This window comes from Trichosurus vulpecula, chromosome 6 (assembly GCF_011100635.1).
Source record: "Trichosurus vulpecula isolate mTriVul1 chromosome 6, mTriVul1.pri, whole genome shotgun sequence".
NCBI lineage: Eukaryota > Metazoa > Chordata > Mammalia > Diprotodontia > Phalangeridae > Trichosurus > Trichosurus vulpecula.
Genome location: NC_050578.1, coordinates 221,867,313 through 222,000,303, shown reverse-complemented (window position 1 = coordinate 222,000,303; position 132,991 = coordinate 221,867,313). Strand labels below are relative to the sequence as shown.

At 42.8% G+C, this 132,991-nt stretch overlaps 1 protein-coding gene, 1 long non-coding RNA gene, 1 other non-coding gene and 2 pseudogenes across 3 annotated transcripts; 4 read left to right on the top strand and 1 right to left on the bottom strand.

Annotated features, from left to right (window-relative positions):
• Nucleotides 1–51,161: 51,161 nt before the first annotated feature.
• Nucleotides 51,162–51,268, bottom strand: LOC118855602. Its single transcript, XR_005010772.1, has one exon. It is a non-coding gene; the product is annotated as a U6 spliceosomal RNA (small nuclear RNA).
• A 2,647-nt stretch (nt 51,269–53,915) lies between these two features.
• Nucleotides 53,916–56,444, top strand: LOC118855332. The gene is made up of 2 exons (XR_005010738.1): nt 53,916–53,954; nt 56,229–56,444. It is a non-coding gene; the product is annotated as an uncharacterized LOC118855332 (long non-coding RNA).
• A 4,816-nt stretch (nt 56,445–61,260) lies between these two features.
• On the top strand, nt 61,261–88,639 carry NCR3LG1 (natural killer cell cytotoxicity receptor 3 ligand 1). Its single transcript, XM_036765407.1, has 7 exons — nt 61,261–61,293; nt 75,009–75,144; nt 82,126–82,479; nt 83,285–83,479; nt 84,680–84,774; nt 86,054–86,123; nt 88,401–88,639. Exons 2-7 carry the CDS (start codon nt 75,018–75,020, stop codon nt 88,493–88,495), a joined length of 936 nt encoding a protein of 311 aa, XP_036621302.1. The 5' UTR covers nt 61,261–61,293; nt 75,009–75,017; the 3' UTR covers nt 88,496–88,639.
• On the top strand, nt 62,209–69,553 carry LOC118853244 (annotated as a pseudogene).
• LOC118854920 lies at nt 88,524–115,121 on the top strand (annotated as a pseudogene).
• The last annotated feature ends 17,870 nt before the right edge of the window (nt 115,122–132,991 follow it).

Here is a 132,991-nt window from a genome sequence, read left to right as displayed (position 1 = left end):
CTTGGGTCACTCTACCCATGCAGGAGAGCCGCCTTCGCTGGTGAATTCCACAAACCTTGCAGGGCTTTACAAATTTCCATTCCGATTACTCATCTCTCCACACCCCTCACCTGGACTACAGCAACGACTGAATACGGGGCTCCCTGCTCCCTCTAATGCATCCTCTACATAGCTGCCCACGTGAGCAACGGGGGTGGGATGGTGGGGGGGGGGTAGGGGTGGTGCGGGTGGTGGTGGATCTTATTCCGAGTGCTTCTGCCCTTCTGTGTATCTATATTTGTCCATGTTATCTCTTCCTATAGAATGTAGCTCCTTGAAAGCAGAGGCTAGTTCAAGTCTTTGTAGCCCCGGTGCCTCGGTCGTTTCCTAAACACCAGATCTCACTGAGTCATTCTCCCACTCATTAAGTTGCAGAGGGCTAATATTTGCTGTTTTATTAGTTGCTGCAGAGATCCTCTCTAAAGTTCCACATGTTTTCTTTAGAAAACCAAACAAAGACCCCCCAGCTCTGAGTTCCTTAATGTGCAGCCATGGTGAGAGGTAGTCGTTGGTTGGATCCTGTGGGCCTGGCATGAAGGAAAGGAGATGTGTACATTGGGTGAAGAGTTCAGGAGAGAAGAGGAAAGGAGAGAGCACAAGGAGTTGGAGGAGGGGGCGGGTTTCCCTGGGCTTTAGGTGAAGCCCCAGTCGGGGTTCCGGAGAGGCTTGGAAGTGTGCAGAATCGTCCCCCTCTACCCTACTTCCCCTCCCCGGCTCCTCTCTGGCCCTTCATCTCTGGGGCATCTATGGGAGAGAGGATTGGGGTTGGGGAGTTAGTCTTCACAATACAGACAAGCTCCCGGAGGGCGGATGGATCTGGTTGCTGAATGGGTGGGTGGGCTCCTCTTGCCCACTTTCCTCACGGAGTCCCGGGCCTCACACATGGGCTCTTGGAGCTTGGAGAGACCTAAAGGATCATCCAGCCCTGCCTCTTCGTTTGACATTGCAGAAAACTGAGGCCCAGGGGGAGACGAGATTGTTACCATAGTCCACAGGGACTCTGGGTCCTCCCCCTGTCCCAGAGCCCAGCCCCGAGGAGTGAAGCAGGAGGGGGGCAGTCTGGGAGTAACTGTCAGGACTCTGGAGTTTTTACCTTTGTTTGTCCTTTGTTCTCCGGGAGGACCATGACATCAGGAAGATGATGTCGGGTTTTTTAAGTGAGTTGAATTTAAGTGAGGGAAGGCTGTGCAAAATCACCAGCCTCACTTTCTTCTCGAGGCAACTCTGGAGTGTCTCATGAAGGCGCTGGGTTCCAGCAGGTCCTCTGTGAGCCTTCCCCTCCTCACCCCCAACCCCTCCCGACCGTCTCCACACCCCCAAACTCCTCTTTTTTTCTGTGGTTTCTGCCTCAAGCCCTGTGACTCACAAGATTGTCAGTACTGGGAAGGCTTCCTTTATTTCTTTATTTATTTCATTCTTTCTGACAGACATTCCTTCCATGAATGTTCACAAGTTTACTGGCATTCTATTCTTCCCATAGCTTTCTTATCTCAATGAGATCCAAACCCTCCTCAAACCTCTCTTTCCATACTCTGAATGGAGCAAGTCTTTTACCTCCCCTACTTTCTTGGTGGGAAGACTTTAAGGGCTGCCTATTGCCTTCCAATAGAAATACCGAATTTGGAGTCAGAAGATTGAGGCTCAAAGTCCCAGATCATCTATTTGAGAGCCCTGTGACCTGTGGTTAAGGGGTGCATCCTCCCAGAGACATGTCTGAAAAATTAGATGATCAGATTAGATGGACTCAAAAGTCCTTCCCAGCTCTAAGTCAATGATCTGATGGTTTCTTATTTTCCAGAGTTGCAAGTGTGGAGGTGGGGTACCTATGAGGTCCAGGTTTGGAAAGAGTTTGGAAGTATGTAGTGGCCCAGGTTCTGGCCAGGACAAGAGCAAGGCTCATTTGTTAGGTCCTCAGGGTAGATGGGTGGAGGATGAGAGGGATGGCCAGAGTGGAGGCCGCCTAGCTTAGAAATAGTTGGGAAGTGCCAGCCTCCAGCCCAGATCCTTGATGCTCCAATCTGCTGGCCTCCAAGTCACTCTTCCTTCTTTCTCTAGAAGAGTACATGGCCTGAAGTTTTTCTTTCCAACCCAACTCTTGTCCTCATCCTTGGGGACTGCAATATGGATGACTATGTCTCCTCAAACACCTAGAGACAGATGGTTGAAAGGTAGATGGGTGGAGGGGAATAGATAATAGAAATGAATAGATAGAGAGTTAGACAAAGTTGATAGATTGGTACAGAGAGCATTTGTGAAGTGCCACCTCTGTGCCCTGCCCTGGGCTAAGTGCTGGGGGCACAAAGACAAGAAAACAAGGAGGGCCTGGCTCTGGAAGAGTAGCATTTTAATGAGGAAGACAAAACAGAAAGGGGACCTGGAGTGGGCCGTGAGGAAAGACAAGTGGCCCTGAGGGGGACGGAGCAGGCCAGAGGATGAGCCAGAAATTGGAGATGGAGTGAGCCAGGTGTCATATGCCTATATTAACTCTGAGTTCATCAAACTCCTCCCTCCCATGAGCTTCAGCTTCAGTCTACCTTGGCCACTGGCAGGGATGGTCACAACTTAGATCTCACCCACATCCAGAGCTGGGCCACCTCCGTCCATGATTTTGAAGTCAGAAATGACCTTTCTTATCACATATATAATGTCTATATATAATGTTTCTCTTCACATATATAGTATGTAATTACAGAAAAAAACTTGTAATATTTTCCATCCCTCCCTTAGTTTCCTTCCACCCAAACCTGGTCTTCATCCTCACAGTAACCTCTAGTCCTTCCCTCCTCTCTGTGCTCCCAGTCTGTCTCCCCTGCTCTGGACTTACATTTGTGTCTTCACAGTCTTGGCTCTGGGGATGCTACAAAGTCCAAAAACTGAAACCATCCTTGCTCTCAAGCAATACAATGTAATTTTAAAAAATCCAATCTCACCTGGGCCCCTTGCTGCTAAAACTTTTATTCCTCCTTGGTTTTTGCTCTTCCTCTCTCCTCAGTGACCTCTCTCTCTCTGTTCTTAGTACATGTCCTTGCATTCTATTTTCCTTCAGAAACAAGTCTGAAAACCTGAGAAGTCCCACTTGTCCCCCATTCTCTGCCTCAAGAACTCTATACGTGTTTACCCATTCCCTGCTCCTTCATTTTTAGTTTTTGGTAGGCAGGTGGTGCCGTGGGTGATGCACTGGGATCAGGAAGATCTAAGTTCAAACCTGGCCTCAGTTGTGACCCTGGACAAGTCACTTCAGCTTTGTCTGCCTCAGTTTCCTCAACTCTAAAATTGGGATAACAATAGCACCTACCTCCCAGGGTTGGTGTTGGGATCATATGAGATCATATGAGTCATAGCGCTAAGCACTGTGCCTGGCACATAGTAGGTGCTTCATAACTGCTTATGCTCTTCCCTTCTCTAGTTTCCCTTTCCCTCCTCCCTGCAAAGGCCAGACCCTCTAGATGTGGCCCCCACCCCATCCCACTGTCTCTCATCTTCAGAACCTTGTTTATGTTTAGGAAAGGCTTCTCCTGGGGAGTGCCAGGAGCTGAGTTTTGAAGGAAGCTGGCAGTTCTAATAGGCAGAGGTGAGAAGGAGTCACATCCCTGGCATGGACAGCATTTGTGAAGGCCTTGAAAGTGGAGACAGACTAGCCCTCTTTCTCACTTCCATGTCCAATCAGTTGACCTGAGGTCAAATCCTACCTGATAGATTTAATATCTGTGTGAACCTAGGCAAATCATTTAACTGATGACTACCTCAGTTTTCCCATCTGTAAAGTGGGGATCATATGAGCATCTACCTCTCAGGGTTGTTATGAAGATTGAGTGAAGTAACAATATCTGTTAAGCACTTTGCAAACCTTGAAGTGTCACTTAACTGAGATAACTGTCTTGTTATAACATCTCCTGCCTCCAGACCCTTCTCTACGTTCATGCAGCCCTTACTCTGGTTCAGGCACTCTTCTCTTTTCCCCTGGACCACTATAAAAGTCTTCTCATCAGTTGTCTGCTCATGTTCTCCCCCCTCTCCAGTCCATCTCTTACTCAGCTGCCAAAGGTTCTGGTCTGTCACTTCCTTGCTCAAAAACCCTCAGTAGCTCACTATTACCTACTATTACCTAGAGTGTAAAATACAGTCTCTTTAATCTGGCATTTGGAGCTCTCCACAATTTTTTTTTCTTTCTAACCCTATTTCCTACTATTCCCCTGCATGAACTCTGTTTTCCATGCAAACCAACAAACAGTTCTCCCCTAAACCCTGTGTTCCATTTCCCACATCAAAGCATTTGCACAAATCATTCCCAGGCTTCTCCTGGATGCCTTCACTCCCCCTCCCAATTCTTATGGCTCCATTCTGTCTTCATTTTCCTCATACTATGGTTCTCATGCATCATCCAGGTGGAATGCAGTATGAGCTAGCAGAGGCCTAGGAACTTATACAGGCACACCTTGGAGATTCTGAAGGATTGGTTCCAGACTGCTGCAATAAAGCAACTATCGTGATTCACATGCATTTTCTGATATTCCAGTGCATATGAAAGTTAGGTTTACACTATGCTGTAGTTGATTAAGTGTGCACTAATAGTATTATGTCTAAAAAACAATGCACATACCTTCATGAAAAATACTTTATTGCTGAAAAATGCCAACCATCATCTGACCTGCCTGGATATTGATGGCTGCTGACTGATCAGGGGATGGTTCCTGAAGGCTGGGGTGGCTCTGGAAATGTCTTAAATTAGACACCAATGAAGTTTGCCACATCGACTAACTCTTCCTTTCATTTGACCACTTGGAGGCCATAGTAGGGTTATTAATTGGCCTAATTTCAATATTGTTGTGTCTGGGGAATAGGGAAGCCTGAGGGGAGGGAGAGAGATAAGAGAATGGCCAGGTGATGGGAGAATCAGAAGATATACAGTAATTGATTACATTTAAAATCTTGTATGGGCATGGATCTTGGTGCCCCAGAACAATTACAATAGTAACACCAAAGATCACTGAGCACAGATCACCATAACAGACAGAACAAGGATGAAAAATCTGAAATCTTGTGACGATTACCGAAATGTGAGGCAGAGACATGATGTGAGAACATGCCGTTGGAAAATGGTGCCAAAAGACTTGCTCAATGCAGGGTTGCCACAAACCTTCAGTTTGTTAAAAAAAAATGCAGTTTCTGTGAGGCATAATAAAATGAAGAGCAATAAAACCAGGTATGCATGTACTATATTTTGCTAAAAACCATATACACTTTTTATTTTTCATCTCCAATATGTAACCCAATACCTTACACCTAATAGATGCTTAATAAATGCTTTCTGAATTAAATCTGCCCCATCCTGTGAGTCTACTGCCTAGTCCTCTGGGTGCCACACAGCGAGCTGATGACTTTGGTTTCAGCTCACATTCTGTCTACCTTCCTTCTTGTAGGTTCACAGGAAGTGCAGATGGATGAGAAGGCTCAGATGGTATCCCTCAATGCAGATGTCACCATCCCCTGTGCATTGTCCAGTGATGGTTCTCTAACCCTGGACATCAGTGTCACTGGAGTCAGGTGGTTCCTGAGAAGGTCAAACTCTGACAAGGAAGACAAAATCTTTGAGTACTATGGAAAAAAACTGACTCAGTTCAGACCAGGAGCCAACATCTCAATGTCAAGGCTAAAGAGGGGAGACGCTTCTCTCTTCCTGCCTTCTATCCAGCTTCAGGAAGGAGGAGAGTACAGGTGTGAAATAATTATCCCTCCTAACAGATTCCAGGAAACAGCCAGGCTGGATGTGGTAGGTGAGTGAGAAGGGATCTGTTCTCTAGTGTTCCCTGTGTGTTGGATGTCTTACAGTTGGAGATGTGTGTCTGGGCAGAGGGCGGGGTGAGATGGTGGACTATATGTTAATTGATCAGTCAGTCAGTAAGGATGGCTTCCATTCCTAGAGCCCTTTGAGATTTACAAAGCACTTTTCTCAGGACAAACCTTTGAAGCAAAGATTGCTATCCCTATTTGATGAAAGAGAAAACTGAGGGTCAGAAAAGTGAGTTGCCTGCATTTACACAGAAAGTTATCCAAGCTGGGACTGAACCTCAGAGCTTCTAGCCTCCAAAGTCCATTGATTTTTACCCTGTGCCTCAACCCAGAGTATTTTTTGAGTCTCCACTGAGCAGGACACATGACACTGTCTATCAAGGTGGGGTGCACCTTGGAGTGGCTGCGGTCTTCCTGAGTGGAGCAAGAACCTACATGTAGGAAATTATGAATGTTTGGTGCATTGAAATATGGGCCAGAACAAGAGGTTCCGGGGCCCTCATCAGCAGTTATGTCTTTTACTCTGTGTGACTCTGGGAAGGAAATTTCTACTCTGTGTACCTGTATTTCCTCATCTGTAAAATAATCCTAAAGAATAATTTTTTCTTCTCTTATACTGATACTGCATAGATGAAGACCACTTCTGTGTATGTGTGTATCTGTGTGGTTTGGAATATGGGGGAGGGTATACTTTAAGGCAAGGTGGGTTGATAAAAAGTGAATCTCCTGGAACAGTGCTTAACACAGTGCTTTGCACATAGTAGGTGTTTAATAAATATTTATTGATTGACTGACTGACTGGTTTCCAGGGTGCCCTTAGCATGCATGGCCTAATGATGTGTCTTATCTTCTTACAGCTCAGCCCTCCAGCATCCTGTTGCCACCAAAAACTGTAGTAAAGGAAAGGAAAGCATGCAACCTGCAGTGCACTGTGACAGGGTTCTACCCTGAGTCCGTTCACATCACCTGGAAGAAAGTGATTCCTGGGACCCACTCTCTGGATGAGATTTCTGAGGGCATCTACACGAGCTCCACTAGAAACACTGATGGTACATTCAATGCCACCGGCAGGTTTATTCTGCACCCAGTTTGGGAAGACAATGGAACCATCTACCAGTGTGAGGTTGCCCATAAATCACTGTTGATCCCATTGCAGAGCAGCACTACTGTGATTGTGACAGGTATCTGTCCTCCCCAGCTTTACAGATTCTTAGATTCAGTGTGGTGACTTTTATATATTGTTCTTGTTCCTTTGAAAAACTGGGCTTACTTGAATATTGAATGATGGAATATACCTTATTCATTCCCCCCTTCTGTTCTCCTCCTCCTTGCCTCTTTTCCTTTCTTTCCTGTGTCTCTGTCATCTTTCCATTCATCTCCCCTTATTTCCCCTTTTCCCTTCTCTTTGCTTCTCTTTCCTCTCCCGTTTTCCTCTGCTCTTGTCCTGTACCTCTCCTGTGCCCTTCCCTTTGATTACTCAATCAAGTACTGACTGAGCCCTTGCTGTGTGTCAGGCCCAGTGTCACATGTCAGGGATACTGACACAATGAATGAAGGCATCCTTACTACCAGAAGCTTAGCTTTGGGTAGGGGACCCAACACGGAATGATAATGACATTTATACAGCGTCATTTAGACAGGGTGTTCCAAGATCTGAGTTTGGCTTTAAGTTGAAAATGTATTAGCTTTACTAGCTTAAAACTGCACTGAAATTTTTGGGGATTATATAGCACTTTAATGTTTGCCAGGCACTGTCCCTATGATATTTCATTTGCTCTTCATGCAAATGAGTTAGGTGTCATTATCATTTCTATTTTACAGGAAAGGAAACTGAGGCTGAGAGATGTCAAGTGACTTGCCTAGGGTAACCCAGCTAGTCATTGTCTGATGACAGACAGAGTTCTTCCTTACCTTAGGCCACCTAGCTGCCTCCTATAAAAATTTACATAAATACAAGTGTAATTGCATATATTAGATAAACAGAATAAATATAAGGGAAATAAATATACAACAATCAAATAGATGGCAGTTTGGGAGAGAGAGGATGAGCGTTTGAGGACATTAGGAAAGGCTTCATTTGGTTCTTGAGTTGATGCTTAAAAGAAGAAGGGAAGCATTCTTTGAGATGGGGATGAGGCCAGGAGGTGATTCCTGTCTTTCAGCAATGGTGGCTGGCCAGTGGCAAAGGCGATGGGATGATCTCCAATAGCAAATGGTCTCTAAAGGGACAGCTCCAAAAGGCAAATGTTAATGTGGTACTAAGGTTCAGAGGAGACACAGGAGGTAGATATGTAGATGCATGAACCATCATTACAACGATAATCATTATATTTGTTTAATTGTTGCTGATTTTAAAATGAAACCTTTAAAAAATGAAACCATGAGCCCTGGGCTTCTAGCTTCCTGATCTGCAGTAATGGTGAGAGCCAGTGGTCATATGGGTGCAAAATTGTCTCTTTCATCCTGCAGCCCCTTCATTTCCTCCCTGCCTCCTCTCCAGGCCTTCATCTTTGGGCCATCTATGGGACAGGGCATTGGGGTTGGGGAGTTAGGAGGAGTCAATACAGATGAGCTCCCACCTGGCAGGCAGAGCCAGCTGCTGAATGGGTCAGTGTGCTCCTCCTGCCCTCTCTAATGGCCCAGTCCCAGACCTCATATATAGACTCTTAGAAGTTGGAGAGACTTCAGGCATCACCCAGTACTTCCTCTTCATTTGGCATCAGAGGAAACTGAGGCCCAGAGAGGGGACAAGATTATTAAAATAATTCACAGAGGCAGCCAAATCAGGAATAGAATCTGGGCCCTTCTCTTCCTTTCCCAGAGCTGAGGCCCTGGGAGTGAGCCAGGAAGAGGACAGTCTGGGAGTGACTATCAGGACTCTGGAGTGAGTCTCATGAGGAGGCTAGGTTCCATTTTAAGGCTTCCTCTCCCCAACTCTCTGCCTCCATCCCCTAACACCTACAGAGACACCCAAACACTGCCCCCCCACCACCTTCTCATACCCATGTATAAAATTTCTTCTATATGTTGTATATTTCTTCCCCAAACCAGGTGACTCACAAGACTGTCGGTGCTGGGAAGGCTTCATCTATTTATTTATTTGATTCTAGCAGACATTTCTCCCAGGAAGGTTCACAAGTTTACAGGCATCAAATCTTCTCACATTCTTCTTATCTCACTGAGATCCAAACCCTCCTCAAACTTCTCTTTCCACACTCCAGATGAAACACCTCATTTACCTCCATGGGAAGGCTTTAAAGGCTGTCTAATGCCTCACAGTAGAAATACTGAGTTTGGAGTCAGAAAATGGAGGCTCAAAGTCCCAGATCAGCTATTTGAGAGCCCTGTGACCTCAGGCCAAGGGCTGCATCCTCCCAGAGACATACCTGAAAAATCAGGGGATCAGATTAGATGAACTCTGAAGCCTTTTCCAGCCCTACATCCATGATCTGATGATTCCCCATTTTCCAGATGAAGGTTTTGTGAGCCAGAGTGTCCACCAGACATGTCTGGGCTCACTGTTACTGCTCTGCCATTCTTAAGTGGAGGCCTTAGGACTGCAGATCCAGGGCCTTTTCTGTACACCACAAAATGAAAGGCCCATTTCACACCAAATACACATTTACCATCCATCAGTCAGGTCTCTACTGAGCCCCTAGGACTGGTCCAGAGAGGTGGCCTCAAAGCCAGGAAGATCTGAGCTCAAGTCTCTCCAGTGACACGTGCTGACTGTGTGACCTTGGACCACTCACCTGACTACTCAGTAGTCTAGACAATTTTAAAGATTATAAATCACAGAGAAGACGCCAACTTGTATTGGTAGAGGTAGTTTCCTCACCCAGGAACTCTCTACACCATTGACATTCATAATTCCAATTCCTTTCTCTTTTGATTGGTCTAGCATTGGTATATGATGATTAAAAGTGTTGGAGAGACATGCTTTCTGGGTAATTTAATCATTTCATTAATAAGGCCAGCAGATTTTTAATAAAAGGATGATCATTTGCCCTCTCTCTTAGACCAAAGCCACTAATGGTGGTGGGGGCTCACAGTTTACATAGTCGGTATTCAATGAGGGGCTGAGGCTAGAAGAGGAGTTCAAATCTTGCCTAAGATACGTACTAATTCTATGATTAAGTCAGAGCAGTACTAACAGAATTAGTGAGTATCCGAGGAAAGATTTGAACTCTTTCTCCTGGGTTCCAAGTCCACTATTCTATTTCCATTTTTCACAATAATCTAGTGAGAGACAAATGCTAGTATTATCCCTGTTGTACAGCCTCAATTTTCTCATCTGTACAATGGAATAATGATAGATGTCCCACCAATAAAGTAGCATGTGTGAAATGTTTGACAGACAATAATGTGCTATATAACTGTTAATTGTTACTGCTGCTGCTATTGGTACTACTAGTGGTGCTGCTACTCATATGGCTTCTGCCTTCCCCATACAGATAGTTGTCTCCTCCCCATCATGTGACTCACCCTTTTGCTCTCTATGGGACACACAGGAAACTGAAGAGTTTGGTTTTAGTTCATATACTTTCCTTCCTCATTCTTTCAGATTCCCTAGAAGTGAAGATGGATGGAGAAGTCCAGATGGTTTCTCTGAATGCAAATGTCACCATCTCCTGTGTGCTGTCCGGCTATGGTTCTCCACCCCTGGACATCGAAGACATTGACGTCAGATGGTCCTTGAGAAGGTCTAACTCTGACAAGGAGGACAAAGTCTTTGAATTCTGTAGAGGACAGCTGATTCAATTCAGGCCAGGAGCCAACATCTCAATACTAAGGCTGATGGAGGGAGATGCCTCACTCTACCTCTCCCATATCCAGCTTCAGGAAGGAGGAGAGTACAGGTGTGAGGTGACCATTTCTCCTAGGAGAGCTCAGGGAACAACCAGGCTGGACGTGGTGGGTGAGTGAACAGGGACTTGGTTTGAAATTTACTCATAGTTGGAGGTCTGTCTGGAGCAGGGGAGGGTGGAGGGAAGGGACTCTATAGATGTTGCTCATGCGATCATTAATGATAGCTTCTTTTTCTAGAATACTTATAAAGCATTTTCCCTACAACAGCCTTGTAAGGTAGATTGTGCAAAGTTTATCATCTCCATTTTATAGAAGAGGAAAAACTCAGGATCCCAGAACTTTAGTCACTTGCCTACAGTCACACAGCAAAGAAGTGCCCAAGCTGGGATGAATCCAAGACTTCTGTCTCCAAGTCCAATGGTCTTTGTAGTTCAGCATTAGCTCTTAGCCAAAGGCATTTATTGAGTCCCTATTGAGTACAACTCCTCCAACAGTCTGCTACAGTGTGGAGAGGCTACAATCTGTCAGAATGGAGGGATCACCCTCATGGAGATATGAATACTTGGGATACTGAAGTTTGGACTACAGATGGAGGTTCTCAGTGGATCACAGTCTTAATTCTGTCTTGGACTTTATGTCACTTCACGAAGGTTGCTTTCACCCCGTGTGCCTCAATTTCACCATCCATAAAATAAATAATCCAGGAGAATATATTTTTTTGGTCTCGTAGAGATTCTATATAGTTGAAGACCGGGTGTGTGTGTGTGTGTGTGTGTGTGCGCGCGCGCACACACATACACACATGCATGCAGGTGCATATGTGTGTATTTTGGAGTCTGGAGGGGGGAAGTCATTTAATGAATGATAGGATGGTGAGAAGTGAAATGTCTGGGTTCCAGTGTGTTCTTAGCCATTAGGGAGTCCTCCCTCCTTGCAGCTCAGCCCTCTAGTAAGGAAGATAAAGAGCACACCCTGGAATGCACCAAGACAGAGTCCTTCCCTTAGTCAATTCATATCACCTGCCAGATAGTGATCCCAAGACTCACTCTTTGAATTAACTTGTCTGTTAAGAACAAAGTCACATATTCAGTGCTACCAGGGGTTTGACCCTGGAGTCGACCCTGGAAGACAATGGGGACATCTATTAATGTGGAGTAGTCTCCAACTTGCTGTCTGCCTGAGGAGTCTTTGCCAGGATTGGTATTGTGACCAGACTCTCACATTCAGAATAGCGAGTATAATAGAACATTATATAGAATATGTGTGTAAAATAGACAGTATAATATAATCCTGGAATTTTTAAAAAATGAGGTTTAATTGTCAACCTATTGAGTTCTACTCTCTAAAATGAACAAATTCTTCAAACATAACCAGGTCCTGAAATTCGGGTGGATATTGTTTGTCTATGGGGATTCTGGGTTTCCCTCATCTACCGGGGTCCCCGTAGCTTAATGTTCTTTTGGAAGTAAAGTGATCTCTGTTCAATTCGTGATCAAATGATATGATATCTGTTAAGTGCTTATCAGAGCATCTGCCATATAGTAGGTGTTACATAAATGTTTATTCCTTTCCTCTTCTGGACCATGAGAGGATTCTTTCTTTTCCTTTCTTCCTCTCTCTTTTCCTCTTCCTTTCCTGTCCTCTTTTCCTTTTTTATGTTGTCTTCTCCTCTCTTCCTTTTCTCTTTCTTTCTCTGTTCTTTCTCTCCTTTCCTTTATTCTCTTCAGGCCAATGTGATATATCTGGTCATGTTTTTATTGTGTGGTATGAAGGGGGAAGGGATAAGGAACAAGCATTTATTAAGCACCTACTATATGCCAAGCACTTTACGAATATTATCTCATTTGGTCATTTGAAGGTCTTATTGTTTAAAATGGCTCCAGATTTCTCATGCTGCTAAAGATAGAGGTTCTCCCCTGGGATACCTAACAATTCTTAGTGGTCTGAGGAGCAAGAAGCACAATCTAGGCACGAGGGGCTGGTGCATAGGTGTCAGTTTTATTTAGCTGTTTGTTAAATCTTCCCCCTCCCTATTTTTAAGAAGACCTTTGATTGGCTTACAAGTTAGAAGAAAGTATTTAAAGGGACAAACAAGGTATTTAAAGGTAAAGTAAGACAAAGAGCACCGAAAGCAAAGGTTCTTAACTCAGGGTCTGTGAACCCGTTTTAAAAAAATATTTGGATAACTGTATTTCAATAAAATTTGTCTCTTTTGGCATCTTTTGTGTTTTATGCACTTAAAAACATGATTCTGAGAAGGGATCTATGGGCTTCACTAGACTGCTAAAAGAGTTCATGATAAAAAAAAGAGATTCATGACATACACAAAAAAGATTGAGAACCTCCACCATTGAAAGGAAGCAGAAACAGTAGATGTAGTTAAGCACCTGTGTTTACTAACAGTGGGGAAAGTCCTACCTTCTAAACTGGATCGACTGGCTAGTGAGATTTTTAGTGTGGATGTATAGAGGAAGGTGAGACTGGGTTCTTCCTTTATTGGGAGACCGAGAGGATGAGCCCAGAGAAGGAGGACCAGAGGTAATGGAGGGGGCTGATTTAGTGCCATTATATGGGGGAAAGTCCAGAACACTCAGAAGAGAGGGAATGAGGGGCTCAGTAGCTGGGGCAGGTGCCATAACAGCCCCAATGCCATCGGCTTCCCAATAAATGCCTTCCAAGGACAAGGGAGCCTTGTTAATGTTAGTGTCGACTGGATGGAAGTGGCCTCTAATCTATATGTAGCTGGAGGTGAACAGAGCAGCCTAGAGACAGGAGAGTCAGGATTCAAACAGAAGTTTAATTTCAAAGGTTGAGGAAAACGGCTTGCAAGCAAGGATACATGTGCCGGGGTCCTGCGAGGGGAACCTGCTTTCCTGTGGCCAAATCTCAATACTTAAACCAATGGCTGTGCAGTGAGCCTGACAATGAGGGGTAACAGGAGAAATGGGACAAGTTTGTTTCATAGCAGGGCTTCGTGACCCCAACATAGATAGAGCAGGTGCTGGTCTGAGCTCAGAAATACCTGATGCTGGTCAAGGCAGTTCAATTATTATATGAAACAATTCTGGCTGAGATAAACCAGAGGGTGAGCACAAAGGATCGTTGTTATGCCAAGCTCAGGGCACAGCTTGCTTGCTGGGCCTTAGTTCTGGAAAGCAGGGTGGCTTCTAATATCTTGATAATACTCACTGTTCACATTCTCTCTTTCTTTATATTGTAGAACACGGGAAGGATTACTTTACCTGTTTCATGGTGATCCTGCTCTCATTTGTCTTCGTTGGAGTCATTTTGTGTCTATGTTTCAGGAATGGTAAGAGGCTTAAAGGCTAACCTGGGCCCAGAATCTCTAGGTCAGCAGGGTGCTCTCTGGCAGGGGTAGGAGTAGCATGGAGCAGAGTGGAGAGGGGCATTGAAGGTCATTCACACTGTGAGGGGCTGTGGCCTCTCAATAGGGTCTCTCTACTGTGTGGGATGCTATTCGCTAGAGAAGGTCCCCATTACATGCAGGAGCAGACAGAGGTGCTGTGCCAGCTCTTAGGATGGTGGTAAAATTTGTTGGGACTTTATAAAGAGACAGCGCAGAGCAGTGGGAGAGCACTGGACTTGGATCTGAAAGCCATGTGTTATAGACCTGGCTCTGCGCATTAAGAACTGTTTGACTTTTGGTAAATCCCCCCAGCAATCTGGGCCTCAGTCTCTCCATGAAAGAGCTTGGACTGGATGAGCTTTTCGAGGATCTTTAAAGATCTGATTTTGTGGTTTCTGAACGGTCTAAGATTTCTTCAATCTCCACCCATGTGGGCCTTTCACCCTTAGGTGGACAGTGTTTCAGAGACTTTCTGTAGCTGGAAACAGTCCTCCCCTGGTTTATGGTTCTCTGGCCATGAGCTTCTTGTCACTTAGCCAGGCTGGTCCTTAGGTAAGGGGCACAGAGCCCTTTCTAGGCACATGTTCAAAGACGTTTTATGTTTGTGCTCTTTGAGAAGCCAGCGTGGTCATCTCCGTGCTGAAATTGGACAATCTGCAGGATTTAGAAAAACAATTATAATATAGTTCTAATTTTAGCCTGCATTTTACTTTGAAGAGAACTTTCATCCATCCATGCAATCTCATGGGACGTGCACAACAGGCCTGTGAGGCAGTCAGCAAATATACTCCTAAGCCATTTCCCAGACATGCAAGCTCAGGATCAGGGAAGTTAACGGACTTGGCCAGGGTCACACAGTGAGTTTGTGAAGGAGCTGGCACAAGAAGTCTGCTTTTCTAAGTCTTCCTGTTCTCCCAAGCTGCCTCTGCTGTGTGCTGAGGAAGAAATCGGGAAATAAAAGTGACAGCTTGGGAGACCCAGCAGGTCACTGATACCAGCCACCGAACTCCAATGAAGGCAGTGTTGGCACGAAGGAGCCAGCTGCTAGTCTGACTCAAGTGATGACTCTGGACAAGTCATTGTTACTGTGCAGGAGAATGAATAGGACTATTTATGCTGAACACCACTCAGGAGCACTTCTGAAGGAAGTAAGCTATATGGTCCTGCTTTCCTCTGGCTCTAGGATAGCTGAGGTCATGTGCACTGTCCTCTAGCAGGCACCAAATCTGACCTAAAATCAAGAAATGCAGCTTAAAGTTTCCCTCAGTCACTGGCATGAATCTTTCCTTAAAATCCTAGAATCTTAGCCCTGGAATGAACCTAGAACTGGTCCAACCTGGTCATTTTAAAATTGAAGAAAGAATAACTTATTATATATATCCTGTATATAATGTTTGGGTAATGTCAGGTATCGTTGCTTTTTTTCTTTATATCTCTGGTGCCCATTTCAATTCTCACCACTAGCTTAGGTTCTCTGTACAAGGTTTGGCCTTACTACCATGGGTCTATGGCACTGAAGACTTCAGACCACTTTACTGAACCTCTAAACAGATTTAAAACATTATAAACATAAAGAAGATGTTGGCCATGCAACTTGGATCTGTACAACATTCTAAAGGTTATAAACCACTGTCATTGCCACCATCCTGTGATGTCACTATGTCATGCATATGTATTATTAACCCCATTTTACAGATGAAAAAATCAAGTCTCAGAGAATTTTTTAAAGAGTGTTTTCTTTTCCCCCCAGTTATATGTAAAGACAGCTTTTAGCATTCAGTTTTGTAAGATTTTGGTCTCAGAGAATTTAAATTTAAGGTCGTAAGATGAGTTACTGACTGAGCCAGGGCTGGGACCTAAAGCTCAGGACACCCAGACCGGCCTATGGCTTCCCATACATAGCATTACAGTCTCCTCCCTCTATTTACCCAGGGTTATGGCCAAGGTCACGCAGTGAGGTCGCAAGGGAGCCAGCACTAGATGTCAGCCTGGAAGGTAGGTGTCATTATCATCCCCATTGTATAGATGTGGAAGTACCAAAATAACAAGTCCTGTCCCTACTCCCATATTCTGATTTTGCTCATGGGTGATCGTGTTATATCCTGTGTCCAGTGTTTGGGGATTGTCAGGGATCGGTGCTTTTTGTTGTTATATCTCTGATGCCCATTTCAGTTCTCACCACTGGCTCAGGTTCTCTGTACAAGGTTTGGCCTTACTACCATGGGTCTATGGCACTGAAGACTTGAGACCCCTTCACTGAACCTCTAAAGAAATTTAAAATATTGCAAACATAAAGAAGATGTTGGCCATGCAAATGGTTAACACAGAGTATGCTCCATTTAGAAATATGGGCCAGTGTAGACCTGGCTACAGTGGCTATGCCCAGGTCTACATTCAAACTCAGGTTTTTCATCTCTAAGTTACCAACGTTTCTGGCTTTGCTTAGTAGGCTTTTAAAATCTGAGGTTAGTTGCTTTCCCCCCATCCACCTCCCATTGTACTGAGCTTAGGGAAGGAATGCTCATTTGATGTTAGCCTGGGCCAAACTTGCTAAGGTGGGATACTTTCTGTCCCCAATCAACCAGATGATACAATCCAAGGTCAAAAAGAAAGGCTTTTGGAATAATGCTGTTTTGCAGTTTAGGGGAAGGGGATTTTTCCTCTTGTCTCTTAAGCAAATCTGAGTTTGCAAGTTAGGACCCAGGAGAGGCTGGGCCTAGGTGAAGACTTTCTTGGTCTCTGAATTTGATTGCTGCCTTATTCCAGCTCATGAGGCCCCCTCAACCCTTCTTCAGCCTGAGGCTAACTCTTGTTGGCCAGTCAAACCCAGTCTGCACCAGGCTTCAGTGAGATTGCTTGGTCACAGAAGCTTCTGAGTGAAAAAATGGATAAAGCAAAGCCAGCTCTCCCCAAGATGTTTCCTTAGTTACACAGCGATAAGATCATAGAATTGAAAGATGGAAAAAACTTTAAGAGACCATCTAGTACAATCTGCTCCTTTTAGAGAGGAGATGGGACATGGTTTCCCCAAGGTTACACAGGTACTAAGCAGCAGGGCTAGAATTCTAACCCAGGTCTTTTGACTTTATATCTGGTGCTCTCAAGAAAAGAGAATTTTTTTCAGATTTTTCCTGCCAGGAAACCTCTTTGCCTGAATCATCCTGATAATCAATGCAAATGTGTGGATTTTTGGGGGGTGTTGCTGGTGGTAATTGTCTCAGTTCTTTTGGGTCTATGACCATAACTATGACAGGTGGAAGTGAGGTTCCAAACTCTCATTCTATATTCCCTTCCCTTTTAGCCATAACACCGATAATATCTGAGTCAGTGTGACTCATGACAAAGTCAATGAGCCAGGCAACCTTGAAGTTCCCATACTGAAACTTTCCCCAGCGACCTGGAAATGAAAGCGTATAAGGGTCAAGATGAGGATGAGCTTCATAAGAAATGATGAATTGGATGGTTTCTAAGGAAAGAGGGAAGATATTTATGGCCCAATGAAGAGTGAAGTGAACAGGATACAATAAGCAGTATTATGGGGGAAAACTAACTGTGGAAGACTTTGGAATCCTGATCAACACAATTATAAACGAGGAGTACCGACAAGTGAAGATAAAACATTCCTTTCCTTCCAGAGAGGTGACATCATTAGGAGGCAGAATGAAACCCACATGTTTGGATGTGGCCAATGTAGGAATATGTTTCATGAAACTATGCATATTTTTATGAGTGTTTTATTTTTTAAATTATTCATTAATAAGCAATAGTGTTAATAATAGGTAAAAATGTAAGATAACATAAGCAATAAGTATTAATAATAATAAGATATGATATGATATAATATCATATCATATAAACATGAATAAGTAATAATATAATAATAAGTAATAGGTATTAATAATAAGTAATAAGATTAAAAATTGCTTATAAATTAATCAATTTAAAAACAAGCTAAGAATGCTGGAGCTGGACAATGGAATACAGAGACAAGTCTGTAAGCTGTTCTTTGACTCCATTTCCCTGGAGCAGGATATTGTGAGTGTTCGATATTTATATGACTATGTATGAATGTATATGTGAAACAATGTTTGTGTGTGCATATGAGACAGTCTCCTGTTTTCACAGTCTTGGTTCTATTCTTGATTTCTTATTCTTTCTAACTCTTACATATCAAAAGAGCTGCTAAATTTTGCCTTTTTTCTCTGGATGATATCAGTGACTTCTGGGATTCTGGGGCTTTCCACTTTTTTGTTATGACCATGGGGATGGGGAAGCTGTGGTTTTCTGGAACACAGCAGCTCTCAGGGCGCAAAGGAGTGGGGGTTGGGGGGTAGTGCAGCAAGTCTCTATCCCTTTGTCTAACACAGGTTAATATAGGCCTGAATAACAAGCTCCAAACCTACATAGCATAAATCCACCAGTTATCATTAACACATGGATGTTATTATCAATACGTAGTGGATTAACAGAGAGGAGCCAAGGTGGAGAGAAAGGGTAGAGACTCACTTGAATTCTCCGCAGTTCCTTTCCAAACAACTTTAAATAACACCTCAGAACAAATTATGGGGTAGCAGTGCCCACAAAAGAATGGAGTGAAATAATTTTCCAGCCCAAGACAACTTAGAAGGTTGGCAGGAAAGGTCTGTTGTACCAGGGTGAGAGTGGAGCACATTCCAGCGCTTCCCCAGCAAACAAGGAGTAGGCATTAGGGGAGACTGGATCAGCAATAGAACTCTCAGAACTTTCAGAACTCTTAGCCCATGGGCAGTAAAAGGGTCAGACAGCTGGTCAGAAGGAGATTACAGGGGTCCCTTTGCTGGCACACAGAAAGACTTACATGAACGAACCAGTGCAAAATGAAATGAGCAGAACCAGGAGAACCTTGTACATCATAAGAGCAGTATTGCATGATGTTCAACTGTGAATGACCTAGCTATTCTCAGCAATGCAATGATCCAAGACAACTCTGAAGGATTATGATGAAGAAATGCTATCTGTCTCCAGAGGAAGAACTGACAGAATTGGAATGCAGATAGAAGCATACTTTTAAAACTTTCTTTATCTTTTTTCTTTTGAGGGGGAAGGTGCTGTGTTTTCTCTCACAGTATGGCCAATATGGGAATATGTTTTGTATGACTGCACGTGTATAACCTATGAAAAATTTCTTACTTTCTCAATGAGTGGGTGGAATGGAGAGAATTTGGAACTCAAAAAAATGTTAAAATTTGGGGGTTTTTTTACATGTAATTGGGGAAAAACAATAAATAAATACACAGTGGATTGACTTATCATAATTCTTTTCTTATCAGCATTAACTGTCAAAACTAATTTGAACTTAATCCTGTTTTACTTAATTCGCTAATGCAATTATAGATACCTATTAAATGACAATGAACTGAGTTGGTACTGATCAAAGTGAGTATGGGTATCAAAATTATTCTCACATTTGGCTCATGTCTTCAGTATCCCCAAAAGGGGGAGAGAGTAGAAAGGTACTCTATGTAAAAGTACGATGTAAATCAGGTATGGGACTACTATTTCCCCACCTCCACCGGAGGTGTCAGTTGTGGTTGCATGCCATTGGCAACACTCCTGGGTACAGTATGGAACCAGCTAAATTTTTCTCTCTTTCTTCTTTCCCTTTCCCTTTCCTTTTCCCTTTCCCCTTTCCCTTCCCTTTTCCATTTCCCATTTCCCCTTTCCCCTTCCTTTTTCCCTTTCCCTTTTCTCTATCCATTTTCTCTTTTCCCTTTCCTTTTCCTTTCTTGTTCCATTGCTTTCCCCACTTCCTTTCCTTTCCATTTCCTTTTTTTTCCCTTTCCTTTCCTTTCCCGCTACTACCTGAATACCTGGGACATATTTCTTGCTAAATGTTTGAAAACACTGAAGTGCTAATTGGCACAAGTTGTGTTTTTGTCCTTGCTGCCCAATGAAGGGAGATTTTTAGAAGAGAAAAGATAATTTTGGAAGCAAACAGTGTGAGAAAAATGCTTTTTATTTCTGGACTAGGGCTTCTGATGACCATTTACCTCTTGTGCAGAAATAGGTTCCACTTAATAAGAGCTTGGAAGAATATTTTTGATTCGAGACATATGGTAGAATACGGACTGCAAGAGGGCAGGGGTGTTTTGGTTTTTTATGCCTAGCACCTAGCACAGTGGCTTGCATGTAGTAAGTAATAAGGAAATATTTGGAGTTAATTTGTATCTAGAGAACTTTAAGGTGAAAATGAAGGAAAGGGGAGAAAAATGCCCAGTTATGTTCCCTGAACCAGGTACCACAGGGAGTTTCAGGTCCTATGTAGGAAGAATATAAGGGAAAATAGTAGTAATTTGAAGAAAATAACTTTTAGAAAGGTGTAATGATGATGATGGTGATATTCATGGCCTCAGATATTTATACCCAAATGTCCAGATTTTGGCTAATGAATGGGACATCCTTGTTTGCAGCCAGCTGCAAGTTTCCCCCTTTTCTTCCTCCCATCCCTCTCTCTGCTCCTTTTCTCCCTCCCTTCCTCCTCCTCTTTCTTCTTCATCAGAGGAATAGAAATGTCGGCAGAATAATTTGGCTGTCTTAAAGGGCCACAGTGAATAGACCCGAAGGATTATTAGTAATTGTGCTGAACATACTGCTTTTTTGTCCTGCTATCAGAGATTATGGTACATACAGTGCAGTGTACCAAGTTGGGGTGGGGGTGGTCTGGTTTTCCCATTTGGAATGAAAGTCTCTTTCTTGCTGTATGTCCCTATCTACATCTTTGTCTGTGAGGCAGCTAAGTGACACAATGGAGAGAGTGCTGGGGTTGGAGTCAGGAAGAACCGAGTTCATTTACTGGCTATGTGACCCTGGCAAGTTGTCTAACCTCTGTTTGCTTACATTTCTTCAACTATAAAATGAAGATCATAATACCATCTACCTCCTAAAGTTGTTGTGAGGATCCAATGAGTGATTATTTGTAAAGCAATTATAGAATAGGCACTCATTTCCTCCCTTCCTTCTCTGTCTCTGTGTCTGTCTGTCTGTCTCTTCCTCCCTCCTACTCAACTCTTACTTCACTTCCATTTTCTCTACCAGAAGAGTGATCTTTGGACAGGGAAGGAAAGAACATAAATAGCAAATAACAAATTAACATCTAAGATAAATGAGGAGGCCATAATATAAAATAAAAGTATTTTCTTAAGTACTCAGTTGTCCTCAATGAGGTCAGGTCACTAGGTATGGATGATTGACATCCAAGGGGACTGAAAGATCTGGCAGATGTAGGAACTAAGACACTGTTATTGGTCATAAAAGATCATAGAGGACAGGAGAGGTGCTACAGGACTGGAAAAGGGCAAATGTTTCTGTTTTATAAAAAAGGGGAGGAGAACAGAGCCTGCAAACTGTAGGCTGGTGAGCTCAATTGCTAGGGAAATTATAGGATATATTAATCAAAGGAGAGTAACATGATGGAGTGGAGAAATAACTGGCCTCAGAGTCAGGAGGAGCTTGGTTTAAGTCCCAACATCTAAGCAGGAGAAGACAGAAGTGAGTGACAGAGAGATTAGGCCCATCGGAGATCTCAGGAGCCAGTTGAGAAGGTTCTACATTCTCACCATATATTTCCTTCTCCTTTAATCAAGGCAGCCACAAGGTCTGAGGTAAGAGTGATTTCCACTGAGCTTGATGTCAATGAGCTTTTGAGGTTTCCATTCTGAATGTTATTGCCAATGACCTGGAAGCAAAATAATATATAGGACAACATAAGTTATGGGTGTGTGACTTTAGCAGCGGCTTCCATCTTGGCCCAGAGGGCTGAGATCTCCCGTTCTGGGAAAATCATCCTCAGGCCACAGGCTAGTGACCATGAAAAGGACATCCATTGGCAGGTCCCCTTCCAGGGGACAGTTTCATAAGGAAGACATTCTAGTTGGATATCCAAGGGAGTCCAAACTGCCAAGGTTGGAAATCAGAGTTTAGGAGTGAGTGAAAGGAGAGAAAATGGAGACAGTAAATATATACAGCTTTTCTTAGGCATTTGTCTATGAAAGAGAGGAGAGGTATAAAATGATACCTTGAGGGTATTATAGGATCAAGTGAGAGGTTGTGTGTGTGTATATGTGTGTGCATGTGTGTGTGTTTGTGCGTGTGTGTGTGTGTGTGTTTGTGTGTGTGTGTGTGTATGTCTGTGTATGCGTATGTAAGAATGTTTAGATGGGGAAGATCTTCGAATACTAATAAGCATCAGAAAATGAGTTGATGGATAGGCAGAGAGTAGAGGTGAGAGATGTTTAATGTCCCTAGTTCCTTTAATCCTAGTATGACAGACATGACCTCAAGGTCCTTTACTGTCTTGATCATCCTTTAGAGGCTCTCTATCTTATCAGTGTCCACTGTAAAGTGTGGTACCAAGAACTATACACAATACTGCAGATGTCTGACTAGGGCAGAGGATGGTGGGAATACCACCTTTCTTGTTAGAGTCCATGCCTCTCTTTATGTTGTCTTTTCTTAGTAGTCAGTGATCACTGTCTCATTCTCCCCAAGCAGAAGGTCCATCCCTTTTTTGATCCTCCTTTCCCTCCCAATATAGCAACACTCACCTTCCCTTTTTGTTGTCATTGGTTTCCCTCAGAGGTCTCAGTTCATTCTGAACTGTAGTACTCTTAATATGTTTTTTACAGGACTGTGCCACAACCTTCTTTTCATCCTGTTACCTGGCATTGCTTCTATCTTCTGAACATTTCTTTAAAAAAATGAAAGTTACTTGATGAGTTAGCTCCTTGCACATCCATAATGGTCCTTTCAGGTAACTCCCATTTTTCCTCTTCATTGAACTGTTTCTCTTTATGCCTTAGAATTTCATTCATCACTCCTGGATTGATACCCCCTGTAGAATTTTAGGTCACAGGACTCAATGTGGCCCTCCTCTGAACGTTTTGAAATCTGCATTTCCAAAATATGGGGTACAACCAGATTTTCTTTGTCCATCTCTCTGTCTCTGTTTCTCTTTCTGTCTCTCTTTCTGTCTCTGTCTCTCTATGTCTCTGTTTCTTCTGTTGTCTCTCTCTCTCTCTCTCTCTCTCTCTCTCTTTCTCTCTCTCACTCTCTCTCTCTCTCTTCCCCCCCTCTTTCTCAACTTGGATCTCACTCTGGCCCTGAACTTGGGATCTCTCATCACTCAGTTGGCTTACCATTCAACTGCCTCCAGTTATTTAAAATCCTCAGAAGCGTGGAGACCATTAATTTGTTTGGTTAGCCAATAAATCATTCTCTTCTTCATCCAATTAAAGAGGCTCACACTTCATGAAGAGATCATAGGGTGTAGACCATCATGTTTACACACTAAAAACTGCATCATGCTTTCACACAGGTTACATTAATTGAGGTGGGGAAACTCCTCCTTTATACTCTCCTCCAGTTAAATATTTGCCATCCCCAGTAAATCAACTGGAATGCTTTTGGCAAGGTCCATAGTCCCAACTTCTGAAAAGCTCTTTAGTGACTTAAGGAGGGAGGTTCAAGCTTTTGTTCTTCTCCAGTGTCTTACACTGAAGTCTGTGTGGCAGAGTTCGCAATCAAGAAATTAAATTTTTTGTATTTCTAAAAATGTTGGTATGACTCAACAAACATATTCCACATAATTCTCTCCTAGCTTTTCTCCTCTATGGCAAACTCAATTGAGAACTCCAATGGCATTTGGGACTCTAACACTTTACCTGCTAATGCCTTGACTAAGTATTCCCAGTTAGAAAAGCAGCCATTTCATCTTGGATATTCAAGAAAAACAAATTCTCCTTTATTCCAAGTTTCCTCATTTGTACAACGAAAGGGTTGGGGGAGATGGCTTAGTCGGTCCTTTGACAATGCTACCAGCAGGTGGTGCAAGATCCCCAGTCATGCCTCCATTACAATTACGTCCAGATCTGTAATTTGCAGATGATGGGGCAAAGAATGTTGAGTTTGGAGACAGAAGAGCTAGGTTCAAATTCTGATTCTGACAATCACTTTGTGACCCTGGACAGATCACTCACTTAATCTTTCAAGAGACTGGGGATGAGTTCAGTCTTCTTTGTCCCCACAAACCTGTTCTTTACCTCAACTTCCCCTTTCTGTTGATGGCACTACCATCTTCTCAGTTTTCCCTAGATTCCCTTGGAATTATACTGAAATCTACCCTTTCCTGTATCTCTTACCCCAGCCAATCAGTTGCTAAATTCTGTTCAAATTGCCTCTGCAATATCCCTCATAATCTCTTAGCCCTTGCTACCACTATCCTAGTCCAGGCTCTCATTACTTCTCAGTGGCGCATCTGACCTATCTCCCTCCCTCACTCTGCCCATTTTCGGTTTCCTGTTACATCAGTGTTATATGGTTGTTTAAACCACTTCATAAATGCAGAGTGCTTTGATGTGAAAAATCACACTTCCTAAAAAGTGAACAGAAGCTATCCCATGTGCCCCAAGGCAGAAAAAAATTAGTTTCAAAGGACTGAAGGACTAACCAAGACATTAAGGCCGTGTATGCTCATCAAGAAAGTGATCGAAGGGTCTTGTTGCTTAATAGACCACTTTCCTAAAGCTCTCCTTACAGTACTATCTCTTATGTGTGTAGGTTTGTATGTGTAGATAGTACATACATAAATGTCTGTCTGTCCATCTGTCTCCATTTACATACAGAAATGTGAGTTCCTCTCCATGTGTGGGTAAACCCTTTCTGGGACAATTATTATAAAATTAATAGCTAGTCTTTATATGGTGCTTTAAGTTTTTCAAAGTGTTTTTGGAAATATTACGTCATTAGATCTCCACAACAACCCTGGGAGGTAGGTGCTATTATTATACCCATTTACAGATGAGAAAGCTGAGGCTGAGAGAGGTTAAACAACAGCTCGTGTCACACAGCTAGTAAGTATCTCAGCAGAATTTGAATTTAGGCCCTCCTGACTTCAGGTCCTGTGCTCTATACACTGTGCTACTTAACTGCAGGATAAGAAATAATGACGTACTAATAAATGATGTAAACCCTATTGTTTGATAAATTTTCATTGCCTTGTTCTTCGAAGAAGTCTTTGTTTTTCTATCTGTGACCTTGGACAAATAAAAGAGGGAGAAAAGTCTCCCCACACTTGAGTCAGAGTATCTGGGTTCAAATCCTACCTTTGATACCACTGCTTATGTGAGGTTGGACAAAATCCCTTCCCCTCAGTGGGTCTCAGTTTCCTCAATTATTAAATGAGGTCTTGGACCAGATGGCTGCTGAGCCTCCTTCGATCTTCAGATTCTATCAGTTATGCTTCTTGTTGCTTTTTATTGTTATTTATTATTGTTTTGTGTTTTTATTTTATCTGTGTATGTCTCCCTCAACCTCAGTGGATCTGGCCAACTGGTCTGTAAATTATAGTTGCACTGAGTTGCCTGAAGTAGCGAGAGGTTAATAATTTTCCCAGAGTCAGACAATTAGGTGTCAGAGGCAAGACTGGAATCCAGAACAGGTTTTCTATCTACTATTCCATGCTGGCTCTCTGTCTTCCAGCAGTTGCTTCTCAGGATGGAAATGTAACACATCACTGTTAGTTAATCCACAGCTAAATGTTCTAACTTGTAACTGACACTTTTTCCACGTGTGTTGGGTCCCCCATTAGAAGGTGACCTCCTCCTTCAGAGCAGGGACTGTCTTACTTTCCTGGCTGGGCCATCTCTAGTTGTCCTGATGTCCATCTGGCCACTGGACCCAGATGGCTCCAGAGGAGAGAGTGAGACTGGTCACTTTGTACAGCCCTCCTTCACTTAGATCCAATTCACTCGAATATCATGGCATCACCTCCCTGATGTCAAGGTCCTCTTCAAGAATGAAGGACAAACAACAACAACCTCTTTGCAACCCTAGCACTTAGCACTGTGCTTTGCACACAGTAAGCCCTTAAATAAGTGCTTCTTTCATTCATTCATTTGGGTGTTTGTTCATTCATTCATACATTCATTTATTCTGTTTTCCCAAGCAGCTTCCCTTATTACACACAGATTTATCAGAGAGGGAGCAAACATTCATCATCATCATAGCATTTATATTGCACTTATGTTTAGGAAGAACTTCATAAATATTATCTAATTTTCTCCTCACAACTCTGGGAGGCAGGTGCTATTAGTATCCCCATTTTACAGATGGGAACATTTTAGCAGCATGAGACTAAGTGACTTGCCCGGGGTCACAAGCTAGTGAGTGTCTGAGGCAAGATTCAGGTCTTCCTGACTCTAGGTCCAACATTTTATCCATTGTGCCACCCATGAAATATTTCATTAACCCTATTTTACAGGTGAGGAGACTTCTTTGAGTTTCAGAGAAATTAAGCAACTTGGCCATGGTCAGACAGCATATACAGCAAGAATTGGAAGTGATATTCCTCACATGTGGTTATCTAGTCTTTGCTTGAAGACCTTCGATAATGGAGAACTCATTATCCACATAGAAAGTTCAGTCGTACTTGTAAAAAGTAAGACTTATTTTTCTTTTACTTTTTCTTATCTTTAAAAATTATTTTTTTATTTTTCTTTTATTTTAAAAATTTATGCAATTATTTTTCATTAGCAAACTTTTATTTTCTCTCCCTTCCATCTCCATCCCAATTGAACAATAGCAACAACCCTCATAACAAACTTGGATATTCAAGAAAAACAAATTCTCCTATTGGCCATGTCCAAACATGCATTCTCAGCCTGCATCTTGATCCATCATCTCTATGTGAGGAGGTGGGTAGTGCCCTTTATCATCAGTCCTCTGGATTCACGGTTGTTCATTCAGAGTTCCCAAGTATCTTATAGTTATTTTTCTTTATGGTGGTGTTATTGTACAAACTGTTCTGTTACTGCTTGCTTCCCTCTGCATCAGTTCATATAAGTCTTCTCAGTTTTCTCTGAAATTGTCCAGTTTATCATTTCTCATGGCTCAATAATTCACTAACCCAGTTCAGATTCTGACATTTTTTATTGTGAGAAGTTGTTTTTTTCATCCTATACCTCACTGAAGTCTGCCTTTGCCACTTCTATGTAGTTCTGCCCTCTAAGGCCAATTGAAATAAATGTAAGCACTTTTCTGAAGGCTATCTCTTCAAATACTTAAAGAGATCTGTCATGTCTCTCCCAAGTCTTTTCTTGTCCGGCTAAACATCTTCAGTTGTATTGACTGATTGATGAATGGCCTGCCCTCCACTCTACCTCTGTCTTTTTCCTTTGCACATGGTCTGGCTGGTCAATGTCCATTCCAAAATGTGACAGACAGAACTAATCACGAAGTGAGGGTCACTAAACTGTATGTAAAGATTCAGATAGAAAGCCACATGTGAACATTCTCCATTTCAAATTATATTTTTATTTTGTTAAAATCTTAACAAACATTTTGTTAAAATATTAATATTTCTTAAAAAACCCTACTTGCAATTACATTTTAATGTGGTTTGAACTACATTTGGCAGTGCTACTGGCTGTATTGTGGCCTCTGGGTCATGTGTTTGACACGTCTATTCTCCCAGGCAACATCTATTTTGGCCACTTGGTTTCCTCCTATTAGGTCCCCAAAGACAAGGCCATTTTTAAATATTAGTAATTTTAAAAATTAGTTTTTGTTATTGAATTTTGTTTTTATGTCACCTAATTTTCTCCCTTACTCCCTTCTCACCACTCCAAGGTATCTATCCCTTATAGAAAAAAACAAAATATTTTGCTAAGGATGGAAAAAATTAGGCAAAAACTGAGATATTATATATACACTCACACGTATGTATATATGTGTGTGCATATATATACATATATATACACATATATATGTATATGTATATATATACATATACATACACACACACACACACACACACACACACACACACACATATATATATATATATATATATATGGATACTTGTTGGTTGATTGTTGTCCTTCCTTCTTGAAGAGGACCAAAATGACATCACTATGCTTGAGTCAGGATTCAATGTGTCCAACTGTAGCTGATCAGGACAATATGAGCTTGGAGTGCTCTTCCATAGGTCGGGTACAAATAGTCTGTGTGAACATTTGAGGTGGTGGGTACTCCAAACTTGTGCATCCTGAGTTTCCTTTGAGCTGTTTCATTTTTACTTTGCTCCTAGAACACAGCACCTTCTCTGATGTGGGCACGCCATGCTGAGCAGTCCTGTGCCAGTGTCTCCCATGTCACACAATCAATTCCAAAGTTCTTGAGAGAGACCTTGAGATTGTCCTTGTATCGCTTCTTCTGACCACCATGTGAATGCTTGCCCTGTGTGAGTTTTCCATAAAATAGTGTTTTTGGCAAGTGGATGTTTTGTATTTGAACAACACGGCCAGCCCATCGGAGTTATGCTCCCTGAAGCAGAGTTTGAATGTTTGGCAGTTTAGTTCGAGTAAGGACCTCAGTATCTGGTACCTTATCCTGCCAGGTGATCTTCAGAATCTTCCCAAGACAATTCAAATGGAAGTGATTCAGTTTCCTGGCATGGTGCTGGTAGACTGTCCAGGTTTCATAGGCATACAAAAATGAGGTCAGCACTGCAGTCCTGTGGACCTTCAGTTTGGGACTTAGTCTAATACTTCTCTCCCATACTTTCCTTCGGAGTCTCCCAAACACTGAGATAGTTCTGGCAATGCCAGTGTCAACCTCATTATCAATGTGTACATCCCTGGAAAGTGTCCTACCAAGGAAAGTGAACTTATCTACAGCATTCAAACCTTCTCCATTTGCTGTAACTGATGGTTCCATGGATGGATGGTGTATGATGATGGCTGATGGAGCAACTGTGTTTTCTTGGTATTAATTGTCAGGCCAAAATTAGCACAAGCAGCAGAGAATTGATACATATTTGTGGCATCTCAGCTTCTGAGGCTGCACTGAATGCACAAACATCTGCAAATAGAAAATCATGTGCCAACATTCCGACCACTTTGGTCTTGGCTTGTAGCCTTTTCAAGTTGAAGAATTTTCCATCGGTGTGGTAGCCGACCTTGATGCCATGTTCATTCTCACTGAAAGCACACACACACACACACACACACACACACACACACACATAAAATCTGATGTGCCACACAACCAGGGCCCCCTCCCTACTTCTTCCTTTGCAAAAGAGTAAGGGGACATATCTCCCTCATTCTATTTGTGTCTTGCAGTTTCACAATAGTTATTTTTAATTGTTTTATGGTGATTGTTTTTTCTGCTTTCTTTATTGTAGTCAAAATGTCCATGGTTTCCATGACTTTGCTGACTTCACTAGTGACTTCATTTTCAGCAGGACATAACCATCCCTCTCTGGTTAGTTATCCTTCTTCTCATGCACAGCTAGTCCTGATCAGCCTATCCTGGTCCAGTGTTTCCATCTAGTAGCAGAAAGTGAAAGTATAATCAATAGAGTGCAGTGACATAATTGAATCAAATGTAATTAGTGACACCCTCCACCATGCAGGGTAGGACTTGTTCATTTATGCCCAAATGGGTTATACTCAGACTCTGGGATAAAAGAGGGGCCCTTGGTCCCTTGAGCTTTTGTTTCCAACCCAAGACTCATAGTGTCATAGTGATGAATGTGGATCAGGTTTGAGAAAGCTTCCTGCTCTTAGTATTCCTATGGATGTCAGAACCCACCCCAGTCCTTGGTGGCAACCCAGAAGTGCCCCTATCCTTAAGACAAAGACCTATTGCCTTGGGTTGCCTGGCTGGGCTCACCATCCAATCCCTGGCTGAGCTGTAGGTATATGTATATGTGTATAGCTTCAGAGGAATGGTCAATATGGTGTTTGCTGCCTGAAAAGTGCAGGAGAAATCCCAGGAGCAGAACAGAGATCTGTACATAACTCCCAAGCATTCAAATTCTACTACAGAGAGTGCAGCTCTGATGGGCTGCACAAATTGTTTGAATGCCAAACATACATTTGCCCAAAAGACCATTTTATTTTTTTTAAATTATTTTTTTTAAAAAAATTTTAGTTTACAACACTTGGTTCTACATAATTTTGAGTTCCAGATTTTCTTCCCTCCCCACTCCCTCCCCAAGATGGCATGGAATCCCATATATCTTCCACGTATAACTTCGCATTGAATTAATTTACACACCGTGGCAAAGAATTATGACCAATGGAATGAATCATGAGAAAGAAGAAACAAAACTAAAACACCCCCCAAAACAAAAACAAAAGAGAAAAAAAGGGGGGAAAAAGGCGAGCATAAAGTGTGCCTCAATCTGCATTCATACTTCATAGTTCTTTCTCTGGATGTAGATAGTATTCTCCATCGTGAGTCCTTTGGAGTTGTCTTTGCACCTTGTGTTGCTGAGAAGAGCAAAGTCTGTAAGGGTTAGTCCTCACAGAGTCCATATGTCTGTGGTTGTGTACTCCTGGCTCTACTCTACTCACTCAGCATTATGTCGTGCAGGTTTTTCCAGGTTGTTATGATAAATGCTGGAGAGGATGCGGGAAAATTGGAACATTCTTACATTGCTGGTGGAGTTGTGAACTGATTCAGCCATTCTGGAGAGCAATTTGGAACTATGCCCAAAAGGCTATAAAACTGTTCATACCCTTTAACCCAGCCATACCACTTCTAGGGTTGTATCCTAAAGAGATCACACAAGTGGGAAGAGGACCCATATATACAAAAATATTTATAGCGGCTCTTTTTGTGGTAGCAAAGAATTGGAAATCAAGGGGATGACCATCAATTGGGGAATGGCCGAACAAGCTGTGGTATATGAAGGTAATGGAATACTATTGTGCTATAAGAAATGGGGATGACACGGACTTCATAAAAACCTGGAAAACCAAAAGACCATTTTAGGAAGAACTTACACATGTCATGTATTCACAGAGAGGTCGGAAGAAACAATCCAAGGACACTTTCAAGGTCTTTCCGCAGAATTTTGGGATTGATTGGGAGGCAATGGCACAAGACTGCCCAGCATGTCATGGCCGCATCCAAGAGGGCACTAAGCACTATGAGGAAAGAAGAACTGCAATGAGAGAGAAAGAATATGTGAGACGTACAAATTTGGACATCTCTCCATTCCAGATGTTTGTGTAGACTCTTTATGCCCAACCTGTGGTAGAGCCTTTGGAGCTGATACTGTTCTGATCAGCCACAGTCAGACAGGCTGTATGTTGATGCCCCACATAATGATGTTATTTTGGTCCTTTTCAAGTACAGAAAACAACAACAATTGTGCTCAGCCCTGGAGATCCCAAGATAGAAATTACCTAAGGCTGCACTTTCAATATAAATAAGGAAGGAGCTTCTTCAGAAATCTTCAAACTAAGGTTAGATGCCCATCAGCTTGTTGAGGAAGTTTGGTCAGATAAGGGGCTTGATTTAGATGGCCTTTGAAGCTCCTTCCCACTTTGAGGTTCTCTGATTGTCTATGATATAAGGAACCTGCAATCTAATGAAAGGAAGGGCAAGTACAGAAACAGTTATAATGAATGGGATAGTTTGCAGGGAGGATGGAAAATTTTAAGGAAAGCCTTGGGGGTGAAAACAGAAAAGAAAATGTATCTGAAGAAACAAGGAAACATCCGAGTGTTCCTGTTTTCTGACTGTCTTCTCAGCTATTTTTTTTTTACTTGTAGAACTTATAGTAGGCACTTTGTATCCATACTTTGTGTCAATAAATGCTTATTGACTGTTTTTTTTGCTACCTATCTGACTGCTTTCCTAGTCTTTTTTCCTGGATCACTCTCTAACTCTGGGTGAACTTCAAGGCTCTGTGCTGGGCCATCTTCTCCTTCTACACTCTCTCACTTCATGATCTCTTCAGCTGCTTTGGATTCTTCATCTCTATGTAGGCATTTCTCAGATCTATACATTCATGCCTCATCTCCCTACTCATCTCTGATCCTGCCTTCCAATTGCCTGTTGGAAATTTCAAACTGGATATCCCATAGACATCTTCAAATTGGCCTGCTCCAGACAGGCCTCATTAATTTCTTCCCATAACTACTCCATCCTCAGCCTTCCTTGTGCCTGTGAACACCACCATCCTTGCCATCACTTGTGTTCAAAACTGAGTTATCCTTCACTTCTCACTCTGCCGCACTTCTTTACCTCCCTAACATATTTCAAAGTCACCCAATTTTCTCTGCTCACAAAGTCACCACCCTAGTTCAAGGCCTCATTGCCTCTGTGGATGCAGAGCCACTCCATTTTGAGAACGGCTCCATTTTGTTCACACATACATGTAATGTCCTATTAGTTCTTACAATGCAAATAACCCAAAATAGGATAATCCAGACATTTTGCTCAACTTGTTCTGAGAGTCAGCCTAGCCTCTCGTATAATGTTAGGCAGAAATCCCCGATTACGAAACTCTGTAAAAAGAGCTATGGCTCCAGAGCAGCATCCACCGCCAGCAAGAGGGAGGCCGACCATTGAACTCCACTCCTCTCCTGCCCTAGAAAGATACTGCTCCCTCCCTGAACTCTACCCAAGCAGGAAGGCCGCCCTCGCTGGTGAACCGCATAAACCTTGCGTTGTTTACAAATTTCCGTTCCCATCAGTCTTCTCCCCGTATCTCTCACCTGCACCAGGGCAGTGACCGCTTAATTGGTCTCCCTGCCCGCTTTGATGCATGCAATACCCAGCTGCCCACGCGAGGAAATAGGGGGTCTCACTTGGTGCGCTGCTACTACTCAACCTATAGCTGCACGAGTTATCTTCTCCAATAGAATGTTGGTCCTTGAAAGAGGAGGCTTTTTCAACTTCTGTCGGTACCTCGGGATTTTCCTACAGCACAGGTCTCACTGAGTCACTCCTCGACTCAGTAAATCCTGAGGCCAGTGTTTGCTGTTTAGTTAGTTGGGGCAGAGATCCTCTCTAAAGTCCCACCCGTTTCCTGGTAAAAACAAAAAACGAAACTAAGATTCCCGGGCTTCCACTTCCCTGATCTGCAGCCATAGTGAGAGGCAGTACTCGGTTGGTTTCTCTGCTCCTGGCAGGTAGGAGAGAAGATGTGTTCGGCGGGTGAAGAGGAGAGGAGAGAGCACAAGGGGTGATAGGAGGGGGCGGGCTTCCCTGGAATTTAGGTGTAGCCCCAGTCGGGGGTCGGGAGAGCCTTGGAAGAGTGCAGAATGGCACCCGTCTACTCCCCTTCCCCTCCCCCATTTCCTCTCCCCTCTTTCCCATCCCCGACTTTTCTGTGGTGCTTCACCTCTGGGGCATCTGTGAAACAGAGCGTTGGTGAATGGGGAGTATGGATTGAATACAGACTAGTGTGCGGCGGGCGAGCGTAGCTGTTTGGTCAATGGGGCTCCTCCTGTCTCCTCTTCTCTTCTAGTCCGGGTCTAGATATGGACTCTGAGAGACCTAAGGGATTGCCCAGTCTTGCCTCTTGATTTCGCATTGGAGGAAGCTGAGGCGCAGAGAAGGGATGAGATTGTTAAAATAATTCACATAGGCAGTAGAGCAGGGATTGGAATCTGGGTCCTTCTCTAACTTTCTCAGAGTCAAGACATTAGGAATGAGCCAGGAGAGTAGTCTGGGTGTGGCTATCAGGACTCTGGAGTGAGTCATGAGGAGGTTGGGTTCCAGCAGTTCTGTTGTAAGATTTACTCTCCCTTGCCCCTCACCCTTCATCCTCTGCTATAGCATCTCCCCATCCCCCCCACTCCCCCACACCAACAAGCAGAACTTCCTCTATTTGTTGTTTGTTTCTGCCTTAAGCCATGCGACTCAGAAGACTGTCAGTACTGGGAAGGCTTCATTTATTTATTTATCTGGTTCTAGCAGACATTTGTGCCATGAACGTTCACAAGTTTACAGGCATTGAAATCCTCCATAGCCTTCTCATCTCAATGAGATCCAAACCCTCCCCAGACCTCTCTTTCCATACTCAGAATTGAGCACTTCCTTTACCTCCACTACTTTCTCCTGGCAAAGATTTAAAGATGCCTAATGCCTCACAATAGAAGTACCGAGTTTGGAGTCAGATGGAGGCTCAAAGTCTCAGATCAGCTATTTGAGAGCCCTGTGACCTCTGGCCAAGGGGTTGCATCCTCCCAGAGACATATCTGAAAAATCGGGGGATCAGATTAGATGAACTCTGAAGCCCTTTCCAGCTCTAAATCAGTGATCTGATGCTTCCTCATTTTCCAGATGAAGATTTTGTGAGCCAGAGTGGCCACAGGACATGTCTGAGATCACCATTCAGGTCTACTATACTTTAGTAGAAGCCTCAGGCCTGGGGGTCCAGGGCCTGTTCTGTACACCACAAAATGAAGGGCCCATTTCACACCAAATACACCTTTACTATCCATCAGTCAGGTCTTTACTGAGCCCCTAGGACTGGTCCAGAGAAGTGACCTCAAAGCCAGTATGACCTGAGTTCAAGTCTTTCCAGTGACACATGCTGACTGTGTGACCCTGGCCAACTCAACCTAATCACTCAGTAGTCTAGACAGTTTTTAAGAGTATAAACTGCAGAGAAGATGCAGGGAAAGAGGGAGGGGGCATGGAGCAGAGTGGAGAGGGGCACTGAAGGGCATTCACAGTGTGAGGGGCTGTGGCCTCTGAACAGGAGCTCTCTGCTGTGTGGGGTGCTGTTCTCCAGGGAAGGTCCATATTACATGTAGGGGCAGACAAGGATGCTGTGTCAGCACTTAGGATGGTGGTAAAGTGAATGCTTTGTCAGAACTTTAAAAAGAGGCAGTGGCAGAGGTCATCACAGTGGCACTGGACTTGGATATGAAAGCCATCGGTTTTAGTCTTGGCTCTGTTTGACTTTTGGCAAATCCCCCCAGCTCTCTGGGCCTCAGTCTCCCCATCTGTAGAGTAAAGGGATTGGACTGGATGAGTTCCTCAGGGATCTTTAAAGGTCTCATTCTGTGGTTTCTGAAAGGTCTAAGATTTCATCCATCTCCACCCATTGGGGCTCTTCACCTGTAAGTGGACAGTGTTGCAGAGACTTTCTGTAGCTGGAAACAGTCCTCCCCTGGTTTCTAGTTCTCTGGCCATGAGCTTCTTGCCACTTAGCCAGGTTGGTCCTCAGGTAAGGGGCACAGAGCCCTTTCTAGGCCCATGTTCAAAGACTTTTATGTTTGTGCTCTTTGAGAAGCCAGCATGGTCATCTCCATGCTGAAATGGGACAATTCCACAGGATTTAGAAAAGCAATGATAATGAAGATAGTCCTAATTCTAGCCTGCATTTTACCTTAAAGAGCACCTCATCCATCCATGCAATCTCATGGTACATGCACAACAGGCCTAGGAGGTAGTTAGTAAATATACTCCTAAGCCCATTTCCCAGATATGGAAGCTGAGGATCAGAGAAGTTAAGGGACTTGGCCAAGGTCACAGAGTGAGTTCATGAGGGAGCAGCACAAGACCTCAGCCTTTCTAAGTCTTCCTGCTCTCCCAGGCTGCCTCTGCTGTGTGCTAAGGAAGAAATAGGGAGGTCAAAGTGACAGCCTGGGAGACCCAGCAGGTCACTGATGTCAGCCAGCCAGCTCCAATGAAGGAAGCATTGGGATAAAGAAGCCAGCTGCTCCTCTGACTCAAATGATGACCCTGGGCAAGTTATTGTCACTGTCTAGGCCTCAGGTTTCCAGTCTGGAACATGTGAGGGATGAGATGTGCTCCTGTGTAGTTTTAGGAGAATGAATGGGACCATTTATGCGCAATGACACTTAGGTGCGCTTCTGAAGTAAGTAGGCTATTTGGTCCTGCTTTCCTCTGGCTCTGGGATACCTGGGGTCATGTCTACGGTTCTCTGTTGAGGTGAATTGCATGGGATGCCAATTTACAGATGCAGTCTCGTGGAAGGGCCAACATGGGTGGAGATGCCTATTTATAGACACTAGAAGAGGAAAGCAAAGGTTCTTCATCATTCTCCATCTGGATCAAGCTGTGCCTACTGTAGCTGACAGCTGGTTAAAGACAGGGAGGTGATGGTGTTAGGGAAATGCATTTTCTAGTGGCACCTGAATATCATCTCTGGTGGGTACCTGGATATCAGTTAGGTTATACCTGAGAGACCAAGGCCTGGATCAGAAGGCGATGAAGTTTGGAGAACTTTCAGAGTGGGAGGAAGGATGGAGAGGGGAGAACATCAGAAAAGAAAAGTAATTATAATTTTAGGAATAGCCTATCCTGAGGGCAGGGACTGTCTTTTACCTTTTCTGTATCCCCAGTGCTTGGCACAGTACCTGGCATGTAGGAGGCACTTAGTAAATGTTTATTGACTGAGTGATCTTCTGGTAACCTATTTCAAGTCAAATCATGCCAATAAGCATTTATTAAGTGGCTACATGATGAAGTAGTTAGAGCACTGGAGTTGGAGAGGGGACTCATCTTCCTGAGTTCAAATCTGTCCTCAGACTCTTTTTAGCTGTGTGACCCCAGCCAAATCACTTAATCCTGTTTTCCTCAGTTTCCTTATTTGTAAATTGAACTGGAGAAGGAATGATAAATCATTCCAGTATCTTCGCTAAACCAACTCTAAATGAGGTATTGAAGAGTCAGACATGACTGAAACAACTAAACAACAACAAAAAGATGCCAGGCTCTGAGAAGTGTTGGGCATCAAGAGGAGGGCAAAATAGTCTTTACCCTCAAGGATCTGTGGGGATTAAAACTGTCTAACCTCCAATAAAAGAGACTGAGGCAGAGTCCATGGTCCTCCCTAATGAAATGGACCTCAGATCTTCCTCATGATCTGAGATGCCCCCCTCTTCTAGTGCCTTGTTTTTATAGGGTTTAATATCCAAATATGCAAAAGAGGCATGTCAAAATTGATTACTAGACTTTGCTGTTGAGGGCCAAAAATGACTTATTAGCAGGCATACCACAGACTGGGTGAAGCATGGGGCCTCTCCACTAAGTGGTTATAAGATGGTCAACTGTTCATATTGGACAAGAGAGAACGATTCAGAAATACAAAATAAGTTGGGGGACTTTCCAAAGTATCAAGGCACCCCACCCATGCTGAGTTTGGACATAGAATTTGAGTAAAACAGGATGGGGATATCTTTGTGAGCATTCTTGTGGTTGTACAAGTGAGCCTCAGAACTGGGTAAACAAGTAGTCAACATTACCTTAAAGTTTGAGGCCCACTCTAAGGACCTCTCCTTCCCTCTGTGATTTACATAGAATATCACGCTGTTCAACTCTGATTGGAATAGAGTAGAGGTGCAAATGAATTATTCCTCCCAGAACTTACATTTTACTGGGAGAGAAAACATGTAAATAACTATGCACAAGCCCGATAAGCCCCTAGCAAATGGGAGATAATATCAGATGGAGAGTCCTACCATTGAGGGAGGTGGGGAAAGTCTTCCTGCAGTGGGTAGAATCTGAGCTGACACTTGAAAGCAGCCAGCTGGCAGAGATGAGGAGGGAGGCTGCCAGTGATAAGACATGGAGTTGGAAGGGAAGATCTTAGAGTGCATGGAGGCAAGTAAATGTAAGAAGACTGGAAGGGGCACAAGTTATGAGGGGCTTTGAAGGCCAAACAGAGGATTTCATCTTTGATCCTGGAGGTAATGGGGAGCCACTGGAATTGATGGAACAGGAGTGGTGGTGGTGCTGGAGGTGCTGTTGGTAGTGACATGGTCATACCTGTGCCTCAGGAAGATCAGTTTGGCAGCTGGATGGCGGGTTGGACTGAGGAATGGGGATATTTGGGGCAGAAATAGCAACCAGGAGGCTATTGCAACAATCCAAATGGGAAGTAATGGGACCTGTTACCCGGGTGGCAGTTGTGTGAAGGGAGAAATAGGGAGGTTTACAAGAGATGGTATGAAGGTAGAATCGACAAGATTTGGCAAAAGATTTACTATGTAGGGTGAGTGAGTTGCAGATGGCACTTAGGTTGTGAGCCTGGGTGACTGACTGGGAGGGTGGTGGTCCCCTGGACAGTAATAGGGGATTTGGGATGGGGAAAGTGTTTGGAGGGATATTTAATGGGTTCACTTTGGGCCATGTTGATTTCGAGATGTCTGTGGCACAGCCAGCTTGTGATGTCTAGTAGGTGACTGGAGATTGGCGTCAAGACAGGTTAGCACTTGTTAAAAGGTATGAAAATCACCTTCATAGAGATTAGACGTGAATCCATGGAAATAGATGAGATGACCAGGTGAGATAATAAAGAGGAAGGAAAAAAGGGGGTGACCAGGACAGAGAACCAGGATAGAGCAATATCTGGGTTTTCTAGAGAGGCCACAACAGCTAGTAGGAGTGTAATGAACAGTGTCAAAGTCTGCAGAGATCCCAAGAAGGATAAAGATTGAATAAATAAACTCTATCTTTAACCCCGATTATTCCAACAAGCTTCACTATCTGAAAACCTTTTTCTTTAGACTGGATGTCTTCTGCTATAATATTGGCCTGTTTCCTCTTAGTCTGATCTCTCTGGGCAGCACAGCCTTATTGTGTAAAACAGCATAGTTCCTCATTCAGTAAATATTTGTGGATGATGATGACTTGTTCTTTTTGTATAAGAACCCTTAAAATATTAAATTGCCCTGAGTTTTGATGGTTCCACAAGGTTGAACCTTTCCTTACAGGTCTCTCTCCTCCCCTGCCTGAACTTTGAATCACTTTTGTTATATCCTTCTGAAAAGTCTCAATTTCTCTGACATTGTGAACTCCACTAGAAATAGAACTCTGTGAAGGGTCTGATTAGTGTTAACTACAGTGGGAGAATGGCAGCCCTGGGTAGTTTTTTCAAACGGAAACAGCAATACTAGAGCTGGAATAGTATTCTTATGCCTACTGTTGTTTGAATCATAACAAGGGACTGTTCATTTGTGAATTTCTCTGTGAAAGGCAGCCATGATTTGCCTTGAAAATGGCAGTGCCCCATTTAGTGCAGGCCTGGAAGATAGCAGAGGGAGATGAAGCCAGGGTGAAGGTGGAGCTGAGTTTTAATTCCCCATAGAACCAATAATATGACACACCTTCCTTGGATAGAGACACTTCCTGGGAATGGTTCATTTGCACCTATAAATATACGCAGTCATATTTGAGACAGACATTTCAAAGTTGCTAGCAAGTATGTAGTAAGTCTGATTATTCAAGGGAGTAAGTCGGGGAGATCTTTTGAACCATAGATCTGTATTTTAGTTTCCCACAGTTGCTGATTCAGAATTATTATTATGCTAATTCAATAGCTTTTTTTAAAAAATCATCCACTTTTTTCACATATAGAGAAAAATAGTTTTTAAAAACTTCTCATGTAAGTGTCAGGTTGAAACTTTTTCTTGACAATATGGTCCCCTAAAGGAAACAACAGTAAAGATTTAATTTCTGAAAAAGTCTTTTGGGGCCCATTCTGCTACTATTTGCAGTGATGTGTTTTACAGCTGGGCAGCAGCAAGAGGAGGAGTCAGAAAAGCTTTCTGTAGGCAGTGATCACCTTGAGGCTTTGCCATCACGGCACGTGTCTCCTCTTCAGGAAGAAACATGGCTGAACATGTCCAGATTCACCCTTAATTCCGCTCAGTGCCCCATGTTTATACTTTTCTCGTTCACTTTTTTTGTTTGTTTAAAAAGGGATGTTAAGGTGGACGAAGAAATTAAAATAAAAATGTCCAATTTCTTACCCTTACCTGTAGCATAATCAAAAGAATAATTGTAATTTTGTTTCCAGCAACATTTTAAGGCAATCTTTATTATCTCCTGAAAGATGTGATGGGAGAGGTTACTAAAACCCTAGTTCCACTCTTGACTCCATTCTCTAAAGAAAAATCTTTACTTTTGGGGGATAACATCTCATTAAAAGCAAGAGCAACAACAACAAAAAGCAGCTGCAGCAGCAGCAGTACCAGCATCTCTTCTTCCTCCTCCTCCTCCTCCTCCCCCCAAACCATATCACCATGTGGTAGGCATCAAAACAATTTGGTGCTGGCTAAGAAAGAGTGGTTGATCAGTGGAGTAGAGTAGGCATACAAGACACAGTAGTAAATGACCATAGTAAACTGGTGTTTGACAAACCCAAAGATTCAAACTTTTTTTTCTATTTCTATTTCTTTAATATTTTTTAGTTTTCAACGTTGATTTCCACAAGATTTTGAAAAACAAAGTTTCTCCCCATTTCTACCCTCCCCCACCCCAGGATGGCATATATTCTGATTGCCCTTTTCCCCAGTCTGCCCTCCCTTCAAGATTCAAACCTTTGAGACAGGAAATCACTATTTGACAAAAATTGCTGGAAAAACTGGAAAGGAGTTGGGCAGAAACTAGATATAGACCAACATCTCACCTTGTATACCAAGATAAGGTCAAAATGGGTACATGATTTAGAAAAAAAGGGTGATATCTTAACTAAATTAGGGTAGCATAGGATAGTTTACCTGTCAGATCTATATATGAACGAAGAATTTGTAAAGAAACAAGAAATAGAGAGCATTATGGGATATAAAATGGATAATTTTGATTACATTAAGTGAAAAGTTTTTGTATAAACAAATCCAATGCAGCCAAGATTTGAACTGGGGAAAATGCTTATGGCAAGTTTCTCTGCAAAAGGCCTCATTTCTCAAAAATATTGAGAACCGAGTTAAATTTACAAAAATATAAGCAATTCCCCAATTGATAAATGGTCAAAGGGTATGAACAGGTAGTTTTCAGACATAAATCAGGGCTCTCTATAGTCATATGAAAAAATTTTCTAATTTACTATTGATTTGAGAAATGCTAATTGAAACAATGCTGAGATGCCACTTCATACTTAATTATATCGATTATTATAACAGAAAAGAAAAACAGCAAACATTGGAAGGATGTGGAAAAACTGGGACACTAATGAACTGTTGGTGAAGCTGTGAACTGATACAACTATTTTGGAGAGCATTTCGGAAGTATGCCCAAAGGGCTATAAAATAATGTATACCCTTTGATCCATCAATGCTGCTACTAGGACTGTATCCCAAAGAGATTACAAAAGAAAGAAAAGGGCTTGTGTGTACAAAATTAAAATGGCAAAGAATCAGAAATTGAGGGTATTCTCATCAATTGGAGAATGACTGAACAAGTTGTGCCATATAATTCTGATGGAATACTACTCTGCTATAAGAAATGATGAGTAGGATGATTTCAGAAAAACCTGAGAAGACATAAAGGAATTGTTCCAAAGTGAAATGAGCAGAACCAGGAGATTGTTGTACACAGTAAAAGCAATATTGTATGATGATCCATTGTGAATGACTTAGATATTCTTAGCAGTACAATTATAGAAGGTAGTTCCAAAGGACTTATGATGAAAAATGCTATCTACCTCCTGAGAAAAAAAACTCAGGGAGTCTGGATGTAGATTGAAGAATACAGATATCATACCTCAGAAATATTGAGGGTTCAATTCCAGACTACTGCAATGAAGTGAATGCTGCAATAAAGCAAGTCACACCAATTTTTTGGTTTCTCAATTCATATAAAAGTTTGTACTTTGCTTTAGTCTACTAAGTGTGCAATAGTATTATGTCTAAAAAATCCTATGTACTTACCTCAATTAAAATACCATTGCTAATACATGCTAACCATCATCTGAGCCTTCAGTGTTTCACAGTCTTTTTGCTGGTGGTGCGTCTTACCTTGATGTTCATGGCTACTAGCAGACAAGGGGGGTGGTTGCTGATGGTTGGGGTGGGTATGGCAATTTCTTAAGGAATGAACAATGAAATTTGCCCCATCAGTTGACTCTTCCTTTCACTTGACTTGGAGGCTACTGTAGGGTTATTTATTGGCCTAATTTCAATATTGTGCTTCTGAGAATAGAGAAGCTGGAGGTGGGAAGGTCTGGTTGTTTCAATGATTGATGTTCAATGATTAATATAGGCATGAGTCTTGGTGCCCCAGAACAATTGCTATAGTGATCAAAGATCACTGATCGCAGAACACCATAACAGATGTAACAGTAATGAAAAAATTTGAAGTACTGAGAGAATTACCAGAATGTGACACAGAGACATGATGCGAATACATGCTGTTGAAAAATGTCATTGAGAGACTTGCTCAAGGTAGGGTTGCTAGAAAACTTTAATTTGTAAAAATTACATTGTTGAGGGTAAAAAGAACCCAGGGATTCAGGGATCCCAAAGTAAAGTTCCTAGGGTAAGGTTGTCTGGAGTGAATTCACGGACCCAAGCAATCTTTAAGTCAAGTTGGCAAAAGTTTTATTATGCTTTCCAGTAGGCAAGAGTTCTTAGGGAACCTGCAATCTAAAAGGGGACACAATTATATCTTATATAGGGCATTTTGGGGGGAAACATGTGTCAAGTGTCTTGATTAGTTGTTTTGGGGTGAGATTAGGGAGTTGGAAGGTGTGGTTAAGAAGTGGTTAGTTCTTAAGGGAACATATACTTTTAGTATCTACTGCACAGGAGTATTACTCAGAGTTCACTGTGAAATAGCCCAAGGTGGGGCTAGGAGGAGGTGTGGTTTTGACTGTGAAACCTCACTAAGTCAACAAAGGGTCAGGGCTAGCTGAAGATATCCAGCTTGCTTCCATCAAGTGTCTTGTTAGTCAAGATTAATGTAAGGGAGTATGCATTTGACTATGTCTAGGATACATATCAGTAAGGTCAGTAGGCAGTAAATATTGTTATGTCCCATTGCACAGCCAATTAGCAATACACAGGGAGTTGAACCAATAAATTCCATAGGTGCAGCTGGCCACAGTATCAGGAGGAGAGATAAGTGTTTTGTTAAGGCATACTGCCCTTAAACTGGAGAGAATCTGCCAGGGCCAAAGCTTTGAAGCTAGGGAGAGATGTGGTTTTGGTATTGGGGTCCAGGCACAGGCACCCAAGCAGGGGCTGTTAGAATTAGGGTCCAAACACAAGCACCCAAGCACCCCATCAACATTATCTGTGAAGCACCATAAAGTGAAGTGTAGTAAAACAAAGTATGCCTATACTTTTTTCACTTTATTTTTTGTTGTTGATCTGTGTTCTCTTTTGCAACATGGCTAATACAGAAATATATTTTGTGTGACTACACATGTATAATCTATATCAATGTGCTTGCCTTCTCAAGGAAAGGGAATGGGTGGGAGGAAGCCAGAGAATTTGGAACTCAAAATTATAAAAAATGAAGGTTAAATTGTTTTTTATATGCAGGTGAGAAAAAGTAAAATAAAAAACATTCTAAACCTAATAACAGTAGTTAGCTGTGAATCAGTAACCTGTTCTCAGGAGAATTCCAGAACTAACTTAGAACATGTGTACCTAACTACAACACAAGATGATCAAGAACCAGGCCTTTCAAATGATCTGCCATGATCTTTAAATTGCTGAACTTAGATTGGTTTGTTCTTTGTTTGAAGTACTTGAAAATGAATAATTGCTTTGTTATTTTGATGACTATAGTAGTCAAGAAGACCAAAATTCAAGCATTACTTAACTTCTGTTGTGTAGTTTTCTTTTTTGGGTATAGGTTGTAAAAATGATATCCTCTAGTGTAATATTTATTAGAATTATTAGAAAACTTTGTTCCAGTCATCTTTTGTATTGATTTGTTTTAAATTTGACTAAACAGAAAATCAGATAATATGTGATATTTGGTGTACCTTTTGGTGTTTGGTGTGATGTTTGGAATGGCAGGAGGTGAGCAGTGTTGTCCTTAAAAGGCTGCTCAGACACCCAGGGGGCTACAGAATCCCACTGCTGCTTCCAGTGAGAAGCCCACCAGTAAGGCCTGGGCCATTTGTGTGCAGGGTTGTGACTACATCTCCTAGTGTATCAGCACCTGTTGCTTCTTTACTTGCCTATCCCACAGAACTTTTGAGATAGGTAAAAATGGTAAAATGGTATGGGTGATTTCTTTTGCTTTGTGTATAAACTGGATTTAAGTAAGGCAGAGTTGCAGGAAGCTGTCAACCTCACTCTGCTCCAGAGTCATCCCAGACTACTGGCAGGATAGACTGAAGAGGACTAGGGGGCCCAATATACTCCATTCCCTGCTCTAGATGCAGTGAATGACCTTGGCATCTTCCACTGTCTAAGTGTGCTCTAAGGGTTCCACAGCACCTGCTTCAGCTGCCTTCAGGGCCACTGGAACAAATTGTTCTCATTTGCCCATTCCACCAGGGGAAGTCTTCACATACTTCCAGTAGACAAACCACTAATGCACCTGATGTGTTTGTTGACCCCTCAGTTACCCTCAAGCTGAGCCAAGGGTTTAATGGGGTGTAGTCCCTGTGTATGCTACAGCTTCTTGGAGCCACAGGTGAGAGGTGGAATAGGTGGACACTAAAGGGGGAAAGCAGCCCTGAAATTCAGGGCTTGGGAGACCTCAGGTCAGAGGTACTCATCTTCCCTGAACATACCCTACACCTCACCCCCTTATATTAAGCTGTGGTATTACTCCTTGGCTTTTCTTCACCCAGCTTCACCCCCAGTGCCTACAACTCCTCTGGGAATAAGATGATTTTTTAACGACATTTGCCTATCTAGTAACTTCCTTACAGACACAGGAAGAGCTCAGTAAAACTTGGTAGCATGAATGAACTTCTCTTTGCCAGGACGTGGGCCAGAGATAGAGGGCGCTGATTTCCGTATTTGGTAGTGGACTTGTGGTTCTCCCTGTGGTTAAACCACAGTGGCTAGCTCTCCAAACCAATCTCTAAACCGCTCTCCAAACCGCTAACTGCGCAGCTGCAATTTTTTTCCCCGACCCACTGGTAAGTAAGGAAGCTGCTTCGAACCTTCGGGGCGGGAATTCCCATTATGGCTGTTCGTGGTCTCTGCCTGGCAGCTGCTGCGATGTTCTGGATAGCGCGCCTGGGGTTGTGCGGGGCCCAACACGATCCAGGTAAGGAAGGAGATGAATTCAGCGTACCGGGAATCACGTTCCCAAGCCTGGCTGGGACGACCCAGGGAGTGTTAGTGGCCGCACGCCACCCCGGCCGGCTTCGTGGTGTTCTTTGGGCCATCAGCCTTGGAAGGTCTCTCCAGATTTGTCCAGGGGGGATGGGCAGCCTGTTGCTGTTTCAACTAATGTCCTTCTCTTCCAGTTCCTTGAATAAACAGACGGTTAGCGCTACAAGACTTTAAGAATTATCTAGCGTGTAGACTGTAGAATATTCTGGTCCAATGCTCCTCCCCTCTCTCTTTTTTTTTAATAGTGAAGGAAAGAGGTCCAGAAAGGGGAACAGGTGAGAAAGAGAGCAAGTACCAGACTGTAGTTGGAATCTAGCACGTCTTCCTCCCTTCCCCCAACTTTCTCCGCCTCAGCCTAGGAACCAAAGCCAGAAGGAGGTACCTTAAAAGAAGTGATTCTCTCCCTCCGGGCCAGTCTGAAGAGAATCCTGGGCATTCACGCCCATAAAACGAGGATAAAACCAGATAAGCTCGAAATCTGACGGCGGTTCCTTCATGTCCAGAGGAGAAAAATGAATGAAGTCCGGAGAGGTTTCATAGTCCGTAGTAAATGACAGAGGAAGGACGTGGGCCAGCTTTACCTCATAGCCGTCCTCCAGCTGCAGCAGCAGCAGCAGAAAGTGAGCGATGTTCTGTGGGGGAGTCAAGAGACCCGGGATTGAGCCCCTCCCCAGAGCGAGTTTACAAGCCAGGAAGGCGAGTAGGAAGGGGACTCCTGAGGGTCGGAAGGGAATTCAAAGCTCACTTAGCGAGCTAGTCTCCCAGCTTCTTACTGAAAGACGACCTCCACTGACTGCTCCGCAAAGCAATCTTTCATCTTGTGGACCTGATGAGGGCACAGTCTCTGGGAACCCCTTGAATCCTTGAACTCTCCTTGAATCTTCCCACTCGACCTGGCCTTGGCCTGAGGCTATAACATTAAGCCCAAATGCCTACCTTGCCCAGTCCTCTATTGTCCAGCTGTTTCCCACCCTTAATCCTGTTTCCCATCCTTAATCCTGATCAAAATATCTATACCCTAGCTCCGCTACCCCAGCCCTTGATGGGTTGTCATTTCCATATAGCCTTCAGCTATTTCCTCCACCCTGGAGTCTGACCTCGTCCTTAAGTCCCTCCCTAGACCCCTCTTCTGGTCACCCCAGACCACCCCTCAATCCCTCCCACAAACTTTGTGTATATAATCTCCATCTTGCCTCCATGAAGGTGGTCAGAACCAATCTAGCTCAGATGGGTCTGGCCCTTTTTCCTTACAGGCGTCGCAAGGGGTGGGATCTCTCGGGGCAGGCTTATTTGGCTAACTCTTAATAAACTTTATCCTTTCCCTTGGCTGAGAAGGCTTGAGTCGAATTCTTTCGGCAGGACCCGGCGTGTCGGTACTTTGGGGTGTCGAGCACCTCTCACCCCAAACCCTCATCAGACCGTAGCATTAATTGTTAAGATTTCCCCCCTCCTCCCTATATTCAGCTGCCCTGTCATTCTTTGGTTTCCCTTCATCCACGGCGCACCCAGGTACCTTCAACTCCTGCGAGAATGAGATTTTTTAAAACGTCATTTGCCTACCTACCTATTTTCTTAGAGAGCCCTCAACCTGGTAGAATGAATGAATTCGACTCTCAGAGGAGGTGGCCGTGAGACCGAGGGCTCTTACTGATTTCTGTATATGGTAGGTTGAGGGCAAACACAGGTTTCCGCCCTGCCCTGGCCGCAGGGCTTTTGCCCCTCGGCGTAGTAAGGTTTCCCGCACTTGGAGGGAAAGATCGGCGGCAGCTTTCCTTTCAAATTGGAAGCTGCGTCCCCGCCTTCCTGCCAGCTTATGCCGCGGGACTCTTTAACTAAAGAATAAGTCCCAGACTGGAGTCACGGTTATGGCGTGGTCACTCTTGGGTCACTCTACCCATGCAGGAGAGCCGCCTTCGCTGGTGAATTCCACAAACCTTGCAGGGCTTTACAAATTTCCATTCCGATTACTCATCTCTCCACACCCCTCACCTGGACTACAGCAACGACTGAATACGGGGCTCCCTGCTCCCTCTAATGCATCCTCTACATAGCTGCCCACGTGAGGAACGATGGTGGGGGTGGGGGTGTGGGTTCTCATTCCGTGTGCTTCTGCCCTCCTGTGTATCTATGTTTGTCAGTGTTATCTCTTCCTATCGAATGCAGCTCCTTGAAAGCAGAGGCTAGTTCAAGTCTTTGTAGCCCCGGTGCCTCGGTCCTTTCCTAAAGACCAGGTCTCACTATGTCTTTTTCCCACTCATTAAGTTGCAGAGGGCTAATATTTGCTGTTTTATTAGTTGCTGCAGAGATCCTCTCTAAAGTTCCACGTGTTTTCTTTAAAAAACCAAAGACGCACCAGCTTTTAGTTCCTTAATGAGCAGCCATGGTGAGACGTAGTCGTTGGTTGGATTCTGTGGGCCTGGCATGAAGGAGAGGGGAGAAGAGGAAAGGAGAGAGCACATGGAGTTGGAGGAGGGGGCGGGTTTCCCTGGGCTTTAGGTGCAGCCCCATTCGGGGATCCCGAGAGGCTTGGAAGTGTGCAGAATAGTACCCCTCTACCCTCCTTTCCCTCCCCGGCTCCTTTCCGGCCCTTCACCTCTCGGGCATCTATGGGAGAGAGGATTGGGGTTGGGGAGTTAGTCTTCACAATACAGACAAGCTCCCGGAGGGCGGATGGATCTGGTTGCTGAATGGGTGGGTGGGCTCCTCTTGCCCACTTTCCTCACGGAGTCCCGGGCCTCACACATGGGCTCTTAGAGCTTGGAGAGACCTAAAGGATCATCCAGCCCTGCCTCTTCGTTTGACATTGCAGAAAACGGAGACCCAGAGGGAGACGAGATTGTTACCATAATTCACAGGGACTCTGGGTCCTTCTCCTTTCCCAGAGCCCAGCCCCGGGGAGTGAAGCAAGAGAGGGGCAATCTGGGAGTAACTATCAGGACTCGAGTTTTTACCTTTGTTTGTCCTTTGTTCTCCGGGAGGACCATGACATCAGGAAGATGATGTCGGGTTTTTTAAGTGAGTTGAATTTAAGTGAGGGAAGGCTGTGCAAAATCACCAGCCTCATTTTCTTCTCGAGGCAACTCTGGAGTGTCTCATGAAGGCGCTGGGTTCCAGCAGGTCCTCTGTGAGCCTTCCCCTCCTCACCCCCAACCCCTCCCCACGGTCTCCACACCCCCAAACTCCTCTTTTTTTCCTGTGGTTTCTGCCTCAGCCCCTGTGCCTCACAAGACTCTTTCAGTAGTGGGAAAGCTTCCTTTATTTATTTATTTCATTCTTTCTAACGGACATTCCTGCCACGAATGTTCACAAGTTTACTGGCATTCAAATTTTTCCCATAGCCTTCTTATCTCAATGAGATCCAAACCCTCCTCAAACCTCTCTTTCCATACTCTGAATGGAGCAAGTCTTTTACCTCCCCTACCTTCTTGGTGGGAAGACTTTAAGGGCTGCCTATTGCCTTCCAATAGAAATACCGAATTTGGAGTCAGAAGATTCAGGCTCAAAGTCCCAGATCAGCTATTTGAGAGCCCTGTGACCTGTGGTTAAGGGGTGCATCCTCCCAGAGACATGTCTGAAAAATTAGATGATCAGATTAGATGGACTCAAAAGTCCTTCCCAGCTCTAAGTCAATGATCTGATGGTTTCTCATTTTCCAGAGTTGCAAGTGTGGAGGTGGGGTACCTATGAGGTCCAGGTTTGGAAAGAGTTTGGAAGTATGTAGTGGCCCAGGTTCTGGCCAGGACAAGAGCAAGGCTCATTTGTTAGGTCCCCAGGGCTGATGGGTGGAGGATGAAATGTGACACAGAGAAACGACATGAGAACATGCCATTGGAAAAATGGTGCCAAAAGACTTGCTCAATGCAGGGTTGCCACAAACCTTCAATTTGTTATAAAAAAATGTAGTATCTGTGAAGTACAATAAAGTGAAACTCAATAAAACCAGGTATGCCTGTACTACATTTTGTTAAAAACCATATGGTGTTTTTATTTTTCATCTCCAATATGTAACCCAATGCCTTGCACCCAACAGATGCTTAATAAATGCTTTCTGAATTAAATCTGCCCCATCCTGTGACTCTACTGCCTAGTCCTCTGGGTGCCACACAGGGAGCTGATGACTTTGGTTTCAGCTCACATTCTGTCTACCTTCATTCTTGTAGGTTCCTGGGAATTGAGGAGGGATGAGAAGGCTAAGATTGCATCCCTTAATGAAGATGTCACCATGCACTGTGCATTGTCCAGTGATGGTTCACTAAACCTGAACATCAGTGTCACTGGAGTCAGGTGGTTCCTGAGAAGGTCAAACTCTGACAAGGAAGACAAAATCCTTGAGTACAATGGAAAAAAACTGACTCAGTTCAGACCAGGAGCCAACATCTCAATGTCAGGGCTGAGGAGGGGAAATGCCTCTCTCTTCCTGCCTTCTATCCAGCTTCAGGAAGGAGGAGAGTACAGGTGTGAAATAATTATCCCTCCTGACAGATTCCAGGGAACAGCCAGGCTGGATGTGGTAGGTGAGTGAGAAGGGACCTGGTCTCTAGTGTTACCTGTGTGTTGGATGTCTTACAGTTGGAGATGTGTGTCTGGGCAGAGGGTGGGGTGAGATGGTGGACTATATGTTAATTGATCAGTCAATCAGTAAGGATAGCTTCCATTCCTAGAGCCCTTTGAGATTTACAAAGCACTTTCCTCATGGCAAACGTATGAATCAAAGATTGCTATCCCCATTTTATCAAGGAGGAAACTGAGGATCAGGAAAGTGATTTGCCTGCATTTACACAGAAAGTTATCCAAGGTGGGCCTTAACCCCAGAGCTTCTACCTCCAAAGTCCATTGATTTTTATCCTGTTCCTCAACTGAGACTGAGTATGCCTGGTGACACGGTCTAACAAGGTGGGCTGCACCTTGGGGTGGTTACATGTAGGAAATTATGAATGTTTGGTGCATTGAATATGGGCCAGGGGGAGAGGTTCCAGGGTCCCTCATCAGCAGTTATGTCTTTTACTCTGTGTAACTCTGGGAAGGAAATTTCTACTCTGTCTACCTCTGTTTCTTCATTTGTAAAATAATCCTGAAGAATAATGTTTTCTTGTCTTATATTGATTCAGCATTGATGTATATGTTTCTATTTGCCTGTTTTGTGGTGGGGGGGAGGATATCTTTTAATGTATGAGTGGATGGTGAGAAGAGAATCTTCTGGAAAAGTGCTTAGCACAGTACCTTCATGTGGTAGTGCCTAATAAATACTTATTGATTGACTAACTGGCTTCCCATGTGTCCTTAGCATGACCCAACAATGAATCTTATCTCCTTGCAGCTCAGTCCTCCAGCACTGTGTTGCCACCAGAAACTGTAGGGGTGAAAAAAAAAGGGTACACCAGGGAGTCTCCTGCAGCAGAGTTCTACACTGAGTCAGTTCAAAACAGCAGGAAGAATGTGATTCCAGGGACTTACTTTCCAAATGTGAACAATTCTGAGCACATCGACAACAGTTCCATTAGCAACAATGATGGTAAGTTCATTGCCACCAGCAGCTTTGTCCTGCACCCAAATTTGGAAGACAATGGAACCATCTACCAGTGTGAGGTTGCCCATAAATCACTATTACTCCCATTGCAGAGCAGCACTACCTTGATTGTGATCTGTCCTCCCCAGCTTCACAGATTCTTAAATTCAGTGTAGTGAATTTTATGTATTATACTTGCTCATTTGAAAAACTAGGCTTTCTTGCTTATTGAATGATGGAATATACCTTATTCATTCCCTCTCTTCTCCTGTTCTCCTCTTTGCCTCTTTTCCTCTCCTTTCCTTTGTTTCTCTCATTTGTGGTTCGTGTCCACTTTTCTCCTCATTCCATCTCTACCCTTTTTTTGCTTCTACTTTTTCTCCCGTTTTCCTCTGCTCTTCTCTTGTTGCCCTCCTCTTCTCTGTTTCCTTCCTTGACTTTCTCTCCTTTGATTTATTGTCTCTCTTCTATTTCCTCCTTTTGGTCTTTCTCCGCTCCTCTTGGCATCTCTGTGCCTGGCTTTCTTAATGATATTTATTCACAAAAATCTTATTTTATAGTATTACATTGCATAGTATGAAGATTACAGCTAAAGTTATTCTAAGATTTGTGTCATACTGAAGCTTGAAGCTCTACCACAGACTACATAAAATTTTTAGTATGTGGGAGGATGACACAATCCAGGCACATGGGACTTGCATGCCACCACATATACACCAGGTTCTATTTACCTATTTTATATATATTTTTTTCTCTTGTAAAGATTTTATTTCAGAGTAAAGCAGAACTCTCACCCAAATCACAACCCAAAAATATGGAACGCTTCATGAATTTGCGTGTCATCCTTGCGCAGGGGCCATGCTAATCTTCTCTGTATCGTTCCAATTTTAGTACATGTGCTGCCGAAGCAAGCACACCTATTTTATATATTAAAAATTTTTTTATCATGATTTCTTTCTAAGAGGACTTTAGGGAGTCTGTAAATGAAAACAGAGTGCTTAGTGGGATATTTATGGGTAAAGGAGAATAGAGGGCATGTAAATAAAGCAGAAGGATTAGATCCTGCCAAGGACCTAAGATGGACCAATTCGGATAATTGGGGAACTACACTGGTTCAGAGCCATACCTATGGTAGTATGCCAAAGCTTTTCCTCAGGGTTAATGGGCTTGACAACTTAAAATAATGATTTGAAGAGTCTGAAATTTACGATTTGTTAGATTTTTAAGGAAGATAAACTCTTGTGGAGTAGGAAAATTGGGCTTAGTATTTAATTAGCAAGAATAGTTAGTTAATTTAGGAAACTACCAGATTGTATACTTCTTTTTCCCCACTTCACTATCCATATCCCAGATGAGCTTTTCCTGAGCCTGACCTCAACCTCTTTTACCATGTGTCATGCTGGTACTCTCCATAGCAGTAGATTTTTAGGGTCTTGGGGCTGTTCTGTATAGGGGTTGATGTCCTGTGGTCTCTGTCTTTCTACCATGAGTTGAAGTCCCAGGGTCTCTCCCCATGGAGTTTTGTGTGCTGGCATTGCATTTTATTGTAGTAGTAGGGAGGGATGCCTTGGATTCTCATCTGTAACTCAAATGAATTATTTTCACATCAAGAACTACAAAGTTGATTTAAGTATGTCTTTAGTGCTGCTTATCCCCAGTGCCCCAGTTGCTCATTCAGCTATGCACCAGTCAGAGCCCTGCCTTCTAAGCTGAGTAAACTGGCAGGAAGCATATTTTTAGTTGTTGTTGTAGAGACTCTTACAGATACTGTTGAATTGTGTATTTCCTGTGTTGGGAGAGTCAAAAGTGAAGGATTCCTACTGGGAGAAAGAGCCAGAGATGCTAGGGAGGGCTAAGTTAGTCCAGGGGTGTGTGATAACATGCCAACTTTGAGGAGGGAAGAAATTGGGAGCCAATCCCTTGGGGGTCCAGAGCTAGAGACATTGATACCATGGCACAAATGCTAGGTTTTCTTTATTTTTTGGAGGGGGTGGAGAAGGCAGGGGAATTGGAGTTAAGTGACTTGCCCAAGGTCACACACCTAGTAGGTTTGTCAAGTGTCTGAGGTTGGATTTGAATTCAGCTCCTCCTGACTTCAGGGCCGGTGCTCTACTCACTGTGCCACCTAGCTGCTCTAATGATAGGTAGTTCTAAGCAAGTATCCTTCAAGGGCAGTGAAACTTAGTGTTGATGACCATTGAGATAGCCATCTGAATGTATTCTCTCCTTTCATTTGCAGAGGCTGAAAGCGCTACAGTTTGGATAATCGCTGAGTGCCTACTAGTAGTGATATGTTTATGTTTCTTTGCATATTGGTTCCATTGTTCAGAAAAGGTAAGTGACTTTTTGGGGTGGTGAAGCAGAGGAAGACACTGGGAAATGTAGGTGATGTTAAATAAAAGATACCGATAAAATTTATTTAAAAAGATTTAACAAGAAAGGGACAGGGCTGAACTGAGCCCAGCATTTCACAGTCAGCAGAGTGATCCCTAGGAGGTATAAGAGGGAGCATAGAGGAGGATATGAAGAGGGGTACTGTAGGGAATGCACAGTGTTGGTGGTTGTCACTGTTTCATTTTGTTTTTAAGTTTCAAATACATTAAAAATTTACAAAAAAACAAAGGAAAATAGGACTCCCAGGCAACATCTGTTTTGGCCACCTGGTTTACTCCTATTAGGCCCCAAAAGACAAGGCCATTCTTAAACATTAGTAATTTTAAAAATTAATTTTTATTCTTGAATTTTGTTTTTATGTCACCTAATTTTCTCCTTTACTCCCTTCTCCCCACTCCCAGAAAACTATCCCTTATAGAAAAAAAGAAAGAAAACATTTTGGCAACTATGGAAAAAATATAGCAAAATTGAGATGTTTTATATATATATATATATATATATACATAATTATGCTTGAGTCAAGATTCAATGAGTCCACCTGTGGCTGATCAGGCCAATATTAGCTTGGAATATTCTACCACAGGTCAGGCACCAATAGTCTGTGGAACATTTGGGGTGGTGGATACTCCAAACTTGCACATCCTGCATTTCCTTTGAACTATTTCAATTCTGCTTGCCTCATAGAGCACAGCACCTTCTCTCGTGTGGGCACACCATGCTGAGCGTTCCTGTTCCAGTGTGTCCCATGTCTCACAATCAATTCCAAAGTTCTTAAGGGAGACCTTGAGAATGTCCTTGTATCACTTCTTTTTTGAAAAATTTTAGCCTTTTTTGGGAAGTGGACGTTTTGTATTTGAACAACATGGCCAGATCATTGGAGTTTTCCTCTCTCAAGCAGAGTTTGAATGTTTGGCAGTTTAGTTTGCATAAGGACCTGTATCTGGTACCTTATCCTGCCATGTGATCTTCAGAATTTTCCCTAAACAGTTCAAAGGGAAGTGATTCAGTTTCCTGGCATGGCGCTGGTAGAATGTCCAGGTTTCACAGGCATACAACAATGAGATCAGCACCACAGTCCTGTGGACCTTCAGTTTGGGAATCAGTCTAATACCTCTTCTCTCCCATACTTTCCTTCAGAGCAGCCAAACCCCGCGCCTGTATCAACCTCATTATCAATATGTACATCCTTGGAAAGTATACTACCAAGGTAAGTGAACTTATCCACGGCATTCAGACCTTCTCCATTTGCTGTAACTGATGGTTCCATGTATGGATGATATGGTGGTGGCTGATGGAGCACCTGTGTTTTCTTGGTGTTAATTGTTAGGCCAAAATTAGCACAAGCAGAAGAGAATTGATACAGCTTCAGAGGCTGCGTTGAGTGCACAATCATCTGCAAACAGAAAACCATGCACCAACATTTCCTCCACTTTGGTCTTGGCTTGTAGCCTTTTCAAGTTGAAGAATTTACCATTGGTGTGGTAGCGACCTTGATGCCATGTTCATCCTCATTGAAAGCATACACACGCACACACAGACACACATAAAATCTGATGTGCCACACAAGCAGGGCCCCCTCCCTACTTCTTCCTTTGCAAAAGAGTAGGGGGACATATCTCCTTCATCCTAGCTGTCTCTGGCAGTTTTACAATATTTATTTCTAATTCTTTTACGGTGAATGTTTTTTCTGCTTTCTTTATTGTAGTTGATATGTCCATGGTTTCCATGACTTTGCTGACTTCACTAGTGATTTCATTTTTGGCAGGACATAACCATCCCTCTCTGTTTAGTTATCTTTCTTTTCAAGCACAGCTAGTCCTGATGAGCCTATCCTGGTCCAGTGTTGCCATCTATAGCAAATATAAGTCAATTTCCCAGATATTTAAGTTTTAATTCCCCATAGAATATGACACATCTTCCTTGGTTAGAGACATTTCCTGGGAATGGTTCATTTGCACTTATAAATATACACAGTCACATTTGAGACAGGCATTTCACAGTTAGTAGTAAAGTATGTAGTGAATCAGATTGTTTAAGGGAAAATTAATGGTTGAATTGGTTTATGGACTCAAGGAATTCTTATCTTAAGAAATTATGTTCCCTCAGGCAAGAAGAGTACATTATATTCTTTTTTTTCCAACACTTAATGGTATCTTATTTTTCCAAGAAAATGTGTAAAAAAAATTTTAGCGTTCATTTTTATAAGATTTTGAGTTCCAAATTTTTCTCCTTCCCTTCCCACCCTCCCTTCTCAAGACAGCAAACACTCCTGATACAGGTTATACATGTACATTCCTGGTAAACATATTTCTACATTATTAATGTTGTAAAAGAAGAACCAGAACAAAAGGGAAAAACCATAAGAAAAACCAAAAACCAAACAAGTGAAAATATTCTGCTTCGATCTGCATTCAGACTCCATAGTTCTTTGTCTGGATGTGGACAGCATTTTCCATCATGAGTCTTTTGGGACTGTCTTAGATCATTTTATTGCTGAGAAGAGCTAAGTCTGTCATAGTTGATCATCATACAATGTTGCTGTTACTGTATGCAATGTTCTCCTGGTTCGGCTCACCTCACTCAGCATCAGTTCATGTAAGTCTTTACAGGGTTTTCTGAAATCTGCTCATCATTTCACAGCACAAAAGTATTTCATTACATTCATATACCACAACTTGTTCAGCCATTCCCCAATTTATGGGCATCCTCTCAATTTCCAATTCTTTGCCACTATAAAAAGAGCAGCTATAAATCTTTTTGTACATGTAGGTCCTTTTCCCTTTTTTATGATCTTTTGGGATACAGACCTAGTAATGGTATTGCTGGACCAAAGGGTATGCAGTTTTATAGCCCTTTGGCCATAGTTCCAAATAGAGTGCTTTATTTTCAAGTAATTGCTATTGGCAATTAGATAATTTCTGAAGTCACTCAGATTTAATTAACAGTGTACATTTCAGAAGAAATGATGGTAGACTAATCCAGCCCTACTGGAAGATACCGATGTTATTTTTCAGTGTCTATTTTTATGTTTTCCACACTGTGTCCTGTGAACAGTCTAAAGGTTGTCTGAGTTGTATCGTTTAGCAAAGTATAATAATACTAGAGCTATCACTTTTTAAAAAATGAGTATTTGCTGGTTTCTTCAAAAGTATTTGACTTCTTTTAAAATGTGTTGCAGAAGTAAGTGAGGAAGACTTTGAACCATAAATCTATATTTTAATTTCCCACAAATTTGCTGATTCAGAATTATTATTATGCTAATTGATTGGCTCTTACTTTTTAAAAAAAAAATCTACTATTTTTTACTTCTAGAGGAAAATGGTTTTTAAAAACTTCTCATATTAGTGCCAGGTTGAAACTTTTTCTTGACAGTATAGCCCTCAGAAGAAACAGTAAAGATTTAATTTCTGAGAGAGATGTCTTTTAGTGCCCCATTCTGCTAATAGTTGCAGTGATGTGTTGATCTTCCTCTATTTTACAGCTAGGCAGCAGCAAGACAAGTCAAAAAGGCATTCTCTAGGCAGTGACCACCTTCAGCCTTTGCCACCACAGCAAGTTTCTCCTCTTCAGGAAGGAGCAGCCATAGCCGAATACTTCGAGATTCACCCTTAACCAAGTGGTGCCTCAACTCTTTACTTTTCTTATTCATTTATTTGTTTGTGTAGAAAGGGAGAATAAAGTGGATTAAGACATTCAATTTAAAATGTCTGATTTCTTGCCCTTACCTATGTCATCATCCAAAGGGTAATTGTAATTTTGTTTTTAGCAACAATTTAAAGCAATCTTTCTTCATTATCTCCTGAAAAATGTGAGGGGAGAGAAGGTTACTAAAAGTCTAGTTCCCTTTTTTTGACTCCCCTTTTGTAAACACAAATTTTAGTGGCTGGGGGATAAGATCCCATTAAAACAAAACCAAACCACCTAGTAGTTAGCTGTGAATAATAACCTGTTCTCAGGAGAGTCCCAGAATTAACCTAGAACATATGTGTAGAGCTCCAACAAAAGATGATCGAGAACCTGGATCCAAGGGTCAAGTTTTTTTCCATTTCTAGCACTTCCAACTGGCTTGTTTTTTCTGAGACTAGAAAAGTACCCCTCAAAACAAAGCTTTGGAATTTCAGCTTTGATTTTTTTTTAATTGCCTCAAAGAATTATGCAGAACAGTAATGATCATTCATGTTTACTGATCCCTCAGATTCTCACTATGGAAAGCCTTTAGGATAAATATTTTTACTAACTTTAGTGATAATGAGGGTAAATACATTGTACCAGAGAAGTAGTTTATTCATGATTATTGTGTCTTTTTCTATGGATACCTGACATTTTGCATTATGTTTTAATAATCATTCTGTAGTAGTTTTGTTTCCTTTTTGTTAAACATGAATTTTAAAACTATTTAAGTATACTTAATGTTATAGGAGAAAACATGCAGTGTAGTAAGACTCTGATGAACAGATGTATCTTGTCCTCTTGGGGTGAAGCCAAGATCATGGCTGGAACAGAGGGACTTCCTTAAGCTCTCCCCCAAATTCCTCCAAACACCTGCAAGAAATGGTTCTAAACAAATTCTAGGGCTGTGGAACCCACAAAACAGCAGAGGGAAGCAGGTCTCCAGCCCAGGAGAGCCTGGATGGTGGTTGGGAAGGGTCTATCGCATGCTGCTGGGAGCGGAGTGCCGCACCAGGACAGAATAGACTGGGAGTGGCCTGGAGCAGGCCTTAGGGCCATGAATCATTGAGCTGTGGCAGTTTCCAGACTGCTCAACCCACAAACTCTAAAGACCACGGAGCAGGTTAGTGGGAAAACTGCTATATTGGGTTAGAGAGTGGTCCAGCCCCCAGCCCTGGGGGTGGCTGAGGTGGTGCCGTGGTGGAGCTCCAGAGTCAGCTGTTTCCAGAGTCCCTGGCTCAGAAAGTGGGAGGAACCAAGCGGCCGACCAGAGCAGGAGTGTGGGGCTTGCAATGCCCTGCTTTGATCTGGATCGCAATCCTGGTTGGTGGTTCTTGGGGGAGGAGAAGCACTGCTACGGCAGAACTTTCTGTGAAAGCAGAGGAGAAGTAGCTCTGAAAACAGTTGTTCAGCCCCTAAAGCTTGGGACAAAGCACTCTCTACTCTACAAGCTGTCATACCCTGACAAAAAGCTCAAAGGTCAAGTAGGTGGCTGGGAACATGGCCAGGCAGGGAAAAAGGATGCGGACTCAGACTCAAACTCTTGAATCTTTTTTTTGGTGACAAAGAAGATCAAAACATATAGCCAGCAGTCAACAAAGTCAAAGAGCCTACATCAAAAGCTTCCAAGAAAAATATGAATTGGGCTCAGGCCATGGAAGAGTTCAAAAAGGATTTGGAAAAGCAAGTAAGAGAGGTAGAGGAAAAATTGGGAAGAGAAATGAGAGAGATGCAAGAAAGCCATAAAAAACAAGTCAATGACTTGCTTAAGGAGACCCCCAAAATAATGAAGAAAATAACACCTTAAAAAATAGACTAAACTAAATGGCAAAAGAGGGCCAAAAAGCCAATGAGGAGAAGAATGCCTTGAAAGGCAGAATTAGCTAAATGGAGAAGCTAGTGACTTCATGAGAAACCACGAAATCATAAAACAAAACCTAAAGAATGAAAAAAAATGGAAGATAATATGAAATATCTCATTGGAAAATCACTGACCTGGAGAATGGATCTGGGAGAGATAATTTAAAAATTATTCGACTACCTGCAAGCCATTATTAAAAAAAAGAGCTAGACGTGATCTTTCAAGAAATTATCAAGGAAAACTGTCCTGATATTCTAGAGCCAGTAGGTAAAATAGAAATTGAAAGAATCCCGCAATCACCTCTTGAAAAAGATCCCAAAAAGCCAACTCCTAGGAATATTGTCACCAAATTCCAGAGTTCCCAGGTCAAGGAGAAAATACTGCAAGCAGCCAGAAAGAAACAATTTTAGTATTTTGGAAACATAATCAGAATAATCCAAGATCTAGCAGCTGCTACATTAAGGGACCGAAGGGCTTGGAATATGATATTCCGGAGGTCAAAGGAGCTAGAATTAAAACCAAGAATCACCTACCCAGCAAAACTGAGTATAATGCTAGGGACTTTCAATAAAATAGTGGACTTTCAAGGTTTTTCAGTGAAAAGTCCAGAGTTGAATAGAAAATTTGGCTTTCAAACACAAGAATCAAGAGAAGCATGAAAAGGTAAACAACAAAGAGAAATCATAAGGGACTTACTAAAGTTGAACTGTTTTGTTTACATTCCTACATAGAAAGATGATGTGTACGATTCATGAGACCTCAATTTCATAGTAACTGAAAGGAATATACATATATGTGTGTGTGTGTGTGTGTGTGTGTGTGTGTGTATACTTAAATACGTTATTTTAGCAGAGCTAGCAAGCCTGTGTGACCTCATTTTTATGACCCCCATGTATGTTTAACCATGATACAAGAAGAGGATTTTCCTTAATGGAATAGATTGTAAATACAACAAATTAGATAGTTGACAGAGTGTCAATTGGAATTACTACCCCAGGATCTCTGTTTAAGTTGCCATTAACATTCCACAACATAGTATATGCCCATAAAATATTAAGATAAGGAAAAGTCACATAATTCAAGATAGTGTCTGGGGTCAAGGTTTTCACCCTTAATGGCCATGGACAGAGCAAGGAATGCTCCATCTGGATTTTGTTGATATAAGATAGAGATATCTCTGAGCTTACTCGGAGAACAAAGAGACTGTTAGGATCAGGCTTTTCTTCTGGTTAAGTAGTTCAGGCCCTGAGTCTTATTGAAATTACAAAAATGATATAAAATAGTATAATATTTTCCACATAGGCAACTCTCAAATGTGTACATTCATGCCTCATCTGCCTACTGATCTCGGATCCTTTATTGCAATTGCCTATTGGAAATTTCAAACTGGATATCCAATAGACATTTTCAAATTGGCCTGCTCAAGACAGGCCTTATTACATTTCTTCCCATAACTACTCCATCCTCAGCCTTCCTTGTGCCTGTGTTCCTTGACATCACCTGTGTTCAAAACTGAGTTAACCTTGACTTCTCACTCTCCTGCACTTCTTTACCTCCATAACACCTTTCAAAGCCACCCAATTCTCTCTACTCGCAAAGAAATCACCCTAGTTCAAGGCCTCATCGCCTCTGTGGATGCAGAGCCACTCCATTTTGAGAACGGCTCCATTTTGTTCACACATACATGTAATGTCCTATTAGTTCTTACAATGCAAGTAACCCAAAATAGGAGAACCCGGGCATCTTGCTCAACCTCTTCTGAGAGTCAGCCTAGCCTCTTGTATAATGTTAGGCAGAAATCCCTGATCCTGAAACTCTGTAAAAAGAGATATGGCACCAGAGCAACCTCTACCGCCAGCAAGAGGGACCCTGACCATTGAACTCCACTGCTCTCCGGTCCTAGAAAAATACTGCTCCCTCCCTGAAAGGTGTAACACTACCCAAGCAAGAGGGCGCCCTCGCTGGTGAACCACAAAACCTTGGGTTGTTTACAGATTTCGGTTCCCATCACTCTTCTCCCCGTATCTCTCACCTGGACCAGGGCTTAATTGGTCTCCCTGCCCACTTTGATGCATGCAATACCCAGCTGCCCACGCGAGGAAACAGGGGGTCTCACTCGGTGCGCTGCTACTACTCAACCTATACCTGCACGAGTTATCTTCTCCAATAGAATGTTGGTCCTTGAAAGAGGAGGCTCTTTCAACTTCTGTCGTGTTAAACCTGAAAATTTGGTTGAAGGAAACAACAGAGCTAGGTGATAGAAAAATCCATGTTGTTTATTATTTTCCCTTAAAGCATAGCGGAGCTAGCTTACTTGTACGTACAAGGAGTCAGACTATAAACTCTGGCTGCCTGAACAAAGCAATGAGAAAACTTATATACGTTATTTTAGCAGACCTAGCAAGCCTGTATGACCTCATTTTTATGACCCCCATGTATGTTTAACCATGATACAAGAAGAGAATTTTCCTTAATGGAATAGAGTTGTAAAGAATGTTGACAAACGTCAGTTGAAACTACAGCCCAGCGTCTCTGTGTCTCATTGCATTCCATAACATAGTATATACCTGTAGAATATTAAGCGAGGTAATCTCTCTTGGGGTTAGGGTAATGTCCTTAATGATCTGGCCTTGTTGACTGAGGTAAGGGTATTGCCTGAGCAAACTTTTAGAGAGAACAAAGAAGCCCAGGTCCTGGATCTTCATCCAGTTACTCATTAAATCAGGCTCTGGGTCTGGTTAAAATTAGAAAATGATATAAAATAGTATAATATTTTTCACAGTCGGTACCTCGGGATTTTCCTACAGCACAGGTCTCACTGAGTCACTCCCCGACTCAGTAAATCCTGAGGCCAGTGTTTGCTGTTTAGTTAGTTGGGGCAGAGATCCTCTCTAAAGTCCCACCCGTTTCCTGGTTAAAAAAAAAAAAACCGAAACTAAGATTCCCGGGCTTCCAGTTCCTTGATCTGCAGCCATGGTGAGAGGCAGTAGTCGGTTGGTTTCTCTGCTCCTGGCAGGTAGGAGAGGAGATGTGTTCGGTGGGTGAAGAGGAGAGGAGAGAGCACAAGGGGTTGGAGGAGTGGGCGGGCTTCCCTGGAATTTAGGTGTAACCCCAGTAGGGGGTCGGGAGAGCCTTGGAAGTGTGCAGAATGGTACCCGTCTACTCTCCTTCCCCTCCCCCATCCCCCCTCCTCCCTTTATGAACCCGGACTATTCTCTGATGCTTCAATGACGAGGGCACTGTCTCTGGGAACCCCTTGAACCCTTGAACTCTCCTTGAATCTTCCCACCTGATCTGGCCTTGGCCTGAGGCTATAACCATTAGGCCCAAAGCCTCCCTTGCCCAGCCCTCTATTGTCCAGCTGCTTCCCACCCTTAATCCAGTCTCTGGGAACACTTTGAAACCTGGAACTCTGCTTGAATCTTCCCACTCCACCTGGCCTTGGCCTGAGGCTATAACCATTAGGCCCAAAAGCCTACCTTGCTCAACCCTCTATTGTCCAGCTGCTTCCCAGCCTTCATCCTGTTTCCCATCCTTAATCCTGATCAAAATATCTATACTCTAGCTCCGTTACCCTAGCCCTTTAATGTCTGTCATTTCCGTAACCCCAGACCACCCCTCAATCCCTCCCACAATCTTTATGTATATAATCTCCATCTTGCCTCCATGAAGTTGGTCAGATCCAATCTAGCTCAGATTGGTCTGGCCCACTTTCCTTACAGGCGTTACAAGGGGTGGGATCTCTCGAGGCAGGCCTATTTGGCTAACTCTTAATAAACCTTATCTTTTCCCTTGGCTGAGAAAGCTTGAGTCGAATTCTTTCGGCAGGACCCGATGTGTCGGTACTTTGGGATGTCGAGCACCCCTCACCCCAAACCCTCTTCATCACCTCTGGGGCATCTGTGAAACAGAGCATTGGGGAATGCGGAGTATGGATTCAATACAGACTAGTGTGCGGAGGGTGAGCGTAGCTGGTTGGTCAGTGGGGCTCCTCCTATCTCCTCTCCTCTTCTAGTCCGGGTCTCACATATGGGCTCTGAGAAACCTAAGGGATTGACCGGTCCTGCCTCTTGATTTGGCATTGGAGGAAGCTGAGGGGCAGAGAAGGGACGAGATAGTTAAAATAATTCACACAGGCAGTAGAGCAGGGATTGGAATCTGGGTCCTTCTCTTCCTTTCTCAGAGTCAAGGCTTTAGAAATGAGCCAGGAGAGTAGCCTGGGTGTGGCTATCAGGATTGTGGAGTGAGTCATGAGGAGGCTGCGTTCCAGCAGTTCTGTTGTAAGACTTACCATCCAACCTTTGCTAGAACATCTCCCCATCCCCCCCACTCCCCCACACCAACAAGCAGAACTTCCTCTATTTGTTGTTCGTGTCTGCCCTAACCCATTCGACTCAGAATATTGTCAGTACTGGGAAGGCTTCATTTATTTATTCATCCAGTTCTAGTGATGAGGGCACAGTCTCTGGGAACCCCTTGAACCCTTGAACTCTCCTTGAATCTTCCCACTGGATCTGGCCTTGGCCTGAGGCTATAACCATTAAGCCCAAATGGTACCTTGCCCAGTCCTCTATTGTCCAACTGTTTCCCACCCTTAATCGTGATCAAAATATCTATACCCTAGCTCTGTTACCCCAGCCCTTTATGGTCTGTCATTTCCATATAGCCTTCAGCTATTTCCCCCACCCTGGAGTCTGACCTCATCCCAATCCCTTCAAGCTCCTCCTTAGACTCCTCCTTAACTTCCTCCCTAGACCCTTCCTCTGATCACCCCAGACCACCCCTCAATCCTTCCCACAATCTTTGTGTATATAATCTCCTTCTTGCCTCCATGAGGTTGGTCAGATCCAATCTAGCTTAGATTGATCTGGCCCGCTTTCCTTACAGGCCTCGAAAGGGGTGGGATGTCTTGGGGCAGGCCTATTTGGCTAACTCTTAATAAACTTTATCTTTTCCCTTGGCTGAGAAAGCTTGAGTCGAATTCTTTCGGCAGGACCGGTGTGTCGGTTCTTTGGAGTGTCGAGCACCCCTCACCACAAACCCTCATCACTAGCAGACATTTCTGCTGTGAATATTCACAAGTTTACAGGCATTGAAAACCTCCTATAGCCTTCTCATCTCAATGAGATCCAAACCTTCCCCAGACCTCTCTTTCCATACTCAGAATGGAACACTTCCCTTACCTCCACTACTTTCTCTGTGGGAAAGATTTAAAGCTGCCTAATGCCTTACAATAGAAGTACTGAGTTTGGAGTTAGAAGATTGAGGCTCAAAGTCCCAGATCAACTATTTGAGAGACCTGTGACCTCTGGCCAAGGGGTGCATCCTCCCAGAGACATATCTGAAAAATCAGGGCATCAGATTAGATGAACTGTGAAGCCCTTTCCAGCTCTAAATCAGTGATCTGATGCTTCCTCATTTTCCACATGAAGATTTTGTGAGCCAGAGTCGCCACAGGACATGTCTGGGATCACCATTCAGGTCTACTATACTTTAGTAGAAGGCTTGGGCCTGGGGGTCCAGGGCCTTTTTGGCACACCCCAAAAACGAAGGGCCCATTTCACACCAAATACACCTTTACTATCCATCAGTCAGGTCTTTACTGAGCCTCTAGAACTGGTCCAGAGAGATGGCCTCATAGCCAACAAGACCTGACTTTAAGTCTTTCTAGTGACATGTACTGACTGTGTGACCCTGGACAACTTAACCTAATCACTCAGTAGTCTAGATAATTTTCAAGAGTAGAAATTGTAGAGAAGATTCAGGGAAAGAGGGAGGGGGCATGGAGCAGAGTGCAGAGGGGCACTGAAGGGCATTCACACTGTGAGGGGCTGTGGCCTCTGCTGTGTGGGGTGCTGTTCTCCAGGGAAGGTGCATATTACATGTAGGGGCAGACAAGGATGCTGTGTCAGCACTTAGGATGGTGGTAAAGTGAATACTTTGTCAGGACTTTAAAAAGAGGCAGTGCAGTGTAGTGGGGAGAGCATTGATCTTGGATCTGAAAGCCATAGGTTTTAGGCCTGGCTCTGCACATTAAGAATTGTTTGACTTTTGGCAATTCCCCCCAGGTCTCTGGGCCCCAGTCTCCCCATCTGTATAATAAAGGGATTGGACTGGATGAGCTCTTCAGGGATCTTTAAAGGTCTGATTCTGTGGTTTCTGAAAGGTCTAAGATTTCATCCATCTCCACCCACTTGGGCCCCTCACCGTTAAGTGGACAGTGTTTCAGGGACTTCTGTAGCTGGAAACAGTCCTCCCCTGGTTTCCAGTTCTCTGGCCATGAGCTTCTTGGCACTTAGCCTGGCTGGTCCTTAGGTGAGGGGCACAGAGCCCTCTTTAGGCACACATTCAAAGACTGTTATGTTTGTGCTCTTTGAGAAGCCAGCATGGTCATCTCCATGCTGAAACAGGACAGTTCCGCAGGATTTAGAAGAGCAATGATAATGAAGATAGTCGTAATTCTAACCTGCATTTTACCTTGAAGAGCACCTTCATCAACCCATGTAATGTCATGCGATGTGCAAACAGGCCTGTGAGGTCGTTAGCAAATATACTCCTAAGCCCATTTCCCAGATATGGAAGGTGAAGATCAGGGAAGTTAGGGGACTTGGCCAAGGTCACACAGTGAGTTAATAAGAGAAGTCAACCTTTATAAGTCTTCCTGGTCTCCCAGGCTGCCTCTGCTGTGTGCTAAGGAAGAAATAGGGGGGTCAAAGTGACAGCCTGGGAGACCCAGTAGGTCACTGATGCCAGCCAGCCACCTCCAATGAAGGGAGTATTGGGACAAAGGAGCCAGCTGGTCCTCTGACTCAAATGACGACCATAGGCAAGTCCTTGTCACTGTCTAGGCCTCAGTTTTCCAGTGTGGGACATGGGAGGGATGAGATCTGCTCCTGTGTAGTTTTAGGAGAATGAATGGGACTGTTTCTGGGCAATGACACTCAGGTGCACTTCTGAAGGAAGCAGGCTGTGTGGTCCTGCTTTCCTCTGGCTCGAGGTTATTTTGGGTCATGTTCACTGTTCTCTGCTGAAGTGAATTGCATGGGATGCCAATTTATAGACACAATCCTGTGGAAGGGCCCACATGGGTGCAGATGGCTATTTATATACACTGGGAGAGGAGAGGCAAGGCTCTTCATCATTCTCCATCTGGATCAAGCTGTACCTAATGTAGCTGAGAGGTGATTCAAGACAGGGAGGTGACTGTGTCAGAGAAATTTATTTTCCAGTGGCACCTGAATATCATCTCTGGTGGTACCTGGATATCAGTTAGGTTATACCTGAGAGACCAAGGCCTGGATCAGAAGGGGATGAAGTTTTGAGAACTTTTAGAATGGGAGGAAGGATGGAGAGGGGAGAACATCAGAAAAGAAAAGTAATTATAATTTTAGGAATAGCCTATCCTGAGGGCAGGGACTGTCTTTTACCTTTTTTGTATACCCAGTGCTTGGCACAGAACCTGTCACATGCTAGGCAATTAGTAAATGTTTATTGACTGAGTGATCTGGTAACCTATTTGAAGTCAGATCATGCCAATAAGCATTTATTAAGTGGCTACATGATGAAGTAGTTAGAGCACTGGAGAGGGGACTTGTCTCCCTGAATTCAAATCTGGTCTCAGACTCTTTTTAGCTGTGTGACCCCAGCCAAGTCACTTAATCCTGTTTGCCTCAGTTTCCTTTTCTGTAAAATGAACTGGAGAAGGAATGATAAATCATTCCAGTATCTTTGCCAAACTGACTCTAAATGAGGTCATGAAGAGTCAGACATGACTGAAATGACTAAAGAACAACAAAAAGATGCAGGCTCTGAGAAGTGTTGGGCATCAAAAGGAGGGCAAAATAGTCTTTACCTTTATGGAACTGTGGGGATTAAAACTGTCTAACCTCCAATAAAAGAGACTGAGGCAGAGCTCTGAGCCAATGGCACATATTTAAAGAGTCCGTGGTCGTCCCTAATGAAATGGACCTCAGATCCTCCTCATGATCTGAGATGCCCCCCTCTTCTAGTGCCTTGTTTTTATAGGGTTTGATATCCAAATATGCAAAAGAGGCATCTCAAATTTAGTTACTAGACTTTGCTCTTGAGGGCGAAAAATGACATATTAGCAGGCATGTTACAGGTTGGATGAAGCATGGGGCCTCTCCACTAAACAGTTATAAGATGGTCAACTGCTCATATTGGACAAGAGAGAATGGTTCAGAGGCACAAAATAAGTTGGGGGACTTTCCAAAGTATCAAGGCATCCCACCCATGCTGAATTTGGATGCGGAATTTGAGTAAAACAGAATGGGGATATCTTTGTGAGCATTCTTGTGGTTGTACAAGTGAGCCTTAGAACTTGGCAAACAAGTAGTCAACCTTACATTAAAGTTTGAGGCCCACTCTCTGTCCCCATATGATTTTAGTAGAATATCAAACTGATTAACTCTGATTGGAATAGAGTAGAGGTACAAATGAATTATTCCTCCCAGAACTTACATTTTACTGGGAGAGAAAACATGTAAATAACTATGCACAAGCCAGATAAGTACAGAGTAAATGGGAGATAATATCAGGTGGAGGGTCCTACCATTGAAAGAGGTGGGGAAAGGCTTCCTGCAGTGAGTAGAATCTGAGCTGACACTTGAAAGCAGCCAGCTGGCAGAGATGAGGAGGGAGGCTGCCAGTGATAAGACATGGAGTTGGAAGGGAAGATCTTAGAGTGCATGGAGGCAAGTAAATGTAAGAAGACTGGAAGGGGCACAAGTTATGAGGGGCTTTGAAGGCCAAACAGAGGATTTCATCTTTGATCCTGGAGGTAATGGGGAGCCACTGGAATTGATGGAACAGGAGTGGTGGTGGTGCTGGAGGTGCTGTTGGTAGTGACATGGTCATACCTGTGCTTCAGGAAGATCAGTTTGGCAGCTGGATGGCGGGTTGGACTGAGGAATGGGGATATTTGGGGCAGAAATAGCAACCAGGAGGCTATTGCAACAGTCCACATGGGAGATGATGGGACCTGTTACCAGGGTGACAGCTGTGTGAAGGGAGAAATGGGGAGGTTTACAAGAGATGTTATGAAGGCAGAATCGAAAAGATTTGGTAAAAGATTGGCTATGTAGGGTGAGTGAGTTGCAGATGGCACTTAGGTTGTGAGCCTGGGTGACTGACTGGGAGGGTGGTGGTGCCCTGGACAATAAGAAGGAATATGGGAAGGGGAAAGTGTTTGGAGGGATATTTAATGGGCATGTTGGGCCATATTGATTTTGAGATATATGTGGCACAGCCAGTTTGTGATGTCTAGTAGGTGACTGGAGATTGGCATCAAGACAGATTAGCACTTGCTAAAAGGTATGAAAATAACCTTCATAGAGATTAGAAGTGAATCCGTGGAAATAGATGAGATGACCAGGTGAGATAGTAAAGAGGAAGAAAAAAAGGGGGTGACCAGGACAGAGAACCAGGATAGAGAAGTGTCTAGGTTTTCTAGAGAGGCCACAATATCTAGTAGGAGTGCTATGAACAGTGTCAAAGTCTGCAGAGATCCCAAGAAGGATGAAGATTGAATAAATAACCTCTATCTTTAACTCTAATTATTCCAATAGGCTTCACTATCTGAAAACCATTTTCTTTAGACTGTATGTCTTCTGCTATAATATTGGCCTGTTTCCTCTTAGTCTGATCTCTTTGGGCAGAACAGCCTTATTGCATGAAACAGCATAGTTCCTCATTCAGTAAATATTTGTTGATGATGATGGCTTGTTGTTTTTGTATAAGAACCCTTAAAATATTAAATTGCCCTGAGTTTTGATGGTTCCACAAGGTTGAACCTTACCTTACAGGTCTCCCTCCTCCCCTGCCTGAACTTTGAATCACTTTTGTTATTTCCTTCTGAAAAGTCTCAATTTCTCTGGAATTGTGAACTCCACTAGAAATAGAAGTCTGTGAAGTGTCTGATTAGTATTAACTACAGTGGGAGAATGGCATCCCTGGGTCATTTTTTCAAATGGAAACAGCAATACTAGAGCTGGAATAGTATTCTTATGCCTACTGTTGTTTGAATCATAACAAGGGACTGTTTATTTGTGAACTTCTCTGTGAAAGGCAGCCATGATTTGCCTTGAAAATGGCAGTGCCCCATTTAGTGCAGGCCTGGAAGATAGCAGAGGGAGATGAAGCCAGGGAGAAGGTGGAGCTGAGTTTTAATTCCCCATAGAACCAATAATATGACACACCTTCCTTGGTTAGAGACACTTCCTGGGAATGGTTCATTTGCACCTATAAATATACGCAGTCATATTTGAGACAGACATTTCAAAGTGGCTAGCAAGTATGTAGTAAGTCAGATCATTCAAGTGAGAATTAATAGTTCAAATTGATTTATGGAATTCTTATCTTAAGAAATTATATTCCCTTAAGCAAGAAAATAAAGCAACTGCTTTATTTTGAAGAGATTCCTATTAGCAATGAAACATTTCTGGTGTCACTCAGATTTAATTAAAAATGTACATTTCGGAAGAGGTGATGGTAGATTAATCCAACCTTGCTAGAAAATATTGGTACTGTTTTAAGTGTGTTTTTAAAATGTTTTCCACACTGCATCCTGTGAATTATCTAAAGTTTGACTGAGTTGTGTATTTGAGCAAAGTATATTAATACTAGAGGTATGACTTTTAAAAAATACTAAGATTTGCTGGTTTATTCAAAAGTATTTGGTTTATTTAAAAATGTGTTGTAGAAAGAGGTGGGTGGTAATGGTTGCTGTGGCAGAGTGGGGCAGGTGATAGTCTGCTGGCCTTAGTATTAGGAGATCTGCACCTCTCTCACTGATGCAGCAGTCTGCCAGCTCAGTTAAATACAACTGCTAGTGCCTGGAAAAATTCAGCACATTGTCTGCACTGGAAACCTTTGCACCAAAGAAAGTTATGAGTACCTAAAGACTCTAGCAGGAACAGAAGGTTGTAATTGTTGGGCAGTTCAAAACTGGTTTGAGCCATGGACATCAAGTTATTCCATGAGCAGTTATGGTCAGCTTAGCATTGCTACAAGGGTAGTTTGATGTGGATATTCTCATGTCAGTGCACACACACACAGAGACACACACACACACACAAATTTGAAGCCTTTGAACATGAAAATTAATTCTGTGTTAATCGAGGGTCTGTCACTGGAGCCTGTAATGCACCGGAAACAAACATTATTCCTCCATTTGTACTGATGGATATCCAGGCTTCTACAGCTGTCACTTCTTTGTATCAGCTAATTGGAGATGGTGTGAAAGTATAAGGGATTGAATGTAAAACATCCTAAAACAAGCCATCTTGGTGATTTTTTGGTTCCATTCCCTCATTTCAATCTAATAATTAAGCATTTTCAAGCCGGAGAATTGTGACATTTTTAAAATATTGGTCATTAAAAACTCACATCTTATTTGTTGATGCATAATTTGACACAAGTTTATTGTAAACTATATGATTGTGTAGTTTAGGACATGATTTCTAAGGACCAACTTATACCACTTGATAAATGGATGTATGTAAAAACAAGTTTAGTTTTGCAAGTATTTTCTATGTTAACATTCAAGCCTTTGTTACCAAAATAGTGCATGAATAGAAGAATTCCAGACTGCCTCCTTGCATACACTATCCTCCTCTTTATTCTGTAGTAAACATTTACCTTTCACTTTCAAAAATGTGTTGCAGAAGTAAGTGGGGGAATCCTTTGAACCATAGATCTGTGTTTTAGTTTCCCACAGTTGCTGATTCAGAATTGTTATTATGCTAATTCAATAGCTCTTTTTAAAAAACCATCCACTTTTTTCATATATAGAGGAAAATGATTTTTAAAAACATCTTATGTGTCAGATTGAAACTTTTTCTTGACCATATAGTCCCCAAAAGGAAACAATAGTAAAGATTTAATTTCTGAAAAAGTCTTTTGGGGCCCATTCTGCTACTATTTGCAGTGATGTGTTGATCTTTCTCTGTTTTACAGCTGGGCAGCAGCAAGAAAAGAAGTTAGAAAAGCTTTCTGTAGGCAGTGATCACCTTGAGGCTTTGCCACCACATCCCGGTTCTCCTCTTCAGGAAGGAACATGCCTGAACATGTCCAGATTCACACTTAATCCTGTCAGTGCCTCAAGTTTATACTTTTCTCGTTCACTTTTTCTGTTTGTTTAAAAATAGAGATTAAAGTGGATGAAAAAATTAAAATAAAAATGTCTTATTTCTTGCCCTTACCTGTAGCATCATCAGAATAATTGTGATTTTGTTTCTAGCAACATTTTAAGGCAATCTTTATTATCTCCTGAAAAATGTGACAGGAGAGGTTACTATAAACCTAGTTCCATTCTTGACTCCATTTTCTAAAGACTCTTAAACCTGAAAATTTGGTTGAAGTAAACAACAGAGCTAGGTGATAGAAAAATTGACATTACCTATTTATTTATCCATTCATTCCCTTTAAACATAGCAGGCAGACATGATCATGGATTGAGCTAGAGTCTGACTGACTTGTACAGAAACATGAACAGGTTTTATATTTTTTAGAACAATCATAATTCAGCATGTTACTCAATTTTATGATCCCCATGTATGTTTAACCGCAAGACAAAGATTTCCCTTAATGGAATAGGGTTGTAAAGAATGTTGACAAAGATCAGTTAAACATACAACCCAGCATCTCTGTGTCTCATTAACATTCCATAACATAGTATATACTTGTAGAGTATTAAGCGAGGTAGTCTCTCTTGGGCTTAGAGTCTCATCCTTTAATGGCTAACAGGGGAAGGAATGTCCTTAGGTCAGTCTGATCTGGCCTTGTTGACAGAGGTAAGCGTATTTCCTGAGCAAACTTTAGAGAACAAAGTAGACCAGGTCCTGGATCTTCTTCCAGTTACTCATTATTTCAGGCTGTGGGCCTGGTTGAAAAAAAATGATATAAAATAGTATAAAATGTTCCACAAGACAAATCTTAGTGCTTGGGGTTAAGATCTCATTAAAAACAACAACAAAAAGCAGCAGCAGCACCTCTTCTTCGTCCTCCTCCTCCTCTTCCTCCTCCTCCCCCCAAACTATATTACAATGTGGTAGGCATCAAAACAATTTGGTGCTGGCTAAGAATAGAGTGGTGGATCAGTGGAATAGATTAAGTATACAAGACACAGTAGTAAATGATCATAGTAATCTAGTGTTTGATAAACCCAGAGATTCAAACTTTTGAGCCGAGAAATCACCATTTGACAAAAATTGCTGGAAAAACTGGAAAGCAGTTGGGCAGAAACTAGATATAGACCAACATCTCACATTGTATAACAAGATAAGGTTAAAATGGGTGCATGATTTGGAAATAAAGAGTGATGCCATAACTAAATTAGGGGAACATGGAATAGTTTACCTGTCAGATCTATGTATGAGGAAGAATTTATAATGAAACAAGAAATAGAGAGCATTATGGGATATAAAATGGATAATTTTGATTATATTAACTTAAAATTTTTTGTACAAACAAATCCAATGCAGCCAAGATTTGAAGGAAAGCAAAGGCAAAAGGCCTCATATCTCAGAGATATAGAGAACTGAGTCAAATTTACAAAAATACAAGAGATTCCCCAATTGTTAATTGGTCAAAGGATATGAACAGGCAGTTTTTAGACAAAGAAATCAAAGCTATCCATACTCATATGGAAAAATGTTCTAAATAACTGTGGATTTCAGAAATGCAAATTGAAACAACTCTGAGATACCACCTCATATTTTATCACACCAACTATTATAACAGAAAAGGAAAATGGCAAATGTTGGAGGGGCGTGGAAAAATTGGGACACTAATGCATTATTGATGAAGTTGTGAACTGATCCACCCATTTTGGAGAGCAATTTGGAAATATGCCCAAAAGGCTATAAAATGGTGCCTACCCTTTGATCCAGTGATGCTGCTACTAGGTCTGTATCCCAAAGAGATCAACAGAAAAGAAAAGGGTTTATGCATAAAAAATTATTTATAGCAGCTCTTTTTGTGTTGGCAAAAAATTGAAAACTGAGGGGATGCCTATCCATTGGGGAATAGCTGAACAAGGTGTGGCATTTGATTGTGATGGAATACTACTCTTCCATAAGAAATGATGAGCAGCATGATTTTAGCAAAACCTGGGAAGACTTATATGAATTGATGCGAAGTGAAGTGAGCAGAGCCAGGAGATTGTTGTACACAGTAAGAGCAATATTGTTTGATGATCAACTGTGAATGACTTAGATATTCTCAGCAATGCAATTATAGAAGACAATTCCAAAGGACTTCTGATGAAAAGTGCTATCTACCTCCTGAGAAAGATCTCATGGAGTCTGAATGTATATCGCAGAATTCAGATATCATATCTCAGAGATATTAAAGGTTCAATTCCAGACCAGTCCAACAAAGTGAATGCTGCAATAAAACAAGTCACACAATTGTTTTGGTTTCCCAGCACACTTAAAAATTGTTTGTACTATACTGTAGTCTCTTAGGTGTGCAATATTTTTATGTCTAAAAAAACCCCATGTACTACCTCAATTAAAAATACCATTGCTAAAGCATGCTAACCACTATCTGAGAGCCTTCAGTGTTTTATAATCTTTTTACTGGTGGAGGGTCTTACCTTGATGTTCATGGCTACTGACAGATAAGGGGTGGTGGTCGCTGATGGTTGGGGTGGGTATGACAATTTCTTGACTCTTCCTTTCCCTTGACCACTAAGAGCCCATTGTAGGGTTATTACTTGGCCTGATTTCAATATTGTTTTTGCTTCTGGGACTAGGGAAGCTGGAGGTGGAAAGGGCTGGTTGGTGGAACACTCATAACACTCGTTGATTAAGTTCAATGCTTAATATGGCCATCAGGTGTGGTGCCCCAAAACAATTGCAGTAGTAGCATCCAAGATCACTGATCACAGAACACCGTAACAGATATAACAACAATGAAAAAGTTTAAAGCATTGTGAGAATGACCACAATGTGACACAGATGTGAATACATGCCGCTGAAAAATGGCATTGATAGACTTGCTCAATGTAGGGTTGCCACAAATCTTTGGTTTGTAAAAAAAACCCCACAATATCTGTGAAGCACCATAAATTGCAGTGCAGTAAAACAAAGCATGCTTGTACTTTTTAAACTTTATTTTCCTTGTTGTTGATCTGTGTTCTCTTTTGCAACATGGTTAATACAGAAATATATTTTCCATGACTACACATGTATGATCTGTGCCAATGTGCTTGCCTTCTCTAAGAAAGGGGAGGGGTGGGAGGAAGGCAGGGAATTAGGAACTCAAAAATTATAAAAAATAAAGGTTAAATTGTTTTTACATGCAAATAAGAAAAAATAAAACAGAAACATTCTAAACATAACGACAACAGTAGTTAGCTGTGAATCGGTAACCTGTTCTCAGGAGAATTCCAGAACTAACTTAGAACATATGTGCATTGCTCTGATGATCACCTGACCTTTAAAATGGACTGCCATGATCTGTACACCACTGTACTTAGATTGGTTTGTGGTTTGTTTGGACTACTTAAAAATGAATAATTGGTTTGTAATTTTGAAAAGTAAGCCAAGAAGACACAGATTCAAGCATTATCTAACTTCTGTTGCATAGAGTTTTCTTTTCTTTTTTTAGACATTGGTTGCACAAAATCATATTCTCCAGTGTAATATTTATTAGAAATGTTAGAAAACTTTGTTCCAGTCATCCTTTGTATAGATTTGTTTTAAATTTGATTAAATAGAAAATCAGATAACATGTTATATTTGGTGTACCTTTTGTTGTTTGGTGTGATGTTCAGTATAGCAGGAGGTGAGCAGTGTTGTCCTTAAAAGGCTGCTAAGACACCCAGGGGGCTGCAGAATCCCACTGCTGCTTCCAGTGAGAAGACAGATGTATGGCCTGGGTCACTTGTTTGCAGGGTTGTGACTATACCTCCTAGTGTATCTGCATCTGCTGCTTTGTCACTTGCCTGTCCCCAAGGGACTTTTGAGATAGGTAAAAATGGTCTTTTGCTTTGTGTGTAAATTGGATTTAAGTGAGGCAGAGTTGGACGAAGTTGTCAGCTTTGCTTTTCCAGAGTCATCCCAGTGTAGTGGCAGGTTAGAGTCAAGTGGACTGGTCATGGCTCAAGATGCAGTGAATGACCTTGGTGCCATTTGCCCATTCCACCAGGGGAAGTCTTCATATACTTGGGGTAGACACTCCAGTAATGCACCCAATGGGTTTGAGACCCCCTCAGTTACCCTCAAGCTGAGCCAAGGGTTTACCAGGGTGTGGCTCCTGTGTATGCTACAGCTTCTTGGAGCCACAGGTGAGAGGTGGAATAGGTGGACACCAAAGGGGCAAAGCAACTCTGAAAAGGGCTGGGGAGACCTCACGCCAGAGGTACTCATCTTCCCTGAACACAACCTACACCCCTCCCCCTCATATGAAGTTGTGGTATCACTCCTTGGCTTTTCTTCATCCAGCAATCACACCCAGTGCCTTCAACTCCTCGGCGAATAAGATGATTTTTTAACGACACTTGCCTATCTAGTAATTTCCTTACAGACACAGGAAGAGCTCAGTAAAACTTGGTAGAATGAATGAATTTCTCTTTGCTAGGAAGTGGCCCAGAGAATCCCGCAGGTTGTTCCTCCTCAGATTGAATTACTGATTGTGGTTAGACAAGTACGGTGTAGGGTGGTTTACCTAGCGGCTACCCGCGCTTTTTGTTTTTTTTTTGTTAAGCCGGCTGATATGAAAGGAAGAGGGTCCGAACTCCGGGGCTGGAATCCCTATTGTGGCTATTCGTGCTCACTGCCTGGCAGTCGCTGTGATGTTCTTGGGAGTGCTTCGGGGCTTTGCGAGGCCCAACACTTTCCAGGTAAGGAAGGAGATGAGTTCAGCATACTGGGGGGAGGGGATCACGTTCCCAAACCTGGCGGAGATGGCTGAAGGAGTGTGAGTGGTCGCTGTCCACCCCGCCGGCAGTCTTAGAGGGTCTCTCCAGATTTGTCCAGCAGAATGGGCATCCTGTTGTTGAATGAGGTCTGCTGCTTCAACTCACCTCCGTCGCTTCAAATTCCTTGAATATACAGACTGTAAGAGCTGTGAGATTTTAAGAATCATTTAAGAATTTCAGACTCTAAAATATTCTAGTCTAATCCCCCCCCACACTTTTTTAATAGTGAAGAAAAGAGGTCCAGAAGGGGGAACAGGTGACAAAGAGAGCAAGTACCAGAACTGAAATTGGAATCTAGGACGTCTCTCTCCCTTCCCCCACTCTCCCCCTCAGCCTAGGAACCAGAGCTAGAAGGAGGTACCTTAAATTAAGTAATTCTGTGGCCCCCTCTCCCCCCAGTCTGAAGAGAATCCTGGGCACTCACACCTGTTAATACACACGAGGGATTTAGACTAGATAAGGACAAAATCTGTGACCTTCCTTCCTTCATTTCCAGAGGAGAAAAATGAATGAAGTCCAGAGAGGTTGTTGTCCTTCCGTCTGGAAAAGGACCAAAATAGCATCACTGTGCTAGAGTTAAGTTTCAGTGTGTTCCACTGCGGCTGATCAGACCAGGGTTGGACACAATTTGGGGTGGATTATCTGTATTTGCTCATCCTGCATTTCCTTTGAGCTGTTTCAATTCTGCTTTGCTCATACAGCATAGCACCTTCTCTGATGTAGGCATGCCAAACTGAATAGTCATGTGCCAGTGTCTTCCATGTCACACAACCAATTCCAAAGTTCTTGAAAGAGACCTTGAGAGTGTCCTTGTATTGCTTCTTCTGACCAATGTGTGAACGCTTGCCCTGTGTAAGTTCTCCATAAAATAGTGTTTTTGGTAAGGGTAAGTGGTAAACTCCCCAAGGCAGTTTACAAGCTAGGAAGGTGAGGGCAGGGGGAATAGAACGACAATCTTGTGCGAGTTGGAAGGGAATTCAAAGCTAAGACAGCAAAACTCTGCAATTTCTCTAAAAGTTAGTCTCCCAGCCTCTTACTGAAAGACCTCCATTGACTGTGCAGCAAAGGCACTTCCTTCATCTTTTGGACAATAGCTTTAATTGTTAGGATTTCCCCCCTCCCCCTCATATTAAGCTGCCCTATCACCCCTTGGCTTTCCTTCATCCAGGGAGCACCCACGTACCTTTAACTCCTCTGAGAATGAGATTTCTTTTCTTTTTTTTTCTAACGTCACTTGCCTACCCAACAATTTTCTTAGAGGGCAGTGGACGCAGGAAGAGCTCGGTAAAACTCGGTACAATGAATGAACTTGTCTTTCTGGGGAGGTAGTTGAGAGACAGAGGGCACTTTTTGATTTCTGTATGTGGTAGGCTGAGGGCAAACACAGGTGTGTCCGTCGCCCCCCCGCCTTGCGCTTCTGGTAGTCGCGTTTCCTGCTCTTTGAGGGAAAGATGGGCGGCTGCTCTCCCCTCAAATAGGAAGGTGGGTAGTCACTTTCCTGCCAGCCTGTGGGGAGGAGAATCTCAACTAAAGACTTCAATCCCAGATTGGAGTCACGGTCATGGCGTGCTCACTCTTGGGTCACTCTACCCAAGCAGGAGAGCCTCCTTCGCTGTTGAATTCCCTAAACCTTTCCTTGCTTTCCAAATTTCCGTTCCGATTACTCATGTCTCCACACCTACCCCCGGACCACGGCAATGACTGCCTAATTGGTCTCCCTGCTCCCTCTGATGCATCCTCCACATAGCTGCCCCAGTGAGGACCAGCGGTGGGAGGGGTGTACTTCCGTGCGCTTCTCCCATGGTATGTACCTACGTTCACGTTATCTCCTCCAACAGAACGTAGCTTACTAGAAAGCAAAGGCTATTTCGAATTTTGTCTTTGCAGCCCAGATGCCTGGTGATTTTCCTAAAGGCCAGGTCTCACTGAGTTACTGCCCCCCAACCCCTCACGCCAGAGTCCAGTGTTTGCTGTTTAATTAGTTGCTGCAGAGATCCTCTCTAAATTTCCACCCTTTGCCTTAAAACAAACAAACAAACAAACAAAGCAAAGGTAGAAGTTCGGGCTTCCAGTTCCGTGATGTGCAGCCGGTTTCTCTGGCCTGGCAGGTAGGAGGGGAGATGTGTACGGCGGGTGAAGAAGAGAGGAGAGAGCACAAGGGGTTGGAGGAGGGGACAGGGTTCCCTGGGCTTTTTAGGTGCAGCCCCAGTCGGGGTTCCGGAGAGGCTTGGAAGTGTGCAGAATAGTCGCACTCTACTCTAATTCCCCTCCCCGGCTCCTCTCCGGCCCTTCACCTCCGGGGCATCTATCTATGAGACAGAGTTTGTGTTAGGGAGTTAGGGTTTAATACAGACAAGCTCCCGGAGGGCGGATGAAGCAGTTGCTGAATGGGTAGGGGGCTCCTCCTGCCCCCTTTCCTCGCAAAGTCCCGGGCCTCACACGTGGGCTCTTGGGGCTTGGAGAGACGGAAAGGATCATCCAGCCCTGCCTCTTCTTTTGGCACTGGAGCAAACTGAGCCCTAGAGAGAATATGCGATTGTTAAAATAAGTTACACAGGCGGAGAACAGGGATTGGAATCTGGGTCTTTCTCTTCCTTTCCCAGAGCCCAGCCCCTGGAAGTGAATCAGGGGGAGGGCAGTCTGGGAGTGATTATCAGGATTCTGGAGTTTTTACATTGTTGTTTGTCCTTCATCCTCAAAGAGGACCATGACATCAGGAAGATAATGCCAGGACTTGCAAGTGAATTGGATTCAGAGGAGGGGGGGCTGTGTAAAGTCGCCAGCCTCTAGAGGGCGCTGGTTCACCGCAGTTCCTTTATGAAGCTTTCCCTCCCCACCCCCTCCACGCCCCCAAACTCCTCTTTTTGCTGTGGTTTCTGCCCCATCCTCTGTGACTCACAAGACACAAGACACAAGCACAAGTGCTGGGAAGGCTTCATTTATTTATTTGATTCTAACAGACATTTCTCCCATGAATGTTCACAAGTTTACAGGCATCAAAATCTTCCATTTCCTTCTTATCTCAGTGAGATCCAAACCCTCCTCAGATTTTTTTTTTCCATACTCAGAATTGAACACTTCACTTACCTCTACTACTTTCTTACGGTGATGCCTTACAGTAGAAGTACAGAATTTGGAGTCAGAATATGCAGGCTCAAAAGTCCGGATCAGCTATTTGGGAGCCCTGTGGCCTCTGGCCAAGGGGTGTATCCTCCCAGAGACATATCTGAAAAATCAGGGGGTCTGATTAGATGAACTTGAAAGTCCTTCCCAGGTCTAAGTCAATGATCTGATGCTTTCTCATTTTCCAGAGTTGCAAGTTGTTGGTGGTGGGGTACCTGTGAGATCCTGGCCAGAATGGAGGCAGCTTAGCTTAGAAATAGGTGAGAAGTGCCAGCCTCCAGCCCAGATCCTTGGTGCTCCAATCTGTTATCCTCCAAGGCACTCTTCCTTCTTTCTCTAGAAGAGTACATGGCTCGAAGTTTTTCATTCCAACCCAACTCTTGTCCTTGTCCTTGGGGCCTTCAACGTGGATGACTATGTCTCCTCAAACACCTAGGGAGAGATGGATGAGAGATAGATGGGTGGAGAGGAAAAGATGATAGAAATGGATAGAGAGATAGCTGATAGAGAGTTAGACAAAGAGATAGCTAATAGATTGGTAGAGAGCGCATTTATCAAGTGCCTCCTATGTGCCCTGCTCTGGGCTCAGTGCTGGGGCCACAAAGACAAGGAGACAAGGAGGGCACTGCTCTGGAGGAGTGGCATTCTAATGAGGAAGACAAAACAGAAAGGGGACCTGGAAAGGGGGTGAGGAAAGAAAAGTGTCCCTGAGGGGGATGGAATGGGCCAGAGGATGAGCCAGAAATGCAGAGGGAATGAGCCAGGCATCATGTGCATGTATTAGCTCTGAGTTCATCAAACTCCTCCCTCCCATGAGCTTCAGCTTCAGTCCAACTTAGCCATTGGCAGGGATGGTCACAACTTAGATCTCACCCACATCCAGAGCTGGGCCACCTCCGTCTGTGATTTTGAAGTCAGAAATGACCTTTCTTATCACCTATATAATGTGTATGTATAATGTCTCTTATAACATATGTAATATGTTATCATATAATAACCCTTGTAATATTTTCCATCCCTCCTTAAGTCTCCTTCCACCCAAACCTGCTCTTCATCCTCACAGTAACCTCTAGTCCTTCCCTCCTCCCTGTGCTCCCAGTCTGTCCCCCCTGCTCTGGACTCACATTTGTGTCTTCACAGTCTTGACTCTGGGGATGCTGCAAAGTCCAAAAACTGAAACCATCCTTGCTCTCAAGCAATACAATGCAATTTTAAAAAATCCAATCTCACCTGGGCCATTGCTGCTAAAACTTTTATTCCTCCTTGATTTTGCTCTTCGTGTCTCCTCAGTGACTTCTCTTCCTACCCCAAACCCCCAATGCCTCCTGACCTCTCTCTCTCTGCTCTTAGTACATGTCCCTGCATTCTATTTTCCTTTAGAAACAAGGCTGAAAAGCTGAAAAGTCCCTCTTTTCTCCCATTCTCTGCCTCCAGAACTCTATACATGTTTACCCATTCTTTGCTCCTTCATTTGTATTTTTTTGGTAGGCAGGTGGTGCAGTGGATGGTGCACCGGGCTAGGAATCAGGAAGATATATGTTCAAATCTGGCCTCAGTTGTGACCCTGCACAAGTCACTTTAGCTTTGTCTGCCTCAGTTTCCTCAACTCTAAAATTGGGATAACAATAGCACCTACCTCCCAGGGTTGGTCTCAGGATCGTATGAGATCATATTTGTTATAGCACTAAGCACAGTGCCTGGCACATAGTAGGTACTTCATAACTGCTTATGCTCTTCCCTTCTCTCATTTCCCTTTCCCTCCTCCCTGCAAGGGCCAGACGCTCTAGATGTGTCCCCTTCCCCATCCCACTGTCCTCATCTCAGGACCTTGTTTAGGTTTAGGAAAAGCTTCTCCTGGAGTGTGCCAGGAGCTGAGTTTTGAAGGAAGCTGGGAATTCTAATGGGCAGAGGTGAGAAGGAGGTGCAACCCAGGCAGGGACAGCCTTCGTGAAGGCATGGAAACTGGAGACAGACTAGCTCTCTTTCTCACTTCCATGTCCAATCAGCTGACCTGAGGTCAAATCGTACCTGATAGATTTAATACCTGTGTGAACCTAGGCAAATCATTTAACCTCTGACTGCCTCAGTTTCCCCATCTGTAAAGTGGGTATCAAATGAGCACCTACCTCTTAGGGTTGTTATGAAGATCAAGTGAAATAACAATATCTGTAAAGCACTTTGCAAACCTTGAAGTGTCACTTAACTGAGATAACTGTCTTGTTATAACATCTCCTGCCTCCAGACCCTTCTCTACATTCATGCAGCCCTTACCCTGGTTCAGGCACTCTTCTCTTTTTCCCTGGACCACTATAAAAGTCTTCTCATCAGTTGTCTGCTCATGTTCTCCCCCCTTTCCAGTCCATCTGTTACTTAGCTGCCAAAGGTTCTGATCTGTCACTTCTTTGCTCAAAGACCCTCAGTAGCTCACTATTACCTGGAGTGTAAAATACAGTCTCTCTAATCTGGTATTTGGAGTTCTCCACAATTTTTTTTTCTTTCTAACCCTATTTCCTACTGTTCCACTGCATGAACTCTGTTTTCCATGCAAACCAACAAACAGTTCTCCTCTAAACCCTGTGTTCCATTTCCCACCTCAAAGCATTTGCACAAATCATTCCCAGGCTTCTCCTGGATGCCTTCACTCCCCACCCAATTCTTATGGCTCCATTCTGTCTTCATTTTCCTCGTACTGTGGTTCTCATGGATCATCCAGGTGGAATGCAGTATGAGCTAGCAGAGGCCTAGGAACTTATACAGGCACACCTTGGAGATTCTGAAGGATTGGTTCCAGACTGCTGCAATAAAGCAAGTATCGTGATTCACGTGCATTTTCTGATATTCCAGTGCATATAAAAGTTAGGTTTACACTACGCTGCAGTCGATTAAGTGTGCAATAATAGTATTATGTCTAAAAAACAATGCACATACCTTCATGAAAAATACTTTATTGCTGAAAAATGCCAACCATCATCTGAGCCTTTAGCAAGTGATGACCTTTTTGCTGGTAGAAGGTTTGCGTGGATGTTGATGGCTGCTGACTGATCAGGGGATGGTTCCTGAAGGCTGGGGTGGCTCTGGAAATGTCTTAAATTAGACACCAATGAAGTTTACCACATCGACTAACTGTTCCTTTCATGTGACCACTTAGAGGCCATAGTAGGGTTATTAATTGGCCTAATGTCAATATTGTTGTGTCTCGGGGAATAGGGAAGCCTGAGGGGATGGAGAGAGATAAGAGAATGGCCAGGTGGTGGGAGAATCAGAAGATATACAGTAATTGATTAAGTTTAAAATCTTGTATGGGCATGGATCTTGGTGCCCCAGAACAATTACAATAGTAACCTCAAAGATCACAGATCACCATGACAGCCAGAGCAAGCAGGACAAATCTGAAATTCTGTGACAATTACCAAAATGTGACACAGAGAAATGACGTGAGAACATGCCTTTGGAAAAATGGTGCCAAAAGACTTGCTCAATGCAGGGTTGCCACAAACCTTCAATTTGTTAAAAAAAAATGTAGTATCCGTGATGTACAATAAAGTAAAACTCAATAAAACCAGGTATGCTTGTACTACATTTTGTTAAAAACCATATAGTGTTTTTATTTTTCATCTCCAATATGTAACCCAATACCTTGCACCTAACAGATGCTTAATAAATGCTTTCTGAATTATATCTGCCCCATACTGTGACTCTACTGCCTAGTCCTCTGGGTGCCACACAGGGAGCTGATGACTTTGGTTTCAGCTCACATTCTATCTACCTTCATTCTTGTAGGTTCCTTGGAATTGAGGATGGAGGAGGAGACTAAGATTGCATCCCCTAAGGAAGATGTCACCATGCTCTGTGCATTGTCCAGCGATGGTACTCTAAACCTGGCCATCAGTGTCACTGGAGTCAGGTGGTCCCTGAGAAGGTCAAACTCTGACAAGGAAGACAAAATCCTTGAGTACAATGGAAAAAACCTGACTCAGTTCAGACCAGGAGCCAACATCTCAATGTCAGGGCTGAGGAGGGGAGATGCCTCTCTCTTCCTGCCTTCTATCCAGCTTCGGGAAGGAGGAGAGTACAGGTGTGAAATAATTATCCCTCCTGACAGATTCCAGGGAACAGCCAGGCTGGATGTGGTAGGTGAGTGAGAAGGGACCTGGTCTCTAGTGTTACCTGTGTGTTGGATGTCTTACAGTTGGAGATGTGTGTCTGGGCAGAGGGTGGGGTGAGATGGTGGACTATATGTTAATTGATCAGTCAATCAGTAAGGATAGCTTCCATTCCTATAGCCCTTTGAGATTTACAAAGCACTTTCCTCATGGCAAACGTATGAATCAAAGATTGCTATCCCCATTTTATCAAGGAGGAAACTGAGGATCAGGAAAGTGATTTGCCTGCATTTACACAGAAAGTTATCCAAGGTGGGCCTTAACCCCAGAGCTTCTAGTCTCCAAAGTCCATTGATTTTTATCCTGTTCCTCAACTGAGACTGAGTATGCCTGGTGACACGGTCTAACAAGGTGGGCTGCACCTTGGAGTGGGTACAAGTAGGAAATTATGAATGTTTGTTGCATTGAATATGGGCCAGGAGGAGAGGTTCCAGGGTCCCTCATCAGCAGTTATGTCTTTTACTCTGTGTGACCCTGGGAAGGAAATTTCTACTCTGTCTACCTCTCTTTCTTCATTTGTAAAATAATACTGAAGAATAATGTTTTCTTGTCTTATATTGATTCAGCATCGATGTGTATGTTTCTATTTGTCTGTTTTGTGGTGTCGGGGAGGATATCTTTTAATGTATGAGTGGATGGTGAGAAGAAAATCTTCTGGAAAAGTGCTTAGCACAGTACCTTCATGTAGTAGGTGCCTAATAAATACTTATTGAGTGAGTGACTGGCTTCCCATGTGTCCTTAGCATGACCCAATAATGAATCTTATCTCCTTACAGCTCAGTCCTCCAGCACTGTGTTGCCACCAGAAACTGTAGGGGAGAAAAAGAAAGGGTACACCCGGGAGTCTCCTGCAGCAGGGTTCCACAATGAGTCAGTTCAAAACAGCAGGAAGAATGTGATTCCAGGGACTTACTTTCCAAATGTGAACAATTCTGAGCACATGGACAACAGTTCCATTAGCAACAATGATGGTAAGTTCATTGCCACCAGCAGCTTTGTCCTGCACCCAAATTTGGAAGACAATGGAACCATCTACCAGTGTGAGGTTGCCCATAAATCACTATTACTCCCATTGCAGAGCAGCACTACCTTGATTGTGATCTGTCCTCCCCAGCTTAAATTCTTAAATTCAGTGTAGTGAATTTTATGTATTATACTTGCTCATTTGAAAAACTAGGCTTTCTTGCTTATTGAATGATGGAATATACCTTATTCATTCCCTCTCTTCTCCTGTTCTCCTCTTTGCCTCTTTTCCTCTCCTTTCCTTTGTTTCTTTCATTTGTGGTTCATGTCCACTTTTCTCCTCATTCCATCTCTGCCCTTTTTTTGCTTCTACTTTTTCTCCCGTTTTCCTCTGCTCTTCTCCTGTTGCCCTCCTCTTCTCTGTTTCCTTCCTCGACTCTTTCTCTCCTTTGATTTATTGTCTCTCTTCTATTTCCTCCTTTTGGTCTTCCTCCGCTCCTCTTGGCATCTCTGTGCCTGGCTTTCTTAATGATATTTGTTCACAAAAATCTTATTTTATAGTATTACATTGCATAGTATGAAGATTACAGCTAAAGTTATTCTAAGATTTGTGTCATACTGAAGCTTGAAGCTCTACCACAGACTACATAAAATTCTTAGTATGTGGGAGGATGACAACACAGTCCAGGCACATGGGACTTGCATGCCACCACATATACACCAGGTTCTATTTATCTGTTCTATATATTAAAAATTTTTTTATCCTGATCTCTTTCCAAGAGGACTTTAGGGAGTATGTAAATGAAAACAGAGTGCTTAGTGGGATATTTATGGGTAAAGGAGAATAGAGGGCATGTAAATAAAGCAGAAGGATTAGATCCTGCCAAGGACCTAAGATGGACCAATTCTGATGACTGGGGAACTACACTGGTTCAGAGCCATACCTATGGTAGTATGATTAAAACTTTTCCTCAGGGTTAATGGGCTCGACAACTTAAAATAATGATTGAAGAGTCTGAAATTTACGATTTGTTAGATTTTTAAGGAAGATAAACTCTTGTGGAGTAGGAAAATCGGGCTTAGTATTTTATTAGCAAGAATAGTTAGTTAATCTAGGAAACTGCCAGATGGTATACTTCTTTTTCGCCACTTAGTGCTGATGACCATTGAGATAGCCATCTGAATGTATTCCCTCCTTTCATTTGCAGAGCCTGTAAACCCTATAGTTCGGATAATCATGAGGTGCCTACCAGTAGTGATATCTTTATGTTTGTTTGGGTATTGGTTCAATTTTTTAGAAAAGGTAAGTGACACTTTGGGGTGATGAAGGGGAGAAAGACACTGGGAAATGTAGGTGATGTTAAATAAAAGATATAGATAAAATTTATTTAAAAAATTTTAACAAGAGAGGGACAGGGCTGAACTGAGCCCAGCATTTCACAGTCAGCAGAGTGATCCCTAGGAGGTATAGGAGGGAGCATAGAGGAGGATATGAAGAGGGGTACTGTAGGGAATGCACAGTGTTGGTGGTTGTCACTGTTTCATTTTGTTTTTAAGTTTCAAATACATTAAAAATTTACAAAAAAACAAAAGAAAGTAGGACTCCCAGGCAACATCTGTTTTGGCCACCTGGTTTACTTCTATTAGGCCCCAAAAGACAAGGCCATTCTTAAACATTAGTAATTTTAAAAATTAATTTTTATTCTTGAATTTTGTTTTTATGTCACCTAATTTTCTCCTTTACTGCCTTCTCCCCACTCCCAGAAAACTACCCTTATAGAAAAACACAAAGAAAACATTTTGGCAACTATGGAAAAAATATAGCAAAATTGAGATATCATATATATATACACACACACACACACACACATATATATGTATACACACACACACACACACATAGGTTGGTTGTTTGTTGTTCTTCATTCTCAGAGAGGACCAAAATGACATCATTATACTTGAGTCAAGATTCAATGAGTCCACCTGTGGCTGACCAGGCCAATATGAGCTTGGAATGTTCTACCACAGGTCAGGCACCAATATTCTGTGGAACATTTGGGGTGGTGGATACTCCAAACTTGCACATCCTACATTTCCTTTGAACTATTTCAATTCTGCTTTGCTCATAGAGCACAGCACCTTCTCTCATGTGGAAATGCCATGCTGAGCGTTGCTGTGCCAGTGTCTCCCATGTCACACAATCAATTCCAAAGTTCTTAAGAGAGACCTTGAGAGTGTCCTTGTATCGCTTCTTTTTTTAAAAATTTTAGCCTTTTTTGGGAAGTGGACGTTTTGTATTTGAACAACATGGCCAGACCATCGGAGTTTTCCTCTCTCAAGCAGAGTTTGAATGTTTGGCAGTTTAGTTTGCATATGGAACTGTATCTGGTACCTTATCCTGCCAGGTGATCTTCAGAATTTTCCCTAAACAGTTCAAAGGGAAGTGATTCAGTTTCCTGGCATGGCGCTGGTAGACTGTCCAGGTTTCACAGGCATACAACAATGAGGTCAGCACCACAGTCCTGTAGACCTTCAGTTTGGCAATCAGTCTAATGTCTCTTCTCTCCTATACTTTCCTTCAGATCCTCCAAACACTGTGCCTGTGTCAACCTCATTATCAATATGTACATCCTTGGAAAGTATACTACCAAGGTAAGTGAACTTATCCACGGCATTCAAACATTCTCCATTTACTGTAACTGATGGTTCCATGTATGGATGATATGGTGGTGGCTGATGGAGGACCTGTGTTTTCTTGGTGTTAATTGTTAGGCCAAAATTAGCACAATCAGCAGAGAACTGATACAGCTTCAGAGGCTGCATTGAATGCACAATCATCTGCAAACAGAAAACCATGCACCAACATTCCCTCCACTTTGGTCTTGGCTTGTAGCCTTTTCAAGTTGAAGAATTTACCATCGGTGTGGTAGCTGACCTTGATGCCATGTTCATCCTCATCGAAAGCATACACACACACATACATACACATATAACATCTGATGTGCCACAACCAGGTACCCCTCCCTACTTCTTCCTTTGCAAAAGAGTAGGGGGACATATCTCCTTCATCCTAGCTGTCTCTGGCAGTTTTACTATATTTATTTCTAATTCTTTTACGGTGAATGTACTTTCTGCTTTCTTTATTGTAGTCGGTATATCCATGGTTTCCATGACTTTGCTGACTTCACTAGTGACTTCATCTTTGGCAGGACATAACCATCCCTCTCTGTTTAGTTATCTTTCTTTTCAAGCACAGCTAGTCCTGATGAGCCTATCCTGGTCCAGTGTTGCCATCTATAGCAAATATAAGTCAATTTCCCAGATATTTAAGTTTTAATTCCCCATAGAACCAATAATATGACACATCTTCCTTGGTTAGAGACATTTCCTGGGTATGGTTCATTTGCACCTATAAATATACACAGTGATATCTGAGACAGGCATTTCACAGTTAGTAGTAAAGTATGTAGTAAATCATGTTGTTTAAGGGAAAATTAATGGTTGAATTGGTTTATGGACTCAAGGAATTCTTATCTTAAGAAATTATGTTCCCTCAGGCAAGAAGAGTGCATTATATTCTTTTTTTCCAACACTTAATGGTATCTTATTTTTCCAAGAAAATGTGTAAAGAAAATTTCAGCGTTCATTTTTATAAGATTTTGAGTTCCAAATTTTTCTCCTTCCCTTCCTCCCTCCTCAAGACAGCAAACCCTCCTGATACAGGTTATACATGTAAATTCATGCTAAACATACTTCTACATTATTAATGTTGTGAAAGAAGAACCAGAACAAAAGGGAAAAACCATAAGAAAAACCAAAAACCAAACAAGTGAAAATATTCTGCTTCGATCTGCATTCAGACTCCATAGTTCTTTCTCTGGATGTAGATAGCTTTTTCCATCATGAGTCCTTTGGGACTGTCTTAGATCTTTTTATTGCTGAGAAGAGCTAAGTGTGTCATAGTTGATCATCATACAATGTTGCTGTTACTGTATGCAATGTTCTCCCTGTTCTGCTCACCTCACTCAGCATCAGTTCATGTAAGTCTTTACAGGATTTTCTGAAATCTGCTCATCACTTCTTATAGCACAAAAGTATTTCATTACATTCATATACCACAACTTGTTCAGCCATTCCCCAATTGATGGGCATCCTCTCAATTTCCAGTTCTTTGCCACCACAAAAAGAGCGGCTAGAAATCTTTTTGTACATGTAGGTCCTTTTCCCTTTTTTATGATCTTTTGGGATACAGACCTAGTAGTGGTATTGCTGGACCAAAGGGTATGCACAGTTTTATAGCCCTTTGGCCATAGTTTCAAATAGAGTGCTTTATTTTCAAGTAATTGCTATTGGCAATTAGATAATTTCTGAAGTCACTCAGATTTAATTAACAGTGTACATTTCAGAAGAGATGATGGTAAACTAATCCAGCCCTACTGGAAGATACCGATGTTATTTTTCAGTGTCTATTTTTATGTTTTCCACACTGTGTCCTGTGAACAGTCTAAAGCTTGTCTGAGTTGTATTGTTTAGCAAAGTATAATAATACTAGAGCTATCACTTTTAAAAAATGAGTATTTGCTGGTTTCTTCAAAAGTATTTGGCTTCTTTTAAAATGTGTTGCAGAAGTAAGTGAGGAAGAGTTTGAACCACATATCCGTATTTTAATTTCCCACAAATTTGCTGATTCAGAATTATTATTATGCTAATTGATTGGCTCTTACTTTTTTTTTAAAAAATCTACTATTTTTTACTTCTAGAGGAAAATGGTTTCTAAAAACTTCTCATATTAGTGCCAGGTTGAAACTTTTTCTTGACAGTATAGCCCTCAGAAGAAACAGTAAAGATTTAATTTCTGAGAGAGACGTCTTTTAGTGCCCCATTCTTCTACTAGTTGCAGTGATGTGTTGATCTTTCTCTATTTTACAGCTGGGCAGCAGCAAGACAAGTCAGAAAGGCATTCTCTAGGCAGTGACCACCTTCAGCCTTTGCCACCACAGCAAGTTTCTCTTCTTCAGCCATAGCCGAACACATCCAGATTCACCCTTAACCATGCGGTGCCTCAACTCTTTACTTTTCTTGTTCATTTATTTGTTTGTTTAGAAAGGGAGACTAAAGTGGATTAAGACATTAAATTTAAAATTTAAAAATTAAATTTAAAATGTCTGATTTCTTGCCCCTACCTGTGTCATCATCCAAAGGGTATTTGTAATTTTGTTTTTAGCAACACTTTAAAGCAATCTTTCTTCATTATCTCCTGAAAAATGTGAGGGGAGAGAAGGTTACTAAAAATCTAGTTCCCTTTTTTTGACTCCCCTTTTGTAAACACAAATTTTAGTGGCTGGGGGATAAGATCCCATTAAAATAAAACAAAACTACCTAGTAGTTAGCTGTGAATAATAACCTGTTCTCTGGACAATCCCAGAATTAACCTAGAACATATGTGTAGAGATCCAACAAAAGATGATCGAGAACCTGGATCCAAGGGTCAAGTTTTTTCCATTTCTAGCACTTTCGACTGGCTTGTTGTTTCTGAGACCAAAAAAGTATCCCTCAAAACAAAGCTTTGGAACTTTAGCTTTGATTTTTTTTAATTGCCTCAAAGAATTATGCAGAACAGTAATGATCATTCATGTTTACAGATCCCTCAGATTCTCACTATGGAAAGCCTTTAGGATAAATATTTTTACTAACTTTAGTGATAATGAGGGTAAATGCATTGTACCAGAGAAGTAGTTTATTCATGATTATTATGTCTTTTTCTATGGATACCTGACATTTTGCATTATGTTTTAATAATCATTCTGTAGTAGTTTTGTTTCCTTTTTGTTAAACATGAATTTTAAAGCTATTTAAGTATACTTAATGTTATAGGAGAAAACATGACCGATATATTAAGACTCCTTTCTTTGGCTTGAATTTTTCCTAGATGAATTATATTTTTGTTTCCTGTCTGCATTTCTTTCCTCCCTTAATATGAATGAATTTTGTTTTCATTGACATTTGCATTGTTTGAGAGGTGAAGTTGGACTTGGGGAAAGAGAAAAGCCCCCTTGAAGAAATCATCATATTAACCCTTGCTAAGCCAAATCAGTAGGCAGGATTCTTTCCTCCAGGGAGGCCTTCTGGATTTTTGGATCTTGCCATAGACTATTGATCTTGTCGAAGAATCTCTAACTTGATACATAGGACTGGACTTCGTGGGGAAAGCTAATAGGGGAAGGTTAGTACCCACTGCTTGTACTACAGTGTAGTAAGACTCTGATGAGCAGATGTATCTTGTCCTCTTGGGGTGAAGCCAAGATCATGGCTGGAACGGAGGGACTTGCTTAAGCTCTCCCCCAAATCCCTACAAACACTTGTAAGAAATGGTTCTGAACAAATTCTAGGGCTGTGGAACCCACAAAATAGCAGAGGGAAGCAGGTCTCCAGCCCAGGAGAGCCTGGATGGTGGTTGGGAAGGGTCTATCGCATGGTGCTGGGAGTGGAGTGCCGCACCAGGACAGAATAGACTGGGAGTGGCCTGCAGCAGGCCTTAGGGCCATGAATCATTGAGCTGTGGCAGTTTCCAGACTGCTCAACCCACAAACTCTAAAGATCACGGAGCAGGTTAGTGGGAAAACTGCTAGATTGGGTTAGAGAGTGGTCCAGCCCCGAGCCCTGGGGGTGGCTGAGGTGGTGTGGTGGTGGAGCTCCAGCGTCAGCTGTTTCCAGAGTCCCTGGCTCAGAAAGTGGGAGGAATCAAGTGGCCGACCAGAGCAGGAGTGTAGCGCTTGCGTTGCCCTGCTTTGATCTGGGTCGCAATCCTGGTTGGTGGTTCTTGGGGGAGGAGGATCACTGCTGTGGCAGAACTTTCTGTGAAAGCAGAGTAGAAGTAGCTCTGAAAACAGTTGTTCAGCCCCTAAAGCTTGGGACAAAGCACTCTCTACTCTACAAGCTGTCATACCCTGACAAAAAGCTCAAAGGTCAAGTAGGTGGCTGGGAACATGGCCAGGCAGGGAAAAAGGATGCGGACTCAGACTCAGACTCTTGAATCTTTTTTTTTTGGTGATAAAGAAGATCAAAACATATAGCCAGAAGTCAACAAAGTCAAAGAGCCTACATCAAAAGCCTCCAAGAAAAATATGAATTGGGCTCAGAACATGGAAGAGTTCAAAAAGGATTTGGAAAAGCAAGTAAGAGAAGTAGAGGAAAAATTGGGAAGAGAAATGAGAGAGATGCAAGAAAGCCATAAAAAACAAGTCAATGACTTGCTTAAGGAGATCCCCAAAATACTGAAGAAAATAACACCTTAAAAAAATAGACTAAACCAAATGGCAAAAGAGCTCCAAAAAGCCAATGAGGAGAAGAATGCCTTGAAAGGCAGAATTAGCTAAATGGAAAAGGAGGTCCAAAAGACCAGTGAAGAAAATACCACCTTAAAAATTAGATTAGAGCAAGTGGAAGCTAGTGAGTTCATGAGAAGCCATGAAATCATAAAACCAAACCTAAAGAATGAAAAAAAATGGAAGACAATGTGAAATTTCTCACTGGAAAACCACTGATCTGGAGAATCTGGGAAAACCACTGGAAATCATTGGAAAACCACTGATCTGGGAGAGATAATTTAAAAATTATTCGACTACCTGCAAGCCATTATCAAAAAAAAGAGCTAGACGTCATCTTTCAAGAAATTATCAAGGAAAACTGTCCTGATATTCTAGAGCCAGTAGGTAAAATAGAAATTGAAAGAATCCAGCGATCACCTCTTGAAAAAGATCCCAAAAAGCCAACTCCTAGGAATATTGTCATGAAATTCCAGAGTTCCCAGGTCAAGGAGAAAATACTGCAAGCAGCCAGAAAGAAACAGTTTTAGTATTGTGGAAACATAATCAGAATAATCTAAGATCTAGCAACTTCTACATTAAGGGACTGAAGGGCTTGGAATATGGTATTCTGGAGGTCAAAGGAGCTGGAATTAAAACCAAGAATCATCTACCCAGAAAAACTGAGTATAATGCTCCAAGGCAAAATAGGGATTTTCAATAAAATAGTGGACTTTCAAGGTTTCTCAGTGAAAAATCCAGAGTTGAATAGAAAATTTGGCTTTCAAACACAAGAATCAAGAGAAGCATGAAAAGGTAAACAAGAAAGAGAAATAATAAGGGACTTACTAATGTTGAACAGTTTTGTTTACATTCCTACATGGAAAGATGGTATGTGTAATTCAGGAGACCTTTCTCAGTATTAGGGTAGTTGAAGGGAATATACATACATACATACATATATATATATATATATATATATATATATATATATATATATATATATATATATATATATATATGTAGACAGAGGGCACAGGGTGAGTTGAATATGAAGGGATGATATCTAGAAAAAAATAAAATCAAATTAAGGGATGAGAGAGGAATACATTGGGAGAGGGATCAAGGGAGAGATAGAATGGGGTAAATTATCTCACATAAAAGGGGCAAGTAAAAGCAATTCTTTTGGAAGGGAAGAGGGAGCAGGTGAGGGGGGATGAGTGAATCTTGCTCTCATCAGATTTGACTTGAGGAGGGAATAACATACACACTCAATTGGGTATCTTACCCCACAGGGTAGGGGGAAGGGGATTAAAAAAGGGAGATGATAGAAGGGGGGGCAGAAAGTGGGAGGGGGTAATGAAAAGTAAACAGTTTTGAAAAGGGACAGGGTCAAGGAAGAAAATTGAATAAAAGGGGACAGGATAGGATGGAAGGAAGTATAGTTAGTCTTTCACAACATGAGTATTGTGGAAGTGTTGTACATAACAATATATGTGTGGCCTATGTTGAATTGCTTGCCTTCTTAGGAAGGGTGGGTGGGAAGGGAAGAGGGGAGAGAATTCGGAATTCAAAGGCTTCAAATCAGATGCTCAAAAGAAAAATTTGTTTTTGCATACAACTGAGAAATAAGATATATAGGGAATGGGGCATAGAAATCTATCCTGCCCCACAAGAAAGTCAGGTGAAGGGAGATGGGGTGGGGAGTGGTGTGACAGAAGGGAGGGCTCACTGGGGAATGGGGCAATCAGAATATATGCCATCTTGGAGTCGGGGGGAGGGTAGAATTGAGGAGAAAATTTGTAACTCAAAATCTTGTGGAAATCAGTGTTGAAAACTAACATAGTAAATAAATAAATAAAGAAGGAAAAGAAAAAATAAATCTCTTCTTAATTAAAAAAAAAAAAGAATATCTTGATCTCCATTACAGGGTAAGGCAAGAAGGGATGCTTTCCTTCAACAATCATCAACTCAATTCAGACTTGTCTTTTGACCTGAACATGTACCTTCTACCCTGTCTGTCTTGTCAATGATCATTTTAACTCGAATGTAAAAAAAACTGTGTATTTCAAGTGGGGTGAGGGAAAGGAGGAAGGGAGAATGGGAAAAATTGTTGAGTAATCAGAATCTCCACTCTGGGACTGTATATGAAGGATAGGGAGATAGGGATTCAACTTGAGATTTATTGCTTTAGAAAATTTCTGGTGAGGAAGATAACTCTATCAATGCAGATCAATACCTGCCCTGCAACTTAAGACTCTCAGAGAGTTTTCTAGGTTACTTAAGTGACTTTCTCAGGGTACCACAGTTCATATGTATCAAGGGTAGGATTTCAATCCAGTTCTTTGACTCTGAGGCCAGCTCTCTATCCATTGTACCACACTGCCTCATGACATGTGAAGGAAGTCAATAAATAAGGCCAATTTTCATTCTCCCAGGCATCATTTAACCATGATTACTTTTCATATATTTTATTTTTCCCATTGTGTGTAAAAGCAAACAGGGGTTCTTTAGCTTTTTATTGCCATGGGTCCCTTTAGCTGTCTGATGTAGCGTATGGACTCCTTCTTAAAATGTTTTTAAATGCATAATATTTCAAGAGTTATAAAGGAAACCATTTATATGGAAATAATGATGTATTTTTCCCCATCTAAATTCACTGACAGCCCCCACCCTGAAATTCATCCATGAGCCACCCCACTGTCCATCACGGGTGGGGAATCTGTGGTCTTCTAGGTCCTTGGGTTTAGCTTTTTAACTGGGTCCAAGTTTTACAGAACACATCCTTTTATTAAGGGGATTTGTTCCATGAAGTTTGGATTCAATCGAAGGGCCTCACTCAAGGACCTGTGAGGTCACATGTGGCCTAGTGGCTGTAGGTTCCCCACCCCTGGCCCAGACCCTTCTCAAATTTTGACCCTTTACTTTTCTTTGGAACCCTCATTCTTTTGGTAATAAACTGCCCTTTATCCTCAATCTCTTATTTTTATACTGTTTCAATTTTCTGCTCCCCCAAACCTGGATCTCTCTGGAATGCCCTCTCCATCAGTGATTGTTTCTTCTGAAGTCCTCCCTCATACCAAATAAGTGGGGATTGTTATATGCTTTTCCTTTTCTAGCCCCAACACTTGGCAACTGAGTCTTTCGAGGTTTACTGAACGAATGCATGAGTGAGAAAACATTTATTTTATAAACTTACTATAGTATTATATATTATTTTATAAATCTACTATGTGCTAGACATGGTGCTAGAAATACAAATCCAACCAAGCAAGGCAGTCCCTACCTTCGAAGAGTTTAGATTCTAAAAGAAGGCAACACAGAGTTGCAAGTAGTGAGGTATTTTGGTTTGGAAATAGCTTGGAAGTGTGTGGTCTCCTGCGTTTCTAGCCAGGACAAGGTCAAGGCTCATTTGTCAGGTCCCCAGTATAGACAGGAGGAGGATGAGGGAGATAGCCAGAATGGAGGCATCTTAGCTTAGAAATAGCTGGGAAGTGACAGCCTCCAGCCCAGATCCTTGATGCTCCAATCTGGTAGCCTCCAAGTCACTCTTCCTTCTTTCTCTAGTAGAGTACATGTCCTGAAGTTTTTCTTTCCAACCCAACTCTTGTCTTCATCCTTGGAGACTGCAATATGGATGACTGTCTCCTCAAACACCTAGAGAGAGATGGATGAGTGATAGATGGGTGGAGAGGAACAGATGATAGAAATGGATAGAGAGATAGCTGGATAGAGAGTTAGACAAAGAGATAGGTGATAGATTAGTAGAGAGAGCATTTGTGAAGTGCCTCCTCTGTGCCCTGCCCTGGGTTAGGTGCTGGGAGCACAGAGAGAAGAAAACAAGCAGGGCCCTACTCTGGAGGAGTAGCATTCTAATGAGGAAGACAAAACAGAAAGGGGACCTGGAATGGGGGTGAGGAAAGACAAGTGTCCCTGAGGGGGATGGAGCTGGCCAGAGGATGAGCCAGAAATGCAGAGGGAGTGAGCCAGGCATCATGTGTCTGTATTAGCTCTGAGTTCACCAAACTCAAGAATCAAAAAGATTCATCTTCCTGAGTTCAAATTTTGCCTCAAACACTTACTAGCTGTGTGCTCCTGGGTAAATTGCTTCACCGTGTTTGCTTCAGTTTCTTCATCTGCAAAATGAGCTGGAGAAGGAAATGGCAAACCACTCCAGTATCTCCACCAAGAAAACCCTGAAATGGGGTCATGAAGAGTTGGACAGGACTGCCTTCTTAATGTGGCTGATGGTTAGGGCTTTGTGCTAAGCTCTTTTCTCATGGCCTGCTGGAGATCTCATCAGTCTTCCTAGATTCAGGCAGATAGTGAGATGATTCTCTGCAGATAACTTTGAAATCTTCCTCCTGAACTCCAGTAACCAGCTGCCAAACGACCTGCCATATGTCTTCTTCTGAAAGTTTTGAAGGCACCTTAAATCCAAAATTTCCAAAACAGAAATGGTTATCTTCTTGCCCAATGTGCTCCTCCTCCAAACTTCTCTATACATTGTCACTTTTTATAATGTCAGTAAAGATCCTTCCATGCTTTTCATTTGTAGGCTTTTTACCATGAATGAATGTTGGTTGTATTTTGTCAAAGACTTCTCCTACTTTGAATGCAAGCTTCCTTCTTTCTATCAATGGCACTATCATTCTCCTGGTCACTCAGATTTTATTATCTTGTAGTTATGCTTGACCTAATTCCATTCTATCTTTCAGGCATTTATTAAGTAGCAGGCCACTGGGGATACAAAGTCAGAACCAAAACATTTCTGGCCCTACAGAAACTTAAATTCTATCAAAAGAAGATGGCATGAACACATAAATAAATGCAAGACACATCTGTGCATATGTACATACATTATATATATGATTGCCAGTGGGGAGGACACTACTACCTTGAAGGGGTGGGATAGGATAGGGTTTAGGAAAAGTTTCTTATTGGAAGTAACTGGAGTTCTGAAGGAAGCTAGGGATTCTAATAGGCAGAGATGGGAAGGGGGAGCATCCCAGGCATGGATAGCCTGTATGAAGGCATGGAAACTGGAGACAGACTAGCTCTCTTTATCATGTCCATGTCCAATCAGATGAACTGAGTTCAAATCCCACCTGATATCGTTAATAGCTGTGTGAACCTAGACAAGTCATTTAAGTGCTGACTGCCTTAGTTTCCTCATCTGTAAAGTGGGGATCGTATTACCACCTACCTCCCAGGGTTGTTATGAAGATGGAGTGAAATAACAATATCTGTCAAGCACTTTGGAAACCTTAAAGTGTCCCTTAACTGAGATAGCTATCTTGTTATAATATCTCTTGCCTCCAGACTCTTATCTCCCTTCACACAGCCCTTACCCTGGTTCAGGCACTCTTCACTTCTTCCTTGGACTACTATAAAAGCCTCCTCATCAGTTGTCTGGTCATGGTCTTCCCCCTCTCCAGTCCATCTGTTACTCAGCTGCCAAAGGTTCCAGTCTGACTGTCACTTCCTTGAACAAAAACCTTCAGTAGCTGACTATTACCTGCAGGGTAAAACACAGTCTCTTATCTGGCATTTGGAGTTCTCCACATTTTTTTTCTATGTTTAACCCTATTTCATACTGTTCCTCTGCATGAACTCTGTGTTGCAACCAAACCAACAAATAGTTCTTCTCTGAATTCCATGTTCCACTTCCCAGCTCAAAGCATATGGACAAATCATTCCCAGGTGTGGGAATCTTCTTTCTCTCCCTCTCCTCTGCCCCAGACTCTTTGTCTTCCTTCAAGGCTCATTTCAGGTGCTACTTTCTCCTTGATGCCTTTAGTCATCCTCCCAATTTTTAGGACTCCTTTCTTCCTTCATTTTCCTTGTATGTTATGATATAACACCCAGGTAGAATGCAAGTATAAGCTAGTAGAAGGCTAGAACATATACTATGTTTGGTTAAAAACTGTATATTGTTTTTATTTTTCATCTCCAATATGTAGCCCAATGCCTTGTACCTAACAGATGCTTAATAAATGCTTTCTGAATTAAATCTGCTCCATCTTGTGACTCTACTGCTTAATTCTTGGTGTGCCACACTGGGGACTGAAGAATTGGGTGTCAGGTTACATTCTGTCTATCCTCATTCTTGTAGATTCTCTGGAAATGAAGATGAATGGGGAGGCTCAGATCGTATCCCTCAGTGCAAATGTCACCATCCCCTGTGCATTGTCTGGCTGTGGTTCTGTAATCCTGGACATCAGTGTCATTGGATTTATGTGCTTCTGGACAAGGTCGAACTCTGACAAGGAAGACAAAATCTTAGAGTACAATGGAGTAAAACAGATTCCCTTCAGATTAAGAGCCAACATCTCAATTTCTAGGCTGAAGGAGGGAGATGCCTCTCTCTTCCTGCCTTCTATTCAGCTTCAGGAAGGAGGAGAGTACAGGTGTGAGAGAGTTATTCCTCCTAACATCAACAAGAGAACAGTGTGGCTAGACATGGTGGGTGAGTGAGAAGGGATCTTGTCTCTAGTGTTCCCTGTGTGTTGGATGTCTTACAGTTGGAGATGTCTGTCTGGGCAGAGGGTGGGGTGAGATGGTGGACTATATGTTAATTTATCAGTCAGTAAGGATAGCTTCCATTCCTAGAGCCCTTTGAGATTTAAGAAGCAGTTTCCTCATGGCGAACCTATGAATCAAAGATTGCTATCCCCATTTTATCAAGAAGGAAACTGAGGATCAGAAAAGTGATTTGCCCACATTTACATAGAAAGTAATCCAAGTTGGGACTGAACCCCAGAGCTTCTAGTCTCCAAAGTCCATTGATTTTTACCATGTACCTCAACCCAGAGTATTTATTAACTCCCCACTGAGTATGAGTCAGTGAGGTGGGCTGCACTTTGGAGTGGCTGCAATCTTCCTGAGTGCAGCAAGTACCTACACGTAGGAAATTATGAATGTTTGGTGCATTGAAATATGGTCCATGGGGAGAGGTTCCAGGGGCCCTCATCAGCAGTTATGTCTTATCTGTGTGACTCTGGGAAGGAAATTTTTACACTGTGTACCTCTATTTCTTCATCTCTAAAATAAGCCTGAAGAATAATGTTTTCTTATCTTAAATTGATTTAGCATAGATGAAGACCACCTCTGTGTTTGTGTGTATTTGTGTGTTTTGGAGTGTGGGGGAGGGTATCCTTTAATGCATGAAGGGATGGGAAGAAGAGAATCTTCTGGAACAGTGTTTAGCACAGTGCCTTGAACATAATGGGTGCTTAATAAATATTTATTGATTGACTGACTGGCTTCCCATGTGTCCTTAGAATGGCCCAACAACCACTCTTATCTCCTTGCAGCTCAGCCCTCCAGAATCCTGTTGCCACCAGAAACTGTAGTGGAGGAAAAGAAAGCATACACCAGTGACAGTGTTCTACCCTGAGTTACTTCACATCACCTGGAAGAAAGTGATTCCAGGGACTCACTCTCTGGATGGGGAGATTTCAGGGCATCTGCATGACCTTCGTTAGGAACCACGATAGTATATTCAATGCCACCAGCAGCTTTGTCTTGCACCCAAATTTGGAAGACAATGGAACCATCTACCAGTGTGAGGTTGCCCATAAGTCACTGTTACTCCTATTGCAGAGCAGCACTACCTTGATTGTGTTCTGTCCTCCCCAGTTATATAGATTCTTAAATTCAGTGTAGGGAATTTTATATATTGTTCTTGCTCATTTGAAAAACTAGGCTTACCCAGCAAAACTGAGTATTATGCTCCAAAGCAAAATGTGGATTTTCAATAAAATAGAGGACTTTCAAGCTTTCTCAGTGAAAAGACCAGAGCTGAATAGAAAATTTGACTTTCAAACACAACAATCAAGAGAAGCATGAAAAGGTAAACAACAAAGAGAAATCATAAGGGACTTACTAAAGTTGAACTGTTTTGTTTACATTCCTACATAGAAAGATGATGTGTATGATTCATGAGACCTCAATATCATAGTGGCTGAAAGGAATATACATATACATATATATATATATATATATATCTGTGTGTGTGTGTGTGTATACATATTATATATATATATATATATACATATGTGTGTGTCTATGTATATATGTAGATACACACACACAAACACACACACAAAGGGCACAGGGTGACTTGAATATGAAGGGATGATATCTAAAAAAAAATCAGTTTAAGGGATAAGAGAGGAATATATTGAGAGAGGGAGAAAGGGAGAGATAGAATGGGGTAAATTATCTTGCATAAAAGTGGTAAGAAAAAGTGGTTCTGTAGGAAGGGAAAAAGGGGGCAGGTGAGGGGGAATGAGTAAATCTTCCTGTCATTGGATTTGACCTGAGGAGGTAATACCATACACACTTAATTGGGTATCTTACCCCACAGGAAAGAAGGAGGAAGAAGATAAAAAAGGGGGGATGATAGAAGGGAGGGCAGACGGGGGGAGGAGGTAATAAAAAACAAACATTTTCAAAAAGGGAAAGGGTCAAGGGAGAAAATTCAATAAAGGGGGATAGGTTAGGAAGGAGCAAAACATAGTCAATCTTTCACAACATGAGTATTGTGGAAGGGTTTTACATAATGATATGCATGTGGCCTATGTTGAATTCCATGTCTTCTTAGGGTGGATGGGTGGGGAGGGAAGAGGGGAGAGAATTTGGAACTCAAAGTTTTAAAAACAGACTTGAAAAACAACAACAACAAAAAATTTTTTGCATGCAACTAGGAAATAAGATACACAGGCAATGGGGCATAGAAATTTATCTTGCCTACAAGAGAAGAAGGGAAAGCAGGATGGGAAGGGAGTGGGGTGACAGATGGGAGGGCTGACTGGGGAACAGGGCAACCAGAATATACACCATCTTGGAGTGGGGGGAGGGTGGAAATGGGGAAAAAATTTGTAATTCAAACTTTTGTGAAAATCAATGCTGAAAACTAAATATATTAAATAAATTTTTTTAAAAAAAGCTGGCCTCAGGAAGAGGTTCAAGTCCAGAAAAAAAAAAAAACTAGGCTTACTTGAATATTGAATGATGGAATATACCTTATTCATTCCCTCTCTTCTCCTGTTCTCCTCTTTGCATCTTTTCCTCTCCTTTCCTTTATTTCTGTCATTTGTGGTTCATATCCACTTTTCTCCTCATTTCACCTTTGCCCTTTTTTTTGCTTCTACTTTTTCTCCTGTTTTCCTCTTCTCTTCTCCTGTTGCCCTCCTCTCCTCTGTTTCCTTCCTTGACTCTTTCTCTCCTTTGATTTATTGTCTCTCTTCTATTTCCTCCTTTTGGTCTTCCTCCCCTCCTCTTGGCATCTCTGTGACTGGCTTTCATATTGATATTTGGTCACAAAAATCTTATTTTATGGTATTACATTGCATAGTATGAAGATTACAGCTAAAGTTATTCTAAGATTTGTGTCATACTGAAGCTTGAAGCTCTACCACAGACTACATAAAATTCTTAGTATGTGGGAGGATGACAACACAGTCCAGGCACATGGGACTTGCATGCCACCACATATACACCAGGTTCTATTTATCTGTTCTATATATTAAAATTTTTTATCCTGATCTCTTTCCAAGAGGACTTTAGGGAGTATGTAAATGAAAACAGAGTGCTTAGTGGGATATTTATGGGTAAAGGAGAATAGAGGGCATGTAAATAAAGCAGAAGGATTAGATCCTGCCAAGGACCTAAGATAGACCAGTTCTGATGACTGGGGAACTACACTGGTTCAGAGCCATACCTATGGTAGTATGACTAAAGCTTTTCCTCAGGGTTAATGGGCTCGACAACTTAAAATAATGATTTGAAGAGTCTGGAATGTTAAAATTTCTTAGATTTTTAAGGAAGATGGACTGTTGTGGAGTAGAAAAACCGGGCTTAGTATTTAATTAGCAAGAATAGTTAGTTAATCTAGGAAACTACCAGATGGTATACTTCTTTTTCCCCACTTCACCCTCCATATCCCAGATGAGCTCTTCCTAGGCCTGACCTCAACCTCTTTCACCGTGTGTCATGCTGGTACTCTCCATAGCAGTAGATTTTTAAGGTCTTGGGGCTGTTCTCTATAGTCTATAGGGGTTGATGTCCCGTGATCTCCATCTTTCTACCATGAGTTGAAGTCCCGCGGTCTCTCCCCATGGAGTTTTGTGTGCTGGCATTGCATCTTATTGTAGTAGTAGGGAGGGATGCCTTCGATTCTCATCTGTAATTCAATTGAATTATTTTCACATCGAGAACTACAAAGTTGAATTAAGCAAGTCTTTAGTGCTGTTTATCCCCAATGTCCAAGTTGTTCATTCAACTATGCACCAGTCAGAGGCTGCCTTCTAAGCTGAGTAGACTGGCAGGAAGCATATTTTTAGTTGTTGTAGAGAATCTTAGAGATACTGTTGAATTGTGTATTTCCTGTGTTGGGAGAGTCAAAAGTGAAGGATTCCTACTGGGAGAAAGAGCCAGAGATGCTAGGGAGGGTTAAGTTAGTCCAGGAGTGTGTGATAACATGCCTACCCCTTGGGGGTCCAGAGCTAGAGACATTGATACCATGGCACAAATGCTAGGTAGTTCTAAGGAAGTATCTTTCAAGGGCAGTGAAACTTAGTGGTGATGATCATTGAGATAGCCATCTGAATGTATTTCCTCCTTTCATTTGGAGAACCTGTAAACCCTACGGTTTGGATGATCATTGGGAGCATACTACTAGTGATATGCTTAGGTTTCTTTCTTTGGGTGTCGGTTCAATTGTTCAGAAAATCTAAGAGAGTCCTTGGGGTGATGAAGGGGAGGAAGACACTGGGAAATGTAGGTGATGTTAAATAAAAGATCAGTAAAACTTGAATACTGCTCTTCTCCCTCCCTTCTTTCCCTCTACTATAATGTTTTTTTGTGCCTCTTCATGTGATGTAATTTACCCTTTTCTACTACCTCCTTACCTCTTCTCCCATAACCCTCCCCTTTCATCTCTTAATCATGTTTTTTATCCTTATATCAGTTATTTTATACAGACATTCACACATTCTATGTGTATCCCTTTCAATTGTCATAATAGCTGTACTATTCTAAAGATTGACATATGTATATAACATACATAAGATGATATAATACTATGTAAAGATGTAAATAATTTGCCCTTATTGATTAATAAGGTTTGTGGGGTTTTTTTCCCTCTGTTTACCTTTTTATGTCTCTCTTGAGTTTTGTATTTGAAGATCAAATTTTCCATTGAGTTCTGGCCTTTTCATCAGGAAGGTCTGGAATTCCCTTATTTTGTTGAATATCCATCTCCTTGCCTGAAAAAGTATGCTCAATTTTGCTGGGTGTTTGATCCTTGGTTGTAGTCCCAGTTCCTTTGCCCTTTGGAATATCATGTTCCAATTTCTCCTGTCATTTAATGTAGAAGCTGAAAGACCCTGCATGATCCTCACTATAGTTCCATAATATTTGAATTGTTTCCTCCTGGCTACTTGCAGCATTTTCTCCTTGACTTTGTAACTCTGAAATTTGGCTATAATATTTCTTGTTGTTTTCAATTTGGGATCTCTTTCAGGGGGTGATCAGTGAATTCTTTCAATGTCTATTTTACCCTCTGGTTCTAGGACCTCTGGGCAGTTATCTTTGATAATTTCTTTGAAGATACTGTCAAGGCTCCTTTTTTCATTGTGGATTTCCGGCAGACCAATAATTTTTAAATTATCTCTCCTGGATCTATTTTCCAGGTCAGTTGTTTTTCCAATCAGATATTTTACATTTTTTTTTTCTATTTTTTCATTCTTTACATTTTGTTTTACTACTTCTTGATGCCCTATAGAGTCCTTAGCTTGTACTTGCTCAATTTTAATTTTTAATGAGTTGCTGTCTTCATTTTGCTTTTGAGTCTCCTTTTGCAATTGGTTGCTTTTACCTCTCAGGGTATCATTTTCTCTATTTAGATTCTGAATCTCCATAGCCATTTCACCAATCTTATTTTTTAAGGACTTGATTTCGTCAGTGGGGTTTTTTTTTTCCATTTTTCCCCTTTTTTCTTTTACCTCCCTAATTTGGTTTTAAAATACTCCTTTAGGTCTTCCAGTAATGCCTTTTGGGCTTGAGACCAGTTCACAGTGTCTTTTGAGGTATCAGATGTGGGTATAGTGTCATTGCTATCCTCTTCCAAATTGGTGTTTGATCATGCCTGTCTCCATAAAAAGAATCAATGGTCCTCAGTTTTTTTTTTTGTATCTTCTTTATGTTGGTTACCTTTTCCCTGCCTTTACAGTGAATTTCTGCTTTTGGGGCTCAGGGCTCTCTGTCCCATGATTCTTGTTCTGGGCATTGTGAGTGTAGTTACTGGCTTTGTGTATCACATCCTTCAGTTTCCTGAGGTGTGTGTGTGTGGGGTCTGACTGCCTGAAGTCTCCTCTTCCCCTGGGGCTGCTCTCTAGGACTGTTGCTCTTCAGCAATGGTTTCAGCTGTTTGTTGTTTGTGCTGGTGTCTGCCACTTCCCCTGGGGGTGCAAGGGTACGCCTGGGCTCCTGGTGTTGACCCCTGCTGGCTCTGCTCCTCTGGGACTCATGAACTCCCAGTGCTGGGCCACTGAAGCCCAACTTCTGTCTCCTCTATTCCAGCATTTTTTTCCTGAGGAATTCTCTGGGTCAGGGGGAGGAATTAGAGCCATTTACCTGGCCATTATGTCTCCCGGAAGTTCAAGAAGATGTGTTTCATACCTTTGGGCTGCAAGCCTCAGGAGTTGATGTCTCATGGCTGGTGGCATTGCGCTGCTTTAATGGCTTCCACAGACTCCCATCCTGTGTTGGGAAGCCTGGGGATCTCCACCGGTTTTGGGCACCCAGCTTTCTCCGAGCCTGGGTTGCTGGCTGGCTTCCTCAGCTGCTTCCCCTTTGGTGCTGTCTGGTGCAGCTCTGCATGAGTGCTCTCCCAGCCTACAGATCCGTCCCATTTACCTTTCAGACTCTCCTGGCTTGGAAATTTGCCCCACTCAGACTGCTAGTGGTTTCCAACTCTCTCAAATTTGCTCAGATTCACTTTTTTATAGATATCTGACAGAGTTTGTGAGAGAGTGCTGGGAAGACACTGTTTTCACACTGCCATCTTGGCTCTGCCTTGAGGAAGAAATTCTTAATGAAAGCTTAGAGCTCTTGCCCCAAGCACACAGTGTGATTCCTCTGAAAATAAAAATGATAATAATAAATTACTTTTCCGTGGTGCTGTCAGGTTCACAGTGCCTTTTCCTCACAACTAGTGCAGCCATTATTTTCTTCATTTTGTAGATGAAGAACGAGAGTCAGGGAGTTTGTGGTCAGGTTTACACATTCAGGCAATGGCAGAGGCAACACTTAGAAGCTAGATCTTTGCACTCTTAGGATAGAGCTTTCCACTACATAGCTCTGCCTCCCCACTTTGGGCATCTCAAGGAGAGCTCATTCTCTCTGTTAGTGTCTGTCTTTGGTCCTCATAGGGTTGGGAGGTGGGTGGGGTGGGAAGTCTCTGGCTCAGCTATTTGATTTGTTTTTAGCTTACTCAGGATCACACATCTCCTCAGTTGCACCTGTGCTGAGCCCACTCTCAGAAACTGAGTACCTCAAGCACCAGGAGATGAAGACTTTCTACTTTGTGATTTGGAACTACTGGACCAAACCTTTGATGCTGAAGCTTTTCATAAAGCCCAACCCCCTGAGTGAAGAAGATGTCCTTTGCTGGAAGACTCAGGATATGGAAAGGGAGGAAAACTGAGTACCCATGCAGCTGATGGAGACCCAGGCAAGATTCCCCCTGAGTCCTGTAGTCCAGGACCTACAAAATCATTTCTTTGAAATATCAGGTAGTCTCAACCTGATGTCTGATCTGGCTTCATTCACAGAAGCAGATCTCTTTCTCCAGGCTTAACGTTTAGCCCTCAAGAACCCCCTAAGAAAGAAGATCCATCTGAAGGTCATAAGTAAGTTAGAGTGGAATTGCTAAGGGTTATCCCAGCATTTCTGTGGCTCTAGAGTGTCTCAAACAGCTTGTGTTTAAGAAAACCAACCTTGATGGGAAGGTAGCAATGGCCATGTCTGGGTAAAGGGAGAGACGAATCCTTCATTCTATTCCATTTCATTCCAGTTCATTCCAGCTGGAATTCATTTGCCAGCCTTGTTTGACTGAGGACCCATATTTGGATGCTATACCTATTGAGTTCTCTTGCAACAAGAGCTGTTCTTCTTTTAGGTTTACTAGATTTGGGTTGTCTATAGCTGTGCGCACATCCCATGTGCCAATGGTGAGTGGAATCGTCTTTGCAGACATTTTTGTACATTTCTTTGTGTTTTCACCACAGAATGGGATTTCCCACCTGCCGCAGTAATCAGGCCAGGCTTGGATAAGCAGACAATTTTTAGGGAACCTAGTCTAGCCCTTTCCTCACACCAGGAGGTGAGCAGTGCGATCCTTAAAAGGCTGCTCAGATACCCAAGGGGCTGCTGAATCCAGATGCTGCTCCCAGCGAGAAATGACACTATGGCTTGGGCCACCTGTGTGCAGCATTGTGACTACAGCTCCCAGTGTATACGTACTTGCGGTTTCATCACTTTCCTGTCATCACAGGACTTTGAGATAAGTAAAAATGGTATGGATGCTGTCTTTTGATTCAGGCACAAATTGGATTTAAGTGAGGCAGAGTTGCACAAAGTCCTCGGCCTCACTCTCTCCTCCAGAGTCATCACAGTCCAGTGGCAGGACACAATCAAGATGACTGGTGATGGCTCAAGATGCAGTGGATGACCTTGGCATCTTCAATGTGTAACCAGGCTCTAAGCATTCCACAGGGCCAGCTTCAGCTGCCTTCATGGCCAGGTGAAACAAATTGTTCTCATTCTCCCATTCCACCAGGGGAAGTCCTCACATGCTTGTGGTAGACACCCCCCTAACTCACCAATGGGTTTGTTACACTCAACCTGGTTCAGCCTATCTTATCTGACAAAACGATTTACCAGGGTATGGCTGCTATACATGCCACAGCTTCTTGGAACCACAGGTGAGAGTTGAGTGGAACAGGTCAACACAAAGGTGAAAAACAGCCCTGAAAATGGCTCAGCAGCCATCACACCAGAGGTACCAGTCCTCCCTGAACACACCCTACAACCCCGGCACTTTATGTCTACACTTTGTGTCAATAAATGTCATTGATTTTTTTCTTACTACCCCTTTAACTGCTCTTTCTTAGTCTTCTTTGCTGGATCAAACCCCCTATCATGCCCCCTAACTCTGAGGGAAGTTCAAGGCTCTGTGCTGGGCCATCTACTTGCTCTACGCTTGCTCACTTCATGACCTCTTCAGTTGCTTTGGATTTTTCATTTCTATGTAGGCGTTTCTCTGATCTATACATTCATGCCTCATCTCCCTACTCATCCCGGATCCTTCCTTCCAATTGCCAATTGGAAATTTCAAACTGGATATCCCACAGACATTTTCAAATTGGCCTGCTCAAGACAAGCCTTATTACATTTCTTCCCATAACTACTCCATCCTCAGCCTTCCTTGTGCCTGCCTTCCTTGCCATCTCCTGTGTTCAAAACTGTTATCCTTGACTTTTCACTCTCCTGCACTTCTTTACCTCCATAACACCTTTCAAAGCCACCCAATTCTCTCTACTCACAAAGCCACCATCCTAGTTCAAGGCCTCATTGCCTCAGTGGATGCAGAGCCACTCCATTTTGAGAACAGCTCCATTTTGTTCACACATACATGTAATGTCCTATTAGTTCTTACAATGCAAGTAACCCAAAATAGGAGAACCCGGGCATCTTGCTCAACCTCTTCTGAGAGTCAGCCTAGCCTCTTGTATAATGTTAGGCAGAAATCCCTGATCCTGAAACTCTGTAAAAAGAGATATGGCACCAGAGCAACCTCTACCGCCAGCAAGAGGGACCCTGACCATTGAACTCCACTCCTCTCCGGTCCTAGAAAAATACTGCTCCCTCCCTGAAAGGTGTAACACTACCCAAGCAGGAGGGCCGCCCTCGCTGGTGAACCGCAAAACCTTGCGTTGTTTACAAATTTCCGTTCCCATCACTCTTCTCCCCGTATCTCTCACCTGGACCAGGGCAGTGACCGCTTAATTGGTCTCCCTGCCCGCTTTGATGCATGCAATACCCAGCTGCCCACGCGAGGAAATAGGGGGTCTCACTTGGTGCGCTGCTACTACTCAACCTATAGCTGCACGAGTTATCTTCTCCAATAGAATGTTGGTCCTTGAAAGAGGAGGCTTTTTCAACTTCTGTCGGTACCTCGGGATTTTCCTACAGCACAGGTCTCACTGAGTCACTCCCCGACTCAGTAAATCCTGAGGCCAGTGTTTGCTGTTTAGTTAGTTGGGGCAGAGATCCTCTCTAAAGTCCCACCCGTTTCCTGGTAAAAAAAAAAAAAAACAAAAAAACCGAAACTAAGATTACCGGGCTTCCAGTTCCCTGATCTGCAGCCATGATGAGAGGCAGTAGTCGGTTGGTTTCTCTGCTCCTGGCAGGTAGGAGAGGAGATGTGTTCGGCGGGTGAAGAGGAGAGGAGAGAGCACAAGGGGTTGGAGGAGTGGGCGGGCTTCCCTGGAATTTAGGTGTAGCCCCAGTCGGGGGTCGGGAGAGCCTTGGAAGAGTGCAGAATGGCACCCGTCTACTCCCTTTCCCCTCCCCCATTTCCTCTCCCCTCTTTCCCATCCCCGACTTTTCTGTGGTGCTTCACCTCTGGGGCATCTGTGAAACAGAGCATTGGGGAATGGGGAGTATGGATTCAATACAGACTAGTGTGCGGAGGGCGAGCGTAGCTGGTTGGTCAATGGGGCTCCTCCTGTCTCCTCTCCTCTTCTAGTCCGGGTCTCAGATATGGGCTCTGAGAGATCTAAGGGATTGCCCAGTCTTGCCCCTTGATTTCGCATTGGAGGAAGCTGAGGCGCAGAGAAGGGATGAGATTGTTAAAATAATTCACATAGGCAGTAGAGCAGGGATTGGAATCTGGGTCCTCCTCTTCCTTTCTCAGAGTCAAGACATTAGGAATGAGCCAGGAGAGTAGTCTGGGTGTGGCTATCAGGACTCTGGAGTGAGTCATGAGGAGGTTGGGTTCCAGCAGTTCTGTTGTAAGATTTACTCTCCCTTGCCCCTCACCCTTCATCCTCTGCTAGAACATCTCCCCATCCCCCCCACTCCTCCACACCAACAAGCAGAACTTCCTCTATTTGTTGTTTGTTTCTGCCTTAAGCCATGCGACTCAGAAGACTGTCAGTACTGGGAAAGCTTCATTTATTTATTTATCCGGTTCTAGCAGACATTTCTGCTGTGAATATTCACAAGTTTACAGGCATTGAAAACTTCCCATAGCCTTCTCATCTCGATGAGATCCAAACCTTCCCCAGACGTCTCTTTCCATACTCAGAATGGAGCACTTCCCTTACCTCCACTACTTTCTCTGTGGGAAAGATTTAAAGCTGCCTAATGCCTTACAATAGAAGTACTGAGTTTGGAGCCAGAAGATAGAGGTTCAAAGGACCAGATCAGCTATTTGAGAATGCTGTGACCTCTGGCCAAGGTGTGCATCCTCCCAGAGACATATCTGAAAAATCAGGGGATCAGATTAGATGAACTGTGAAGCCTTTTCCAGCTCTAAATCAGTGATCTGATGCTTCCTCATTTTCCAGATGAAGATTTTGTGAGCCAGAGTGGCCACAGGACATGTCTGAGATCAACATTCAGGTCTACTATACTTTAGTAGAAGGCTTAGGCCTGGGGGTCCAGGGCCTTTTGGGCACACCCCAAAAACGAAGGGCCCATTTCACACCAAATACACCTTTACTATCCATCAGTCAGGTCTTTACTGAGCCCCTAGGACTGGTGCAGAGAGATGACCTCATAGCCAACAAGACCTGAATTTAAGTCTTTCCAGTGACATGTACTGACTGTGTGACCCTGGACAACTCAACCTAATCACTCAGTAGTCTAGATAATTTTCAAGAGTAGAAATTACAGAAAAGATGCGGGGAAAGAGGGAGGGGGCATGGAGCAGAGTGGAGAGGGGCGCTGAAGGGCATTCACACTGTGAGGGGCTGTGGCCTCTGAATAGGAGCTCTCTGCTGTATGGGGTGCTGTTCTCCAGGGAAGGTGCATATTACATGTAGGGGCAGACAAGGATGCTGTGTCAGCACTTAGGATGGTGGTAAAGTGAATACTTTGTCAGGACTTTAAAAAGAGGCAGTGCAGGGCAGTGGGGAGAGCACTGATCTTGGATCTGAAAGCCATGGGTTTTAGGCTTGGCTCTGCACATTAAGAATTGTTTGACTTTTGGCAATTCCCCCCAGGTCTCTGGGCCTCAGTCTCCCCATCTGTATAATAAAGGGCTTGGAGTGAGTGAGCTCTTCAGGGATCTTTAAAGGTCTGATTCTGTGGTTTCTGAAAGGTCTAAGATTTCATCCATCTCCACCCACTTGGGCCCCTCACCGTTAGGTGGACAGTGTTTCAGAGACTTTCTGTAGCTGGAAACAGTTCTCCCCTGGTTTCCAGTTCTCTGGCCATGAGCTTCTTGGCACTTAGCCTGGCTGGTCCTTAGGTAAGGGGCACAGAGCCCTCTTTAGGCTCACATTCAAAGACTTTTATGTTTGTGCTCTTTGAGAAGCCAGCATGGTCATCTCCATGCTGAAATGGGACAGTTCCGCAGAATTTAGAAAAGCAATGATAATGAAGATAGTCTTAATTCTAGCCTGCATTTTACCTTGAAGAGCACCTTCATCAATCCATGTAATGTCATGCGATGTGCACAACAGGCCTGTGAGGTAGTTAGCAAATATACTCCTAATCCCATTTCCCAGATATGGAAGCTGAGGATCAGGGAAGTTAGGGGACTTGGCCAAGGTCACACAGTGAGTTAATGAGAGATGTCAGCCTAAGTCTTCCTGATCTCCCAGGCTGCCTCTGCTGTGTGCTAAGGAAGAAATAGGGAGGTCAAAGTGACAGCCTGGGAGACCCAGCAGGTCACTGATGCCAGCCAGCCAGCTCCAATGAAGGGAGTATTGGAACAAAGGAGCCAGCTGGTCCTCTGACTCAAGTGATGACCATAGGCAAGTCCTTGTCACTGTCTAGGCCTCAGTTTTCCAGTGTGGAACATGGGAGGGACGAGATGTGCTCCTGTGTAGTTTTAGGAGAATGAATGAGACTGTTTCTGGGCAATGATACTCAGGTGTACTTCTGAAGGAAGCAGGCTATGTGGTCCTGCTTTCCTCTGGCTCGAGGATATTTGGGGTCATGTTCACTGTTCTCTGCTGAAGTGAATTACATGGGATGCCAATTTATAGACACAATCCTGTGGAAGGGCCCACGTGGGTGCAGATGGCTATTTATACACACTGGGAGAGGAGAGGCAAGGCTCTTCATCATTCTCCATCTGGATCAAGCTGTACCTAATGTAGCTGAGAGGTGATTCAAGACAGGGAGGTGACTGTGTCAGGGAAATTTATTTTCCAGTGGCACCTGAATAGCATCTCTGGTGGGTACCTGGATATCAGTTAGATTATACCTGAGAGACCAAGGCCTGGATCAGAAGGTGATGAAGTTTGGAGAACTTTCAGAATGGGAGGAAGGATGGAGAGGGGAGAACATCAGAAAAGAAAAGTAATTATAATTTTAGGAATAGCCTATCCTGAGGGCAGGGACTGTCTTTTACCTTTTCTGTATCCCCAGTGCTTGGCACAGAACCTGGCACATACTAGGCAATTAGTAAATGTTTATTGACTTAGTGATCTTCTGGTAACCTATTAGAAGTCAGATCATGCCAATAAGCATTTATTAAGTGGCTACATGAAGTAGTTAGAGCACTGGAGAGGGGACGCATCTCCCTGAGTTTAAATCTGGTCTCAGACTCTTTTTAGCTGTGTGACCCCAGCCAAGTCACCTAATCCTCTTTGCCTCAGTTTCCTCATCTGTAAAATGAACTGGAGAAGGAATGATAAATCATTCCAGTATCTTTGCCAAACTGACTCTAAATGAGGTCATGAAGAGTCAGACATGACTGAAATGACTAAACAACAACAAAAAGATGCCAGGCTCTGAAAAGTGTTGGGCATCAAAAGGAGGGCAAAATAGTCTTTATCCTCATGGAACTGTGGGGATTAAAACTGTCTAACCTCCAATAAAAGAGACTGAGGCAGAGCTCTGAGCCAATGGCACATATTTAAAGAGTCCATGGTCCTCCCTAATGAAATGGACCTCAGATCCTCCTCATGATCTGAGATGCCACCCTCTTCTAGTGCCTTGTTTTTATAGGGGTTGATATCCAAATATGCAAAAGAGGCATGTCAGATTTAGTTATTAGACTTTGCTCTTGAGGGCAAAAAATGACATATTAGCAGGCATGTTACAGGTTGGATGAAGCATGGGGCCTCTCCACTAAACAGTTATAAGATGGTCAACTGCTCATATTGGACAAGAGAGAATGGTTCAGAGGTACAAAATAAGTTGGGGGACTTTCCAAAGTATCAAGGCATCCCACCCATGCTGCGTTTGGACACAGAATTTGAGTAAAACAGAATGGGGATATCTTTGTGAGCATTCTTGTGGTTGTACAAGTGAGCCTTAGAACTTGGCAAACAAGTAGTCAACCTTACATTAAAGTTTGAGGCCCACTCTCTGTCCCTATATGATTTTAGTAGAATATCAAACTGATTAACTCTGATTGGAATAGAATAGAGGTGCAAATGAATTATTCCTCCCAGAACTTACATTTTACTGGGAGAGAAAACATGTAAATAACTATTCACAAGCCAGATAAGCACAGAGTAAATGGGAGATAACATCAGGTGGAGGGTCCTACCATTGAGGGAGGTGGGGAAAGTCTTCCTGCAGTGGGTAGAATCTGAGCTGACACTTGAAAGCAGCCAGCTGGCAGAGATGAGGAGGGAGGCTGCCAGTGATAAGACATGGAGTTGGAAGGGAAGATCTTAGAGTGCATGGAGGCAAGTAAATGTAAGAAGACTGGAAGGGGCACAAGTTATGAGGGGCTTTGAAGGCCAAACAGAGGATTTCATCTTTGATCCTGGAGGTAATAGGGAGCCACTGGAATTGACGGAACAGGAGTGGTGGTGGTGCTGGAGGTGCTGTTGGTAGTGACATGGTCATACCTGTGCTTCAGGAAGATCAGTTTGGCAGCTGGATGGCGGGTTGGACTGAGGAATGGGGATATTTGGGGCAGAAATAGCAACCAGGAGGCTATTGCAACAGTCCACATGGGAGATGATGGGATCTGTTACCAGGGTGGCAGCTGTGTGAAGGGAGAAATGGGGAGGTTTACAAGAGATGTTATGAAGGCAGAATCGACAAGATTTGGCAAAAGGTTGGCTATGTTAGGTGAGTGAGTTGCAACTGGAACTTAGGTTGTGAGCCTGGGTGACTGACTGGGAGGGTGCTGGTACCCTGGACAATAATAGTGAATATGGGAAGGGGAAAGTGTTTGGAGGGATATTTAATGGGCATGTTGGGCCATGTTGGTTTTGAGATGTCTGTGGCACAGCCAGTTTGTCATGTTTAGTAGGTGACTGGAGATTGGCGTCAAGACAGGTTAGCACTTGCTAAAAGGTATGAAAATCACCTTCATAGAGATTAGAAGTGAATCTGTGGAAATAGATGAGATGACCAGGTGAAATAGTAAAGAGGAAGAAAAAAAGGGGGTGACCAGGACAGAGAACCAGGATAGAGAAGTGTCTAGGTTTTCTAGAGAGGCCACAACAGCTAGTAGGAGTGTAATGAACAGTGTCAAAGTCTGCAGAGATCCCAAGAAGGATGAAGATTGAATAAACAAACTCTATCTTTAACCCTGATTATTCCAACAGGCTTCACTATCTGAAAACCTTTTTTTCTGTAGACTGAATGTCTTCTGCTATAATATTGGCCTATTTCTTCTTAGTCTGATCTCTTTGGGCAGAACAGCCTTATTGCATAAAACAGCATCGTCCCTCATTCAGTAAATATTTGTTGATGATGATGCCTTGTTGTTTTTGTATAAGAACCCTTAAAATATTAAATTGCCCTGAGTTTTGATGGTTCCACAAGGTTGAACCTTCCCTTACAGGTCTCTCTCCTCCCCTGCCTGAACTTTGAATCACTTTTGTTATTTCCTTCTGAAAAGTCTCAATTTCTCTGGAATTGTGAACTCCACTAGAAATAGAACTCTGTGAAGTGTCTGATTAGTATTAACTACAGTGGGAGAATGGCATCCCTGGGTCATTTTTTCAAATGGAAACAGCAATACTAGAGCTGGAATAGTATTCTTATGCCTACTGTTGTTTGAATCATAACAAGGGACTGTTCATTTGTGAAATTCTCTGTGATAGGCAGCCATGATTTGCCTTGAAAATGGCAATGCCCCATTTAGTGCAGGCCTGGAAGATAGCAGAGGGAGATGAAGCCAGGGTGAAGGTGGAGCTGAGTTTTAATTCCCCATAGAACCAATAATATGACACACCTTCCTTGGTTAGAGACACTTCCTGGGAATGGTTCATTTGCACCTATAAATATATGCAGTCATATGTGAGACAGACATTTCAAAGTTGCTAGCAAGTATGTAGTAAGTCTGATTATTCAAGTGAGAATTAATAGTTTGAATTGTTTTATGTAACTCTTATCTTGAGAAATTATGTTCCCTTAAGCAAGAAAATAAAACAACTGCTTTATTTTGAAGAGATTCCTATTAGCAATGAAACATTTCTGGTGTCACTCAGATTTAATTAAAAATGTACATTTCAGAAGAAGTGATGGTAGACTAATCCAACCCTACTAGAAAATATTCATGTTGTTTTAAGCGTGTTTTTAAAATGTTTTCCACACTGCATCCTGTGAATTATCTAAAGCTTGACTGAGTTGTGTATTTGAGCAAAGTATGTTAATACTAGAGGTATGACTTTTAAAAAACACTGAGATTTGCTGGTTTATTAAAAAATATTCGGTTTATTTAAAAATGTGTTGTAGAAAGAGGTGGGCAGTGATGGTTGCTGTGGCTGAGTGTGGCTGGCGATAGTCTGCTGGCCTTAGTATTAGGAGATCTGCACCTCTCTCACTGATGCAGCAGTCTGCCAGCTCAGTTAAAAACAACCGCTGGTGCCTGGAAAAATTCAGCACATTGTCTGCACTGGAAACCTTTGCACCAAAGAAAGTTATGAGTACCTAAAGACTCTAGCAGGAACAGAAGGTTGTAATTGTTGGGCAGTTCAAAACTGGTTTGAGCCATGGACATCAAGTTATTCCATGAGCAGTTATGGTCAGCTTAGCATTGCTACAAGGGTAGTTTGATGTGGATATTCTCATGTCAGTGCACACACACACAGAGACACACACACACAAATTTGAAGCCTTTGAACATGAAAATTAATTCTGTGTTAATCGAGGGTCTGTCACTGGAGCCTGTAATGCACTGGAAACAAACATTATTCCTCCATTTGTACTGATGGATATCCAGGCTTCTACAGCTGTCACTTCTTTGTATCAGCTAATTGGAGATGGTGTGAAAGTATAAGGGATTGAATGTAAAACATCCTAAAACAGGCCATCTTGGTGATTTTTTGGTTCCATTCCCTCATTTCAATCTAATAACTAAGCATTTTGAAGCCACAGAATTGTGACATTTTTAAAGTATTGTGCATTAAAAACTCACGTCTTATTTGTTGATGCATAATTTGATACGTTTATTGTAAACTATATGAATGTGTAGTTTATAGGACATGATTTCTAAGGACCAACTTGTACCACTTGATAAATGGATGTATGTAAAAACAAGTTTAGTTTTGCAAGTATTTTCTATGTTAACATTCAAGCCTTTGTTACCAAAATAGTGCATGAATAGAAGAATTTCAGACTGCCTCCTTGCATACACTATCCTCCTCTTTATTCTGTAGTAAACATTTACCTTTCACTTTCAAAAATGTGTTGCAGAAGTAAGTGGGGGAATCCTTTGAACCATAGATCTGTGTTTTAGTTTCCCACAGTTGCTGATTCAGAATTGTTATTATGCTAATTCAATAGCTCTTTTTAAAAAACCATCCACTTTTTTCATATATAGAGGAAAATGATTTTTAAAAACATCTTATGTGTCAGATTGAAACTTTTTCTTGACCATATAGGCCCCAAAAGGAAACAACTGTAATGATTTAATTTCTGAAAAAGGTCTTTTGGGGCTCATTCTGCTACTATTTGCAGTGATGTGTTGATCTTTCTCTGTTTTACAGCTGGGCAGCAGCAAGAAAAGAAGTTAGAAAAGCTTTCTGTCGGCAGTGATCACCTTGAGGCTTTGCCACCACATCCTGGTTCTCCTCTTCAAGAAGGAACATGCCTGAACATGTCCAGATTCACCCTTAATCCCGCTTAGTGCTTCAAGTTTATACTTTTCTCATTCACTTTGTTTGTTTAAAAAGGGATGTTAAAGTGGACGAAGAAATTAAAATAAAAATGTCCTATTTCTTGCCCTTATCTGTAGCTCAATGTAGGGTTGCCACAAATCTTCAATTTGTAAAAAAAAAAAAAACCCCCACAATATCTGTGAAGCACCATAAATTGCAGTGCAGTAAAACAAAGTATGGCTGTACTTTTTAAACTTTATTTTCCTTGTTGTTGATCTGTGTTCTCTTTTGCAACATGGTTAATACAGAAATATATTTTTCATGACTACACATGTATGATCTGTGCCAATGTGCTTGCCTTCTCTAAGAAAGGGGAGGGGTGGGAGGAAGGCAGGGAATTAGGAACTCAAAAATTATAAAAAATAAAGGTTAAATTGTTTTTACATGCAAATAAGAAAAAATATAACAGAAACATTCTAAATATAACGACAACAGTAGTTAGCTGAGAATTGGTAACCTGTTCTCAGGAGAATTCCAGAACTAACTTAGAACATATGTGCATTGCTCTGATGATCACCTGACCTTTAAAATGGACTGCCATGATCTGTATACCACTGTACTTAGATTGGTTTGTGGTTTGTTTGGTGTATTTAAAAATGAATAATTGGTCTGTAATTTTGAAAAGTAAGCCAAGAAGACACAGATTCAAGCATTATCTAACTTCTGTTGCGTAGAGTTTTCTTTTCTTTTTTTAGACATTGGTTGCACAAAATCATATTCTCCAGTGTAATATTTATTAGAAATGTTAGAAAACTTTGTTCCAGTCATCCTTTGTATAGATTTGTTTTAAATTTGATTAAATAGAAAATCAGATAACATGTTATATTTGGTGTACCTTTTGTTGTTTGGTGTGATGTTCGGTATAGCAGGAGGTGAGCAGTGTTGTCCTTAAAAGGCTGCTAAGACACCCAGGGGGCTGCAGAATCCCACTGCTGCTTCCAGTGAGAAGACAGATGTATGGCCTGGGTCACTTGTTTGCAGGGTTGTGACTATACCTCCTAGTGTATCTGCATCTGCTGCTTTGTCACTTGCCTGTCCCCAAGGGACTTTTGAGATAGGTAAAAATGGCCTTTTGCTTTGTGTGTAAATTGGATTTAAGTGAGGCAGAGTTGGACGAAGTTGTCAGCTTCACTTTTCCAGAGTCATCCCAGTGTAGTGGCAGGTTAGAGTCAAGTGGACTGGTCATGGCTCAAGACACAGTGAATGATCTTGGTGTCTTGTGATGTGCTCTACAGCACCTACTTGAGCTGCTTTCAGGGCCATTGGAAGAAATTGTTCTCATTTGCCCATTCCACCAGGAGAAGTCTTTATACACTTGGGGAAGACCCTCCACTAATGTACCCGATGGGTTTGAGACTGCCTCAGTTACCCTCAAGCTGAGCCAAGGGTTTACCAGGGTGTGGCTCCTGCGTATGCTACAGCTTCTTGGAGCCACAGGTGAGAGGTGGAATAGGTGGACCCCATAGGTGGAAAGCAGCTCTGAAAAGGGCTGGGGAGACCTCAGGCCAGAGGTACCCATCTTCCCTGAACACGACCTACACCTCTCCTACTCAAAGTTGTGGTATCACTCCTTGGCTTTTCTTCATCCAGCAATCACCCCCAGTGCCTTCAGCTCCTCTGCGAATAAGATGATTTTTAACGACACTTGCCTATCTAGTAATTTCCTTACAGACACAGAAGAGCTCAGTAAAACTTGGTAGAATGAATGAATTTCTCTTTGCCAGGAAGTGGCCCAGAGAATCCCGCAGGTTGCTCCTCCCCCGCTTGAATTACTGATTGTGGTTAAACAAGTAGGGTGTAGGGTGGCTTCCCGCGCTTTTTTTTTTTTTTATGCCGGCTAATATAAAAGGAAGAGACTCCGAACTTCCTGGCTGGAATCCCTATTATGGCTGTTCTTGGTCACTGCCTGGCAGTCGCTACGATGTTCTTGGGAGTGCTCCGGGGGCTTTGCGAGGCCCAACACTTTCCAGGTAAGGAAGGAGATGAGTTCAGAGTACTGGGGGGAGGGGATCACGTTCCCAAGCCTGGCCGAGATGGCTCAGGGAGTGTGAGTGGCCGCAGGCCACCCTGCCGGCAGTCTTAGAGGGTCCCTCCAGATTTGTCTAGCAGAATGGGCATCCTGTTGTTGAATGAGGTCCGCTGCTTCAACTCACCTCCGTCGCTTCCAATTCCTTGAATGCACAGACGGTAAGAGCTGCGAGATTTTAAGAATCATTTAAGAATTTCAGACTCTAAAATATTCTAGTCCAATCCCCCCACCCCATTTTTTTTAATAGTGAAGGAAAGAGGCCCAGAAGGGGGAACAGGTGACAAAGAGAGCAAGTACCAGAACTGAAATTGGAATCTAGGACGTCTCCCTCCCTTCCCCCACTCTCCCCCTCAGCCTAGGAACCAGAGCTAGAAGGAGGTACCTTAAAAAAAAAGTGATTCTATGCCCCCCCCCCACCCTAGTCTGAAGAGAATTCTGGGCACTCACACATGTAATACAAATGAGGGATTTAGACTAGATAAGGTCAAAATCTGTGACCTTCCTTCCTTCATTTCCAGAGGAGAAAAATGAATGAAGTCCAGAGAGATTTCATAGTTGGTTGTTGTCCTTCGTTCTGGAAAAGGACCAAAATGGCATCACTGTGCTAGAGTTAAGTTTCAGTGTGTTCCACTGTGGCTGATCAGATCAAGGTTGGACACAATTTGGGGTGGATTATCTAAATTTGCTCATCCTGCATTTCCTTTGAGCTGTTTCAATTCTGCTTTGCTCATAGAGCACAGCACCTTCTCTGATGTGGGAACACCAAGCTGAGTGGTCCTGTGCCAGTGTCTCCCATGTTACACAATCAATTCCAAAGCTCTTGGGAGAGACCTTGAAAGTGTCCTTGTATTGCTTCTTCTGACCAATGTGTAAACGCTTGCCCTGTGTAAGTTCTCCATAAAATAGTGGTTTTGGCAAGGGTAAGTGGTAAACTCCCCAAGGCAGTTTACAAGCTAGGAAGGTGAGGGCAGGGGGAATAGAACAACAATCTCCTGAGAGTTGGAAGGGAATTCAAAGCTAAGGGAGCAAAACTCTGCAATATCTCTAAAAGGTGGTCTCCCAGTCTCTACTGAAATCCCTCCATTGACTGTTCAGCAAAGTCACTTCCTTTGTCTTTTGGACAATAGCTTTAATTGTTAGGATTTCACCCCCCCTTCCCCGCCCCCTGATATTAAGCTGCCCTATCACCCCTTGGCTTTCCTTCATCCAGGGAGCAGCCAGGTACCTTCAACTCCTCTGAGAATGAGATTTTTTTTTAACGTCACTTGCCTACCCAACAGCTTTCTTAGAGGGCAGCGGACACAGGAAGAGCTCGGTAAAACTCGGTACAATGAATGAACTTGTCTTTCTGGGGAGGTAGTTGAGAGACAGAGGGCACTTTTTGATTTCTGTATGTGGTAGGCTGAGGGCAAACACAGGTGTGTCCGTCGCCCCCCGCCTTGCGCTTCTGGTAGTCGCGTTTCCTGCTCTTTGAGGGAAAGATGGGCGGCTGCTCTCCCCTCAAATAGGAAGGTGGGTAGCCGCTTTCCTGCCAGCCTGTGGGGAGGAGAATCTCAACTAAAGACTTCAATCCCAGATTGGAGTCACGGTCATGGCGTGCTCACTCTTGGGTCACTCTACCCAAGCAGGAGAGCCTCCTTCGCTGTTGAATTCCCTAAACCTTTCCTTGCTTTCCAAATTTCCGTTCCAATTACTCATGTCTCCACACCTCCCCCCGGACCACGGCAATGACTGCCTAATTGGTCTCCCTGCTCCCTCTGATGCATCCTCCACATAGCTGCCCCAGTGAGGACCAGCGGTGGGAGGGGTCTCCCTCCGTGTGCTTCTCCCCTTGTATGTACCTATGTTTGTACACGTTATCTCCTCCTACGGAACGTAGCTTCCTAGAACTCAAAGGCTATTTCGAATTTTGTCTTTGCAGCCCAGATGCATGGTGATTTTCCTAAAGGCCAGGTCTCACTGAGTTACTGCCCCCCAACCCCTCACGCCAGAGGCCAGTGTTTGCTGTTTAATTAGTTGCTGCAGAGATCCTCTCTAAATTTCCACCCTTTGCCTTAAAACAAACAAACAAACAAACAAAGCAAAGGAAGAAGTCCGGGCTTCCAGTTCTGTGATGTGCAGCCGGTTTCTCTGGCCTGGCAGGTAGGAGGGGAGATGTGTACGGCGGGTGAAGACTAGAGGAGAGAGCACAAGGGGTTGGAGGAGGGGACAGGGTTCCCTGGGCTTTTTAGGTGCAGCCCCAGTCGGGGTTCCGGAGAGGCTTGGAAGTGCGCAGAATAGTCCCACTCTACTCTAATTCCCCTCCCCGGGAATTCCCTCCCCTCTCCGGCCTCTCACCTGCGGGGCATCTATGAGACAGAGTTTGTGTTAGGGAGTTAGTGTTTAATGCAGACAAGCTCCCGGAGGGCGGATGGAGTTGTTGCTGAATGGGTAGGGGGCTCCTCCTGCCCCCCCTTTCCTCGCAAAGTCCCAGGCCTCACACGTGGGCTCTTGGGGCTTGGAGAGACGGAAAGGATCATCCAGCCCTGCCTCTTCTTTTGGCACTGGAGCAAACTGAGCCCTAGAGAAAGGATGCGATTGTTAAAATAAGTTACACAGGCGGAGAACAGGGATTGGAATCTGGGTCCTTCTCTTCCTTTCCCAGAGCCTAGCCCCTGGGAGTGAACCAGGAGGACGGCAGTCTGGGAGTGATTATCAGGATTCTGGAGTTTTTACATTGTTGTTTGTCCTTCATTCTCAAAGAGGACCATGACATCAGGAAGATACTGCCAGGACTTGCAAGTGAATTGGATTTAGAGGAGGGAGGGCTGTGTAAAGTCGCCAGCCTCTAGAGGGCGCTGGTTCACTGCAGTTCCTTTATGAAGCTTCCCCTCCCCACCTCTCCACACCCCCAAACTCATGTTTTTGCTGTGATTTCTGCCCCATCCTCTGTGACTCACAAGACACAAGACACAAGCACAAGTGCTGGGAAGGCTTCATTTATTTATTTGATTGTAACAGACATTTCTCCCATGAATGTTCACAAGTTTACAGGCATCAAAATATTCCATTTCCTTCTTATCTCAGTGAGATCCAAACCCTCCTCAGAATTTTTTTTTCCATATTCAGAATTGAACACTTCACTTACCTCCACTACTTTCTCACTGTGATGCCTTACAGTAGAGGTACAGAATTTGGAGTCAGAAGACGAAGGCTCAAAAGCCCAGATCAGCTATTTGGGAGCCCTGTGGCCTCTGGCCAAGGGGTGTATCCTCCCAGAGACATATCTGAAAAAGCAGGGGATCAGATTAGATGAACTTGAAAGTCCTTCCCAGGTCTAAGTCAATGGTCTGATGCTTTCTCATTTTTCAGAATTGCAAGTTATTGGTGGGGTACCTGTGAGATCCTGGCCAGAAAGGAGGCAGCTTAGCTTAGAAATAGCTGGGAAGTGCCAGCTTCCAGCCCAGATCCTTGATGCTCCAATCTGTTATCCTCCAAGGCACTCTTCCTTCTTTCTCTAGAAGAGTACATGGCCTGAAGTTTTTCTTTCCGACCCAACTCTTGTCCTCATCCTTGGAGACTGCAATATGGATGACTATGTCTCCTCAAATACCTAGAGAGAGATGGATGAGAGATAGATGGGTGGTGAGGAAAAGATGATAGAAATAGATACAGAGATAGCTGATAGGGAGTTAGACAAAGAGATAGGTGATAGAGTAGTAGAGAGAGCATTTATGAAGTGCCTCCTATGCGCCCTGCCCTGGGCTAAGTGCTGGGTCCACAAAGACAAGAAAACAAGGAGGGCCCTGCTCTGGAGGAGTGGCATTCTGATGAGGAAGATGAAATCTGAAGGGGACCTGGAATGGGCAGTGAGGAAAGAAAAGTGTCCCTGAGGGGGATGGAATGGGCCAGAGGATGAGCCAGAAATGCAGAGGGAATGAGCCAGGCATCATGTGCCTGTATTAGCTCTGAGTTCATCAAACTCCTCCCTCCCATGAGCTTCAGCTTCAGTCTACCTTCGCCAGAGGCAGGGATGGTCACAACTTAGATCTCACCCACATTCAGAGCTGGGCCACCTGTGTCCGTGATTTTGAAGTCAGAAATGACCTTTTCTTATCACATATATAATGTCTATATATACTGTTTCTTATGACATATGTAATATGTTATTATATAGTAACCCTTGTAATATTTTCCATCCCTCCCTTAGTCTCCTTCCACCCAAACCTGTTCTTCATCCTCACAGTAACCTCTAGTCCTTCCCTCCTCCCTGTGCTCCCAGTCTGTCCCCCCTGCTCTGGACTCACATTTGTGTCTTCACAGTCTTGACTCTGGGGATGCTACAAAATCCAAAAAGTGAAACAATCCTTGGTCTTAAGGAATACAATGTAATTTTAAAAAATCTGATCTCAACTGGGCCCTTGCTGCTAAAACTTTTATTCCTCCTTGGTTTTTGCTCTTCCTGTCTCCTCAGTGACCTCTCTCTTTCTGCTCTTAGTACATGTCCTTGGATTCTATTTTCCTTTAGAAACAAGGCTGAAAAGCTGAGAAGTCCCTCTTGTCCCAAATTCTCTGCCTCAAGAACCCTATACATGTTTACCCGTTCTTTGCTCCTTCATTTTTATTTTTTGGTAGGCAGGTGGTGCAGTGGATGGTGCACCGGGCTAGGAATCAGGACGATCTGAGTTCAAACCTGGCCTCAGTTGTGACCCTGCACAAGTCATTTCAGCTTTGTCTGCCTCAGTTTCCTCAACTCTAAAATTGGTATAACAATAGCACCTACCTCCCAGGGTTGGTCTCAGGATCGTATGAGATCATATTTGTCACAGTACTAAGCATGGTGCCTGGCACATAGTAGGTGCTTCATAACTGCTTATGCTCTTCCCTTCTCTCATTTCCCTTTCCCTCCTCCCTGCAAAGGCCAGACACTCTAGATGTATCCCCCTCCCCATTCCACTGTCCTCATCTTCAGGACCTTGTTTAGGTTTAGGAAAAGCTTCTCCTGGAGAGTGCCAGGAGCTGAGTTTTGAAGGAAGCTGGGAATTCTAATGGGCAGAGGTGAGAAGGAGGTGCAACCCAGGCAGGGACAGCCTTCGTGAAGGCATGGAAACTGGAGACAGACTAGCTCTCTTTCTTACTTCCATGTCCAATCAGCTGACCTGAGGTCAAATCGTACCTGATAGATTTAATACCTGTATGAACCTAGGCAAATCATTTAACCTCTGACTGCCTCAGTTTCCCCATCTGTGAAGTGGGGATCAAATGAGCACCTACCTCTTAGGGTTGTTATGAAGATCAAGTGAAATAACAATATCTGTAAAGCACTTTGCAAACCTTGAAGTGTCACTTAACTGAGATAACTGTCTTGTTATAACATCTCCTGCCTCCAGACCCTTCTCTACATTCATGCAGCCCTTACCCTGGTTCAGGTACTTTTCTCTTTTCCCCTGGACTACTATAAAAACCTCCTCATCAGTTGTGTGGTCATGTTCTCCCCCTTCTCCAGTCCATCTCTTACTCAGCTGCCAAAGGTTCTGATCTGTCACTTCTTTGCTCAAAGACCCTCAGTAGCTCACTATTACCTAGAGTGTAAAATACAGTCTCTTTAATCTGGCATTTGGAGTTCTCCACAATTTTTTTCCTTTCTAACCCTATTTCCTACTCACCCCCTGCATAAACTTTATTTTCCATGCAAACCAACAAACAGTTCTCCTCTAAACCCCGTGTTCCATTTCCCACCTCAAAGCATTTGCACAAATCATTCCCAGGCTTCTCCTGGATGCCTTCACTCCCCCTCCCAATTCTTATGGCTCCATTCTGTCTTCATTTTCCTCGTACTATGGTTCTCATGCATCATCCAGGTGGAATGCAGTATGAGCTAGCAGAGGCCTAGGAACTTATACAGGCACACCTCGGAGATTCTGAAGGATTGGTTCCAGACTGCTGCAATAAAGCAAATATCGTGATTCACGTGCATTTTCTGATATTCCAGTGCATATAAAAGTTAGGTTTACACTACGCTGCAGTCTATTAAGTGTACAATAATAGTATTATGTCTAAAAAACAATGCACATGCCTTAATGAAAAATACTTTATTGCTAAAAAATGCCAACCATCATCTGAGCCTTTAGCAAGTGATCACCTTTGTGCTGGTGGAAGGTCTTGCCTGGATGTTGATGGCTGATCAGGGGATGGTTCCTGAAGGCTGGGATGGCTCTGGAAATGTCTTAAATTAGACAACAATGAAGTTTGCCACATCGACTAACTGTTCCTTTCATGTGACCACTTAGAGGCCATAGTAGGGTTATTAATTGGCCTAATGTCAATATTGTTGTGCCTGGGGAATAGGGAAGCCTGAGGGGAGGGAGAGAGATAAGAGAATGGCCAGGTGGTGGGAGAATCAGAAGATATACAGTAATTGATTATGTTTAAAATTTTGTATGGGCATGGATCTTGGTGCCCCAGAACAATTACAATAGTAACCTCAAAGATCACTGAGCACAGATCACCATAACAGATAGAGCAAGGAGGACAAATCTGAAATCCTGTGATGATTACTGGACTGTGACGCAGAGACATGATATGAGAGCATGCCATTGGAAAAATGGTGCCAAAAGACTTGCTCAATGCAGGGTTGCCACAAACCTTCAATTTGTTAAAAAAATGTGGTATCTGTGAGTCATAATAAAGTAAAACTCCATAAAACCTTGTATGCCTGTACTATATTTTGCTAAAAACCATACGCTGTTTTTATTTTTCATCTCCAATATGTAACCCAATGCCTGCACCTAACAGATGCTTACTAAATGCTTTCTGAATTAAATCTACCGCATCCTGTGACTCTACTGCTTAGTCCTCTGGGTGCCACACAGCGAGCTGATGACTTTGATTTCAGCTCACGTTCTGTCTATCTTCATTCTTCTAGGTTCCCAGGAAGTGCAGATGGATGAGAAGGCTCAGATTGTATCCCTCAATGCAGATGTCACCATCCCCTGTGCATTGCCCAACGATGGTTCTCTAACCCTGAACATCAGTGACACTGGAGTCAGGTGGTTCCTGACAAGGTCAAACTCTGACAAGGAAGACCAAATCTTTGAGTACTATGTCAAAAACCTGACTCAGTTCAGACCAGGAGCCAACATCTCAATGTCAGGGCTGAGGAGGGGAGATGCCTCTCTCTTCCTGCCTTCTATCCAGCTTCAGGAAGGAGGAGAGTACAGGTGTGAAATAATTATCCCTCCTAATAGAGTCCAGGGAACAGCCAGGCTGGATGTGGTAGGTGAGTGAGAAGGGACCTCATCTCTAGTGTTCCCCGTGTGTTCGATGTCTTACAGTTGGAGATGTGTGTCTGAGCAGAGGGTGGGGTGAGATGGTGGGCTATATGTTAATTGATCAGTCAATCAGTAAGGATAGCTTCCATTCCTATAGCCCTTTGAGATTTACAAAGCACTTTCCTCATGACAAACCTTTGAAGCAAAGATTGCTATCCCCATTTGATGAAAGAGAAAACTGAGGATCAGAAAAGTGAGTTGCCTGCATTTACACAGAAAGTTATCCAAGCTGGGACCGAGCCCCAGAGCTTCTAGCCTCCAAAGTCCATTGATTTTTACCCTGTGCCTCAACCCAGAGTATTTTTTGAGTCTCCACTGAGCAGGACACATGACACTGTCTATCAAGGTGGGGTGCACCTTGGAGTGGCTGCAGTCTTCCTGAGTGGAGCAAGAACCTACATGTAGAAAATTATGAATGTTGCATTGAAATATGAGCCAGGACAAGAGGTTCCAGGGGCTCTCATCAGCAGTTATGTCTTTTACTCTGTGTGACTCTGGGAAGGAAATTTCTACTCTGTGTACCTGTATTTCATCATCTGTAAAAAAATCCCAAAGAATAATTTTTTCTTCTCTTATACTGATACTGCATAGATGAAGACCACTTCTGTGTATATGTGTATCTATGTGGTTTGGAGTTTAAGGCAAGGTGGGATGATAAAAAGTCATTCTCCTGTAACAGTGCTTAACATGGTGCTTTGCACATAGTAGTTGTTTAATAAATATTTATTGATTGACTGACTGACTGGTTTCCAGTATGCCCTTAACATGGCCTGAACGATGAGTCTTGTCTTCTTACAGCTCAGCCCTCCAGCATCCTGTTGCCACCAAAAACTGTAGTAAAGGAAAGGAAAGCATGTAACCTGCAGTGCACTGTGACAGGGTTCTACCCTGAGTCAGTTCACATCACCTGGAAGAAAGTGATTCCTGGGACCCACTCTCTGGATGAGATTTCTGAGGGCATCTACATGAGCTCCATTAGGAACACTGATGGTACATTCAATGCCACCAGCAGCTTTATTCTGCACCCAGTTTTGGAAGACAATGGAACCATCTACCAGTGTGAGATTGCCCATAAGTCACTGTTGATCCCACTGCAGAGCAGCACTACCATGATTGTGACAGGTATCTGTCCCCCCCAGCTTTACAGACTCTTAAATTCAGTGTGGTGACTTTTATATATTGTTCTTGTTCCTTTGAAAAACTGGGCTTACTTGAATATTGAATGATGGAATATACCTTATTCATTCCCCCCTTCTGTTCTCCTCCTCCTTGCCTCTTTTCCTTTCTTTCCTGTGACTCTGTCATCTTTCCATTCATCTCCCCTTATTTCCCCTTTTCCCTTCTCTTTGCTTCTCTTTTCTCTCCCGTTTTCCTCTGCTCTTGTCCTGTTCCTCTCCTGCACTCTTCTCCTTGATTACTCAATCAAGTACTGACTGAGCCCTTGCTGTGTGTCAGGCCCAGTGTCACATGTCAGGGATACTGACACAATGAATGAAGGCATCCCTACTACCAGAAGCTTAGCTTTGGATAGGGGACCCAACACGGAATGATAATGACATTTATACAGGGTCATTTAGACAGGGTGTTCCAAGATCTGAGTTTGGCTTTAAGTTGAAAACGTATTAGCTTTACTAGTTTAAAACCACACTGAGATTTTTGGATATTATACAGCACTTTAATGTTTGCCAGGCACTGTCCCTATGATATTTCATTTGTTCTTCATGCAAATGAGTCAGGTGTCATTATCATTTCTATTTTACAGGAAAGGAAACTGATGCTGAGAGATGTCAAGTGACTTGCCTAGGGTAACCCAGCTAGTCATTGTCTGATGATGGACAGAGGTCTTCCTTACCTTAGGCCACCTAGCTGCCTCCTATAAAAATTTACATAAATACAAGTATAATTGCATATATTAGATAAACAGAATAAATATAAGGGAAATAAATATACAATAATCAAATAGACGGCAGTTTGGGAGAGAGGGGATGAGCATTTGAGGACATTAGGAAAGGCTTCATTTGGTTCTTGAGTTGATGCTTAAAAGAAGAAGGTAAGGATTCTTTGAGATGGAGGTTAGGCCAGGAGGTGATTTCTGTCTTTCAGTAATGGTGGCTGGCCAGTGGCAAAGGCGATGGGATGATCTCCAATAGCAAATGGTCTCTAAAGGGCGAGCTCGAAAAGGCAAATGTTAATGTGGTACTAAGGTTCAGAGGAGACACAGGAGGTAGATACGTAGATGCATGAACCATCATTACAACGATGATCATTATATTTGTTTAATTGTTGCTGATTTTAAAATGAAACCTTTAAAAAATGAAACCATGAGCCCAGGGCTTCTAGCTTCCTGATCTGCAGTAATGGTGAGAGCCAGTGGTCATATGGGTGCAAAATTGTCTCTTTCATCCCGCAGCCCCTTCATTTCCTCCCTGCCTCCTCTCCAGGCCTTCATCTTTGGGCCATCTATGGGACAGGGCATTGGGGTCGGGGAGTTAGGAGATCTCAATATAGATGAGCTCCCAGATGGCAGGCAGAGCCAGCTGCTGAATGGGTCAGTGTGCTCCTCCTGCCCTCTCTAATGGCCCAGTCCCAGACCTCATATATAGACTCTTAGAAGTTGGAGAGACTTCAGGCATCACCCAGTCCTTCTTCATTTGGCATCAGAGGAAACTGAGGCCCAGAGAGGGGACAAGATTATTAAAATAATTCACAGAGGCAGGAATAGAATCTGGGTCCTTCTCTTCCTTTCCCAGAGCTGAGGCCCTGGGAGTGAGCCAGGAAGAGCCAATGACTATCAGGACTCTGGAGTGAGTCTCATGAGGAGTCTGGGTTCCCTTTTAAGGCTTCCTCTCCCCAACTCTCTGCCTCCATCCCCTAACACCTCCAGACACTCCCGAACACTGCGCTCTCCTACCTCCTCATAACCACCTGTATAACTTCTTCTATATGTTGTATATTTCTTCCCCAAACCAGGTGACTCACAAGACTGTCAGTGCTGGGAAGGCTTCATCTCTTTATTTATTTGATTCTAGCAGACATTTCTCCCAGGAAGGTTCACAAATTTACAGGCATCAAATCTTCTCACATTCTTCTTATCTCACTGAGATCCAAACCCTCCTCAAACCTCTCTTTCTATACTCCAAATGAAACACTTTATTTACCTCCGTGGGAAGGCTTTAAAGGCTGTCTAATGCCTTACAGTAGAAATACTGAGTTTGGAGTCAGAAGATGGAGGCTCAAAGTCCCAGATCAGGTATTTGAGAGCCCTGGGACCTCAGGCCAAGGGGTGCATCCTCCCAGAGACATACCTGAAAAATCAGGGGATCAGATTAGATGAACTCTGAAGCCTTTTCCAGCCCTACATCCATGATCTGATGCTTCCTCATTTTCCAGATGAAGGTTTTGTGAGTCAGAGTGTCCATAAGACATGTTTGGGCTCAGCATTACTGCTCTGCCATTGTTAAGTGGAGGCCTTAGGACTGCAGATCCAGGGCCTTTTCTGTACACCACAAAATGAAAGGCCCATTTCACACCAAATACACATTTACCATCCATCAGTCAGGTCTTTGCTGAGCCCCTAGGACTGGTCCGGAGACGTGGCCTCAAAGCCAGGAAGACCTGAGTTCAAGTATCTCCAATGACATATGCTGACTGTGTGACCCTGGACCACTCACCTAACTACTCAGTAGTGTAGACAATTTTTAAGAGTATAAATCACAGAGAAGATGCCACCCTGCATTGGTAGATTTAGTTTCGTCACCCAGGAATTCTCTATACCAAAGACATTAATAATTTCAATCCCTTTCTCTTTTGATTGGTCTAGCATTTGTGTGTGATGATTAAAACAATTCGACAGACATGGTTTCTGGGTAATTTATTAATTTTATTAATAAGGCCAGCAGATTTTTAGTAAAAGGACCATCATTTGGCCTTTCTCTTAGCCCAAAGACAATCATGATGGTGGGGGTTAACAGTTTATATAGCAGGTATTCAATGAGGGGTTGAGGGTGATATCAATCTCCTTTGGACAGAGTAATTATTTCTATACTCAGAGACCTCCCAGGCTTAGGCTATTTAGACAAAAGGATCTGTCTCCATCCAAGCTTGAGTAGAACATAATGGGCTTCCCCACTTTAGATTAAATTCCTTATAAAGTTGGGTGGAGTCTGACCAAGACTGAGAAGAGTTTATTCAATCTCGTTATCCGTAATGTCCTTCAAGAAACTGAACTTTTTAAAATCAGAAATTTGGAAGAAGGGGAGAGCAATAAATCTCCCAAAGATATTGGTTATTAGTAATCATTTCTCTAAAGTGAGAGGTCAGGGAAGAGGAGAACACAATTCTTGCCCCAGGGGAGTTCACAATCTAGTTAGGAAAACTAGAAATACAAATAAAGGCTGGTATTGTGTGGTCAAAAGAACATTAGATTTGAAGTCAGAAGGCCTGGGGTTCATCCTGGCTCAGTGACTTTATAGATGACTGAGGGCAGGTTCCTCTTTTCTTTTCTTTTCTTTTCTTTTCTTTTCTTTTCTTTTCTTTTCTTTTCTTTTCTTTTCTCTTCTTTTATTTTCTCTTCTTTTGTTTTCTTTTCTTTTCCTTTCTTTTCTTTCCTTTTCCTTTCTTTTCTCTTCTCTTTTCTTTTCTTTTCTTTTCCTTTTCTTTTCTTTCCTTTTCTTCTTCTGTTGGAATGTAATCCATTTTTATGTTAGAGAGTGGTGGTGAGACTTCTCCACTCTGCCCTTTCTCAAAATTGGTCCATTCATGTTTCCTCCCAGCAGTGGTAGTAGCAGCAGGAATGGAGTACTTGAGGCCCCTAAGCTCTAGGAGGGAGGGAAAGTTCTTCCCTTTTCTAGGCTTCACTTTCTTCCTCTGTAAAATGAGAGAGGGTGTATCAGGTGATCTCTGAGCCTGAAGTCCTACGAAATCCTGATAATATAATATGATGCAATATGATATGATATAATGTAATAATATGACATATTACAATAATAACATGACATGAGATATGTGATATAATCTATAATGATATAATCTATATACAATATAATATAATGACGGGTGCTTCAGCTTAAAAATGCTAGATCAGTGAAGGTAGGCTACGTGAAGAATTGGGCTTGAAGGGTGAATCAGTCATCTTTGGATAGGAGGAGGGGAACGACTCACCTGCAAATGTGGTGCCAATTGCGAACCAGGCATGTGAGGGGTAACTGAGGCAGCATCGTGGGCAGGGCCAGCCTGGCTAGGGAAGACTAGAGGGGCATAGAAAGAAATTTTGCTAAGGTCTCCATTTGTGAGTTCTGCCTTACTCATATCCCATTGTAGCTCACACATATATAGTCATGTGACATAGTAAACAGAGTGGTGGACTTGGAGCCTAGAAGAGAAGTTCAAATCTTGCCCAAGATATGTACTAATTCTGTGATTCAGTCAGAGAAGTGCTAAGAGAATTAGTGAGTATCCGAGGCAAGATTTGAACTCTTTCTCCTGGGTTCCAAGTCCACCATTCTATTTCCATTTTTCACAATAATCTAGTGAGAGACAAATGCTATTATTATCCCCGTTCTACAGCCTCAATTTTCTCATCTGTACAATGGAATAATGATAGATGTCCCACCAATAAAGTAGCATGTGTGAAATGTTTGACAGACAATAGTGTGCTATATAAATGTTAATTGTTACTGCTGCTGCTATTGGTACTACTAGTGGTGCTGCTACTCATATGGCTTCTGCCTTCCCCATACAGATGGTTGTCTCCTCCCCATCATGTGACTCACCCTTTTGCTCTCTATGGGACACACAGGAAACTGAAGAGTTTGGTGTTAGCTCATGTACTTTCCTTCCTCATTCTTTCAGATGCACTAGAAGTGAAGATGGATGGAAAAGTCCAGATCGTTTCTCTGAATGCAAATGTCACCATCTCCTGTGTGCTGTCTGGCTATGGTTCTCCACCCTTGGACATCGGAGACATTGACGTCAGATGGTCCTTGAGAAGGTCTAACTCTGACAAGGAGGACAAAGTCTTTGAATTCTGTAGAGGACAGCTGATTCAATTCAGGCCAGGAGCCAACATCTCAATATTAAGGCTGATGGAGGGAGATGCCTCACTCTACCTCTCCCATATCCAGCTTCAGGAAGGAGGAGAGTACAGGTGTGAGGTGACCATTTCTCCTAGGAGAGCTCAGGGAACAACCAGGCTGGACGTGGTGGGTGAGTGAACAGGGACTTGGTTTGAAATTTCCTCATAGTTGGAGGTCTGTCTGGGGCAGGGGAGGGTGGTGGGAGGAGACTGTATAGCAGCTGCTCCTTCAGCCATTAGTGATAACTTTTTTTTTCTAGAATACTTATAAAGCATTTTCCCCACAACAACCTTGTAAGGTAGATAGCACAAAGGTTATCATCTCCATTTTAAAGAGGAAGAAGAACTCAGGATCCCAGAATTTTAGCCATTTGCCTACAGTCACACAGCAAAGAAGTGCCCAAGCTGGGATGAATCCAAGACTTCTCTCTCCAAGTCCAATGGTCCTTCTAGTTCAGCACTAGCTGTTGGCCAAAGGCATTTATTGAGTCCCTATTGAGTACAGCTCCTCCAACAGTCTGCTACAGTGTGGAGAGGCTACAATCTGTCAGAATGGAGGGATCATGCTCATGGAGATATGAATACTTGGGATATTGAAGTTTGGACTAGAGAGGGAGGTTCTCAGTGGATCACAGTCTCAGTTCTGTCTTTGACTTCATGTCACCTCACGAAGGTTGCTTTCACCCTGTGTGCCTCAATTTTGCCATCCATAAAATAAATGCATATGTGTGTGTGTTTTGAAGTGTGGAGGGGGAAAGTCATTTAAAGAATCATAGGATGGTGAGAAGTGAAATGTCTAGGTTCTAGTGTGCACTTATCCATTAGTGAGTCCTCCTTCCTTGTAGCTCAGCCCTCTAGCAAGGAAGATGAAGAGCACAGTCTTGAGTGCACCAAGACAGAGTCCTTCCCTTAGTCAATTCACATCACCTGCCACATAGTGATCCCAAGACTCACTCTTTGAATCAACTTGTTTGTTAAGAGCAAAGTTGAATATTCAGTGCTACCAGGGGCCTGACCCTGGAGTCCACCCTGGAAGACAATGGGGACATCTTCTACCAATGTGGAGTAGTCTTCAACTTGCTGTCTGCCTGTCAACATCCCTTTGACTGTGCCAGGTGTCTGTCCTCCCTCCCTCCCTGAGTGCCTGGGGAGTCTTTGCCAGGATCGATACTGTGACCAGACTCTCAAATCCAGAATAGCGAGTATTATATAACATTATATAGAATATATGTGAAAAATAGACAGTATTATATAATTCTTGAATTTTTTTTCAAAATGAGGTTTAACTGTAGACTTACTGAGATCTACTCTTTAAAATGAGCAAATCCTTAAAACATAACCAGGGCCTAAAAGTAGGGTGGATGTTGTTTGTCTGTTGGGATTCTGGGTTTCCTTTATCTACTGGGGTCCCCTTAGCCTAATGTCCTTTTGGAAGTAAAGTGATCTCTGTTCAATTCGTGATCAAATGATATGATATTTGTTAAGTGCTTATCATAGTATCTGGCATATAGTAGGCACTACATAAATGTCTATTCCTTTCCTCTTTTGGACCATGAGAGGATTCTTTCTTTTCCTTTCTTCCTCTCTCCTTTCCTCTTCCTTTCCTGTCCTCTTTTCCTGTTTTATCTTGTCTTCTCCTCTCTTCCTTTTCTCTTTCTTTCTCTGTTCTTTCTCTCCTTTCCTTTATTCTATTCTGGCCAATGTATTCTGGCCCCATAGTGATATCTGGTCATGTTTTTATTGTGTGGTATGAAGGGAAAAGGAGCAAGCATTTATTAAGCACCTACTGTATACCAAGCACTTTACAAATATTGTCTCATTTGGTCATTTGAAGGTCTTGTTGTCTAAAATGACTCCAGATTTCTTGTGCTGCTAAAGATAGAGATTCTCCCCTGGGATACCTAACAATTCTTAGTGGTCTGAGGAGCAAGAAGCACAATCTAGGCACGTGGGGCTTGTGCATAAGTGTCAGTTTTATTTAGCTGTTTGTTAAATCTTCCCCCTCCCCATTTTAAAGAAGACTTTTGATTGGCTTACAAGTTGGAACAAAGTATTTAAAGGGACAAACAAGGTATTTTTTTTTTAATAAATTTCTTTATTTATTTTTAGTTTGCCACGCACGGTTCTACATAGTTTTGAGTTCCAGTTTTTCTCCCTTCCCTCCCCCCTCCCTCCCCAAGACGGCATGAAGTCTCATATAACTGTCATGCATAACTTTGCATTGAATTAATCCATGCACTAGTCAAGTCGTGGAGAAGAATTTTGACCAATGGAATGAATCATGAGAAAGAAGAAACAGAACCAAAAAAAAAAAACCCCAAAAACAAAAACAAAAGAGAAGCAGAAAAGGCGAGCATGCAGTGTGCCTCAGTCTGTATTCAAACCTCGCAGTTCTTTGTCTCGATGAAGATAGCATTCTCCATCGTG

Bases quoted from the DNA above. Each gene is read 5' to 3' on its own strand.
- NCR3LG1 (XM_036765407.1), top strand. From the start codon at position 75,018: ATGAAAGGAAGAGGGTCCGAACTCCGGGGCTGGAATCCCTATTGTGGC. The intron at 84,775-86,053 runs GTAAGTGACACT...ACTTTCCTTCAG, and splicing joins GGTTCAATTTTTTAGAAAAG to ATCCTCCAAACACTGTGCCT. The intron at 86,124-88,400 runs GTAAGTGAACTT...TCTATTTTACAG, and splicing joins TTGGAAAGTATACTACCAAG to CTGGGCAGCAGCAAGACAAG.